At 36.4% G+C, this 144179-nt stretch overlaps 1 protein-coding gene across 2 annotated transcripts; it reads left to right on the top strand.

Annotated features, from left to right (window-relative positions):
- The first annotated feature begins 66868 nt into the window (after positions 1-66868).
- On the top strand, positions 66869-96568 carry LOC129882425 (uncharacterized). Of its 2 annotated transcripts, none has more exons than XM_055956716.1 (24): positions 66869-67288; positions 67390-67499; positions 68981-69053; positions 69254-69315; positions 71025-71166; positions 72257-72475; positions 72613-72679; positions 73921-74320; positions 81215-81362; positions 81447-81607; positions 82078-82177; positions 88895-88969; positions 89098-89232; positions 90314-90403; positions 90878-91018; positions 91099-91203; positions 91279-91437; positions 92249-92293; positions 92404-92625; positions 94240-94346; positions 94460-94516; positions 94610-94670; positions 94758-95001; positions 96114-96568. In XM_055956716.1, exons 1-23 carry the CDS (start codon positions 67148-67150, stop codon positions 94917-94919), a joined length of 2982 nt encoding a protein of 993 aa, XP_055812691.1. In that variant the 5' UTR covers positions 66869-67147; the 3' UTR covers positions 94920-95001; positions 96114-96568. The 2 variants fall into 2 exon arrangements, with proteins under 2 accessions (XP_055812691.1, XP_055812690.1); XM_055956715.1 differs by having other exon boundaries at positions 90842-91018.
- The last annotated feature ends 47611 nt before the right edge of the window (positions 96569-144179 follow it).

Raw genomic sequence — 144179 nt, 5'->3', positions numbered from 1 at the left:
CTATTATGCACTATTTGGGAGTTTCTCTAGTCCTATAACCATCACCTATGAGCCGGTGATGTAAAACAAGTCAGTGTCATTGCCACATCCGTCCGACACTTTCCAAGGTAGGGGACAAATCAACCAATCTTGGATCTACAATCAATCAAATCAAGTCCTCATTTGGGACAAAAAGGGAAATATCTAATTTTATAGATCAATCTTTTCCTACGCTAGCTATGTAGTTTATTGAGTTCGGGTTGATATTTACTCTCTCAATTTGGTGTTTGATACTCCTCTCAAGACTCAATATGCTCATAAGACTCCAATCAATCCCTTTGGTTAACTCAAATCAATCAGTTAAATCAAACCATTAGACTAGTCTCATTAGACTTTTTTCAAAACTCAATCTCATGTCGAATCATTAGAGTCTTTCAAATTAACTCATTGAGACTCAGTACTCAATTTTTTAAAATCTTTTTAAAACATTCAAAGACTCAATTTAAAATTGTACTTCGTTAAATACATGGTAATCGTTAATCTCAACTCAAAATAATGCATAATGAAATCACGATCAAAATATTTATAATCTTAAAGACTCTTTCAACTCAACTTATGCTCGGATTAATCCAGTCAGGATAATCATAATTCGTACCTTCAAACTTAATTTATGCATAAAATCAAATACAATCCTTAATCAGGGTTCATATAAATAAAAACATGAACATGTATCTCAAATAAATTACTCAACTCATGAATACGATCAATACATGTTTAAATAGGTACTAGAAACTTAACAAGATAATAGATAATTCAAGAAACTCGGGATCTCAAACACAAACTCAATTTAGGTTAATAGAAGCGAAAGGGAATGCGGACAAACTCACTCCAGCGTTTAGGTTAGCCATACATACCTGGAATGAAGATTATCTATGCAAAAATATTCCACGACCCAATTTCTCAGGCCGTGATGGCACCTACTAATACCTACCAACAAATAAGCCTAACCCCTAACCCTTAGCTTGAAACCAGAAAAAACAAGCTATTAAGTAGAAGATGGATAAACAAAGTGGCAAGTAAGTGCTAATGAGAAGAGAATGAACAACTGAAACAAACACAAGAAACCACCCCAAGAACTGACATCAGTCAGTAATCGAGCATCTAAACCAAAACAGAAGTACAAGGATTTTACAAATACAATATGAATACAGTCAGTCTTCGAAAGCAAGTAAAGACTAGTCCTAATCTGGCATGGATGGAAATTGACAACTCCAAATGCCATGAGCTCACCAAATGTCCGAATCAGAAGCTGCTCCATACCATCCAAATCACTCGCAATAACCTAGACTATGATCTGCATAGGGCAGAAGTGTAGTATGAGTACAAAATAAATGATACTCGGTAGGCATAGGCTGACTGAGCTCCATAGATAAAGCAAGCATAATTAATATATAATCAAGTAAATACTGCACAAGTAACTAATCAGAGATTATCATAATAATGACAGAAAATAAGACAAAGAGACTAGAGACATAGATAAAGGAGCAAAGTCAAAGAATGCACCTGAAATGCAATCCAACAACCTACTAACAAGAAGAATGCATCATAGGATTTTACTAATATAAATACAGTACTAACTGGCAACTTTAACCACATAATCACCTAGAAAATATTCCGATTAAGCCTAGCAGAAAGGACTAACCACCATTCAACTCAAATACCATATAGACAACCTACCAATACAACCGAAGTTATCAACTACAACTACAAAACAAGATAGGATAAAACATAATCAGACAATAGCCGACCAGACGCCCATACCCCTAAAAGGTGCAAACAATGACAAACGTACCCCCGACCCTTATAAAATAGGGGGACCACACCATAAAGGTATACTGGTGGTAGGCGATGCTAATAAATGTAAGTTTGTAGTGAAAACCGGTGACATCATTGGTGGCTCTCAGCGATCAACAACAACAACAACAAATGTATAGACCCACCCTGACCCCATTCCTGCAGATGGGACCTATGTGGGTCTCTCATATAGTTTAGTGGTGCACTGGCCAGAGGGGCCCATAAGGGACGCGGGAAGTATATATACACTATCCGGGCCCAAACTAGGTCTTATATAGACATAAAGAATCTCTGTAATGGTACCAGATAGCGAGCAACCAAGCCGATGTAGAAAGGGCGATGTTGTGCTGGATAATCAAGTACATGCTAAGGCATCCTAGATGCACCCAATGTGTAAAAGGGCAATGCTTCGCTGGATATAAATAAGAACCGAGCGTATCCTTGATGCCTCTGAAACTATTAGTATAAAAGGAGCACGTCCTCGATGCCTCATAGATCTCAAAACTAGAATCAAATATCCAGGTGGTACGACTCCCTTTTAAAACCAGTTTAAAAGTAGTAAAAGTGTGAGAACTCTTTCTCAAAAATAGTAGTTAAAGAAACCAATGAAATATCAGGATTGTACCACAAAATGAGTGAAAATACTCAATCAATGCAAGCATACCATCACTAACATCCAAATAAGAAACACATAATACAGACAGTAACATCGAGCTACTATCGAGCTACACCACACTGTTAGGGTAAAATGGGACTAACATGGGATCCAATCGCTCCTTGAGCATGGCCTCAGGCCCAATCAATAGGTAATAGATAAAGAGGCATCCTAAGCCTACCACTAAAAAAGCAAACAATCGAGGCATGGCTCAATAAGTTTGTAGTGAAAACTAGTAACATCATCGGTGGCTCTCAACGATCAACAACAATAACAACAAGTGTATAGACCCACCCCGGCCCCTGGCCTGCCAGGTGGGACCCATGCAGCTCCCTCATCCAGTTCAGTGGTGCACTGGCTAGAGGGGCCCATAAGGAACGCGGGAAGTCCGTATAATACTACCTGGGCCCGAACCAGGTCTTATATAGACATATAGAATCTCTATATTGATATAAGAGAGCAATAAGCCAAACCGATATAGAAAAGGTGATGGCGCACCAGATAATCAAGTACAGGCTAAGGCATCCCGAATGCAACCAACATATAAAAGGGAGATGGTGCGGTAGATATTAATAAGAACTAAGCATATCCTCGATGCCTCTGAAACTGTCAGTATAAAAGGAGCACGTCCTCGATGCCTCATAAATATCAAAACTAGAATCAAATATCCAGGTGGTACGATTCCCTTTTAAAACCCGTTTAAAAGTAATAAAAGTGTGAGAAATCCTTCTAAAAAACAATAGTTAAAAAACCAATGAAATACCAAGATTATAGGTAATAGATAAAGATGCATCATAAGCCTACCGCTAAACAAAAGTGAATAATCGAGGCATGGCTCAACATCAGCTAGGTGGAAAAATATCTCTAAGATCGAAGTCTTACCCCAAAATATGCCACCTCAGCTCCCAATGAACATAGATAAGCCAATCGTATGGCTAAGACGAGCCCCAGAGGTCTCAAGCACTAGCATAAAGGGTATTCTATCCATAATAAGCCCAACCGGAAGCTACGCCTAGCTAAGAGGGAAATAAGCACCTGATAAAGCACTTAAGGCTCAAACCTAGCCTACGGCCATTAATATCAAACCTAAACAGGATAGAAGGACTAAGTCAACACCACAACCAAGGCCCTCAACCTAATCTAAGGATTTCACGAGACTATTCTAGCCTAAAGCTCACCCGAGAAAAGGAAAATGAAATCGGATGAAGAGGATGTAAATCTTGGAAAATACTCACCAAAGTCACATGTAAAATATACTACATGATATCTAATGGAGTACAGTCAAAAGGGGAGAGACCGTAGCCTACCTCAAAGTCGAATACGCACACTCTAAATCTACTCCACGATAGCTATTTGTTCCTAAATTGTCTTCAAATGCTTCCATGCTATCAAATTTTTGATCTACACATCAATACGAGCGTTTCAACACTAAGAACATAATTTCCAAAGTTAGACCCAAAATTGGGTCTAAAATGGAATTGTGGGACTACATCGAAAATCCCAAATTCGACTCCATGAAAATGTGTCTTTGAGCTTAACAAACTTATGTTCCCAATACATAACACATTTTGATGCTCATTACTAAGGAAAACAGCCCATGCATAATTTCCACCATTAATGGAGAATTTAAGAAAGAGGGTAGTCTTGTAGGGATGGAATTTACCACAAACGACGCTTCAACAAACAAAAATAATTATACTGCGACGTTCCTTGCAAAAAATCCCATAACTTAGCCCCAAGAATCAATGAAAACAAAGTTGAAACTATCACAAAATTGAACTCCAAGTTTTATAGGAAATCTTACTCAAAAATGATAAGAGTAGTGGATAAATTCAAGATTTTACCTCACATGAGGCCTCCTCTCAGGATTTCGAGCACTCCAAAGGATTTGTCGTGAAAATATCTTGAAGTTAGACTCTTAAATCACCTAATTTGAGCTAGGAATGAGTGAGAAATCGCCTCTTGAAGATACAAGAAATGGCTGATCGCAACATATAAATAACTTTAAAAAAAGGACCCGATGAAATTGTTCTTCACGAATGCAGTGAACAGTTCTCCGCAATCTCGGAGCATAAACTTTGAGACCTCCACAAATATGCCGGACCTCCACGAACATAGAGAGTAACCAACAGGCCCTTCACGAACATACCTGACCTCCATGAACGTGGAGCATAACCAGGCTGCCCTTCGCGAATGTTCCTGACCTCTGTGAATGTGGAGAGTAACAAGGCGGACCCTTCACGAATGCGATACTGTTCACCTTGATTATGAAGTTCAAATTGGTGGGCACCATATATCATCTGAAATGCTGATATTCACTAAGTTCAAATACTCCAACGGGGTGCTCGAAATTTGTTTGAAATTCCATGCGCACAAATGAGATATGCTACCCACCAAATTCAATGTTTTGGATTCAATGGTACAGTCAAAATTTCCATACGAGGTCATTATGACTGAATGTGGGTCCCATACCCAAGTGTCATTTTTTGTCAAATTTCATAACGAGTTTCGAGATTAGATCGGAAGCCTCGGAAAGAGAACTAAGGGTCATTCTAGATCAAACTCGACATTCTGTAGATAACTGCGTTGAGGGAATTTCAATCCAAGCATGTTGATCAAAATTAACTATAGGCCAAATTTCAGAGGCAAAAGCGACAAATGGCCCCAAACTTGTACTAATTGCCTCGGTACTTATGCCGACCATGCTACTAGCCTAATTTAGCCATTTCAAAGCTAATGGAACCATCAAATTTTGTTTTATAGTCATTTACTTAAAGTTATGACCAAAGTCGACCTTTCAAGTTATAAAAACTCTAGAACAGGAAAATAGGCATAAAACCCAAATGAATGACCAGACGATTGAACTGTCAGTGCCAGCAAGTCATAAATGACTTGGGGTCACTGCAGAAAAGCTCTACACATTGAAAATATCGGGAGAATGAAGAAAATGACCTAGAGGGTCATTATAAAATCAAATACTTGGCTTGAAACTCCTAAACCATAGCTTCTCCTCTTTTCTTCAATCCTTGCTCTCAAAAGTTTTGGGTGTTTAATGAGAGATAAACCTCTTTAGAAACTGATAAGAGATAGATTTTGGTCCCAAACATCATAGGTTAGGTATAGGAGGGGTGTGGGAAAGACTAGAACGCCCCTCATTATTCCTGGAATACGATTTATAGCCAATTTTGAGCGAATGAGATTTTTTGCCAAATTTCGAGAAAAATTGTACTATAGGGGAGCAAATCCATGATTGGACTAGTCGCGCACCTTTCTGGAAATGCCATTTTGCCCCAAAAAATTATCTTTTCATACGATTGGCCTAAAATTCAATAGAGACCATTCCCCACATAATTTTCCTCCTGATCGATATTCCATCCTCGGATTAGCCAAAAAAGGTTAGGGATGATACATTATGCGAGTACACTATCCTCTAGAGATATTTTGGTAATTTGCGAGGTATAATACAAGTGTCACATTCCGACACATATATTAGATCAAGTATCACATTTAGACATATATATTAGATTGAGTGTCACGCTAACACACTAACAGTTTAGGTATGGGTTCCATGAGAGAACCATGGTATGACTCTCATAAGTGAATTGATCTTGAGTATATGTATGATGATAGAGAAACTAACCCGATTATAATTGAGCATGCCCATCCTGTGTAATAATTAATTTGAAAGGACAAAAGTTCCAACTGTTAACATGTTGACTGTTGTCCTTGAGGTTTACCTTGGGAAATTGTATGTTTCTCTTGAAATGGTAAATTGGTAATGTGCTTCTCTATATGCCTGTTTGGATAATGTTATGGTTGCTAGATGTGTTTGTATCATAGGTATAAGGCCGTGGATAAATAAGTAGAGACCAGATGACGTATGATTTAGTAGGATTAGTGACTTAGAGTCAGATATTGATGGTGTCCTATTGGTATATGTGAAAAATAAGGGATTGAGAGAGAATTCATAGATTCTATCTCCGGATAGGCCACCCTAGTGGGAGGAATCACGTTGTGGCAAGGCCACCAGAATAGGATAGGTCCTGCCATCGTAGGCCAGTACGGTTATGAGATGAGTCTTAGTCCACCTAAATGTTTCCCTCTTTCAAGTGAGATGTTAATTATTCTAGGGACAAGTGTTGGTATGAAAGCTTAAGGAAGTAGACTGGTTAGACGGTGTTAGTGGTGGCCCATAGTTTGAAAACTCCTCTACGTGTTAGAATATCTAGGCCTTGATCTGTATTAGAGTTGCCAGCAAACCAACTAGAAGGGATAAGTATTAGGCTTGAACAACAATAAGGAGGTAAATAAGAATGATAAGAGTTTGTGCATAAAATTTTGGCAGTGTATTTCCGTAAGAGCATGCTTTCTTCTTGTTGATTTTTTTATATTATGTAGTGGGTATCAGGTTGATCTATTATGCCTATCAGTACGTGTTGTTTGTACTGATACTACTCTTGCTATACCATTTGGCATAGTCTGATTTCAGGGTTGGCGATGTTTCTTAGTTGAAGACGATGATGATTCTCCAACAGCTGGTATTCTTCCTTGATTATGGTGGGAGTTGTGTCATTATTTTATTGTAAATTGTATCTTTAGAAGATCTTGTACCTGTTTTGACTAGTATTCTTAGGGTATTAAATTATTCTTTATAATAAACCTTGGATTTTTAATTTAATATATATCGACTTCATAAGTCTTTTGGACCATTAATTATATTTCTTAAAATTCCGCATGATATTTTTATTTATGGGATTGAGGGTTCTCCTATTTATGTGTTAGAGTAGGTACCCAAATGATCCAGTGGATTAGGTCATGACATCTACACCTTTAAATTTCTTATAGTCTTTTAGCTAAATAGATAAATGAAAATTTTACTATAAGAGTAATTAAGAATCCTTATGATTGTTGACCCAAAAAAAGTTTGGTTATTCTTACAAATTACTATCTAATTTGTTTTCATCACAGAAGTGAACACTTTAAATTATTTTTTAAAATAAAACTTTTAAATCAACCAAACTTTTGTTGACTCTGTATAGTGGTGAATACCACCGCTAAAGGTGTTCTAATTTGCAATAGATTCTAATAAGTGATTCAATTTATATATGTTCTTTATAAATATGAGAGTAAGATCGAGCTTTGATTTTATATGTAATTTTCAATATTAGCTTTTGACGATTAGAAGTCGCGATTAATTTTTGAAATCATGACTGGTGAGTATACCATTGACTATTCTACATTCGTCAATCTAAACCTAAAATTTTATATAATCAAATTTGATATACGTATCTTCTGGAAACTCTGAATATGTCTCTAGAGTCAAATACTTTTTTTTATAAGAAGTCACTTTCACATTCCTCATCGTTAATTTTTTATGGAGTATTGCATTTACATTTTTAATAGCAACAATATCACCTCCTTTCTTGCTATTGTTGTTGGCTTATTTGGAAGATATGCATAGAATAATTAAGGGATAATTACACGCAGTGGCCATTCGCAAATTTGTTTACAAATAAAGATAACATGACATTTTACCTTACCAAAAAAATGGTCAATGGGCACTCGGCTGCTGCAAATGTTTCTTCGGCCATTTGGCCATTTGCTCTCTTTATTTATTTTTTAAAAAAAAATTGTTGTGCTATTTAAAGAAAAAAAAAATCATTGATTTATTTTTTTTTGCTCCTTTTTAATTTTTTTTCTTTTATAATTGTTTCACTTCTTTTGTGGAAAAAAATGAATATTTATGTCATTTTATTTTTTTGTTAATTATTTTATTTATTAAGTTGAGAATGCATGATAGTCAAATAAATATTGATATATTACATGATTATTTATATAATATAGATACATGTTTATACACATTTATACAATATAAATATATTACTTATACACTACATAATTATTTATACATCATATATACATATTTATACACATTTATACAATACTGATTTATTACATATACACTACATTATTATTTGAACATTATATATACACATTTATTTACCATTTATACAATATTGATACATATTTATACACGATTTGTATAATATCGATACATTACATATACACTACATAACTATTTATACAATATTGATATAATACATAACTATTTATAAACAAATTGGTACATTACATATACACTACATAACTATTTATAAAAAAATTGGTACATTACATATACACTACATAATTGTTTGTATATTATATATACATATTTTTACATCAATTATACAATATTGATAGATGAAAAAATTCCATGAAAAAAGGATATTTTTTATTTTAAAAAAACGCAGAAAAAAAAATATTAATTTTTATTTTAAAAAAAAATCAACACTTCAAAGGAAAAATGAAAACGAAAAGAAAAGGAAGCAAAAAAGGCCTAATGGCCTTGGGCCGAATTGAGCCTTGTAATGTTCAGCCCATGACCTCTTTTTGGCTATTTTTTGTGTAAATAAAATATGGCTATATTTGTTGTAAACTAATTAGTTTATTATATATATTTGAAATTATCTCAATAATTAAATGCAGAGAGATACAAAAAAACATGAAGAATACGTGCAAGAAGAACAATAACACATTTAGGTAATTAAGAGTTTAGTAAAAAAATATGAAAGTGACATGCATGATTGTTCCTTGCTAAAACAAAAGCTCTCTAACCACCCCTCATAGTTGTTGGAACCCTAATTTCTAGCTTTTTCAGTGAGCATGGCCACCGGACAACCTCCCCCAGTAGTTGTTCAGTCACAATCACTCTTGTCCAACCCACGAATCACGCAATAATATATGCCTCTACACTACGTTCAACTCCTATTACAATCCAACCTATTTCTTTGAAACCCATTTTCTATTTGCATGGAAAACCTAGGGTGTTCTACTAGGAGGAAGAACTGGAACAAAGACTTTTTAATGAGAATTTACAATATGCAGTAGTGGCTAAAATCTCATATAGTTGGCCGGATTTGTAAGAATTACGTAAATTGATTCCTAAAGAATATGATCCAGAAGGAGAATCCAACATATGATTACTAAGCAATATGTATGTTTTGATTCGTGGTACAATAGTAAAAGACTATTGATGTAAGGTCAAAAATATATTTTTTTTGTCATAATTTATCTCACATTTAGTATTTTTATTTGTCCTTTTTGAGCATGAATTTTATGAATTGTGTTTAATAGTGTATTTTATTTGTAGGATGTAGGATTGCGGATCTCCTTCATTAGCTTTGAGTTCATTGTTGTTCTTCTGATTCTCCTTAAAATGACATGAAGATGAAGAGATTTGGAGCAAAAATGAATTGAAGATGAAATATTATAGAAGGAAATCAAGCAGACATTAAAGAATTATAATATAATATTAATATTTGTATATATGCTCATATACGAATTTGCATTTGAAATTGAATGACTTACATACCACGTGTCACATTATGAAGACACTATTGGCACGCTGCGCCAGAGTCCGAACTACTGAGAGCTTGGTGTTGGCATATTGACTCAGCTCAACCCTGATGTAAAAATTTCAGATTTTAAGGTTTCTAAGTCCAAGAAGGAAAAGGTGTTATGTCCTACACCTATAATATTTCATAAAATCAGTTTTATACAACTTTTGACCTAGGGAGAGCTAGGAGCCGCTGAGGAGGCCGGAGAATTTTGGTTTTATCTTTTCTTCTCCTTATTATTTATTTTTACATCTTTTTTTTGAATGGTTTGTTGTAATGTCCCATGTCTATGTGGAGTTAAACTTCTCGTTCTAGGATTATGGTAACTAAAAAGATGATTGTTTAGTAATTCTTGATTCGACATATTTGTTTATCATATGAGTTTTTCTTATATTCTTGTACTTACTATTTTAATGCTTGATTACCATTAGAATAAACATATTGTCTTATATTGAACTGGGGAGAGGAATAGAGAGATAGAACATGGAATATAAGGAACATGATCTTTACTTGTCAAAAACTTAGATTGATTTGTATCTAGGATAAGGATGTACCTAGAACCGTGCTTGGTTACGAGACAGGAGGAAAAATCAATGTTCAATAGTTGATTCTATTTATCCCCGCTCAACGATATAGTTAGATGGTCAACTGGGTAGGTGATTAGAGGTTAGAAGATCATGAGCATATTATCAAACCTTGTAAATCAATAACTAAGTAATCAAATAAGTTGATGAAATTGATGTTAAATATGATTATTAGTTAAACCATAATCCTAGATTGATTCATTCATTGATAGTGTAAAAAATTTGCTCTTTTCTCAGTTAATTGTTCACTAGTTAGTTTATCTTTATTTTTAGTCCAATAATCTGATATTACTCTTTTACAACCACTGATTGAATAAATAATTAGAATTAGTATAATCTATTAAATAGTTAATTGACAAATCCCTGTGGATTCGACATTCGGCTCCTAAAAAGAGCCACTGTATTACTTGCACAACTATGTACACTTGCATATGCGTTTGGACACAACAACTATGTCAATCCTTTTAAAAGCCTGCATTCTACATTATATATCCTAATTGGGCTTATATGATGCTGTCACACCTCGAGAGGGTACCCTAGGCGTGGCCATCACTCGAACACCATTGATGGTCCCAAGAGAACCACTTGGTCCAATCACACATTCATGCATTCATTTATGCACTCAGCGGAAGACTCAATATAAATTTAAAAGACATTCAAGTGGGCTAACCAAATCAACATTACGAGAAGAATAATGTATTTAAACAAATCTCAACTCAACTCTATATCATAAGAATAGCTTTGAAAACCCAAAACATATACACGACACTATCATCTATCTGTCTATAAAGCCTCTATCACTATCAAAAGGGTGCCAATGACAAGCTCATGGCTACCCCAAAGAAAATACTCAAAATAAAAGATAATAACTCAAGAGTGCCTCTAGATGCAAGGAGGACTCTCCAAAAGCTGAGAGTAGAAATGATCTTCAACGATGCACCTATTGAGGATCTGTAATACTTATATCTGCATCATGAAACACTACAAGACAAATATCATCAGTACATAGAATGTACGAGTATGTAATATAGAAGAAAGAAAGATACATCAAGGTAAAAGAAAATCAATTCAAATATCTCAACTCAATCAAGATGTCCTAAATCTAAAGAAATTAAGATTTAGACAGAGACCAATCATATACAATCCAATCCAATCAGAGTATTATCAACAACTATATGGGAGTTTCACTTATCCAACAACCATCACTTATGAGCCACTAATAGTACAACAAGCCGATGTTGTTGCCACACCCGTTTAATACCTTGATGGGTAAGAACAAATCAACCAATCATGGATCCAAAATCCATCGAGTCCTATCATGTCAGGACAATAAGTTAGGAAACATCTAACTTAGCGGTTCAATCCTCTCCTACGTTTGTTGAAGTAGTTATCAGTTCGAGTTATTACTTACTCTAATCTAATTTGGTGCTCGATACTCCTCCCAAGACTCAAAGCTCATAATATAATCAATCCAAGCCAAACCAAATCAAGGAACCTCAAATGGACTCTTATCAATTCACCAATTCTATCAAATCAATCCTTTCAACCACTCAAATTCTCAATCATTTGTTTAAGAAGAGTTTGGACAATTATTTATGACAACATTCAGGTGAAACCATTCACTTGGGTTCAATTATAAAAATATAAGAAACTATCAAGTTCATCAACATTATTATCATACTCACATCCCAATTACAATCATGTATTCACAATTTCAAGGCTTTAGACTCAATCTTTAGCATATACATTCAATATCCATCAATATGCTATTAGGGTTTATGAAACAGGTAGTTCAAATCATTTGTTCAAGAAACTAGTTCATTGAAAAGCATTAATTTCTCAATAATTATTAAAACGTGTTCAATTTAAGAAGGAAATCCTCAAGAAATACAACCATGGAGACTCAATCTATTCACAGTCAATCTAAAGCAATCATGGCACATGGAGGAACAAAGTTCATGTTTTAGTTTAGCCTTACATACCCTAAAAATTAAAGGAAAGATCGAAACTCGAAGGGATTACTCTAAGACCTTGAACCCTAGCTTTCTTTCTTTTCTCCAATAGCTTCTCTTAAGAAAGTACAAGTCTGAATAAGAGAAAAACCCTATTGGGTATGGTAAGGGACTGGTTTTTAGTCCCTGAATGTGTAGGTTTTAGTTGAGAAAAGGTGGGAAAAGACCGAAATGCCTTTCATTAATACTAGCTGGGCACTCTTCATGGAAGGCCACCACGTCTCATAAAGCTCACCACAGTTCATAGAGGTGTCCGTGGTCCTGGACTCGAGCATGGGTCAAGAGGGATTGAACTTCACGGAGGCCACCATGGTCCGTTATGCTAACCACGGTCTGTGGTGGGTGTCATGGCCATGGAATCAAGTTCGATTAGGGATAGGTGGCCACAACGGAGACCACCACAGCACGTGATGGTCACCACAAGGCGTGATGCTCTCCTATGGTCCTCACATGCCTCAAGGGTCTTGAGGGTTGGGCTCACGGATGTATTCACAAACCATGATAAGCACCACAGGCCGTAGAGCCTTCTGTGGTCCCTTTATTTCCCTATCTTCCAAATGCTAGGCCTATTTATAGGCATTCTTCACGGATCGTGAAGATTAATACGGCCTGTGAAGGGTCTCGTGGCCAGTCTCTGATGCAAATCTTCAGATTATTTATTGTTAGTTTAGGCTAAGGACTTCGGGGGCGTTACAATATATCCCCTTAGTATCATTGGTCCTTGAATGATTAGCAATCTAGGAACACACTCAAGGCATGAATGAAGATCGAGAGCTCAAATACTCAAACAATCAAATAATTATTTCTCGGTCTCAACAATACACATCATTTACTTAAACTAGAAATGAACATCAACTCAAGATAGGAAAAATGAACCTTACCATTAATTCATTATTAAAAGGAATGAATAGATGAGGGTATTTAGCCCTTATATCCTCTTCAGCTTCCCACATAGCTTCTTCAACAAACTATTTTTGCCATAGAACTTTGACGCATGCTACGTTTTTGGTTCTCAATTTACGAACTTGGCAATCAAGAATCTTGAACCCAAACCTTTTTGAAATGACTTCCAAAATGAGTAGTAAATTAAGCTCCCCTATCTGAGATGATGGAAAATAGGACTCCATAAAGTCTGACAATCTCGTAAAAGTACAATCTATATAATCCTTTGTGGTATCAGCAGTCTTAACCAGTAAAAAATAGGCTAACTTGGTCATCCTATCCACAATCGCCCAAATAGAATCATATTGTTTGCGAAATCATGGTAAACCTGTAATAAAGTCCATATTGATCATCTCTCACTTCTATTCTGGAATCCCAATATTTCGAGCTACTCCACATAGACTTTGATGCTCAACTTTAACTTGTCAGCAGTTCGGGCACTTGGATACAAATTATGCTATGTCTCTTTTCATCCCACCCCACCAATAGACTTTTCTCAAGTCATGGTACATTTTTGTAGAACCGAGATAGATGGAATACCTGGATCTATGGGCCTCTACCTTGATCCTTTATCGAATGCCATCAATGATTGGGACTGGCAATCTGCCTTGGTACCTCAAAACCCATCTCCCCCTTTGGCAAAATCCATTCCTTTTTGCTTGTGACCATCATCTTTCAATTGGAGGAGAACGGAATTTTGATCTTACTTTTCTTTCACCTATACAACTAAAGACGATTCAGTCTCATTCTGAATAATGGAACCACCATCACTCGAGTCAATAAGTTAAACTCCCAAACATATAAGTGTATGCACCTCTTTGGCCAAATCCTTCTTTCCCTCCTTTACATAGGCATAGATAACCTTCTAAGAGCACTAGCAACAACATTATCTTTACTTGGGTAGTAGAAAATATAACACCCCTAAAGTTCCTACACTAAACTAACTCTAAATGACCTGAAGATTTGCACTAGAGGCTCACCATGAGACCCTTTATGGGCCGTATTGAGCATCATAGTTCGTGAAGAGGATCCGTGAAAGTGACTAGCCTCTAAGAATAATGATCAAGGGAAGGACCACAATGGGCTAGACAGACTATGGTAAGCACCACAAACCGTAATGCCGGTCCATGATTCTTACCCCTAGGAATTCTAATTTAGAAACCACCATGAGCAAGGATCACGAGCCGTAATGGGGTTCACAAACTGTGACAAGGTCTATGAAGCTGAACCCCCTGAACCTTTGGGATTGTTCAACTTCACAAGAGCCTTCATAGCCCGTAGAGACCACCACAGACTATGGTGGTCTCTGTGAAGGTCAACCTACCCCATTAGAACCCAATTCAAGGACCACAGTTGCTCGTCATGGGCCGTGGTGAGTCATACAGACCTGGTGGCCTTCCGTGAAGGTGGTTGTCCAATTTTAATGAAGGGCATTCCAATTTTTCCCCATCTTTTTCCAACTGAACCCTGCACGTTTAGGGACCCAAAATCAGCCCTTTAACTTACCCAATAGGGGTTTTCCTCTCATTCTCACTTAGAACATTTGAGAGAAGCGATTGGAGTGAAGAAACAAAGCTAGGGGTTCAAGGTCTCAAAGCTATTTCATCGAGTTCCGATTGTCCCCTTTGGTTTCTAGGTATGTAAGGCTAATCGCAATGCTGGATTGAGTCCATCAGCGTGCCTAACATAATTCTTTTGTCAGGATTGAGACTGAGATTGAGTTCTAATCCCGTTTGAGAGAGTTCTTGAGTTATTTATGAAATTTCTTCCTAAAATGTTGTTCATGCTTTCTTTTCCACGAACCCCAGTTGAGTTAATGATTGTTACATCATATCTATTTAGTTTTTGCTAAAGAGAATAACTTTTCATACATTTAATAAAATTCTGATTTTTTTAAAACCACGTCTATGCATATCTAATTGGGGTTTGAAAGAGCTTGAGTATTGAGTCTAAATGAGTCAAGTTTGATAAGAGTCTGATGATACTGAATGAGTTGATTTGATTATAATTATTGATTTAGTATATGAACATATTGAATCTTAGGACTAGTATTGAGCACCGATTTGGGTAAGAGTAAATTACAACTTGAAATCGATAAACTACATAGCCAGTGTAGGATAGAGGTCATGCCTTTCAAGTTCAAAAATGATAGACTTTGATTGATTTTAGATCCACTGTGTTGAGTATCCTTTACCCTAGAAAGATATTGGATGGTTGCATCAACGACAGTTCTTAAGTGTTGTATCATCACTAGCTTATAAGTGATGTTGTCGGTTAGAGAAACTCTCCAAGAAGTAAAGTATTATATTTCTATATACTAAGTTATATTTACTTATTCATATATTTTAAAGAATTCTTTTGTACCTATCACATGCTTTATTTAGTTGAGTCATTTCAGAGTAAATCCCTCGAGTTGAGTTGCATGAGATTGAGTATTATTAATTGTGTTCCTTTTCAGCTATTTTACATACTCGTACATTCCATGTACTGACTCCATTTGAACTGTATTGTTTTATGATACAAATACAAGTGATGGAGGTCCTCAACAGGCGAATCGTTGAAAACTAAAGTCGTTTAGCTTTTGGTGAGACCTTTTTGTATTCGGAGGACTTCATTTTTATTTTCTCAATTCGTTATTCTTTTGATAGTCATTTGAGGTAGACTTGGACTTATCTTTTCACCTTTCTAGTAATGAGTCAGAGGCTTCATGGACAGAGCCAGAGTTGAGATGGATGTATTCATTCAGAGTCTTTTTTTAAACCATAATCTTCTTATTAAGTTCATAATGTTGAGCTACTTTATACTTTGATTACTTTAATTAGTTATCTATTTATTAAATATGAGGTTTCTAAATAACCTATTGATTTATTTGTCTATTGATTTGAGTCTTCCACTGATTAGTTTGAATGCGCGAATGGACGAAGTGGTTCGCTTGGAGCGAGCAATGGTCTCCAAGTGCCGGTCACGCCTAGGGTACCCTCTTAGGGTGAGACAAAATTGGTATCAAAACATAGAGTTCAAGATACCTAGGGTGTTTATGAAGCCGTGTCTAGTAGAGTCTTGTTTATGGGTGTGTCATCACCCATACTTATAACCAAGAATCTATAAGACATTATGAACTCTTCCACTTCTTCATATTCTGAGTTCGTGCAAAAAAATATTTACTCTAAAGAGTTCTTTCCTAATTCATGCATTTAAGCATTTGCAGATAATGCCTTCTTAATATACCTCTAGTCAGAGAAATGCTGCCAAAACTGAGGTTTCATAGTCTGAGATGCCTCCACCGTCTGGAGTAAGAATTAGGGGTCAACCTGCCCAACCTATGAAGGTACCCCAAGAGCCAACTACTTATCATGCACCAACTTCAAAGGCTGAATTCAGAGGGGCTATTGCTATTATCACTTAATTGGTAGTTGCCCAAAACAATAGCCAGAGTTCACCAGCTCCTCGCTCTAGTTCTTAAGAACCATTTGCTGCTACGAGGATTAGGGATTTTCTTAGAATGAATTCTCCAGTTTTCACGGGTTCTACGGCTAAGGAGGACCCCAAAAATTTCTTTGATGAGATATGAAAGATCCTAAAAGTGATGCATGCTATAGATATTGAGGGGGTTGAGTTGGTGTTTTATCATCTCAAGGATGTGGTGAACATGTGGTACAACCTATGGGAGGAAAGTAGAGGTAAGGATGCTGAGCTTGCCATTTGGGATGAGTTCAAGGTTACTTTCCTTGATCACTTCTTTCCCAGAGAGTTGAAGGAAGAAAAGGTAGAGAAGTTCGTGAATTTGAAATAAGAGGGACTGACAGTAAAGGAGTATAGTTTGAAGTTCATCCAAATATCCAGATATGCTTCGGAGATAATCCCAAATATGAGATCTAAGATAAGAAAGTTTGTCTCTGGCTTGGGCAAACATATGAAGAAGTGTAAGGTATCATTATTAATCTCGAACATGGATATTTCCAGGCTCATGGTCAATGCTCAGCAGGTTGAAAGGGATAAGAGGAAAGACAGAGAAGAATACTTTAGCAAGAAACCCAAATTAGCTAGGAATGAGAATTAGAAGAGGCAAGGCAAGGGAAACAGGTCCTTCTTTCAAAAGAAGTCATCTAGCTATGCTCGTCGACAGCAAGTGCACCTGCTCCTAACCAGAGGTATGATTAGAAATCTCAGAGTTACCAAAACTTCTTAAGATAAAATCCCTGAGTGCCTTCTTGAGACTTTTAGTGTGTTTACTCATGTTGGTAAATCTATATTAGCTGAGAGAGTCTATAGATATTGTACTGTATCAACCTATCACAGGGATACCATGGCTGATTTAGTTGAATTGGACATAGTTGATTTTGATGTGATTCTTGGCATGCCTTAGATTTATGCTTGTTATACCTCTATTGGTTGTAGGACTCAGATTGTTAAGTTCAGTATCCCAAATAAGTCTGTCTTAGAATAGGAGGGAAGTCTTGTTGTTCCTAAGGGTAAGTTTATTTCCTATGTTAGGGCCAGAAATTTAATCTCAAAAGGGTGCATTTATCACTTTGTGTGAGTTAAAGATGATAGTGTGGAGTCTACATCCCTTGAGTCAGTTTCTATAGTCAATACATTTTCCGAGGTCCTCCCTAATGATTTGCCTGGAGTCCCTCCTGAAATGAAGATCGACTTTGGGATTGAAGTTCTTCCTGATATGCAGCCTATCTCTATTCCGCCATATAGAATGGCTCCCACTGAGTTGAAAGAGCAGTTGAAAGATCTCTTAGTAAGGGATTCATTAGGCCAAGTGAATCACCTTGGGGCACTCATGTTCGTTTCATGCGAAAGAAAGATGGTTCCCTCCCGATATGTATTAACTATCATCAGTTGAACAAGGTCACTATTAAGAACAAATACCATTTCCCCAAGATAGATGATCTATTTGACCAGCTTTAGGGTGTTACTTTTTTCACAAAGATATACCTCGTATCATGCTATCCTCGGTTGAAAGTGGGAGTGTGTGATATTCTAAATACCGCGTTTCAAACCTAATATGGTCACTTCGACTTTCTTGCTATGTCTTTTGGTTTGACTAATGCTCCTGCAATATTTATGAACTTGATGAATTGAGTGTTTAAGAAATATCTACATATGTTTGTGATTTTATTCATTGACGACATATTTATCTACTCCAAAAATGAGGAGGAACATACCAATCATCTCAGGATTGTCCTCCAAACCCTCAAAGAAAATGAGTTATATTCTAAGATTTCTAAGTGTGAGTTATGGCTTGTATCTGTGGCATTCATGGGCCATATTATTTTGGGTGATCGTATTCGATTTGACTCACAAAAGATTTAAGCGGTTAAGAACTGGCCAAGGCCCACATTTCCGACTGACATAAGAAGCTTCTTGGGTATGGTTGTCTATTATAGGAGATTTGTTGAAGGATTTTCATCCATATCATCGCCATTAACTAACTTGACTCAAAAGAAGACTAATTTCCAATGGTCAGATAGTTGTGAGAAAAGTTTTTAGGAATTGAAAACAAGATTGACTACTACCCCAATTTTGTCCATTCCCGAGAGAACCGATGATTTTATGATCTATTGTTATGTGACTAGAGTTGTCTTGGGTTGTGGTTGATGAAGAAGAGAAAGGTTATTGCATATGCTTCCATACAGCTTAAGATTCATGAGAGGAAATACCCGACTCATAACCTTGAGTTGGCAGCTATAGTATTCACTCTTAAGACATCTTAAGATTCATGAGAGGAACTACCCGACTCATGACCATGAGTTGGAAGCTGTAGTATTCACTCTCAATATTTGATGTCACTATCTATATGGAGTGCAAGTGGACGTATTCATAGACTAAAAGAGCCTATAATATGTGTTTACTAAGAATGAGCTAAACCTGAGGCAGAGGAGATGGCTTGAGCTGCTCAAGGACTATGATATGAGCATTCTCTATTACCCAGGTAAAGCTAATGTTGTTGCTGATGCTCTTAGTAGGTTATCTATGGGGAACACTACCCATGTAGAGGAAGGAAAGAAAGAGTTGGCCAAAAAGGTGCACAGACTTGCACTTTTGGGAGTTCAACTCATTGACTCAAGTGATGGTGGTACCATTTTCGAAATGGGGCTAAATCTTCTTTTATTATAGAGGTGAAAGAAATGGAAGATCAAGATCCCATTCTCTTCCAATTGAAAAAGGATGTTCATAAGCAAAAAGTAATGGTTTTTACCAAAGAAGAAGATGGAACATTGAGGTATCAAAGGAGATTATGTGTTTCGAATGTTGATGGCATTCGAGAAAGACTCATAGTAGAGGACCATAACTCCAGGTATTCCATCCATCAAGGGTCTACAAAAATATACCATGATTTGAGAAAAGTCTATTAGTGGGTGGGATGAAGGGAGATATAGCAGAGTTTGTGTCCAAATGTCTGAACTACCAACAGTCAAAGTTGAGCATCAAAGGCCTTGTGGAGTAGCTCAGAATATTGAAATTCTAGAATAGAAGTGAGAGATGATCAATCTGGAAATCATAATAGGTTTTATGTGGTTTTGTAGACAATACAATTCCATTTGGGTGATTGTGGACAAGATGACCAAATTATCCCATTTCTTATCGGTTAATACTATGAATACCACAGAGGATTACGCTAGATTATACCTTCAGGAGATTGTCAGACTTCATGGAGTCCCATTGTCCATCATCTCAAATAAGGGAGCTCAATTCACAACTCAATTTTGGAAGTCATTTCAGAAAGGTTTGGGTTCAAGAGTGAACCTTAGTACTGCCTTCCATCCGCAGATAGATGACTAGTCAGAGCGCATAATTCATACCTTGAAGGATATGTTGAGAGCTTGTGTCATCGATTTCAAAGGTAACTGGATGATCATTTACCTCTTATTGAGTTTGCGTATAATAATAATTTCCATTTGAGTATTCAGATATCTCTTTATGAAGCCCTATATAGGAGGAGATATAGACCGCCAATTAGTTGGTTCGAAGTTGGTGAAGCTGGATTGATTGACCCCAAATTAGTTCACCAGTCCATCGAGAAGGTGAAAATCATCCAAGAAAGGTTGAAAACTATCCAAAGCTAACAAAAGAATTATACTGATGTTCGGAGAAGAGACTTGGAATTTGAGGTGAGTGATCGGGTATATTTGAAAGTTTCACACACAAAATGAGTTATGAGGTTTGGCAAAAAATGGAAATTAAGCCCGCGATATATTGGTCCTTATTAAATTATGAAGAGAGTGGATAATGTAACTTATAAGTTGGAGCTACCACTAGAGTTAGATCTTTCCCACCTAGTGTTCCATATCTCTATGCTTAAGAAGTATTTGGGAGATCCTTCACTCATTGTGCCAACTGAAAGTATTAGGGTGAAAGAGAGTTTGACTTAAGAAAAGATTCCAATTCAGATTCTTGATCATCAGGTTTGCAAGTTAAGAACTAAAGAGGTTGCATCAGTCAAAGTTCTATGGAGAAATCAGTTTGTGGAGGAATCTACATAGGAAACTAAACAGGATATAAAGGCTAGATACCCTCATATATTCGTTCCTTCTAATGATGTTGTTGATGGTAAGGTTCCTTTTTCCTGTTTTTAAGTTGATGTCCATTCTGATTTTGGGTATATGACATGTAACTTGAGTCCGAGTAGTGATTGTGTGATTCTTTGAATATTTGATTATCTGAGTTCTCATTTTGCATTTGTTCCTTGAGTGAGTTCCCAGTCTGTCTATCATTCGAAGATAAATGATCCCAAGAGGGGGATATTGTAACACCCCTAAACCTAGCCTAAACTAACTCTGAATGATATGAAATTTTGCACAAAGGCTGACAACGAGACCCTTCATGGGCTGTATTGAGCACCACGGCTCATGAAGAGGATCCATGAATGTGCTTGGCTTCTGAGAAAAAAGGGCAACGGAAGGACCATAATGGGCTAGAAGGACTGTGGTGAGCACCACAAACCGTGAAGTCCGTGATCCTTACCCCCTAAGTTGGAAACCCCCATGAGCGAGGATCACGAGTCGTAATGGGTTTCATGGACCGTGAAGAGGCTTGTGAAGCTGAACCCCCTGAACCTTTGGGATTATTTATCTTCACGAGAGCCTTCACAACTTGTAGTGACCACCGCAAATCGTAGTGGCCTCCATTAAGGTTAACCTCTCTAAATAGAGCCCAAGTCAAGCACCACGGCCACTAACCACAGGCCGTGGTGAGTCATATGGATAGTGGTGGCCTTCCATGAAGGTGGCATCCTAATTTTAATGAAGGGCATTCCCATCTTTTTCCAACTGAACCCTACATGTTTAGGGACCCAAAATCAGTCCTTTAACTTACCCAATAGGGTTTTTCCTTTCATTGTCAGTTAGAATATTTGGGAGAAGCGATTAGAGAGAAGAAAGAAAGCTAGGGTTCAAGTTCTTCATGACATTCCATCATTTCAATTGTCCTCTTAAATTTCTAGGTATTAAGGCTAATCACAACGTTGTATTGAGTCTATATATATATATATATATATATATATATATATATATATATATATATGAATATGTCATCTTGACCCTTATGATCTGAGTTCTTAATTGGCTATTCATGCTTTCTTTTCCATGAACCCCAATTAAGTTAATGATTGTTACATCATATGCATTTATTTGAGATGAAGAGAATAACTTTTCATACATTTAATGAAATTCTGAATTTTTTTTAAACTAAGTTTTTGTATATCTAATTGAGGTTTGAAAGAGCATGAGTATTTAGTCTAAATGAATCGAGTTTCATAAAATTCTGATGAGACTGAATGAGTTGATTTGGTCATAATGCTTGATTGAGTCTTGGGACTAGTATTGAGCATCAATTTGAGTAAGATTAAATCACAACTCAAATCCCATAAACTACGTAGCCAGCGTAGGATAGAGGACATGCCTCTCAAGTCCCAAAATGATAGACTTTTATTGATTTTGGATCATTGAGTTAAGCGTCCTTTACCCTGGTAAGGTATTAGATAGCTGTGGTAATGGCAGTTCTTAAGCATTGTATCATTACTAGCTCATAAGTGATGTTTTCGGTTAGAGAAACTCCCCAAGAATTAAAGTATTATATTTTTATATACTGAGTTACATTTACTTATTCATAGATTTTAAAGCATTCTTTTGTACCTATTGTATGATTTATTGAGCCGAGTCATTTCATAGTAAGTCTCTCGAGTTGAGTTGCATAAGATTGAGTATTGTTCATTATGTTTCTTTTCAGCTATTTTACATACTCGTACAATAGGCAAATCATTGAAGACTAAATTCATTCAGCATTTGGTGAGACCTTCTTGCATTCGTAGGACTTCATTTTTATTTCCTCAATTCGTTATTTTTTTTAAAAGTCATTTGAGGTAGCCTTAGACTTGTCTTGGCACCTTTTTATTAATGAGTCATAGGCTTCATGGACAGAGGCAGAGTTGAGATGTATGTATTAATTCAAAGTCTGCTTTTAAACCATAATCTTCTTATTGAGTTTATGACGTTGAGTTACTTTATACTTTGATTATTTTAATCTATTATCTATTTATTAAGGATGAGGTTTCTAAATTCCCACTTGAGTTATTTGTCTATTGAGTCGAGCCTTCCACTGATTAGTTATGTGAGTGAATGGACCAAGTGATTTTCTTGGGGCCAGCAATGGTCTTCATGTGCCGACCACGCCTAAAGTACCCTCTCGAGGTGTGATAGAGAATGCTCATATCATAGTCGTTGGGCAACTCAAGCCATGTTCTCAACCTCAGGTGTAGCTCTTGCTGAGTAAATACATGTTGTAGACTCTTGTGGTCTATGAATATGTCCACATGCACGTCATAGAGATAATGACACCAAATCTAGAGAGCAAATACTACAGCTTTCAACTCCAGGTCGTGAGTCGAGTAGTTACTCTTATGAGTCTTAAGTTGTCAAGAAGCATATGCAATAACCTTTCCCTTTTGCATTAAACACAACCTAATCCAACTCTAAACGCATCACAATAGATAACAAAAACATATGTTCCCTCGGGTAGGGATAGCACTGGAGCAGTAGTCAACCTTATTTTTTAACTCTTGAAAACTCTTCTCTCAAGCCTCTAACCATTGAAAGTTAGCCTTATTTTGAGTTAGCTTAGTCAATAGTGAAGATATGGACAAGAACCCTTCAACAAATCTATGGTAGTAGCCGGTCAAACCCAAGAAACTTCTTATGTCAGTTAGGGATGTGGACCTTATCCAGTTCTTAACCACTTTAATCTTTTGTGAATCAACTTGTATACCCTCGCCAGATACAACATGGCCTAGTAATGCCACAGAAGCAAACAAAAATTCAGGATTTGAAAACTTAGCATACAGTTCCCTATCTTTGAGAGTCTAAAGAATAATTCAGAGATGATTAGCATGCTCTTTTTCACTCCTCGAATATATCAGTATATCATCTATAAAGTATATCTATTGTCAGTCCACCCTAGAGTTCCTTGGAAACATTTAACACTGCATCCCAGAATACATCCCAGGTATAAATTCATATTATGGTTGGCTATACAAAAAAGACTAGCTATAGTGGTCTATCTGATTGAGTGTTCTATGGTTAGTGCATGGAGACCTTCTCGCATTTATATTTTGAATGCAATGTAACCGGGAGCATATGGATATGTCTATTAAATTAGTTGGGTTATATTAGAAAAATTCAAGATTGGGAGAATGAGCTCACATGGATCAACCAGATTGCAAAGAAAACATGTAGTCTAGCTGAAATAACAAGTTGTGCGATTGTGTTGATTGTAAATATGTTATGGCAAGCTAGGAGCTACATTCGGTTTCAAAGAAGGCCTTTCCACTCAGAAGTGATGATTAAAGAATTGGTGTTGTATATACATATTCGAGGGAGGAACATTGCAACATGGAGGCTGATGTTAAATAGCTTATCTTCCTATCCTCTATAGGTTCCTTAGTTTCTTAGCTTTTATGTTATAGAATAGTGAAACTACACTGACTGTATGTAAGAGTAGCTTGTCTAGGCTGCTGATACTATATTTGTACATATTTTGGTTATGAAATAAAAGCTATACAAATTACCAAAATATATATTTAAACAAATGTCAAATCAACTCCATATCATAAGAATAGTTTTTGAAATCCCAAAATATCTACTCGACACTATCATCTATCTGTGTATGAAGCCTCTATCACTATCAAAAAGGTGCCAATAACAAGATCATGGCTACTCTAAAGAAAATACTCAAAATAAAAGATAATAACTCAAGAGTGCCTCTGGATGCAAGAAGGACTCACCAAAAGCTGAGAGTAGAAATAATCTTCAACGATGCACCTGTTGAGGAGCTCTAATACCTGTATCTACATCATAAAATGCAAGCTAAATGGTGTCAGTACATGGAATGTATGAGTATGTAATATAGCAGAAGAAACACACATCAAGAAAGAATCAAATCAATTCAAATATCCCAAATCGGGAAGTTGAAAAACTCAATCAAGATTTCCTAAATCTAACAAATATAAGATTTAGACAAAGACCAATCATATACAATCCAATCCAATTAGAGTATTATCAAGACCTATATGGGAGTTTCTCTTATCCAAAAACCATCAATTATGAGCCACTGATAGTACAACAAGTCGACATTATTGCCACGTCCATCAATACCTTGTCAGGGTAAGAATAAATTGACCAATCATGGATCCAAAACCGATCGATTCCTATCATGTCAGGACAATAAGTTAGGAAACATCTGACTTAGCAGTTCAATCCTCTCCTACATTTGTCGAAGTAGTTATCAGTTTGAGTTATTACTTACTCTAATCTAATTTGGTGCTCAATACTTCTCCCAAGACTCAAAGCTCATAATACAATCAATCCAAGCCAAACCAAATCAAGGAACCTCAAATAGACTCTTATCAATTCACCAATTCTATCAAATCAATCCTTTCAACCACTCAAATTCTCAATCATTTATTTAAGAGGAGTTTTGATAATTATTTATGATAACATTCAGGTGAAACCATTCACTTGGGTTCAATTATGAAAATATAAGGGACTACCAAGTTCATCAACACATCATCATGCTCACATCCCAATCACTATCATATATTCACAATTTCAAGTCTTTAGGCTCAACCCTTAGCATATACATTCAATATCCATCAATATTCTATTAGGGTTTATAAAATAGGTAGTTCAAATCATTTGTTCAAGAAACTAGTTCGTGGAAAAGCATTAATTTCTCAATAATTAGTAAAATATGTTAAATTTAATAAAGAAATTCTCAAAAAACACAATTATGGGGACAATCCATTCACAATCAATCTACAGCAATCATAGGCACATGGAGGAACAAAGTCCATGTTTTAATTCAGCCTTACATACCTAGAAAATCAAAGGAATGATTGAAACTTGAAGGGATTGCTTGAAGACCTTGAACCCTAATTTTTTTTCTTTTCTCCAATAACTTCTCTCAAGAAAGTACAAGTGTGAATGAGAGAAAACCCCTATTGGATATGGTAAGGGACTGATTTTGTCCCTGAACATAGAGGTTTCAGTTGGAAAAAAGTGGGAAAAGACCAAAATGCCCCATCATTAAAACTGGGTGGGCACTCTTCATAGAAGGCCACCAAGGTTTGTGAAGCTTACCACAGTCCGTGAAGGTGTTCGTGATCTTGGACTTGGGATGGGTCTGGAGGGGTTGAACTTCACCGAGGTCACTACGGTCTGTTATGCTTACCACAGTTCGTGGTGGATGTCGTGGCCATAGAATCAGGCTAGATTGAGGAGAGGTGGTCACAACAAAGACCACCACAGGTGGTCCTCTCCCATGGCCTTTGCATACCTCAAAGGTCCTGGGAGCTGGGCTTATGGATGGCTTTATGGATCGTGATAAGAACCATGGGCTATAGAGCCTTCTATGGTCCCTTCCTTTCCCTATTTTCCAAATTCCAGGCCTCTTTCCGAGCATTATTCAAGGATCATAAAGATCAATACAGCACGTGAAGGGTCTTGTGGCCAGCCTCTGGTGCAAATCTTCAGATCATTTAGTGTTAGTTTAGGCTAAGGACTTCGGGGGCGTTATAAATGTGCACCCTGAAGTGGGATCCATTATTTGATCTAGAGGAGCAGACCGTTATTGTGATTGCATGGATCTCTTTTTCCTCACTTCCATCAAACTTTTTTGGTTAGAATACATTTTTTCGTTAACATTAGCGGTAAAAGTCTCTAAAGGTGGACATAATAACGTGCAATAAATGAGATCAAGATATGCTAGGGTTAAGGTTGAATTTGATTAGTGGAGTGATTTTCCCTAAAATAATTAATATGGTGAGGAGGACAAAGTTTGAAGAGATTATTGAAAAGTGGATTAAAATCAATTATGCTTACGTGCCAAATTATTGCAAGAACTGCAAATTACAGATCATGTTGAACAACAATGCTATATGATCCACCTGAAATTATATCCAAAGGATAAAGAGGAAGATCAAAAACTAGGAGACTTCAAGTAGAAGGAAATATAACTTGTGAAAAGTATAGCATATGAAGAAAATTAGAATAATGACAAAAATCAACAGAGAAACCTTAACAAACGAGGACAAGCAAAGGAGGGACAAGAAAATTAGCAAAATATCTTCAAAGAATATAATCACGAAAAAGAAGCTAACAAGATAAATTATATGAAAGATGGAGACAAAAAAAAAGCTGAACCCAAGAGAAAAGCCTCAAGTAACACAAGGGGTGAGTACCCTGAACAAATTTGATGCATTAGCAATAAAAATGACACAAAATAATAGAGAAACATATAGTCAATAAACCCACTGATCAACCCAAAAAGACACAAGGGGAATTACCAAATAAATGGATGGAATAAGCCTTTAAAAAATAATTGTACAACAAGGATAACCCCTTAAACAACAAGAATCAGAATACACATAATAACACTGGCGATTAAGAGTGTGCATCGGTCGGTTCAGTTGAATTTTACGTATTATCGATTCAGTTTATCGATTTATAATATTTAAATATGATATATCAATAACCAAATTAATAATATAATTTTTATTAGTTTTTGATTTATCGATTTTGGTCCTTAACGGTCAATTTTTAGTTTGACCAATAAAAAATGCATAGAAAATTATTATATGACTTCTCGAATAATTTAATGCGAAAAGACAATAAAGCTTTACAAAATGCGCATAAAATAGATTCAGTGAAAACTAACATGAAAAGAACTATAAGAGTGCAACACAAATAATAAAAGACTGATAACATCTAATTCTACACCTCAAATAAAATGCACTACGATCGTAGAAATAATAAACCCAATAAAGATTTGGGTCCATCCCACGAGGAGTACATATGTGTCAAGATGTCAACAGTGTGAGAATTTTTTACATTCCAAAGATTATCTCCAAATAAAGAGTAATTAAATAAGTAATTCTAAAACTACACTATAGTTTAAGCTAGAAATTTATTTGAACACTTGCAGTGCAAGAAAATATGATTTGTTTTTTACTTTTTTAAAGGGGTTGGATTTGTAGTTTCAATATGACATATCTATTTATGTATATAAGTGTTTCCTTACATACAAGGAATTGATGATTATAATTCAATTGAAAGCTACTTACTAGAATTTTTCAACTCTGGCAAGTTAATCTCTACTAGTTCTTTCAAACTCGAAGATAAAGAAATATTAAGACCCAATTAATAGACCCGACTAAAAATATCCCAATTCTTAGTTCTATTACATTAACCAAGCATAAATCCATTTTAATACACTCGATTCCTTACTACTTGCTGATAACTCAATCAAATTTCCACTTTTTCAAATAAGAAATAGATCTGTAAGGTTTAATATAGTGTTTGCAATCACCAAATTGACAATTAAGAAGGTAACTAAGTAGATAATCAAAATTCATGTAATAATCAACAAGATAAACTAATACCCATTTATATTAAAATGTCATAAGAGCCTACAACCCCAACTATCGGGTTTAGCTAATCATACTAAAAATAAAAAATACAAGATGAAAGGAAAAGAAAAACATAATTAAAGAGTAATTAGGAAAGACAATTGTTAATTTATATAAAATCCTTCAAAACCTTGTAAAATTAGCTAAAATTTCTTGGATTAAGTTACAAGATGATATAAGAAAGTGCCCTTAAAATCTATTTAAATTCGTTCACAAATATACCATACCCCCATGTTCAGCTACATGGGTGAGATGCGTGTGTAGGCTGCGTGGGTAAGCCATCCACATTGGTGAACCAAAATATGTTTTTCTTTAGGCTTTTAGCGTGGATGAGATTCATGGGTGGCTACATGGATGAAACCAATCACAAGGGTGAGCCAAGTGGTCCACTCTCCTTTTTTGGCTCTTTTAGCCTTTTTGTTCAAATTTTGATCTTCATGTCCAATTTTCTCAAGTATTTGACTATTGAAATCTTTATGCTCTTCAAAGTCTTTTGAAACCTATAATCATATCATTCAAATTATTACTAGTCTATTAATCTCATAAAACAAGCATGAATTTATCACTAAATAGTAACATGAGCTGGAAAAAATGTCAACTTATGAACTCCCCAAACTTAACCTGTAACGCCTCCAAATATTTTAATTAACATTCACACTCCAACGGGTCATTTCTTAATAATAGGAACAACTTCTACTTCACAATTTCTTAACTCAATTTTGTGACATGAAAAACTTGTTTATCTTTTATTGTGCTAATATTATATATCCTTTTAATAATAGTAAGCAATACATGATATCTTTTAGAAGTTCGGACAGCCATCTTTTTATTTTGGGCAATCACCTTTGTTGTAATTTTTATTAAGTATAATCATACCTCCTCTCCAAAAGTAAATTGATTCTCTTAAGACTAAGAAATCTTTATAACTCTCTCATAATCATATTAGTCTGAAAAATCACAAGAAAAACTTGTTCATTTTGGCTGAAGCTGAAGAAACACCCTACCTTTTGGTAAGTAATCAAAATATATTTCTCAACTATGTAGTATTTAGTATTGTTAACATATCTTGTTGTATAGAGCTTTATTTTCAGTGACTAAATACATTTTGGAAAGATAACACATATACTTACAACTCTTATGTTTAATGGAAAATCTATTTTTTTTTGTTATAGATTCGAAAAAAGGGAACGCAATATAGGACAAATTATGTTCAATTTTTCGATTTAGAAATTTCCTATGTTCAACTACTAGTGTTTTGATCATATATTTTTTTACAAAATATTTTTTTGCATGATTCCTGAGTTTTTGCAATCTTAAGACATATACTTACATCTTTCAAGAAGGACATTAAGTCCAATTTTAATGTTTGGTTTTTCAAAACAAAGTTACAACATGAGGTACTAGGACTGGCCAAATTTACAAAGCACAGTGTTATTTACACAGACTAGGCTTACTTTTGATGATAATCTTATTTTATATCAATATGATGAACTACTAGAAATTAAAGAGGGTATTTAATTATATTTTCAAGATACTCGTGTACAGGTTAAGGAACTTGATACGTTGGTTGATTAACGGTTTGTATTCTTAAAGTTGTGTTAGACAGTTTGTATGCTAAAAGGCTAAAGTTTGTGTATAAACTTGTACTTGTACTCTTGTTACCTACTGGTATATCTCAAAGTTCATCTTGGTACCTTGGTTAATTCTTGTCACTTTTTATTGTCATGTTTTTATCCCTTGAGACTTGCAAGACACTTGTTTAACTCATCCACTAGTGTGGATTTCTTGTTCAATTGATATTATTTCTTGGGACTTTGTCTTTTTTATGGTTGTGACTTTGTCAGTATTGGCATTCCTTTTGATTTAGATTTTTTTCATCTTGACTCTGAATTTTTTGGTTTGCCTTAATTATGTAGGTTGTCCATTTTAAGTATGAACTAGAAAGTCATTTTTAATATGTTCTTGGTTCTCTTGATTATTGGGTTTTGACCCTTCTTGATACAGGGCTTCAGTCCTCCTTGATCCTTGATTATGTTTGGTGTGATGTCATAATTTACATATTGGTCTAAACTTATTATTTAATCTCTTATGAAATAGTTCATGAACTTTCATGACACTTGAATCTTTTGAAATTGATACTCTTGACATATTTGGTTACTTGATTTATTTCTATATGTTATAATTGAGTTGCCCACGACTTCAAAGGTAATTGAAGAATCTAATAGCTCCCAACATATAATTTTTATACCACTAAGATTTATCCTTAGTGATAGTTATTTCTATCATAGGAAATGCACGAAAAGATACTTGAAGCTGGCAATTGGAGATACAGTGTTTGGGAGCTTTAAGGAAGATATTTATATATATGCATCTATATTTTGTAGAAATCTTGGGACATATATATGGTCCATGTGTTTTACATTTATGTGTAATTTTGAAGATTGGTTTGATCATGACACCATAGGTTGTAACATAAGTTTGGCGTCATATTTGTTATTTTGGGGTGTGTAAACCCAAATTTTGTAATGTACTAATTTACTATTTATTTTGGAATATTTGTATGAAGCATGAACCAGTTAATTTTGGTACTCAAAAGTTTGGTAATAATTTATAACATAAGTTGTAGTAGTATGAGATAATATATGAATCTCGTAAAGTATTTCCTTAAATTATTTGGGACAATTCATAAGTACCCCGAAACTATGACTGAAATTCCAGAAACACACCTTAACTTAACTAGGGTCCTATTACCCCCATGAATCACCAACATCACACATAACTCCCCCCTTGATTACCTTGGTTTCCACCATTCGAGCCTTGGTTACCATGATTTCCATCATTCCAACCTTCTTGATCACCACCATCCCAATTTTGATCGCCTTGATTTATCTAATTAGAATTTCCTCCTTGCCAATGATTTCCTTGCTTCCATTGGCGTTGATTGTTGGATTGTTGTTGACCTCCTTGATAGCTACCCACATATTGAGCTTTCTTATTTTGTACTTAGTAACATTGATCTTGATTAAGACCTTAGGCAAAATAAATGTCCTTTTGACCTTGATATTGATTTCCCATAGCCATGGAATTATAGCTTATACATGGTGTTAACTTGCCTTGAAGTTGATTCTTTTCTAGCAACTTAAGAGTGATTTTTAATTCCACAATTTGTTGACCTGAGATTGCATTTTCTTGGTCAATTTCTCACGGAAGGATCTCCTTAGGGAATATTATCTCTAGATTGCCAAGTAGATGAAGTTTTCAACATTTCATCTAAAATCTCATTTTCCTCTTGGTATGTCTTGTTCATAATATATCCACCAGCCAATAAAAAACTGGATTGATGGAAGGTGTTGAGCCCACTGTAAAATGTTTAAAGAAGCATCTTCTCCATCATATCATTATTTGGGAACTCCTTCACCATTCTCTGATATCTCTCCCATATCTCATGTAGAGCTTCATCACAGTATTATCAAAACTTTAATATCTCATCTCTCAATTGTACCATCCAGCCCTGTGAAAAATACTTATTCAAGAACTTTGACAGTAACTCATCCCATGTATAAATAGATTAGCTAGGCAAAACTTCCAACCAATCTAGAGCATTATCTATCAAGGAAATGGAAATAACCTCAATTGTATGGCCTCATCCGTGACATTCAGTTACTTGTTCATACGACAAATATCTATAAAGTAATTGAAATGTTTGTTGGCATTTTGAGTGGGCTCTCCCGTGAAATACCCTCTCGCTTTGAGCATATTGATCATCACATTGGTGATTGAGACAGTTCCACCCTCTTATCTGTAATAGCACAATGGAACCAGCATAACCTTCATTTTGTAAGGCCATAGGAGGAACTTGTTGAGGTTGTGGAACTTGTTGAGGAGGTGGGGCTTGTTTGTTCTTTGGTTAGGAAGATTTTGTGGATGGCCTTTTCCACATCCATATTATTGAATTGGTTTCGCTCTATCCATGAGATCCTCATTGTCAATAGGACCCAAGGGCAACTTATGAAGTCCTTGACTTGACATATTTAACCTTGCACCATAAACAAACTATCAAAGTAACACGAAGAAAATTTAGTATGACAAATAAAAACACAATATCACGATAAAACAAAAATCTATAGTCCTCGACAATGGCACTAAAAGTTGGTGACGTCCAATCCTATACCTCAAATGAAATATAGTACAATTGTAACAATAATAAACCCAACAAAAGTTGGGGTAGATCCCATGAGGAGTAAGTGTGTGTCAAGATGTCAAAAGTGTCAGAATTTGTGACTTTCCTAAGCTTATCTTCAAATAAAGAGCATGAGTAATTAATTCTAAAACTAGTCTATTATTTAAGCTAGGAATTTAATCGAACATTTGGAATACAAGAAAATAACTTGTTTCTTATTTTTAAAGGGACCAGAGTTGTAGCTTCAATATGAAATATCTATTCATGGATATAATTACCTTGCTTACATACAAGGGATTGATGATTATGATTCAACTGAAAGCTACTTACTAGAATTTTCTAACTCTAGCAAGTTAATCTACAAGTTCTTCCAAACTCAAATACAAATAAATAATAAGACCCAATTGATAGAGCCAAGTAGGAATCTTCCTATTCCTAGTTTGATTCCATTAACCAAGCATAAAAATTCCTTCATGCACTCGATTCCTTACTATTTGCTAGTAACCCAATCAAATTTCCACTTTTTCAAGTAAGAAATTGTCATGACCCAACCCATCGGATAGTTCCACAAATTTTACAAAAAATAACCTAATGCGGAATCTATAAAAACATAAAAAATCTCTTTATTACTTAAAAAGGTCATGAAAGTACAATGAAAGCCTTTGAAAACACAACAATAACCTTCTCAAGAGACTAGTCTAAATAGGTACAAGATCTTCTAAGAATAAACTGACAATAAGAAAATTGGACACAACTTCAACCATAGGCAGAGTGGAATAGAAGTTGTTGGAGATCGTCATCGTTTTCACCTAAAAATAGCATTAATCCTACAATCAAACTATGCCAAGTGGCATAATAAGAGTAGATCTGTACAAACAACACGTACTAATAGGCATCATCAATTCACTTGAAAACCACTGTATAACATAGAGTAAACAATCAGAGAAAATATAAAATAAGAAAATCCACCAAATCTTTATCCCCTTTCGCTCATATTAGATTATAACCTAACCCTTCTATCACAGTTCCACAGGCTCTTATGCTAACATCTGGCCCTAGGCTATTTAGTAAGCCACTAGCGAGACTGTAATATTAGAAGGATGTTTGGAGTTATCTAGATTGCCTTCACCACTGGCCCGCTGTAGCGGCTCTTCCATAGTGGGATTTCCCCTCTACAACAGGTTGCACGGAGTCAGACTCTCAAAGAATTTCCCTCAGACACCCCCATTAGCACACTTAACAATGGAACCACTGCATAGATAAATTCTAAGTCGCCAAGTCCCAACTTAGTGCATAAAAAATACCCTCTAATGGATCACACACAACCTCATACCTCATTATATGAAATACGAACAAACAACCACAAATGTAGTAAAATGGATGATACATAATTACATCATAAATACAACATCACTCGGGCTACCAGCCCTTAACTAGCAACAAATGACACAATGAACATAATTAATTACAATTACCATATTTAACATGGTCCTCTCATAGAACTCATACACAAACTGTTAGTGTACCAGTGTGGTACTCATTCTAATAGTCCACTTATAGACATGGTGTTACACCCCGTACTTTGGTACCTTGGAATGTTTCGTAAGCTTCTTAAGTATGGGAAGTCTCTTAAGTTTCTTAAAAGTCATCATGTGAGTCGGATAATCTATAACTCTATCAAATAATCCTAAGGAAAAGAGAAAGAGATACTCCATAAGAGAGAAGATTGGAAATAGGGTTACAAGAATCCGAAAGAAGTTGGAGGTTAAGTAGTGAGTCGTAGGACTCGATGTACTTGTGAAAGCTATTACTTGGGACATTTTTCATACTAAGCTACTTGAGTACACGTCGTGCTTAAATAGCAAGAAATGCATAGGCTCTTGAAGTAAGACGATATTACGAACCCACGAAAGAGAAATAAGGAAATGACACGCCTACTCGAAGCAAGTAGGTGATTCACCTACTTGGACAAGAAGGTGATGCACCTACTTGGACAAGAAGGTGATGCAGTAGCTTGGGGTAGACCCCACTTCCATATGGCAGCATGTGATTGGTCGTATGGGTTGAGGTGGCACCCTAGGAGGCTGCCACATGTCACCCCTAGGGGGATGCCACATGGCACCTTCTAAAGAGGTACATATATATGCCTTATGATGACTATTAACTTGAGTCCTTAGCCAAAAACAATTAGCAGCAACATGAAATAAGAACCCTAATCCAAGAGAAGAAAGGGTGATGACTTAGGAGGAAAAAAGAGGTAAGTTCCCAGATTTATTTCCGTGAATTAATTATTTAAGGTATCCTACGGTGATATGAAGGTGTTTAAAAACATAAAAATTATCGTTAGGGAAAAGAGGAGGTTTTTGTTCTTGTTAACTGACCCGTTTTTGAATGACACTGTTGTTAGTAAAATGAGTATAACTCCTTGTGTAAGGCTTCATTTCAAGTGATTCAAGATGTTTTGGAAAGCTATTTAATAGGGATATAACTTTAATTTAGTCTCTAAAACCCAGGTTTGCTTTTATGTGCTCAAAAAGGGTGGTGAAGCATGGGGAGCTGCTGCTCAGATTTCGTTTTAGAAATTCTACAAGGACTGTTGTTGGTATTTTGGGCATATCATTTTGTACAGAATTGTTGTAGGATTAATTAGAAATTGTATGAAAATCTAAGACACATGTCTATAACTTTCATTGAGGACACAAATCCTGTTTCCCTCAATTACCCCTTCGAAACTAACCGATAATACAAGACAGTAGGCTGTCCAGAATTTACGTTTTGATAATTTTGGCGAGTTTGACGAGTTTAGGTTAAGGTAAGGGTTTTCCTTCCAATTTGGAGTTTATGGTATAGTTATGAAGTGTATTAGATTTTGTGTAAGTGGCTGGAAATAGGTAAATTCCATAGATATGCTTGACATTCGAAACAAACCAAATTGGAGTTGCTATAGTTAAATTGTAGTCGAAGCAAGGTGTTGTGCTTGTGGTGTGTGGACGCAGGTGCGTGGTGATGTGTTTCAGGCCCTAAAAGTGTTCTAAAATAGCTGGGGAAGCTGCTGGTTGAATCCAAACGACCCTCCGCTTCGTACGGTTAAAAGTTTTATGAACTAGAAACTAAAAACCCTATTTTGATATCGTAGCTTTAAGCGAGTCGCTTGGAGTTTGTATTATGTAATGTTGAAGTGAATTTCTTGTATATATGCTGAAGGTTTTTGTTGTTGGTTGGATTTATTGCTTAGGGATGTAATTGAAAATTCGGATAGGGCATGTTATAGGGGAGGTGCTGCCCGATTTCCGTTAACTTTCTAGCTAACTAAAGAACTATCGAGGAAGCAAGCGAGGAAAGGAGTTCTATGAATACTCATGTATAACTTAAGACGCTGAAAAGTCTAGGGTTGTTGACATTCATATTTATTTTGTGTTAAATAGGTTCAGAGAACGATAAGGCGAATGCGGTAAATATTAATCCATAAAAGGTATGTAAAGCTATTCCTTCTTTTGACATATTTTGGTATAAGTATGTAAAGCCTATCTGTTCTTTCTTTTGGGCATGTCTTAGATCTAAGTGACAAGTGATATATGTATGAAGCTTGGGGTAACTCTATTCATGAGCTCTGAACATGATTCATGATTCATAATTCGTGTTCATTGTTGAATGTTAAGACTCTTAAAGTAGTTAAGCTTCCATTCCTCAAGTCTTCTATATGCTGAGAAGTAGCGTATGTAAAGTTATTCTTCTTCTCCTTTGGCATGACTTAGATGTAAGTATTTTGTATATGAAGTTTGAAGTTATTCCACTCTTAAAACTCTGAGGGTGAGTTAAGACTCTTGTTCACTTCCTACTGATTAAAACTCCTATAACAAGTTGAGTCATTACTTTTCAAGTCTTCCATGTGATAGGAAGTGGTTCATGTAAAGCTTGTCTTTTCCAGCTTCTAGAAAGACTAGACTAAAGGTTCTATAGGACATGTATTTGGATATAGCACCATTTATAGATTCTGGATGCAACTCATGACTTGTACTCACTTTTAAATGATAAAGGCCTTGAAGTAGTTGAACTACGACCCTTGAGCCTCCTATAGGTTGAATAGTGTTGGGATGTGTAAGCTCTTATACCTAGGGGCTCTTGAACATGCTTTATGATGATATCTAAGGGATGTTTGATATGTTACAGAGTTTTGCGTGCACGTATATGCATTATGATATATATATGGATCGGGTCGGACGTACCTCAGCACATTTTGCTATGTAAGGATCGAGTCATACGTTCCACGACAGATTATGCATTATACGGATTGGGCCGTCGTACCTCGGCATTATTATATATTATACGGATCGGGCCATCGTACCTCGGCATCATCATGTAATATATGGATCAGACCATCGTATTTCGACATTATCATGTGACATATGGATCGGGCCATCGTTCCTCGGCATGTGCTTGCTGTATACATGAATCGGGCTGTACGCGCCACAGTGCTAATAATATACATATGCCTATCATAATAGATGATGTGTTTGTAACACCGAGTCCTCGAGCGGGCCAGATACGGTATGTGATAATGGTATACATGACTTTATTTTATGAGATGCAGGTACAGTACCCTATTAAATGCTATATTTGGTTTCCTGCATCCCTATTTCAGTTGTTATCTCAGTTATGTATGCTCATATATTCAGTACATGTATCGTACTGACCCCCCTTTCCTCGGGGGGCTGCTTTTCATGCCCGCAGGTACAGATGTTCATTTTGAAGATCCGATAGCTTAGGATTTCCGCTCAGCTATGTTGGAGGTGCTCCACTATTTCGGAGCCTAGCTTTTGGGTACTGGTCCTGCGATGTATATATTTGTTTATGTAGGGGTACGGCGGGGGCCTTGTCCCTCTATATATTGTCGTTCCTATTCTTAAAGGTCTGTAGACATATGTGTGGGTTGTTTAAGAGTTTATTTCGTTTATGCCTATGCGATATATTGTAAAAGCTATTATGTTATGGTAGCCTTATCGGCTGGCTTTCCCTTTCATGACATGATACAAATGAAAGAGGCTACACGTGTATGAATATTTTATCACCCACTGGGTTCATATATTTGTTTCTTATATCTAGGAGGCTATATGAACATGAAAAAGTTTTAACCTATTGAGGTTTTTGTGAGAAGTATCACGTTATACATAGTCCAATTTGACTATAGTCGACAGATAGGTACACGGGGGTCCAGGTCAGACCCCAGTCGCGGCCCACGGAGTTGGGTCGTGACACATGGTACCCATTCCAAATATACCGGTGTGATACCCAATTTAATTATACCAGTGTGGTACCCGATCCAACATGAAATCACATATCACAATCACACCCATAATAAATAGCACACACACCACTACAACCAAGTAATTTATTCATTGCATGCAATTTGATCACAAATATCATTCAACTCATGTTTTTTCTCTTTTCCCTAATCATATAGTATGTATGCAATACTAATAGAGTAGTTAACATGCACATATAACACTAACGGGAAAAACCAAAACCATCACCTATATTTCAATAGCCCAATGTTGGACCCCCTTATGAGTACTACTCGCTCTCAGGAATTACCTCCCTAATCCCATGAATTTAACATACTCCTTTTGTTCATTCTGTTTCCCTTCAATTACCATAACTCTCAAGATTTTAGAATAACTCAACAATTTCCTCTCACATGACCATCAACCAATTCCATAAGAATTATTAAGGTTAACAATCAAGAACTAGGCAACCATCGCAAGCCATAGAATAATCGTAATCTGCATAATATATTCCTTCCCTAAAGAGTAATAACCACACATTTAACCATCCAAACCCCATGCCCGAAGGCCCAAACATAAAGTCTCCCATAAACCTACAATATGTTATGCAATGAGAAACATGTTTATAACTACTTGGTTAAGAAACCTAGCCTACCTGGGTGCTAAGATGCTGAAGAATTCCAGCACAATTTCTGACTTCTGGGAGGGGAAATAATAGAGGTAGGCTTGAAATCCATGGGTTGTAACCTTTCTTGCATTAAAAGCTCCTCTCTCCAGAAGGTTACTCGGGATTCATTCGAACCCGTGCACACAAATGAGACATGCTAACCCACCAAATTCGATGTTACGGACTCGATGACGCAGTTAAAATTTCCATCTGAGGTCGTCTCGACAAAATATGGGTCTTACACTCAAGCGTCATTTTTTCCACTTCTACAAAGAGGTTCGAAATGAGACCGAAAGCCTCGAGAACCGCACGAAGGGTTGTTCTAGACTAAAATTAATATTTTAGAGCCAACCGTGCTAATGAAATTTTAATCCAAAAGCATTTACCAAGATTATTGACCAAAGTCAACCTTAGGCTAAAGCTTGAAGGCTAAAATGCCTAATGCCTCAAACTCGCACCGAAAGGCACAGTACTTGACTCAAGTATGCTACTAGCCTTAGATGACCATTCTGGAGCAGATGGAACCATCGGAATTTCATTTTGAGGTTGTTTTCCTAGAGTTTTGAACGAAGTCAACCATTCAAACTCTAAGAGCTCCAAAACAGGAATACGGGCATAAAATCCAAATGAAAGACCAGGCGACCGAACTATCAGTCCCAACAAGTCATAAATGGTTTGGGGTCACAAAAGGAAAGCTCTAAATGCTGAAAAAAATTAAAAAGGACAAAAATGACCTGGAGAGTCATTACAACATCCACTACTAAAAGGACTTTCATCCTCAAAAGTCAAGGGATAGAAAGGAAACCTAGGGCATAAAAAGATGAGAACGCTAGGTCTGCACGCTCTGCCAGACCTACAGTCACCTTCTCAGGTCGAGCAATGCCAACCCAGAACTTAAGCCAGGGGAAAACTCTCGAATTCACTTCTCTTCTCCATGACTCATCCCAATTTCTAATTCCTTCCTTTTGATATTGACTTTGATCCAAAAAGAACAAACTCAACCAAACACAACAGACTAACCCGAGGTAAATAAAAACCATACAAATACCTCAGAATTAGGAGACCAACAGAAAATAGAAGATACTAAATAACTCTTAAGTCCAATTCTTTACTTTATACTCCAAACTCAAGACTCTTTAGTCATAATGGCTATACTACCCATCCTAACCCAATGTAACAATTCCTAGCACCATCTGAACACTATCCAATTAACCAAATGAATAAAAACCACGAAGGAAAGACAAATACCACCTGAACATTGCCGAGCGGCAAGAACTCAAAATAAACAACTCAATCCAGGGCACAAGCCCAAAGTTCTAACCCAATGACTCACTAACCTAATAACTAGAGTCTGAAATCTATCTTCCAAAATTGAACGGGCAGCTCTAAGGGACAACTAAATCCATAAGTGGAAAGAAAACACTGCACTAGGAACAACTCCAATGTCACTGTGCTGCCAACGAAACTTCTAAAAAGCTTAACTAATATGAGAATATAACCCCAAAAGCAAAAAACATTAATGCCATAAGTCCCTGCACCACTCCTTGAGTAAATATTTGAGCTAACCACCCTAATCCAAAAGTAACTAAGCTAGTAAGTAGGGAACAAACATATAAACCCTTTTTCAAGAGTGACAACAGATAAAACTGAACCACCATAAGGAATACTACTAGCTAACCACAATGACACACACAAACCTAGTACCTTAAACAAGATATTAGGAGATGATTCCACGTATTACTTTGACTTCATCTTGAAGAAGAGTCATTTGAGAAGGCTTCCCTATCTTTAACGAAGACTGTCATGTAGAAGTCGTTAATGAATGACACCACACTTAACCCAAACCAAAAGCCTGAACCTTCTGACCGGCTGATACACCCAATGTAGAACATGCTCATAACTGGATTTCCCAGGTAATGGTAGTTAAATACCTGAAGGCCCATAATTAGTGAAAATACCTTAGAGCTGACCCGATGCACCAATATTTAACAATATAGGCACCCTCACTCCAAAATTACACCTTTTTAGCTAATCGTTGGTCGATCATAACTATATTACTCTATCTCTTTCGTGAATCCCAATAAAATCTTTTTTACATGACACTTCAAGCTAAAACATCCTCATACTTAGAATGAATAAAGACAATTCCATTTCCAGTCTTCCCAACATAAATATAGCCATTTGACATCATATCACACATCTAGTTGAACCAATAACTTTAACCATCAAACTTACCATGAAGAGACAACCTAGACAATCCGAAGGGAAAACTTAACTTCACCACCATAGGAACTAAGAATAGGAGATTAAACAAAGAAAGAATCAATGAATGAGATATACAATAGACCACAAGGGGCATATCTACTAACACATCCCTCTTTCAACAACAACCTCATACAAGCTAAGCATACTAGGGGGATAAATTAGGAAGGGGAAAGGACCAACCTAAGAAAACTCTAGAATGGCTAAACAGAAATCCACCAGAGCAATCACCTAAGATCAACATCCACAAGGTATAACTCTGCCACTACTTCAACATAACAGTAACACTAATATAATCCACTACTAAAGGAAATCACCTACAGAAGATAAGCACATATACATAAATTCAAGTAATGTTATCATAGCAAACAATAGGCAAGTAATTAGGCTAAGTAAGCACGCCCACATAAGTCCAAGTAAAGTAGTTACCACAATTACAAGATGAATCTAAAAGTCAAGTAATCACCGATGGGTACGAAGACCCCAACACCCAAGTGCTACAAGAAAGAAAGGTCATAAAAACAAAATTTACACAAATTCATTTTATACCTGGAGCCTGGTCCTTTGTCTGACCTGCAAAAGCATAGGATGCAATGCACCTGGCCTCGAACTAAACATATATACCACTAACTGCAATACTCCGAGTACCACATCTAAATGACTGTCCCTGAACCCTACGAACCCGATCCTATCAAACATGTTGCCTATGATATGTTATTATAGGAAACTCCCTAGACAAATGCCCTAACTCACTACATGTATAACACCTCCTACTAACTGTTACCCACTGAGATAGCTTGGCTGGCATAAAATGAACCCCAGAACCTGGATGCTCACAAGGTACACCCTAAGAATTCTGTCCTAAAAGTTACCCACTGTGGATACCATAACCTGTCAGAAGACCGCCTGGAACCTGAGGTGCTCTTGGCATGGGTCTGGTAGGTCGAAGGTGAGGGTAACCCTCCCAAGGATGATGCCTACCTCGGAGCGAGGTGATACCTCTGTTGCATTGATGGCAAAATCTCCCATCTCCATCTCTGTATGTCTCCATACATGCATATTCCAAAGACCTCACATAACTAACCACCTGGGGAAAATTAGACCCAACTACTATCAAGTGTTGTGATGCTAGGCGGAGCGGCAAAATCAATCCCTCAATAAATTGTTGAATCATGTCTCGCTCCATAGGAAATAGAGTAGGAGCATGCCCTATCCACTCTAGAAACTCCATCACATACTTAGAAATAGACGAACAATCCTATAGAGGACTTACAAGTCCAACCCTAGGCTACGAATCCCTCGGTGAACCCAAAACTACTCATTTCTATGGTGTATGCTCAACCTGAGATAGAATCTCCAAAACTCAATCCAAAAGAGTAGAGGTGGGCATAGACATTATCAAAGCCTAGGTAGTATGTGTTAATGCTTCGGCCACGCCCATCAAAAAGCTTATACTATCCATCTAAGGTGGAATGAATTTCAAGAAATTATTTAGAGGTTGATCAAAGAAATTTTACATGATAAGGAATCAAGAATGGAATTTTCCTAAAACTCTCTATAGCCTCCCAAATATAGGATACGGATGTATTCGCACTGATCCACAAATGACCCAATTTCTCAAGTCATGATGACACCTACTATCAATCCACTAGTATGTAAGCCTAACCCCATAATCCAGAACCATAAGCAATGGACCATCAAAAGCGAAAGGAAAGAAGTGAATAGTAGTAGTAATAATAAGAAGAAAAGAAATATAAAAACAATACAACAAGATAACCCCCAAGACATGATAGCAGTCGGTAGTTGCTCCACTAAACTAAATAAGGGAGTACAAGGTTTATACAGATATAATTCTGAATACAAAATAAAGACTAGTCCAAGCTGAAATAGGGGGACATAGGTAACACCAAATGCTAAGAGCTCACCCAAGTCTCCAAAATTCAAGATCTACTCTACTATATCCAAATCAGTAGAGAAAACCGTATTATGATCTGCAAGGTGCAAAAGTGTGGTATGAGTACAATAAGTGACACTCAGTAGGTATCGGTCAACTGAGCTCCAAAGGTAAAAAAGTATAAAGAACATGTAAGTAAGAAGTATATATCACAAATAACTAAAAATAATAAAATGGAATTTTGTAATAAGAACATCTGATATAAAGAAGAAAGAAGATAGAAAATAAGCAAGGAAACCAAGAACGTACCTGGTGGCACCGGCCTAGAACCTAAACCTGAAAATACACTATGAAAGAGGATGACTAAGTGACTACCTAACTAAAGTAAACATAGATATAAAATATAGGCCCAAAGGACCGCATTAACAAAATCCCTGCATAAAAAGGTTAGACAAATAAGAACAAGTGTAGTAACTATCTTCAAACAAGAGATCAACCTTTATACCGCCAAAATCTCGCAAATAGTCAGACAATACCCCCCAAGCCTCTGTGTGCCCAGGAGGTTCACTCACAAACAGGTAAATCCATACGGCATCCTATACTATCGATAGTTACAAATAAATATGCTGGTGATAGGCAATGTATTTATGAATGAGAATCATGCAATAAAACCAGTAGTACCATTAGTACCAAGTGCGTCATACCAAGAAATTGCACCTACTTCTAGTCCCGGCCAGAAAGAAAGACCCATGCATCTCTTTAGGATTGCCATGGGGGGCTCGAGAATACCCCCTATATACCTGTCTGGTCCTGATCCAGGTCTTATATCAATATAGATATCAATCTGTATACTCAATCATCAAAAATCTACTTTATCGCTATGAATGGAGATAAATAGTTAAATCAGTATAGAAAGGGTCGGGAACTCTCTCTAACCGAACCAAAACCATAAAATAAGTGCATCATCGATGCCTTAAACTAATATCATAAAATTAATGCATCCTCGATGCCTCCAATCCACTATAAAGAGTAGTAATAAAGGTAGTACGACTCCATTTAGAAAATTAATATAAAATAGTTTGGGTTACAACCCATCTTTCTCAAATTAATGCCAAGAACCAACGCATGCACCGGTGACGACTACATCCAAGAAAAAACAAGGATCTAATGCAATTTATGCCATCACCAGCACCCAAACAACACACATAATCACTTACAATAATGACATCACAAGCACCTAACCCTCTAGAGCATAAAAATAGGGCTAACAAATGCAACCGACCTCTAACCAAGGTCTAAAGCTCAAATCTACTCCTCTAACTCAACCACAAGGCCCAAAAGAGAGTTCAACCATAACTAGGTAACAAGGAGAAGGATATGAGAAAATAAGTGTCAATCAATAGCTCTAGGTCCAACCAAAGTACAACTCGGGAGTACAAACAAAATTAGCCCCGCCAAACAGCAACAAAAAAGTATAGATAATTCTATTCTAAATCCACAAATAGGGCTCAACAGTAATTCACAAGCCTAACCGAGTGAAACCCACCACACCAATGCTCCAAAATAGGTTATACATTAGTGAAGAACACTAAGTCTCAAAAATTCTCGCCAAAAATGGCTACATCAACTAAGGATCAACCCAAAACACAATATTAAGGCACAAATCCGCCAACCACCATAAACATCGAATAAACCACCTAGAATAGGTTAATCAAGGCTAAACTAAGGCGTAATCAATAATCTTACCAACTAGACTGGAAGTTTCATAAAGGTAACCTAGCCTAAGGTTCACATAGGGACAATGTCACGACCCAAGCCTAGGGCCTAGATGTGACATGGCGAATGAGGAACCCGAAAGTACCTCAAATAAGACTCTTAGCATTCTTTTAGCATTTCATAGGTAATGACAATAAATAAACAATCAGAAATCATTATAGTGAATCTTTAACTTACATATGTCCAACAATACCTTTAACTTTTAGATTTAATTGGGCTACGACAAGTCTCTATATCATCCTCAATCATAATAGAAAGAAATAAGATAGTAAGTGTCTAAAGATCTCAACTTATCATAAGCTAGAAAGATAAAGAAGTATTGTTCCTGAAACATGAGAACTCATAAAAAGTAGTCTTCAAATAAAATCTCAACTAGCCATGTGAAGGAGAACGAGGAGGAGCAACAGTCCCTACATGGTGATATCGTATAGGCAAAAGAGTATGCCTTAGTACTTTGAATATACTAAGTATGTAAGCATGCATGAACATTAAGGAAACATTAAAATATTTATGTAATATGAAACATAATGCAATGCATGCATAATCAATCATATAGATATCCTTTAAAATATTCATTTTATGGGAAAATACCATAACCGATATTTAAGACCATGCGAACTATTACATGAAATCCAACATAACCTCCTACGTTGGTCGGAGAGACTACTTGCTGGGTAAAACTCTGTTAACTTCATTCATTTCTTTAACTTTAACTTTAAGGGCTATTTGTGGATCCATTAGCCTAAGCCTACAAGGACTCCTATATTGGCATATATTTAATGAGACAAAGGGTTGCTACTAGGATTCCCTTACCAAATCCCACCTCAATGACCCATTCGGTGCTAAGTCAATCCCACGGAATAGTTTAATACTTCAAAATAGTCATAGTATATAGCTTGAGAATTCAAAACATCATATTCGGTAGAATAGCTCATTAAAACCTTTGATAATTAAAATATGCAAAGAATTGTCCTTATTGCATAAAGAATCCATCATTAATATCATTTCATCATTCTTTCATTTCATAAGACTCCCTTTTGATCATAGACATTGTTTTCATAAACATTCATTTTGAGTTAAAGCTTTCAAGCCAAACTTCATTGAAAACATAGTAAAACTAGGTGGGTGCAAAACACTTCAACTTTCAAACATGAATGTAAATAAAATTATGTATAAATATTTTGAAATCCATCAATTAAAATTCATATTTTAAACAACTCACTATGAATTTCAAGAACCTTTAAAGAGCTAAATAGAGAAAATACTTGCAGACCATCAATTCATACATATGAAATTATTATGCATCAAAATAGATCAATAATCATTAATTTAATCATGATTCATGTTATTAAGTAGAAATAAGAATTACCCATAAGAAAATCTTACTTGAAATCAAGAGATTTAGTTGAAAGAATTTTGGACTACATGAGTGGAAGAACTCATGGATGAACACCCACATACCGTAGAGCAAAGCTTAAAGAAAATAAATATAATTTATCATATAATCAAAATAATTTAGGCATGAGAGTAGAAGGAATACTCTCATTGAAGCCTTATATACATGATATCCGAAGTGTTACTCAGAATCGAAGGACTTAATAAATACTCTTGAATCCTAGTATTTTCTCCTTGCTGAAGTGTTTTATGTACTACCTGGAGTATATGATTAACCGGAATAGTATCTCTACACTACTAAAAACTAAAACTATATTTTGAAAATGAGTAAATGAATGTATAGAGAGAAGAGTTGCTTGAGAAAGCTTGATAAACAAAATGATGAAATAAGGTGGGTATTTATAGGTGTGAAGGAGGGACCTAACAATAATTAAAATAATTATAAAAAAACATCTGAAAATTTAATGGAAGATTGTGTTGTCATGGGTGATGTCAAATGGAGGACTATTGATAACATGGGTGATATCAAATGGATCTAGATCTTTCCATCGTTAGTGAGATGAACCTTCTTTTAATAGAATACCCTTTTTCGGAGCTCCGTTTGAAAATAATAAATTCCTCATTAGAATTTGGTGTCTTCATATGAATTGTTTCTCTAGAAGTCTAGTTTCATGTCGTTCAAGAATAAACTGATTTGGAGCAAACTGCAGTGAGATATGAATTTTCTTCTACAAATACTTCATTTCATCACAACACCATATCTTGCAATAATTAATTTATTTGACCTAGTTAACCTCCGGAACTTAAAATATGGTCTCCACAAAATTTGTAGGTAATGATGTTCGGGTAATTTAAAATTTTGAATCACCTAATTTGGACTATCTTATTAAAAGTTATGCCTAAAATACAAAAGCAATATCATTTTCATCGAAAATTAAAATATCATATAAAATATTTTTAGGGGGTGTTTCATTATCTCCCAATTGGGAACATTCATCCTCGAATGAGGAAAGACTTAGCTTGACTAGAGTAGAGTATAAACCAACAACCCATCATTAATAAAAAAGTGCAATTTAAAACATTATTCGAAATATATTTCATAATTTTGCAAGCATATGACAAGAAAAATTGAAATACAAGAATTTCAAGTAATTGAACAAGGATAACTTAATACCTTAGGTTTAGGTAGAGGGAAAAAGATGAGGGTATCGCTTAATCATACCCGCTTCCCATGTAGCACTTTTGATCTGTTGATTCCTCCAAAGGAATTTAACAGATGCAATTTCTTTGTTCCTCAATCTCTTAACTTGTCGGTCCAAAATTTAAACCGAAACTTCTTCATAGGTCAAGTTTTCTTCAACTTTCACTACTCTCAAAGGAACAATGGAACTAGGATCACCCACACATTTTCTCAACATAGACACATGGAACACCGAATGAACCATGGCCATTTCTAATAGCAACTCCAACTCATATGCAACCTTGCCAACACGTCTCATGATTCTATAAGACCCTACATACCTAGGGCTCAATTTCCCTTTCTTACCAAACCGAACCACACCCTTCATGGTGAAACCTTTAGATACACTCAATCGTTCACATTAAACTCAAGATCCCTTCTTCTAGTGTTGGAATAGGACTTTTGAAGACTTTGAGCCATCTTCAACCTTTCTTTAATGATCTTCACCTTCTCTAAAGCATCAAGTACCAACTCAGGGCCCAACAAGGTCATATCACCTACTTCGAACGAACCAACTGGGGATCTACATCGTCTCCCATACAAATCCTCAAATGACGCCATCTCAATACTTGAGTGGTAACTATTATTATAGGCAAACTCGATGAGCAGTAGATGATCATCCCAATTTCCTTTAAACTCCAACACACAATCCCTTAACATATCCTTTAGTGTTTGAATCATCCTTTTGGCTTGCCCACCTATTTGAGAATGGAATGCGGTGCTCAATTTTACCTTAGTACCGAGGCCATTTTGAAACGATCTCAGAAAGTGGGAAGTGAATTGGTACCACAATCCAAAATAATGGATAACGACATACCATGCAACCTCACTAACTCCAATATACAACTTGGCATAGTCTTCGACACTATAGGAAGTCTTAACCGGTAGGAAGTGAGCCGACTTATTCATTCTATCAACAATTAGCCAAATCGAATCATGATGCTTCCGGGTATAAGCAAACCCACTACAAAATCCATATTCACATCTTCCCACTTCCAAGTAGGGATTTTAATGTCTTGGGCTAGGTCACCCGGCCTTTGATGTTCGGCCTTCACTTGTTGGCAATTTATATATTCGGACACGAACCTTGCTATGTCCTTCTTCATGCTACCCCACTAATAGAACTCTTTTAAGTCTCGATACATTTTCGTCGAACTGGGATGAATGGAGTATATCATCAGTACCACACAATTTCACTCCTAATCTAGCCAACCGGTGAACATCATTCACCAACTCCCTCTTCCCTTCATCCATATGGGCGACACTCCACATAGACACTCCACTAAGTGTATCGGCAACTACATTGGTTTTATCTGAATGATAGTGCACACTCATGTCATAGTCCTTAAGGAGTTCTAGCCAACTCATTTGCCTTAGATTAAGGTCCTTTTGGGTGAACACATATTGAAGACTTTTATGATCGGTATACACATCCACATGCACCCCATAGAGGTAATGCCTTCAAATCTTCAGAGCAAAAACAATGGCCGCCAATTCAAGGTCATGGGTAGGGTAGTTACGCTCATGCACCTTTAATTGTCTAGAAGCATAGGCTATAACCTTGCCATTTTGCATTAAGACACAACCTAAACCAATCTTTGAAGCATCACAATAAACTACAAACCCTTCTAATCCTTCTAGTAGAGTCAAAATAGGAGCAGAGGTAAGTCAATTTTTCAAGGTCTAGAAACTCTTCTCACACTCATCCATCCATATGAATTAGGCTTTCTTTTGGGTCAATTTTGTCATAGGAGATGAGATGGAAGAAAACCCTTCGAGAAACCTTCTATAGTACCCGGCTAGACCCAAGAAGCTCCTAATGTCTGAAGGAGACAACGATCTAGGCCAATTCTTGACTGCCTCCATTTTCATAGGATCAACCTTGATCCCATCACCGGCCACTACGTGACCAAGAAATACCACCTCCTTCAACCTAAATTCACACTTACTAAATTTTGCAAACAATTGCCTATCTCTCATGTTTGAAGCACAACTCTCAAGTGATTTTTATATTCTTCCTCACCCCGAGAGTAAATCAAAATATCATTCATGAAGACCATCACAAAAGTATCAAGGTAAGGTTTGAATACCCTATTCATCAAACCGCACTCAAAGGTAGGGCATTTCCTATTTTTATAGGAACTTCAAGTATACGAACGCCGTCGGCGTATTTGTCAACCCAAAACTCATCACCACAAACTCAAAGTGACCATACCTTGTTTAGAAAGATATTTTGGGAATGTCACACTTCAGACAATCTTCGAAAGCAAACTAGTCCTAATCCATCATAGATGGAAACTAACTCTAGACACCTGGAGCTCACCAAATCTCCGAATCAACCTACTCTACACCAATCCAAATCAACGGTGAGAACTCATACTATGATTTAGAGGGGCAAAGATATAATATGAGTACCAAATAAATGGTACTTTGTAGGCATAGGCCAACTAAGCTCTATAGATAAAGTAAGTATAGATAACATGTAGCAAGGCAAATAAAGCACAAGTAGCTAATCAGGTACTGAAGCAATATAGATAAGAGATAAGGTAAATGATATGTAGTGAAGAAATCAAAGTCAAAAAGGCACCTGAAAATGCCAACCAACAACCTATATGCAAAAACAAGGCACCATAGGAGTCAACTACTCAAGAATGTAATACTAACTATCACCACTAAAATACATAGCCACCTACGGACTAACCCAACTTAACCTAGCAAAGGGACACCAACTACAAGTGCAAACTAGGATACTTTGCAGACCAACTACAGTACAACAAGAGGTAAGTACAAGTATAATCATATAATAACTGACTGGAAGCCCATACCCTTGAAAGGTAAAATAATAACAAACATACCCCCAGCCTCCAAAAAATCAGGGGAACAAATAACAAACAAGTATACTAGTGATAAACGATGCTGATGAATGCAAGTTTGCAGTAAAAACCAATGACATCATCGGTGGCTCTCAAAGATCATCAACAAGTGTATAGACCCACCCTAGCCCTCGAACTTTCAGGTGGGACCCATGTGAATCCCTCATCTAGTTTAGTGGTGCACTTGCCAGAGGGACCTATAAGGGACGTAGGAAGTCTGTATACACTGCCTGGGCCAGAAACAGGTCTTACATAAACATACAGTATCCCCATAGAGGTACCGAAGAGTGAACAACCAAGCCGATGTAGAAACGGGCGACACCGCACCGATATCACTAAAAGTCAGTAACCTCAAACCATAAATACCCTGAAAAGAGGACGCCTAGCCATTCAGTAAACTCCTAGAGGCATCGGCCTAGCTAGCAAGAGTAACCCGAGGAAATCAGCAAGACTATACATATATAGAAAGGGCATCGACGCACCGGCTAGCCAAGTAAAAATTTAGTACATCCCAGATGCCTCTAATGCCTCAAGTAGAAAAAGGAGTATGCCCTCGATGCCTTATGTTTCAAAACCAGTGACCAAGTAATATAGGTGGTACGACTCCCGTTAAAAACCAGTTTCAAAAATGCTAGAAGTTTGAGAAAGCCTTCTCAAAATCATTAGTAAAACTTCATGAATAAACTGGGATCGTACCACAAAACATGTAAAAATACTCAATCAATACAAGCATGCCATCCCAACATCAAACCAAGATACATACAATCCAAACAGCAACATCAAGCTAAACCACACTATCAAGGCAAAGAAACTAACCTAGGATCCAATCACTCCTCAAACACAGCCTCAGGACCAACAATAGATAATAACTAAGATGGCATCATAAGCCTACCTCTAAACAAAAGAGAAACAATCGAGACATGGCTCAGAATCAGAAAGGAGGAGAAATATCACTAGAATCGATGCCTTATCCCAAAATATGCCATCTCAGCTTCCAATGAGCATAGTTAATCCAAACCTACGGCTACGATGAGCCACAAAGATCCCAAGCACTAGTATAAAGGCACGCCAACCATAATTAGCCCTACCGAAACCTACACCTAGCTACAAGGGCAATGAACACTTACTAAAGCACCTAAGGCTCAAACCTAGCCTAAGGCCATCAATATCAATCCCAAAAAGGATAATAACACTAAGTCAATACCACAAATAAGGCACACAGCCTAAACTAAGGGTTTCATGGGACCAATTTAGTCTAAGTTTCAATCGAGAATCAAGAAAATGGAATAAAAGGAGCAGAACTCTAATCTCAAAAAATACCTAACCTAAGTCACATGTAATACATACTAAATGATATCTAATAAAGCCAGTCAAAATTAGGAGAGTGTAACCTACCCTAATGCCTATCACGTACGCTCTAAATACACCAAAATGAATCTCTCGACCTTCGAACCACCTCTAATTGCTGCCATGCTAACAAATATTGATCACGATGGTAACATTTAGACACCAAATTCACATTTTTTAGAGATGGACCTAAAATCAAATCTAAAATGAGATTGTGGGACATGTATCGGAAATCTCGAATTTGACTCCATGAAAATGTACATTTGAGCTAAATGAACTTGTGTGCCAAAATAAAACACAATTCGTTGCTTGGAAATATGAAAATCAGTCCATGCAATAATTTCACCATTAATGAAGGAATCAAGGAACAGGGAAGCCATTTGGGCTTGTAATTACCTCAATACGATGTTTTCTGAAGCTCCCGAATACTCCCACGTGTAGCCATGATCAATACAAACCCACCAAACTTGAAATTGCCTCAATTGGACCTCTCAAGCTCAAGAAATCACATTTAGAAGTTTGGCCACTAAACTGAAATTCGGGTCCTAAAAAGACCCTAAGGGTTCAAAAAAGCAACCCAGAAGTTCGCTTAAGCAAACCTCTCAAAAGAGGAAGACCTCACTTAAGTGAAGCCCAGGCCACTTAAGCGAGCACCGTTAAAGCGACACTCAGGCCGGTTAAGCGACAGATGCCTCACTGCATGCCTTACTTAAGTAAAGCCCTGGTCGCTTAAGTGAGGGTTGCTTTAGCGATGCTAGGGTCGATAAAGCGATGACACCAACAGTTATTGTAGCCAAGGCTTTGGCAAAGTCCAAGAATCTACAATGGGATGCCCAGAATTCATTTGGAACCCCGTGTGCACAAAGAAACTATGCTACCCCATCAAATTTGACGATCCAAACTCAATGGCGCATTCAAATTTCCCATCTGAGATTATCTCAATAAAAAGTGGCTCTCACGCCCAAGCGTCATTTTAAGCTAAAATCCACAATGAGGCATAAAATGAGATCAGAAGCCTCAGGAACTGTGAGAAAGATTGTTCTAGACCAAACTCAATATTTTAGAGCTAACTGCGTTGACAGAATTTCAATCCGAGTGCATTTACCAAGAACATTGACCAAAGTCAACCTTAGGCCAAATTTCAAAGGCTAAAGTATCAAATGGCTCCAAACTCGCATCGAATGCCTCGATACTCGTGTCGGCCACACTACTAACCTAATTTGGCCATTCTGGAGCTGATGAAACCATCAAAATTCTATTTTAAAATTGGTTTCCTAGAGTTTTGACCAAAGTCAACCATCCAAATTTCAAGAGCTTCAAAATAGAAAATGGAAATAAAATCCAAACGAAAGACTAGGCAACTGAATTGTTAGTGCCAGCAAATCATAATTTACTTAGGGTTGCTACAGAAAAGCTCTAAATGCTGAAAAGTTCAGAAAATAATGAAAATGACCTAGAGGATCATTACAAGAAGCCAACTATCAAGCCCTTCAAATTTCTCAATTTCTAGACCAAGCATAACCAGTTTAGAACCATAGTGAAGGATAACTGGAAGGTTGAATTTTTTGGTAATTCTTTAACTGAATTTCAGGCCAAATTGAATAGGGTGAAAGGAGCCCCAGCGAGATGGAGTAAAGAAATTTTTTGATAATTGTTTGCTATTAAATAGCAACTCTAGATGACATAATAAAGGTGAAAGAGATACAACTGGATATGCACCCTACAAAGACTAGCAAGGTTGTTATTACCAGAGCTGAAGCTGAGTTGAAGAGGTATTTGCATATAGAGGAAGACTACTGAAAACAAAAATCAAGGATGTGATCATTTGTAGATTAAGATAGCAATACCAAAGTCTTTTCACATCTCATAGATTCAGATAAGCCAAGGAGTCATATCCAAAATACTCAAAAAATAGGAGAAGAATCAATCAACTTTTTCAAAAATCAGTTTATAAAAATAGGGAGACCCACAGATTATGGACTGTTGCATCACATCCCATAGATAACAACATATGAGCAAAATATAGAAAATTACACCAGTTGTCAAACCAAATATAGTGGTCTTAATTTTTCATTCCCCATAAGAAAAATCTGTAAACAATAGCATTCCTTCTACTTTAAGAAGAGTAAAAATACATTTTTGCCCTCTTCACTTCAAATATTTTTAAACAACTCTCTATGTTCAATTGTCTGTCAGTCAAAATTTTTTATTTTTTTATTTTTACGTTCATTTTTTTCTTCTTTTCTTTTTTTATGAAAAAAAAGACGTTTTCTCTCTCTTTTGTTTTTCTTTTTTTTCCTTTTCTATTTTCTTTTTTTCTCAATCCTATTTTTTCTTCCTTTTTTTCATTTTTCTCTTTATTTCTTTTTGTTTCATTTATTATTATTATTATTGTTAAAAATCTTCTCTTTTTTTCTTTTTTCTTAACTCTTACTTTTTTTAACCAATAAATCGAAAGTTGGGTGATTCGCAAAGAGAATTTTCTTTCATTGACATGTAAGTAAACTTAAGAGTTAAATTTTTCAAGTTAGTTGACTATATTTGTACTAGGAATCGACCACATATCTAATGTAGGAAAGATGATGTATGTTAGCATCTAATTGATAGAGTAGTCTATGGAGAAGAATATAGTAGTGTTGGAATAGTATTTCCCATGAGGCATACATTATTTTTTTAAGCCCTAAGCTATGTCTTTCCTAAGGCAAGATTATAGAGTATCTCATAAGTTAGACATAGTGAAATAGTGTAAATTGTTTCCCTTGAGGCATAAGTTATTATTTGTAAAATCCTTGAGCTATTTTTTGCCTTTAAGACAATAGTATTGTGTGCTCCATAAGTTAGACTTAATGAAAATGGTGTAGACTTACTGAAAATGGTGTAAACTGTTACCCATAAGGCATAACTTGTTCTTTGAAAGTCTTTGGGTTAAGTCTTTCCTCTAAGGTAGGAGTTATAGGATATCTCATAAATTAATACACAATGTGATAGTATTAAGTCTAGCCATAGGGCTTAACTTGTTTTTTGAAAGTCTTTGGGCTAATAAGTCTTACCTCTAAAACAAGAATTATAGAGTATCTCATAAATCAAAATCTCTTATCCTAAGGCGTAACTTATTCATTGGAAGTCCTTAGACTAAGTATTTCCTCTAAGGCAAGAATTATAGAGCATATAATAAATCAAGACACAATGTGGTAGTGTCTAGTCTTACCCATGGGGCGTAATTTGTTGTTTTGAAGTTCTTGGTCTAAGTCTTGCCTCCAAGCAAGAGTTACAAAGCATCTCATAAATCAATAGACAATAAGATAGTCTCAACTCTTTCCCATGGGGCGTAACTTGTTCAGTTGAAGTTCTTCATCTAAGTCTTACCGCTAAGTCAAGAGTTATAGAGTATCTTAGAAATCAAGACACAATAAGATAGTGTCAACTTTTCCCATGGGGTGTAACTTGTTGTTTTGAAGTTTTTTGTCTAAGTCTTGCCTCTAAGGCAAGAGTTTTAGAGCATCTCATAAATTAAGATACAATAAGATAGTGTCAACTCTTGCCCATGAAACTTGTTGTTTTGAAGTACTTGTCTAAGTCTTGCTTCTAAGGAAAAAGTTATAGAGCATTTCATAAATCAAAACATTGTCACAACCCAACCCATCGGATCGTGTGGGAACCTCTTCTAAAACCTAAGCAGGAGAACCATTAACCCCTTAAACGGAAATAACATTCGAAAGTTTAACAAAATAAAATAATAAGCAAAAAGAGTTATAAAATCACCTTATATTAATTTACAACTCCAAAGTTTCTTACAAAAAATAATCTAACACCCCCAAGAATACTAGTCTAAAGAGAAACAAGAGCTTCTACAGATACAGAGTATAAATAAGGTAGTGACATAGCTACAACTATAAGGAAGGAAGGGTAGAAGCTGTTGGAAAGTCATCTTCATCTTCACCTAAGAAACATCACTGACCCTGCAACTAGACTATACAAAGAGGCATAATAAAATTAGTATCAACACAAAATACACGTGCTAGTAGGTATCATTGATCAACCCAATACCTACCTTATAATATATAGAAAATAATAGGAAGAAACATAATCAATAAGTAAATACACCAGCGACAATTGTTAACTCACAGCTATCTCCTCTCACAATATTCTTGTAGTTTTACACTCACCCATTTCTTATCGGTCTGCTGGTAACTCTAATTACGAATCTAGGTTAACCGGCTACCTCTTTACTAGACAAAACCCAATCACCCCATAATCACACCCTCCAGCTAGTTCTGACCATCACTGTCAAATATAACAACTGCAACCATTAGTTAAACTCTAAGTAATCGAATCCCAACTTAACAACCCAACCTCTACTCTTATGCCTGAACTCCATAGAATATCACAGACAATACAATATGGTAACATAAGGTTACACAGTCATACCCCCAAATAGTATTATACTTTCTCTCAATCCTCAAATTGAATCAATCACCGTACTTATGGGATTATTTACAGTAATATCAACCCCTCAGTCTCTATATATGTAATCACACTATTTCACAGAATGACAGATATCAACTAGTCCTCTCAAGGAGTATCAACACATATGTGGTCCTCTCATGGGACACATACTCAGACTAATAGCGTGCCAAAATATGACACATGTCCAATTATGTGTCGGAATGTGACACCCGATCCAGCAATGTATCAAAACATGACAGAAGATCCCAATAAGCATAATCAATTTATAATCACAATTATAATTAGTCAAAACAATTATAATTATCAAGAATAGGTTCGATGTATACCATATTTAGTCATTTAGCTTGGTTCATTTCATGCTTTCCCATCATCGTACATACATACCTAAAAATTTCAGTAGATAACACGCACTAATGCTACAGATGAAAAGACAAACCACCACCTACCCTTAATTTATCAGATCATCTTTCTTACCCAGATCACGTCAAATTTAACTGCTAAAGATAAAAAAATTCTTCCAATACCTCGTGTTCGAGGCCTACACATAAAACCTCCTGTTAATTTCCCTTATACTAAGCAATGGGTACAAAATTTAAGCTACTCAGATAAGAAAACCTAGCCTACCTGGGTGCCAAGTAGCTTTGAAGAGGTATTGTGGCTCCAATCCTAGCTTTCAGACAACGGGACGATGATATTAGGCATAAATTTTGCTGGTTGAAATCTTTTTTATGTTGAAATCTCCTTATCCCTCCATCCCAAGCCTAGAGCAGCCTTCTGAGGTTTTAGGGGTAACCCTCACCTTTTTTGGCAATTAGGGAAAAGAGGTGAAAATAGAATTTGCATTTTTAAGTTCTGTCTCGAGTATCCAACTCTGGCGGCATTCATCTTTACTGGAGAGGCACCACCGTAGTGGGACTATGCCCGCTCTGGTAGGATGATGTTGGTCCAGACATCTTAGCTTTTCTACAAATTTCCCTTTCCTAATTAACAATAATTTAAGTCATTGCAATAAATACCAATTCATCCCTCGTTCGTCCCCGAACGATTAGTGAATAAAAGGGCACGAGTTGATTGGAGTACAGTTGAAACAAATGGTTAATTTTTCATGACATAATAAAGGTCTACGTGCTCAGGGACTAAGTCATGAAAGTGCCTTGGAAAAAAAGGCTTAACGAGAAATGAGGAAATCAGCCTAGAAAGCCCCTATTGCACGCACTAATCCCGATGTAGCGGCAGGGATCCCACTGGAGTAAGGCTGCTGGAGCGGGGCTTTCTTGCTCTAGCGAGTATGAGACTAAATTATGGGAGATGGACCTGGGCTGGTTGTGAGACACACTAGTTGTGGCAGAGCATCGGGACCGGGTCTATTGGACTACTACGAGGGATTTACTAGTACCTACTAGTCATCAGATGCCAAAAGGTGGATACACTTGGTGTCTAAGAGGATCCGCCCTTCAAGTAATCACACAGACGTGACCTTTCCTCGGGCTCTGGTGGTGGCTTGCGTAGTGCAAGGAATTTTCCTGAATATGAGGGCATAGATCGTGTCCAAGTGCAAAATATTCTACTAGGAAAATAAAGTGGTATTCTTCCTTCCAAGGCTGGTGACTGCAATGTGCAAGGTGGAGGGGGTACCACTCCTAGACTCTGAAAAGGTACTAGCCATGGAACCTCCCTTCCACCCTCTCTTGATCAGACAGATTCTTCCAAAGGGCAGAAGAAGAGAAGGACAGGCGGTGCCGAGATCAGCAAGGCAGCGATAGAGGTGGGCGACGAGAGAGAGGACGAAGGGGCCCTTCCCACTTAGTCTCAGCCTTCAATTTCAGCCTACTGCCTGGAGGAGGACTTAGATGTAGTTTGGAGCAGGTTAGGAGGCATTTATGCCAGAACTTCAGCTCCAGTATGACCTTTCACTTCCTTGGAGATCTAGATTCTCTGCCTCCAGCTTCGATGGGAGAGAAAGAAGAACATAGAGAGGGACCGCTAGACGGCTTGGAGGTGGAAGACCATCAAGGTGATATTCTCTTGCTTCACTCTCTAGAGAGAGCTCCCCAGGCTTGACCCAACAGATTACGTGGGGTTTCCCTTCCTGAATAAGGTGGACAAGAGAGCAGCTCTCCAGAGGATCTTGACTCAAATGGAGACACTCCCCTTCTCTCTAGTTAGAAACTTTGTTAACTTGGGTTTGCCTCATTTGGGTATGTAACAAACAATCATTCTATTTCCTTACTACTTTCCTTATATTTGGTAAGCACGTGGGTGCTATTTCTTTTTAATCCTCTTAGTCGGTATAACTATTAAACTATTATAACTTCTGCTACTACTATGGGGTGCTGAGTTGAGTATGAGAATTGGTCAATATATGTTTCGTAGTCAAATGGAAAAATAAGGAAAGATCAAGGAAGACAAGGCTGAGATTTTGGCAAGAGGATTCCCGCTCTGGCAGGTCCATCATGGCGGGATGATCCCGCTCTAGCGGCGATTATGGGGTCAGTTTTCCAGGAGGACTTTTTCCCGGAGTGGTCCCTGTTTCTAAAATTCTTTATTGACTCCCAGGGTCATGACTTAGTCCAAACTTAACCCTTCTAGCGGAATTCTGGTGGTCTATCCCAGAGTTGAACCTAACACTACATATTCGAATAGCTCCCCACACCCCATATCTTGAAACAACAACAAGTACACTTTAAACATCATATGCCGACTAATCACTGGGAAACAAATCATAAGATATGTTTAAGGAATTATTTATAACAACAATTTCTCTATCAGGCATACAATCAACTTTATCTCACATGGTTTTCCAATCGGTTCTGACTGTCCTAAAATCAGAGTTTCTCTACAGTTCCAAATTATTCTCGTCCCCTTACCATTCTCATGATCGGTAATTCAATAACAATAAGAATGGCATTCCCTCACATAGGTGCATTATTTAACATGTTAGGAATTCACTCATTAATCACATGGCAGTTTATCATTAGGCTATTGCACATAACTAAGTTATGACCCTCCTTTTGACCACAAGCTTACAGAAACCCAAGCAATCATGTCTCACATAATTTCAAGCATTAGGCAAGTATACTTCACATACTGACAAGTATTTCAAGAAACAATATGCACATATTCTCATCATACCATTCAGGAAAGTACAGTTCACACACCAACAACTATTCAAGCACAATATGCACTTAATCACAATTTCAAGCTGCAACAGACAAGCAAGCTGAAATTATTAACTTAGTTCGCTTCATGGATGACCATTAATTTATCATCCATGCACTTACATAACCTCTATGGCTAGATACCAATTGGAACCTTCTTGGTTTCAATTTCTCTTACTTTTGTCCCTTCAGCAGCGACAGCGGCATCTAGTTTACTCGTTGAGATACCAATTAGAATTCAGATACTAATTGGACTCTACCCATACCACAAGCGATAACTACACGAACAGAGAGAAGAAATGGAATGACTTCCTAGAATACTTCATAGCTTCACAAAGATTAGATGTGGACATCAACACACCCATTCGCAGGAGTCTATTCCGTACTTGCTCTTGTACTAAGAGACTGGTAACCTGAGCTTTGATACTAATTTGTCACAATCCAACCCACTGGTCCATGTGGTCACCTACTCTAACACCTAAGCAGGAGAACTCTTAACCCTCTAAATGGAAATAACATGCAAAAGTTTTTAAAAGTACAATAATAAACAAAAGGAGTTATAAAATCACCTTATATTAATTTACAACTCCAAAGTTTCTTACAAAGAACAATATAATACCAGATACTAGTCTAAACTAGTACAAGAGCTTCCACCAGAGTATAAATAAGGTAATGACGTAGCTCCAACCATAAGGAAGGAAGGGTAGAAGTTATTGGAAAATTATTTTTGTCTTCACCTAAGAAACATCATTGACCTTGTAACCAGACTATTCCAAGTAGCATAGTAAGAGTAGTATCCGTACAAACAACACGTACAAGTAGGAATCATTAGTCAACCCAATACCCACCGCATAATATATAGGAAACAACATGAAAAAATATAATCAATAAGGAAATACACCGCCGATAACTATTCACTTACAACTATCTCCTCTCATAATATTCTTGTAGTTTTACACTCACCTATTTCTTATCGGTCCGCTGCCAACTCTGATTACGAATCCAGGTTAACCTTTCTATGGCATAAGGAAGTTCGTTGAAACCACACTACTACTAAGCCTACTGTGTTATCCTTATACACTCACAAGGCCAAATCAACACATTGTCCTTAACATGTTTCCACTAATTAACAAGGCTTTACCAACTATTCTAGATCGACTACTTCTTCACCAGCCAAAACCTAATCACTCTACAATCACACCCTCCAGCTTGTTCTAACCCTCACTATCAAATATAACAACTGCTACCATTGGTTGAACTCTAAGTAACCGAATCCCAACTTAACAACCCAACCTTTACTCTTATGCCTGAACTCCATAGAATGTAACTGACACTACAATATGGTCACACAAAGTTACACAGTCGTACCCCCAGATAGTACTATACTTACCTCTAGTCCTCAACTCGAATCAATTACTGTATCGATTGGAATATTTATAGTAATATCAACCGCTCAGTCTCTATACATGTAATCACACTATTTCAAAGAATGACAGATACTAACTGGTCCTCTTAGGGGACTATAAATACATACTTAGTCCTCTCATGGGACATATACTCAAACTAATGGGTGTCGAAACATGACACTCAATTCAACTATGTGTCAAAATATGACAGCAGATCCAGTAATGTGTCAGAATGTGACACCCAATTCAGTAATATGTCAGAACGTGATACCTGATCCTAATAAGAATAATAAATTCATAATCACAATTATAAATGAATAGTCATAAAAGTTATAATTATCAAGAACAGGTTCGGTGTATACCAATTTGCATATTTAGTCATTTAGCTTGGTTTAATTCATGCTTTCGAATCCCCGTATATACATACCTACACTTTTCAGCAGATAACAGGCACCAATGCTGCAGACGAAAAGATGAACCATCACCTACCCTTAATTCATCAGATCGTTCTTCCTTAGCCAAGTCACATCAAATTTAACCGCTAAGAATACACATTTTTCTGCCCATACCCCATGCCCGAGGGTCTACACATGAAACCTCTTGTTAATTTTACTTATACTAAGCAATGGGTACAAGATTTAAGCTACTCAGATAAGAAAACCTACCCTATCTAGGTGCCAAGAAGTTGTGGAGAGGTACTATGGCTCCAATCCTAGCTTCCAAACAATGGGATGATGAAATCAGACATGAATTCCGCTAGTTGAAATCTTTCCTATGCTGAAATCTCCCTCTTCCTCCTTCCCACGCCTAGAGCAGCCTTCAAAGGGTTTTTGGGTTAACCCTCGCCTTTTTTTCGTACTTAGGGAATAGAGGGGAAAAATATAATTCACGTTTTTAAGTTGTGTCCCGAGCATTCCGCTCTGGTGGCTCTTATCCCGCTAGAGCGGCACTATCGTAGCGGGACTATGCCCGCTCTTTCTGGATGATGCTGGTCCAAATGGCTCAATTTTTCTACAAATTACCCTTTCCTAATAAATGACGATTTGGGTCGTTATAGACATAGTAAGAAAGTGTCAACTCTTGCCCATGAGACATAACCTGTTCTTTGAAAGTCCTTGGGCTACGTATCGTCTCTAAGGTAAGAGTTATAGAGTTAGAGAGTATCTCATATATAATTTCAAATAGTAAGTATGAAAAAAAAAATGACTGTCTTGAATCTTGACACTTAGATCTAGGGGTAAATTGATTTAAAAGAAGTAAAAAATTATATAAAATAAGTAGTCGTTAGCTCCATAAGTAAAAAAGGGGGGAAAGAAAAGATAAAGATAACTAAAAAAACAAAAAAAGGGAAAATATTTAAAATAGGAAAAGGAAAAAAAGATAATTTTTTTTATAAAAATGAAAGAACGAAAAGCAAAAAAATATAATCTTTAGCTCCTTTTACTAATTTATCTACACACACTTGATGATATAATATTAAGCTCTCTTTAATTTGTTAGGTTTGAAGGATAATTTTATTCAAAGAATTTTCATTAAATGGAGAAATGCTATTTTTGTAAGACTTTTCTTATGAAGGACAAAATATCAAGACCATCCCATATAAGAGTCATTTATGAAATTAACCCAACAAAATGAAAAGATTATTTGGTTTTCAAATATGAACTATGAAGGAAGTCAAAGCGGTAATTTTCTCCTTAAATGGAGAGAGTACCAATGGTCAGGGTAATTCTTTCAAGTATGTTGGGACATCATTGAGGAAGATGTGACCATTACTCACACAAATCGTGTTCGCATCCCTAAGAACAAACTTGTTACTAGCTTCATAGACATAAGGCCTCTAAGTCAGGGTATTTTTCCAAACAAGATCATTTTTAGGATGCTACATGAAAGACTAGTGACTTGTCTACCTAGATTCATTTCTTGAAATCAAACTAGCTTTATCAAAGAAAGAACATCATAGAGAATTTCCCATTGGCTCAAGAAATCATAAATCAGCAAAAGAAACAAGCTTCATAATGTGGTGGTAAAAGGAACATGTCAAAGGCCTAGGATAGGATTTAATGTATCTTAATAATTAAAATTGTAAGAAAGGTTGATTTTTGTGAAATTATTATAAATATAATTTGAAGGCTAGTATCCACTAAGGGGTCGTTTGGTTTGAATACAATTTATGATGTGATTAATTATGATGGGATAAGTTATGTTGGAATTATTTTTTATTGATTTTTTAGTTTGTTGTATTCAAAATAATATGCATTGCATAAATTTTAAGAACAAGTTGTTTGTTTACAAAAAATATTCTTCACTTTATTTAGTTTTTAATATTTTCTTTGCAAGCCTAGTTATTCATTCTTAAATATAAAATTTTTATCTTATTTAGCTTAAATATTTTGTGTGTGCATTCCCATGATGGTACCATATGTATTTAAAATAAAGCATTCATCTTATTTAGTTTTAAAATAGAATTTTTATCTTAAATTTGTTAAAGTAAAAGATGATTTATTATTTATATCATTTCATTTAATCACATATCACTCTAAAAGTGTAAAATACTAAAGTTTTTATTTTAGTTGATATAAAAAAAATACAAGCTTTCAAGTGACTAAAAAAATATGTAATTTAGTAGTAGAGAAATCAAAACATAAATAAACATAAGAATTAGTCAAATAAATTAATAAATAAAAATTATATTTATATAGTCTATTTTTTAATAAGAAAGTATAAAGAATTATCATAAAAATAAGGAGTAGTGAAGATTGTAAATGTTATTATACATGCTATTAAAAATAATGTGAATATACATTGATGTGAAAAGTGATATATAAAAATGATATAAAGGGATATTTTTGTCATTTTCTCTATTTTATCATGGGATAAGTTGTTACGGGATTACTATGCCACCCAAGAGGAGGAATAACTTATTTCAGTACTAATTATTAATTTCGTAATAAGTCATTCCGGACTTGCCAGCCATAAGACAAATTAAGTGGCACTTTAATTTAATCCCGAGACTATTTGATGTGATACTTCACACGAAACGACCCCTAACTGATACTATATCCTAGTTAATGGACAATAAGTTGATTTTTCAACTCTTCTAGGTGTCTAAAGTAAGGTAACCCACTTTCACCCACCATGTTTACCATTGATGCGAAAGTGTTGGCCAGAGAATTGAATAACCTACATGAGGACATGAACTTCAATAGATATGGACTCTTTAAATAAAGCCCAAATATTAATCACCTAACCTATGGCATTGACACAATCTTATTTTGCTTTGAAAGAAAAAATTAATGATCAAAATGATGCAAGTTCTGAGTGACTATGAAAGAGCCTCAAGACAGCTTATTAAGAACTCTAAGAGTTTCTTATACATCTATGATATAGAGAAAATTCCTATGATTATGGATCATAGAGTGAGGAAGTTAGGAGGATACCTAGGACTCTTTTTCTTTCACCTATCTTAGATATCTAGTCTACTATGGAAGAAAAGAAGGCCCATTTTGAGGATTTACTGAGGAAGGTCACAAGGAAAATGATGTCATGGCATAATAGACTATTTTTCTTTAGAGGAAGGTATGTCTCATTTTTTCATAATCTACGCATGTTTACCTTTTATCAGCTATGAACCCTCCAAAAAAAAGGGTGATAGATCAGCTCCATCATTTTTTTGCCAAATCTTTTTGGACACATTGGAGGGGGTTAAAAGTAAACACTAGATAGCTTTGGACACAATGTGCCCTATTGAGAGATAAAAGGGGATAGAATTTAGATTGCTTCATGATGTGTTTAAGGCTTGTTTTGCTAATGTTTGATAGAATTTCAAAACTTTCACGTGCTCTTTATGGAACTCCTACATGTGGAACAAATACTATAAGAAATTCCACCTCGTCATTGATCAAGGTTCATATGCATCTTATGTGTGGAAAAAATTGATTACTATCATGAAAACAGTATAAAATAACCTATAATGGCAAATCATGTTTTTTACTATGTTGAATGGGATAATTCTGGAGAGGAAGAAATAAAAGTGAAGGAGTTCATCATAGAGGGAGAGTGGAATAAACATAAATTATTAGAATACATTTTAGAAGAGATGTCTGAACATATCATGGACAATATTAATCCTAATTTGACTAATTACAGTAATGACAAAGTATGGTGAATGGACAATATGAAAGGAAATTTCTCTGTCAAATCGGTTTTTGAGCTTGTTAGACATAAAAGGAAAGAAAGTATTGATTGGAGAATATATGGATAAAAAGATTACCTTTTAGAAGAAACTTGGAAAGCATAGCAAAGAAAGATAACCACTAATGACAATGATCCAAAGAATAAAAATGCACGTTGTATTAAGATGTTGGTACTATGAGAACTTCAAACATGAGAGCACAATCCGTATTGCCCCGAATAGAACATAGAACAATAATAAAATAATAAAAGAGAAGAAAGACATGATAGATATCTCCACACTATGTCTCACATTTTTCTAACATCTTTTATAACCCAAAAGCTATGAAATCATTTTGTTGCACGTGTATATATTAACATAGAAGGATTGCAACTACAACAACTCATTCTAGAATGATGGAAACAACTAACAACTTACAAACTAAAGAGCATATCCAAGGCTCTACCAACAATTATAATGTGGAAGTTGTGTACCTCTACGGAGACTAGTACCCCATTCAACCAAAGATATGTCTTGGCCAACTTCTCTGTGTTATAGATCACATGAACTAGTATCAAGTGCGAGGATTTAGTCTATCTGTCAACAATAACCCATATAGAGTCGAATTTCCACAATGTCTTAGCAAGATCCACCACAGAATCCATAACTATCCTCTCCCACTTCCATCCAAAAATGGATATCCTCTAAATAGTTCCTCCGTACCTCTGGTGCTCATACTTTACTTGCTGACAATTTGAATACTAGGCAATGAACTCAACAATATCTCTCTTCATTCTACCTCACCAATAGTGTTGTCTCAAATTGCGATACATCTTAGTGGCTCTATAATGTATAAAATATCTAGAACTATGAGACTCAATCAGAATGATTTTGATTAGATCATCAACATGGAGAACACACACGATCCTCAACACACCTTTACCATAAATCATTTCCTCCATGGCCTCTCCCTAACAGAGCTTAACATTAATCTTGCTTAATTTGATATCCTCAAACTGTCAATCCTTAATCCGTTCCAAAAATAAAAATCTTGCTTCCACATGAGGCAACACTTCCACCAAATTCTAACAACTCAAGCCTCATAAAATTGTTAGCTAGAGTCTAAGCTTTTCTAGCCAACAAATGCTTGGTAACCTCTAAACAAGTCAAGGTACCCATACTTTTGGACTTCCTACTCAGTGCATCATCCATCACACTGACCTTGTGTGGATGGTATAAGATAGTCACATCATAATCTTAGTAATTTCATCCACCTTCGCTATCTCAAACTAAGATTCCTCTAAGTGAACACATGTTATAGGTTGTGGTGATTAGTGAATACTTCACAACGGACACCATAAAGATAGTACCTCCAAATTTTCAAAGCAAACACCACAATTGCCAACTCCAAGTCATGCGTAGGATAATTTTTCTCATGTACTTTCAACTGCTTGGAGGTATACATAATGACTTGCTTATCATGCATCAAAGCAACACCGAAATCAGAACACGAAGCTTCACAATAAGTATATTTTTAACCTAATTAATCAGTCCCGAAGAAGAATAGTGATTGAGATGTATTGCGACCTTCAACTCGAATCAACAGTTTCGAAACTATGATAAACAACATCCAAATTATAGAGTTACGATACAATCATATTTGAACTAACAAAATATTGAATTTCATCCTATTAGCCTCTACTAGGGGTTATTACTCATTTTTGTACTTATTTTTTTATTTTTCAATTATTCCTTCAATTAACAAAATGAAAGAGAACAAATAAGATTCACATCCTTCCACGAGCAAGAAAAAGAAGAGTAGGAGAAGGAAAATAATAATCACACATGTAAAAATAATTTAAAGTACATAGGTTTTTTTAAAAAATAAATATTAATGTATTACTATACATAACATAATGTATTTCAGGCAATTTATAATTTTAAAATATAGGTATTACTATACAACTGTTATTTTGTGGGAGAGATTTGACTGACATGTATCCAACTAAAAATTAATTATTTATTTTGATAGATTCAAACGATTCAATTATATCACCATACACAATCTACATAGATTATTCATAGATATACTTTCATGTATAATCATTTATTTCAAATATTTTATTTTATTAATATTAATATTATTTTATAAAATTATATATTACATAACTCGATATCTTGTTGAGAAATTAGAACAAAATTAAAAGGGTAAAACATGTTAAATTGTGTTGGTGTAAAAACAATTTACAATTCTTTTCTTCATATTTAACTCCATCACTATAGAGCACTTCCAACAAAAAAGTTTATAAAAGAAAAAGAAAGAGAGAGAGTTCAGCTCTGAACATGCCAAATAGTGAAAGAGGTTAACAAAACTCCAAACCTTTTCCCATTTTCTTCTCCATTTTATATATAGACAAGTTCTCCTGCATTTTCATTCCCATCAGATCGCTAAGCAATCGCCATTTCCATCCAAAATCCTCCGCAAAATCTTCCATTTTCCCATTCCTCTACTCTGCTGCTGCTTGACTCAACGATTCGACTCGGTATCAACTCAGTGCTAGAACTCATCCGATTGGTTCCATTCCTTAAAGTCATGGCTTTATCAGCTTCCGACCTACCGGCAATGTATTCGTTGCTGACAAATTCACTAAGCGGCGAACAAAGCGTGCGTAAACCAGCTGAAACAGCCCTAGCTCAATCAGAAAATCGACCGGGTTTTTGTTCTTGTCTCATGGTAATTTATTCCCTCTTTTTTTCATTTGATTTTCTTATTTAGGGGTTTGAAAGTACATTGGATGATAAGTTTGTGGAATGGTGATGTTTTTGACATTGTAGGAAGTGATTACTGCTAAAGACTTGGTGTCTCAAGTGGATGTTCGATTAATGGCATCGGTCTACTTCAAAAATAGCATAAATCGGTATTGGAGGAACAAGCGTGATTCAGCGTGAGTACTTATGTTGATTTTGTTTATTACATAGTTGTGCATTTCGTGGGTTCATTAAATACAAGTTCCTTTTCCTCCTGCTAAACTTCAATTGTTGCATTGTTCTGTAAAACTATGACCAGGACAGTGTCATTCCAGTTGTATCTAGAAATTCACAGTTTAGTGGAGAAAAGAAAAAGAGTAATTTACTTCCCCCCCACACTTGTATATGTATGCATGTTTGTTATATGGGTATCTGTATATATGTATGTATGTGCAAGATAGGTTACTGTACTCCCCATTATAGGTTTGCTGCGAAATTGCTAATGTATACGGAAATTCTGAAAATTAAAGGATGATGATGGAACAAATTGTAGGAATCCTAAGAATTGTTGTACTCCTTTTATCCCGAAATGTTCCCATCCTTGAAAATCTTCTTATGTATGTATATATGCATGCATATTCTATATGTGTATAAGTTAAGTTGGAGTACTCCCCATCCTTTGAAGTTGATTTCTGGATATGACTAGTTCTCAAATTCTGGAAAGCTAAAGGATGCAGATGGAATGAACGCTAGGAATTTATTACACTATTAACCCAAACTGGTCATGTCCTTTGTAAATGTTTGTCCTATTTACTGCAGAAATTCCCTGTTATTTTCCTTCTATCTATTCTAAATAATGGCCTAAATTATCTTTGACTGAATGGTTATTTGTTCAAGGAAATGGACCACAATTTTGGGACATCTGAGAAGAGAATAACAGACTGTAAATTTGAGATTGATGAGTATAAGTTTTTAGCATATGTTCCTTCTTCATTGTCTAAAGTAAAGTCATCAATCAAAGAAAATGGTCAGGTTATTGTTCAGTGAAGGAAGAATCATTCTGAATGCACATTAACTAATATAATTTATTTCCAAGATATTTATCAAAAGAAAGGACCCATGTACGACTTACAAGGTAATATTAGTTTGAAACTTGTCAAAAAGTGGAAAAATAGAAAATGTTATTTGGGATATCAAATTATGTATCTTTCCATCTATGTGGCTCGGGCTCTTCAAAAATGTCAACGGTTGCGTGTCGGATTCTCCAAAAGTAGTGTATTGTTGGATAATCCGACAAAGGTGCAGCATCAAAAGTGAAGAGTCCCGCAACTTATCTTTCATAATGCAGACAAATGAAATTCTGTGATAAAATAAAATTATGGAAGTATAGTTACAAATGCTAAGGAAGTCAATGTGTGGGAAAAGAGGATGTCACTGTGAAGATGATAATGGAATTTTCAGCAATCGCCTGCAATAAGATAGGTTATTATTCAATTTTGGTGGTTTGATGCAACATATGAGTGTGGATTGAATTTTCAGATTGTTTGTTCTTCCCACGATTCTATCTCTGATTTGCCTTTTTATGTTCCATATGTTGTGATTTCTCCTTCCTGCATGTTTATATATTTGTATTACTTCTGTAAATGACTATTTGCTTCTCTCTGGAACATCTTGACAGGGGAATTAGCAATGAGGAGAAATTACATTTAAGACAAAAGCTGTTGTCACACTTGAGGGAAGAGAATTACCAGGTGATAACATTTATGTTTGGTTTATAATGAGCATACAGATAGCTAGAGTTCCTTTTATCTGAAAATTGTCATACCTGTTATTGACATTTGTTGCTTCAACTGTTATCACTACTTAGAGATCTGAATAATATTGCCATTGGTGGACAAATTTTTAAGTGCTTTCCTGATTTCTCAACTGGGTGCGTGATTGGCTGGTGCAGATTGCCCTTACATTGTCTGTGATCATCTCAAAGATTGCTCGGATCGATTACCCTAAAGAATGGTATGGTGTTCTCCATAACTATTCAATTACAATAAATTATTGAGGAAGAACTATTCTATTCTTTTGTCTTTTATGATTATTATCTTGACTTCTTAGTTTCTTTTTTGGACACAGAGATTTTAAAAAAAATTAAATGAAATCACAAGATGGTGGGGTGAACATTTTAGATGTCTAAGAGTTAAACCCTAACTGACAGTTACAAGGCCCTTTTATCTGGGATAGATGCAGCCTTGAAGTCTCCTTGCTCATTCTGAAGATTAGAACTATTCTGGTGAAAGGAATTTTTTTTGCTTGCCCACTCTTAATATGAGATCAGCTTTTAAACTAGTAATTCTCACATAATTCATCTGACAAAGCTCATTTTCCATCAGCCCTTTCAATTCTTTCAACCGATTTGACAACTTTCAGCTATACAAAGTTAGGCGAGTTACCGGGTTGACGTCTCAGTTGGCCCATACCCTGAGCTGTTGACCAGAATTGAAATTCACTTGCTTATACTGTCAAAGTTGTCTCAAGTTTCACAGGAAGGTGATTCTGTACCATGTATATCAGCGAGAAATATCATGTTTCCAATTTCATTAGGATAATTTGAGGTGTAAATGCAAATCCAAATACAAATATAGCTCTAGTTGATGAGTTGAAGAGTGGCTGGAGTCTCATCCAATAGGCCCTAGAGAAGTTAATGGTTTCAGTTTCTCAACGATGGTTGGCTGAATTCTTTTCCTGATTACCTGGATGAATATTGTTGAGTTAAAAGGCAAACTAAACCACTGATGTTTTGTTTTGTTTTTGAATTGGTTCTTAATAGAACCAAGTTTCGACCAGCTTTTACATTTATGTGAAGCAACATATGAAACAAAGGTGAAAGGTCTATTCTGTTCAACAAAAGAAACTTATAATTTAATCCATCCTAATTACCAAAATTCTTGTTTTGATGCATTTGGCTGGATCAGAATTGAAGAGCGTGTCAAGGTGAAGAATCGTCCTTTAACAATATTACTCTATATGGTTACGACAACACTTGTTTTTTTTTTCCTTTTTCAAAAGTTATCCAACATAAATGGATTATCTGTTTAGGAAGAGCTTTACTTTTATACACCCATCCAAACACACACACATATATAGTTATATAGATACATTTGGTTCTGTAGAGGTCCTTATATCTCTTTTTCCTTTTACTGCCAGTTTCACAACCATACCTTTTTTTGGGGGTATAAGTAGTATCACCATCAAATCTTGAGGTTCAATTATTTGATTTTATTTACTGTTGTAGTGTTATTGTTTTAGCTTATTATCAACTATCAAATATTAACTAGCCAAGTCAAACAGAAACATCATATTCAATTGCATTTGAATCAAATCAGGTGGTTCAAAATCCCCCATGAAAGTATATTAAATAGCAAGCATTGCATTTTAGAACTATAGCATTCCACCTTGAGCTCTATGTTATGCTTTATTCTCAAGTACTATCCTGATTCAGTTTTGGACTTTTGGTGGTCGAGAAGATTATCCAGTTTCTCTTGGTGGTTATACTAGAGTATTCTTGACTGCCCTAATCCCTAAGATCTCCCCCGGTCCTTAGTGGGTTTGCTTCTATATGTTTAGTTGGTTGTGTTCCGATATTATAATGAAATTTATTGTCTAAATAACTTTCTGGTATTTTCTGACTTTATCTATACACTAATCATTGATTTTGAATTCTCCTACAGGCCTGAGCTTTTTTCCTTTTTAGCACAACAGCTTCAATCGGCAGATATTCTTACTTCACATAGAATATTCATGATTCTTTACAGAACCTTGAAGGAGTTGTCTACAAAGAGGCTTACATCAGACCAAAGGACCTTTGCTGAGGTGCTGTTGGTTGTCTTCTTCTTCCTGCATATTTTTTATATCTTTGAGCACCAAGTGATCTTCTGAAAAGTTTGAAGGTTTGGCAGTGCAATAATATCTCGTCAATGTTACATAAAGTAATAGAATGATAAAGATATTTAGTCCTCATTTGTGAAGAGAACACTAACAGATACATGTCCTAGACATAGCTAAAGATCAGACAGAATGGAAGAAAATATCCATATAGGTGATAGCGCTACTAGTTGAAAGGTTTTTGACTTGGTAGAGAACTTCTATTATTATTATTACTATTATTATTATTATTATATATTATTATTATTATTATTATAATAATAATTTATATGCATATTTTTAACTTAATTTTCATTTTTGTTTAATTTAGTTTGATGATGATACGATATGTGCTTTAATGAAGAAGTGAGGATTCATATTGCTGACCCCAATTTGGTAGGAGTGAGCGTAGTTGTTGGAGTCTTGTTTTGTCAAAATTAGGGTTCAACAACTGAGTTGTATGTAAGAGTCTAAATATTACATGGCATGCTTGCTGCTATCTATTTTGTAGAACTTTTCTACATTGTGTATAAATATAATATAATCTAAAGTTAGTTTGAAGACAAATATCCACATACTTATATACTTGTAGATGTTTGTACATTACATCTAATCATCAGCTAGTGTTGTTACGTTTGGCATCCTGAGGTCATCATAGAATTTTAGCTCTAGGTGTTAGAATGCCTACTTTTGCCCATGTGAAGCATAATTTTGTGTTTTATCAGTTCTTATTCTTTGACCCAGGTACGAGCAGTTGCTTGGGAGTGTAACTCTTAATGGCTGATATCCCTTCTTTATATGTCCAGTCACTTACTGTTTTATTTTGCAGACTGCTTATTTGAAATCTCTTATTTAACTTATTGGTTATTAGACGAAAGCAGTTTTGAGTATCAAAGTAAACTATCATGTCCACGGTTTCCCAAATAATTTTCAGTCATCACATAATTGTCTCTTTGAGTCTTCTCTGGTCATAAACATTGATATGATGGATTGGACTTGCTGAGGCATCTCACTTTGTATTTCACAATCTTTTTAACAGATATGCACACAGTTCTTCGATTATAGTTGGCATCTTTGGCAGACTGATGTGCAGACAATACTCCATGGTTTTTCAGCTCTTGCTCAAACCTTTGGTGGGAGTGCTGCTGAATTACATCATGATGATCTTTACTTAACATGTGAGAGATGGTTTCTATGTTCAAAGATAATAAGGCAGTTGATAATTTCTGGTTTTCCGAGTGATGCCAAAACCTTACAGGTATGGGTCAAAATTCATTCTTCAGCCCCCCTCCCAAAAGAAAAAAAACATAACAAAGATAAAGGAGGGTTTCTAGTTAATTCCCTTTGGTCAGAGTAATTTATTGACTTTTGCTCCGCCCCCCCCCCCATTTTAAGGAGGTGCGGCATGTCAAAGAGGTTGCTCCAGTGCTTTTGAATGCCATCCAATCACTACTTCCATACTGTGAGAATGAACTTCGGATCCTTATCTAAACTTCATATTTACTTTTTCTCCATGAATTATTTGTGTTTGAATATACTTGCAATTTCCTAGTAGAACGTTAATGCAACATATCAGAGTATTCAGGTCTGGCAGTGTTATCTGTCCGTCATGCCCTGTTTTTGGTATCGGGAGGTTCAAAAGTTTCACATGTATGCATAAGCCTCCTGTATCCTTCCGTAAAAAAGTGCAAAAATTTAGGGTTGCATTTTATTTTATAGGATTTTTTTCATGCTGACCTTCTGATAAGAAAATGGTAATGAATATAATGGATGCCAGTGTCTTGTTGGGAGTCCCTTTGCTGACTTTCAGACTATTACATGACAAGTGAAAGAATTACTTGGTTTGGGTCTTTTTCTTTCTCCCCAGTGCCACCTGGAGAAAATGCATTTGAAATTCTATTTCAGAGTCATTTTATTCAAGGACTTAAAAGGTATATTTTCAATCCACTGTACTGGCTTCAACCGTGGACTTCAAAAGTAATCTCAATCCTACCACAAATGCACTTAAGCAATATAACACAACTTACTTGACGTTCTCTTGACAGTTTTGGGGCATGCTTTGATTTTGTCTAAAATTAGGAAATATCAATCAACAAATGACAACATTATTGCCTTACTAACTGGCCATGTGACACACGCGCACTCAGTTTTATGGCTAAAAAAGTTTTGCCTACTAAACTTTATAAAGGACAGCATGCATCCTCTAAGTGAGTAACTTAATGAAAAGGGCTAGTATTGATTGTGCCTTGCTATGCCAAAGTGTCACATCTGACAAGTGAATCATTGAAGCTCTAATGACAAATTTTCAAGATTCTTGAGACTCCTTAAAATACTAGTGCAATTTTTGTTAGATTATTGGTAACTTACACTTATAAATGTTGCTTAGCAAGATATTATGCCTCAACTTTTCTTCCCTCAACAGTATATAGCGTAAACCCAAATTCCTGTTTTATTGGATACTAGGAAAGGAAGATTGATGAAAAGAAAGTAGAAATGAAATGGTAGAGAGGAAATGCACAATTTTTGTTCTCCCTTTTGCTTGGTTGATAATAAACAGAGAGTAAATAAAAGGAAAATGTGGGGTTGGGGCATGATTCCTATCTCCTCTCCGATACTTTGATGCTGCCTAACAAGAAAAGGGAAAATCTTTTATTATATTCCTTCGGAACTAGGAGATATCCTGATCACTCTTTAAATTTGCAGATTCATCTATGCAGGACCATCAGCCTAAATTTTGGGATTTATTAAAAAGGGCGTGTACAAAGTTAATGAAGATTTTAGTCGCCATCCAGCAGCGACATCCTTATTCGTTTGGGGATAAATGTGTCCTTCCACTTATCATGGAATTCTGTTTAAACAAGATTTTGGATCCTGAACCACATATTGTGTCCTTTGAGCAATTCATGATTCAATGTATGGTAATGGTGAAAACAATCTTGGAAGGTAAAGAGTATAAGAAAAACTTGACAGGACGCGTGGTTGATGAAAATAGAGTAACATTCGAGCAGATGAAGCAAAACATATCTAGTACGGTTGCTGGCCTTCTTACTTCCCTTTTGCCTACTGACCGGGTTGTACTCCTGTGTAATGTATTGATAAGGAGGTAAGACATCCTAACTTTTTATGGGTCTTATTCTTGCTATTTTATGTGAAGAAATCGATTTGCTGAATGAGTTCCCAAGTACCAGATTAAAATTTTAACTAGCTTAACAATTTTTAATGATCTTTTGGTTCTCGTCTCTATTATCATTTGTGGTACAACAGTCACAACATCCTCAATCAATCTAGATAGTCCAACTTGAGTGGCTCTTTCCTGTGCCCTAATGTCATGTAGTATGAAGCACTGCTCTCCTCATTACAGTTTTGGACTTGCAGGGTTATTTTTAGGCGCAAGTAGAGTTCAAAGGAGGTGGAGAAGGTGCAATAAAGGGTAGTTATACTTTTTTTAGGTGCGAGTAGGGTTTGATGGAGGTGGAGAAGATGCAATAAAGGGTAGTTGTTCTTTTAGTGAATTCTAGTGCCGGAATATCCATTTCCAACATTTAATAATTTGGGGAGATCTGTTTAGTTCAAAGAAAGTGAGTATTTTCCTTTACACCCAAGGGTGTGGCCTTCTGGTCATTGAAGTGGGTTGAGGACCATGAGGTCTCATGTTTAAATCCCATCATAGGCAAAAACACTAGGTGATTCCATCTGTCCAAGCCTTGATACTTGTGTTGGTGGGGAGGTAGCAAATACTTCCTGAATTAGTCGAGGTGTGCATAAGCTGACCTATGCACCGCAATTAATATTTTCCTTTCTCGTTTCTCAGTGTTGGGGTAGTGGAAATTTGAACAGTGCAGAATGATGAATCTTGTTTTGTGGGGGGCTATTCTATGGCCATTAGAATTATTAATATCCTCTTGATCAATTGATTTATCTTTCCAAAACTACATTTTGGCACATGATGAAAACCTTCAGTTTCTGTTGACTTCAAACACGCTCCGGTCTTGCCATATAAAATGAAAGAGCATTTTGAAGGGAGTAAAGGTGGAGATTATCCGGGTCTCATTTGAATGTCCACAAGTTGAGGAAAGGGGATAGTTTGATATGAATTGACATCTTCTGTTCTGAGAGAAAATTTTAAGCTGTTGTACTTATAATATACGTAAAAGGATAAGAAATACCATGCAAAAGTGTACATAAATGTCTAATTGTTACTTTTGGGTCAAAATGTGCCTTTTCCTAATAAACATATTGTAACCCATCATTAGTTTTTATACATATAAGATCATAGTGATCCATCATTAATTTTCAATATTTTTCGAATTCGGTTAGGGGACTAAATGACTAATGGTAGGGCCATGGGTGGTCTGTGGGGATTTTAATGTATGCAGATACAATTCTGAAAAAAGAAACTGCACTAGAAGAACAAAAGGGATGAGGGAGTTCTCTGACTTTATTGAAGATATGAATCTCATTGACTTGCAATTAGAAGATGCAAAATACACATGGTTCAAAGGGGACCTCGAGGAAGCTGCTTCAAGAATTGATAGGATGTTAATCTCTGCAGATTGGAATGATAGTTTTCAATAATCTGAAACAGATACCCTTTCAGAGGATTACTTCTGATCACACTCCTACTGCTCTACAAGGGGGATCTTGGGAAAGAAAAAAAAGTTACGATAAGTTTGAAAATTGGTGGTTGGGTACTAAGGGATTTATAGACAAAGTCAGAGGTTGGTGAAATAACTTCAGCTATGAAGGAAGACCTAATCACATTTTGGCCTGTAAGATGAAAGCCTTAAAGAACAAGTTCAAAATATGGAGTAAGAGTGGGCAGGGGAACCTTGGGTCGTCGAGGAAGAATTTGCTAAGGAAATTGGCTAATATAGAGACAATTTCAAGGATAAGAACGCTTACAAATGGAGACTACTAGGGATTGCAATGGGCAGGGAGAGGCGGGACGCGATGGGTTTTGGGCTATGCGGGGCGGGGCTGGTTTAAGGATTTGTGGGGTGGGGCGGAGGTGGGTTGGGTTGAAATATATTTTTGAATTAATTGGGGGCGGGCGGGTTGTGGGTTTATGCGGGTCAATGTTGTGAAAGGCAAGGCGAGGCGACCCTTCATCGCCTATTAGCTTTGTGGCGAGGTGATCTTCAAAAGGCGACGCCATGGTGACAATGGCGACAAAGGCAAGAAAGGCGTCACCTTTTGTATTTTCTTAAAATAAAGCGACCAATTTAGGATTTTAAAGTTAAAAGGTAATTTTAGAGTTTTCTTTTCAAATTTGCACAGTTGCACTCTTAGACTACGACTCCAACCAATCGACTCGACTTCTCCGGCGACCAGCTAGACTTTTCCGGCGACTCCACAGTGCCACTAATACGTAGTATCTTCTTTTCTTCTTCTAATTTCTTCTTCCTCTGTTTCTTTTTCCTTCTTCTTCTTCAGACTTCAGAATTACTTCTACTTCTGTTTTTTTTTCTAACTGTTGACTTTTGTTCTGTTTTTTTCTCATTCAAGTTCTAGACTTTTAGTATGTATTCTCTATTTTCAGTTTTTGAATTGAAATATTTGCTAATATGTTATTGCTATTGAGATTTTGATTATTTACATATGCAATTAAATATTTTATTTTTTTGGTATTAATAAGTGCCGCACTTCAAAAAAAGGCGAGCGCCTCACCTCGTAGCGAGGCAGTCTCTTGTCGCCTTTCGCCGTCCAAAACACTGATGCGGGTCAATCAAAACAGAAGTTAAAAAAAGTCTTTCTAAAATCTTGTGGAAAAAGAAATCTAGAAAACATGTAAACTTACAATTTTTCTGAAAAGAATTTTTTTTGTTTATGTGAAAGCTTCATATATTATTTATTGCTTTATGCCTGTAAGTATATATTTTTTTAATCTTTCATCTTTGTTAGTTGTATTCTGCTTGTGCAAAGTAAATTTGTATACAAGAATTATGGTAATCTTATTAAAGGTCAGAAAAATTGATGAAGCAAATTATTTGACTATACAGAAGAATGTGGCTGATAATGATTTACAAATAATATTTCACTCAATATTTAAATCAATATAAAATCACCTCCCAGTAGGTATATAAACTAGTAACACACATTACATTGTGTTTCAAAATGAGTTATCAAGACCAAGGCAAACAAAGAGAAATGATCCACTTTCTTTTTATTGATTTAAGTTTTATATATCTATAATAAGCATTCAATGATAATCTAATAAAAATAATTAACTTGTTATCCCAAATTAAAAATATTATAGCTAACGTCAAAAAAATTATTTTACAACATACATATATTAAATATTTTTTATACGTAAGAATTAGAGCATCATATTACTAAAAACTGTTCCGAATCCTATTTCGGAAGTGAAGCACATTATGTGGGGCGGGTCAGAGCGGATTTATGCAGAGCAGGTTTAAAACACATAAAAGTGCGGGGCAGGTTGGAAATTTTGTAGGTTAAGGCTCAACCCCCTGCCTCCGTCCCGCCTCCTATTGCCATCCCTAGAGACTACAAACAAAGCTGAATTGTTGCTTGAGTGTGAAGATCTGATTAAGAAAGAAGAAAGTGTTTGGAGGCAAAGATCAAGGGCAGGGCTGAAGGAGGGAGACAAAAATACTAAGTTTTTACACAAGGTTGCCACTGCTCACAGAAGGTACAACAATATAGACCAAATTTGTGTTCAAGGAAAAATAATTCAGGAGAATGCTAGAATTGAAGGGGAGATAATAGAATTTTATCAAAGCCTATATACAAAAAACAGTTCATTGGAAGCCTGCTTACCATTTTTCAAAACTGTCCAGTTCTATCAATGCAGGAAAATGAGAGTATGCAAGTAAGTTTTGGGGAAGAAGGAAGGAGAGGTGTTGAGATGTCTAAAACCGTGACCTAATGACGTTGAGATGTCTTACCATGTGATTTTCATCAAATGCTGGGAAGTGGTGAAACAAGATATCATGAATGCTTTACATAATTTTCATGAGCAGGGCATGTTTAAAAGGAGCTTCAATGCCTACCTTTATAACACTCGTTCCAAATAAGAAAGGTGCGAAAGAGCTAAAGTATTTCAGGCCAATCAATTTGATAGGTAGCGTATACAAAATCTTCTCAAAAGTACTCAGAGAGGCTAAAAGGAGTGATGGCAAAACTGATGGAATCGCAACAAATGACCTTTATTAAAAGAAAATTATGGATGCAGTTTTGTTTGCTAATGAAGCTGTGGGGTCCAAACAGAAGCAAGGACAACCAGGGATTCTTTGCAAACTTGACATAGAGAAAGCCTATGACCATGTCAATTGGGCCTCTATCGGGAGTGCTAAATAGGATGGGGTTTGGACAAAAGTGGATAAACTAGGTAAAATTTTGCATATCCACTGTGAGTTTTTCAGCTATTATCAATGGCTCCCCAACATGGTTCTTCAGGGCACATAAGAGTCTAAGAATAGGTGACCCTTTGTCACCATTCTTATTCTTATTAGCAATGGAAGATCTCAACAACATAGTCAAAACAACAAATATGAATGGGTGGTTGAGAGGTTTCAATGTGGTCAGAGAAGGAAGGGATAATTTGGAGGTAACTCATTTGCAATATGCAGATGATACCCTCATTTATGGTGATGCAGATGACGAACAAATCAAATTTCTGAGGGTGATATTGGTTATCTTTGAAGGGATGTCTGGACTGCACGTCGACCAGAGAGATCCTATCAATGAGGTCACAACCATGAACTCCTTAAATTCAATTCTGGGAGGAGAGATTGGTAGACTGCCAACCGTGTAGTTGGGTATGCCTTTAGGAGCAGAATCAAAGTCTAAGGAAAACTGGAATAGTGTGGTTGAGAAATGTGAGAAGAACTTGGCAAGGTGGAAAAGACGATACTTGTCACTAGGGTACCATAAACACTCATCAACTACGTTAGATTCCTTGCCAACTTATATGATTTCCCTATTCCCATACCAACAAAAGTCATTAGTAGTTGGGGACAAAATTATGAAGAAGTTTTTGTGGCAAGAAAATAAAGACAGAAAAAGCTACCACTTGGTCAAGTGGAAATCTCTGATAATTGACAAGAAGTTTGGGGATCAAGAATCTGGATACTAAGGCACTCAGAATGAAATGGTTATGAAAGTCTGCCGATGACAAGGAGACTTTGTGGGGGAGAGTCATAGAAGCTAAGTATGAGGAGGAAGACAAATGGATGACTAAGGAAATTATAACTCCTTATGGAGTTAACTTATACATCATAGATCTCTGGAATGAGCTTAAGTGCTTCTTCAAAATCAAGGTGAACAGTGGGGCTAAAACCAGGTTCTGTACAGATGAATGGCATGAAGAAGGCAACTTAGAAAGGCTATTCCCAGATATCTACTCCTTTGCACTACACCAGCAGAGTACCATAGTAGAATTATGGACAACAGAGGGATGGAGATTCAACTTCAGAGGGCAACTCAATGATTGGGAAATGCCAAGAAAGGCAGATTTCATCAACAAGATTGAGCAATTTTGGTGGATTGGGAGTAGATGAAGATGAACTATCGTGGCAGGGAGATGAGAAACACATATACAAAGTGAGCAAAGTTTATAGGAAAATGAACAACCACAACCAGCAAACAAGTTGTTGGCCATGAAAGAACATTGGGAAAACCAAAATACCATATAAAGTGGCATGCTTTGTGTGGCTTTTGGCAAAGGAGGCAGTGCTTACCCAGGAGAATCTAATGTAAAGGGGGGGGGGGTATTTAAGCCCCAGGTGCTTCTTGTGTGGGGAGCAGGCAAAGACTGTGAATCATCTATTCTTACATTGTAGAATCACAGGACAACTATGATGATTGTTTTTGAACCTCAGAGGAATAGCATGGAGCATGCCGAGGAAGATTATTGATGCCTTAACAAGCTGGGTTGTTGGCCAAGAATAGAGGCAGGCGGAGGATAGTCCCAACAAGCATTTGGTGGACAATATGGAAGGAGAGGAATTCTAGGTGTTTTGAGAGCATAGAGAACAATATGCAACAAATAAAGCTCAATTGCATCTTGCTAATGTGTTTTTGGTGTAATCAGTTACTTTCTAATGATCCTGTCTCTATTATGGATGTTTTAGACTCATTATAGACATCAGATCATAGAATCATAGATGTAGGTAGTACTCTATAAATATGAGGGTACAAAAACTTTTGTAAAATTCTGATTCTGACATGTATATACCAAGTTACCAGTTTCAATAAAAGAAGGATAAACATTTGCTAATATAATCATTGGTTTTAAAGTAAAAATACAACAATCATATTGCCATAAAACACCAAAATTTATTGCATTGTTTCAAATCACAAAATATGTTTAAAATATCGTTGATGAAGTTATTGTTGACCCTTCTTTCATATATATATATATATATATATATATACGTATATTTTTTTTTTTTGATAAATGTTGACCCTTCTTTCATAATAACTTTAAAAATCAAGAAATATATTAACAAATGTTTGTTCTACTTTAATTCAGAAAAGATTAAGAAATAAAAGTATTTTCTATTTTATTAGGATTTTATAAATCATTATCTAAATGAAAATTAATGATGAGATTATTTAGATCTTATATAAATGACCTACATAATCAGTTTAAAAAGTATATATGGTAATTCTGTTTAATTGATAAAAGGAGATTAAGAAGGAAAAAGATACTTTCCACTTTTATATTAGTTACAGAGATTTAAAAATAATTTTTATAAAAAAGTTCTTTAAAAATAATAGTTTATTTGGAGAATCATGTGTTTAAAAAGAAAAGAAACAATATGATTATTAGGAAAAAGGGACATTTTGACCCAAAAGTAACAATAGGGACAATTTTGGACCAAAGTATTAACAAAAGGGGCACTTTTGGACCAAACTATTAACGGAGGGCATTTTTGTTCAATTTTACATAGTTTAAGGGCATTTTTGATCCTTTTCTGTAAATATATTATTGTGACCTGTCTCCTTATTCTTCCAATTTCTCCAAATATAGGTACTTTGTTCTGACTGCAAGTGATATGGAGGAATGGTACCAGAACCCAGAGTCTTTCTATCACGAGCAGGATTCAGTGCTATGGTCAGAGAAACTAAGGCCATGTGCTGAAGCTCTATATATTGTCTTGTTTGAGAATCATAGTCAAGTATGTTGACCCTATTCGCTGTGTTGTTCAATAACCTTAACACATTGCATTAGTCCGGGCATGAACTTGTTATCTGATTTTCAGCTGCTAGGACCTGTTGTTGTCTCTATTCTGCAAGAGGCTATGAGTGGCTGCCCTTCTGCAGTTAATGAAATAACTCCAGCACTGCTTCTTAAGGATGCTGCATATGGTGCTGCTGCATACATTTACTATGAGCTCTCGAACTATCTGAGTTTCAAGGATTGGTATGTGCTTTTTATGCTTGTAATATTGTTGAATCAAATAGCTCTGACCCCTCAGACGTTCTGGAATTTTCTATCCTCGTACTATCTTAGCAAAGACATCTGAAACAAGGTGATAAAACTAGAGGATTAGCAAAACAGAATAAAAGAAATAGCAAATGTAGTGGCTTTGCCTGTGCTGTGTTATTCACATGAAGGGAATGGATAAAGTCAACTACATTTTTGTCAACATCATGATTTATTAGTAACATTTTTCCTCTTGATCTTAAAATATATTCAGGTGCCATATATTGAATGGTTTTGTTCTCCCATTGCCCAAGACAGTGAAACTCATCCTTTAGATACCACTCTATTATATGAAATCATTTTTAAAAATATTACTTGGTCATTTTGTTGGGGTTTGAAAAATTGGAAGTCAAATTCTATTGGGAATATAAATATATGTCTTCACAATCTCTTAACATGTTATGCAGGTTCAATGGAGCATTATCATTGGAGTTGACAAATGATCATTCCAATATGCGGATAATCCACAGAAAAGTAGCACTAATCCTTGGACAATGGGTTTCAGAGGTATTAAGACTACAGCGATCAAAAAAGAGAGTTTCCCGGAAATTGCTTTACACAGTGTTCGAATTAAGAAGGGGAGATGGAAAGTAAAAAATGTCTGTTTCCCCATTTCTGTCAAATTTGGAATGGGTTAAAGGACTGATATGTGAGGGTTACTCACCATCCATTTTTACTTCCTAACCAAACAAGGGAATGGAACTTTTCTCTTTGCTTCTTTTGGGTTGAATAACTCCCCCTTCTGCAACTTCTCTTTTAACCCTACTATACAAGGCTATACCTTCCCTTCTTCTTGATTGAGAGTGAGAATAGATGAATGTCCTTCAGCACCCACGTGATATTAAGTTATTTAATATTTGTGGTTTGAAGTGTCATTTACGAACTTCTCAGAACTCTTGGTTGTCCCATATTCTATGCTCTTGAATAGGTCAAACAGATGCTTTTCATTTTTTTACCAATCTAAAACTGCAACAACAGCCTTTAAGGATGAGAGCAACTAATTCCAATTCTCCTTTGTCATCATAGAGATACAGGAAAAAAGAAAACAATTATTCAAGCATGTTTTTTTTGTAAAACAAGTTCAGCATTCCTTTAGTGAGAGTTTGTCAGTGGTCTAAACTCTTAAAGACCCTAACAAGTGTCTTCCCTAGGAGAAATATAACATACTTTTAATTGAACAAGTTTATAGCAATTATATATGCTGTTCCTCTCATTTCTACAAACTTCCACTTAACTTCAAGTTAAGTTTTGTTTTCTTGTCATATAAGTCAAGCGTAAGTTATTTATAAAATTGGTTTTGGATTACCAATATATAAGGTGTAATCTATGGGAATTTTGAAAGAGAGGAGTAATCTATGAAATGTTCATGCAAGCTTCGTTCTTCAATCAGCAATTCTTGTAAGAAAAATGTTTAATATGGTGAATCCTTGTTGGTTCATCGTAATCTAAAATAATACTTCATCTGTCCAATTTATGTGTCAAACTTTCCTTTTTAGTCCATTCCAAAAAGAATATCACTTTTTTTTGTTTTTTGAGAATGGTAACTTTACTTCTATATATCCACAGGTATACTACAACAAAGTGTAGTTCCCCGTCACAAAAGTTGTCACTTTACAGAATCCTAGTAATTCTAGTTACAGCCAGTCAATTGCATTAAAAGCCTCTTCTGTACTATCTATGAGCCCGTTTGGATTGGCTTTAAGTTGGTTAAAACCAACTTAAAGTTCCTTTTCAGCTTTTGGACGTGTTTGCCTAATGCTGACTTTAAGACATAAAGTTTTTAAAGTCAGTCAAAAATGAAAAGTTAGGATTCCTAACTTTTTTTTTCCAAAGTGCTTAAAGTCATTTTTTTTGACCATGGAAATTACTTTTATATCTATTATATTTTAACTAAATTCCCAAACTACCTTTTTTTTATTCTTTTAACCCTAAAATTCACATCATAAGCACTTTTATCCAAACACTCAACTGCTTATTTATAAAAATAACTTTCAGCACTTCAAAGTTCTAAAAGCACTTCATACATAAAAGTTATTTTTTTTAAGCCAATCCAAACGGGCTCTATAACTACTTGTTTACACCAAAAATAATAAAGGCCTAAGCAGTCTGTCTTGATTTTGTCTATATTGTCTATAACTACTTGTTTACACCAAAAATAATGAAGGCCTAAGCAGTCTGTCTTGATTTTGTCTATATTGCTCTTTTTTGCCTTCAAAACACCTTTGGTTCCTCTCTTTCCAAATAGTCCACCATATACATGCAGGGTAGCATCTAGAGCAGAGGTTGAATTTCCTCTTGTTCAGGTTTTCATGAGTGAGAACTGCTTCCTTTGCCAATAACCAGGTAAAATAGTTTACCTTATAAGGCACTTTGGTCTTCCAGATCATTCTCCATGGTCACCCTATCTCTTGTGTATTTGTTCCTGTCAAGTCTTCGTAAGCCGACCTGACAGTAAAAATACCTTTACTATCCACCTTCCACACCAAGCTGTCCCTTTCGGCAGTAAGATTGAAGCTCTGAGGGACTGAATTCTGAAAATCTGCTACCATGGCCATTTCCCAGTCATTGAGGTTCCTTCTAAGCTGGAGATTCCAACCTTGTCTTGTCCATAAATCTGCCACAGTAGCATCCTGATGTTGGCATAAGTTGTATAGCTCGGGGAAAATCTGTTTCAAAGGCCATTGCCCAAACCATATATCCTTCCAGAAAGCCACCTTCTCTCCATTTCCAACCTTGCAATTTGTTCTGTTAGCAACAAGCTGCCATAGGTTCCTAATAGATCTCCATACACTGCAATTAATTAAGTTGCGCGGACTCTTCATTTTGCTGCTGCACCTGTGTCGACACTAGACGGGTGCGGGTGTGGGTGCGGGTGCGGGATACGTGTGGGATTCGGTCAAACACATCAGATACTTTGACCAAGAGTCCATGGACAATGCACATCTGATGTGACGGGTGCGAGTGCGAGTGCGGGGTGGGATACGTGTAGGATTCGGTCAACCCACATCAGATACTTTGACCAAGATGCTTTTCCTCTTGGTCAATATTCATTGCTTCATGTTTCAAGCCAAACAGAGAGATGCTAAATATTCAAGCAGTTGTGTTCCGACTTATGGTAGACAGTAGGAATGATCTGTAAGGAGAGTTGGTGGAAGGTCTTGAATGACTTTCTTTTTCTTTCCTGAGGGAAGAATATTTTTATCTTTATAACTATATTTTTATAATATTAAATATATTTAGCTGAATCCCCACACCTGTATCCATACTCGGATTTGTATCCCCGAATCTTAAAATTTGGATTTTGCCGAATCCTACTCTCGGATTTGCATCCGTCTCGGACACCTGCACTCGAGTCCAAGCAACTTAGGCAGTTATAAGGAGTGGTCACCTCTTCTGTCATCCATCTATCCTGCATGCCATATTTTGCTCTGATCACCTCTTTCCATAAAGCTTCTTATGGGGCTGCAAACTTCCATAACCACTTCATCATCAAACTCTTGTTGTGTGTGTTCAGTTCTCTGATATTTAAACCCCCTCCTCTCTTGCTTTGAAGTAGCTCCTCCCACTTCACTAAGTGATAATTCTTCTTGTCTTCACTTCCCTTCCATAAAAAGTGTCTCTTGATTGCATCTAATCTTTCAATCACACTAGCTGGGATAGGGAAGACTGACATCTGCATTTGGTCCCTTGTGGCTCCACCAATTACTAGAGTGTCATCTGCATATTGCAGATTTGTTACCGTTGTTTCCTGCTCTATCTCCCACTTGGAATCCTCTGACCCAACCTCTATCCCTTGCTCTTTGTAGAAGATTGCTCAGTCCCTCCATGGCTAGGAGGATAAAGCGGAAAGGGGACAGTTGATCTCCTTGCCCCATACCCCTATATGAAGAGAAAACGCCACATCGACTTCTATTTATCAATATTGAGAATTTTACTGTGCTAATACAATACAGTGTCTGATCACCTGAGCCACTTAGCACCAAAACCCATCCTCTGTAGCATGTTCATTAAGAAGTCCCAATTCAAATGATCATATGCTTTCTGGATATCCAGTTTGCATAGAATCCCAGCTTGTTTTTCTTTCTGTCTTGAGTCTACACACTCATTTGCCACTAGCACTGCATCCATGATCTGTCTGTTCTTGATGAAAGTCATTTGTTGCCTATGTACCAGCTTATGCATCACTTTTTTCAGCCTTTTCTACTAAGACCTTAGCAAAGATTTTATATACTCCCCCCACTAGACTTATAGGTCTAAAATCATTTAAATCCATTGCTCCTTCCTTTTTGGGGATTAATGCCACAAAAGTAGCATTTATGCTTCTCTCAAAAGTTCCCTCCTTATGGAAAGATTGGATTGCTGCCACTACCTCCCTACTGATGATGTTCCAACAGTGGCTGAAAATAGCCACTGTGAAACCATCAGGCCCTGGTGCCTTGTCCCCAGCACAAGATCTGATACTATCTATGATTTCCTGCTCTTCAAAAGGGGCCACTACCATAATATTTTCTTCTTCATTGATCACAGGACATTCTCTCCCTCAAGGTCAGGCCTCCAATCTTCAGTTTCTTAGTATAAGTTCTCATAGTATTCAATTATCACTCTCCTCACCTCTAATGGTTCAGTCACTAACACCTCATTGACTTTTAACTTGTCAATTGTGTCAAATCTCTTACGTGCATTTGCTGTTTTATGGAAGAAACCAGTGTATCTATCCCCTTCATTGAGCCAAGTTGCCCTGGATCTTTGCCTCCAGTCTGTTTCCTCATGGTTTGCAATGCTTTCCAACTCTGAAATGAGTGACGTTTTAGAGGCCATCTCCCCTTCCTCCAAGATTCTTTGTTCTTGTATCACTTCAAGTTCTGCTAACTGCTTGAGGATCACTTGTTTTTGTTGTTTCAGATTGCCATTCACTGTTCTACTCCACTCCTTCAGTTTGCCTTTCAAAGCCCTCAACTTTGAAACCAGAATGAAATCAGGTTTACCATAGAAGTTGAAAGATTCCCACCAACTCCTTGTTCTGTCATTGAATTCCTCTGTGTTTAGCCACCAATTCTCAAATTTGAAATACGACTTCGTCACCTCCCATTCTCCACGCTGTAAAAATATTGGGGCATGGTCTGATACTATCCTCTGCGTAACTGATTGTTTGATGTTCCTGAAGATTGAGTCCCAATCTTCTGACACCAGAAATCTATCTAATCTGGCAGCTGTGGTGTGTCTCTCCCCTCTCCTCCTAGTGTAATTTCCCCCAGCTAAGTCAAGGTCCATCAGTTCCATATCTACAATGAACTCTGAAAATTGTGTCATTGATTTGTTGATTCTGTTACAATTGGCCTTCTCAGAGGGATACCTTACTGTTAAAATCTCCACATAGCAAGGGCCATTGATTAGACCCCTGGCTGCTCCCAGTTCCCCCAAGTTTCCTCTCTTTCTAGTGTGTTGTTTGGTGCATATCACAAGTTCCGAGGACATTCCTGTTAGGCTGCAAGATACTGAATATTTCCCTACACTACTTATCACCCCCTTCCTAGATTCTTTTGTCCCACATTATGACTATCCCTCCCCTTGTCCCACTTGCCTCCAGTTGTACATGATTAGCCCACCTACTGCCCCAAACTTCTTTGACATAGTTTGCAATATCTCCTTCCAGTTTGGTCTCCTGGAGACAAACTATATCAGCTTTCCAGATTCTCAACATGTTCCTAATCATACTTCTTTTTTTCCTAAAGTTCAGCCCCCTTACATTCCAAGATATTATGTTCACATTCATTCATCCATGATAGACAGATACCCCCTCTACTCCTAGTACCATTGCTCATGAATTTTGTGTCCAGCTGCAGACTTTTCAATTCCTGTAACCCCCTTCTTTTCCCATTACTCTGTTCACTTTGATTTCCCCTATTTCCTTGTTTATTGCTCTCTATCTTCATCAACAACTCCTTTGCTTTTTCTTCGCACCCCTTAAAATTTACTCCAAATTCCGAACTTAGTCTGATTATATTCTGCTGTATGCAATCTGAAATTTGTAAACCAGAATTTTCTTCTTTTGGAAATTGAATTTGCCGCGGTATTGCTTCTCATGGTATGACGCTTTGATTGCCTTCTGTTCGTTGTTCTGCAACCATAATTTCTTTCTTCTCTCCCCGTCCTCTCACTTTTTCAGTCGGAATCTCCATTGAAATCCCCCTCTGTTGAAAAAGAATATCACTTTTCTATAATTAGATATAATTTAACTTTAAAATCCTCTTTTGCCCTTAATGAAATGATTTATAGCCACACAAATATCTAAGGTTTGTTTTACCACAAATTTCAAAAGTTCCATTTCTTTCTTAAATTTTGTGCCAAATCAAATGGTGCCACATAAATTGGGATAGAGGGAGTGTTGTATTTGGATATATCAGTGTTATCAAAGGCGTGCTTTATGTGCGCTTAAGCCTTGAAGCGAGGCTCAAAACGTGGTTAGCGCTTCGCCTTGCTTTATGTGCGCTTTAGTGTGGTCATCAAGGTTCTAAGGCAAACTTTTCCTTGCCAATGAGTCTCTTTTGAAAAAGTGACACTAAACAATTGATATTTCACTTTATCATACCTTTTTTTCAATTTCTTTGGTCATATATTTGTCATTCATGTTTATAATTATTAGTCTTGGACTAAACTTATATATTTTGTATCTTTTTCTCCCTTTGCGCCTTTTTTCATTAAAGCACACACTTTATTTGCGCTCTTTGGTCATAGCGGGAGCTTAAGTGCACCGGGCTGCCCTTTTTTATTTGCGCTCTGCGCTTAAAGCCCTAATGAACCTTAGAGCTTTTTGCGCTTTCCACCTTTGATAACACTGGGATATATAGTAATGGAAATCTTTGACTTTCTGTTTTTCTATATACACACACACACACACTTATTTTTCACTTCTATTTTTATTTTATTTAGTATGCCGATGATATAGAATGAGCTTAAATGAAGACGTGGGGATTCATATAGCCGGCACCAACTTGTTTTGGGATTGAGGCTTAGTTGTTGTTGTTGTCTTTGCTCTATTACTGTTTATATGTTATTGTTTCACTGACAGTTGTAGGTTATTATGCTATAGTTATGTGCCTTTAACCCATAGTTTTATGGAGCTAGCAATCGTGTATACTTTCGTCTAACTGTGTTTTCACACCAGATTAAACATGACACCAGACGCGATCACATATACTTTTGTCTAATTATGTTTTCTCACAGATTAAAGATGACACCAGAAGAGCAGTTTATTGTGCTCTAATCAGATTACTTCAGGACAATGACTTGTGTGTAAGGGTATGCCACATTTTATATAAAACAACTACCTTCTGAATTAAGCTGTACATCTATCAGAATTTTCTGAATTTTAAGTTTCCATTCATTCACTTTGTGTTATACTGAAGCTACTTTGTCTCTTCTTTTAGCTGACAGCATGCCGGTCCTTGTATTTTCATATTGAAGATGCAACTTTTAATGAGAATGAGTTCTTAGATCTTCTTCCGGTTTGTTGGGATCTGTGTTTCAAAGTGGTGGATGAAGTACAGGAATTTGACTCAAAGGTAGATATCAGCTGGTGTTCTTCCCAACTTTAAATGGCCTATTTAATCCTCATTTACTTATTTGTTTATTTATTTTTGTCTATATTGCTCGGACTCTTTAAAAATGTTGTTGTTCTCCCTCTTAATGATAATTACTTTCCTGGGGCGGTTGTTGCTGCACCCATATTGGATCTTCTAAAATTGAACTACTTTTGGAGGATCCGACACGCATCCGTTGACATTTTTGAAGAGTCCGAGCAACATAGGTTTTGGTAACCGAGAAAACCAAGGGCCACTAAGTTCACGGTTTGAAACTCGATGGATAATGGACCTGCCCTCTACCCTTCACTATTTAATTTCTCCTTTGTCCCTATTTATATGACAAACTTTTCTCTTTAGTCAGTCCCAAAAAGAATGGCACATTTCCTTATTTGGCAAAAAGTCTACGAAGGTGTACTCTTCTACTAAAAATTCATTTATTTTAACGGTAGTTTTGGAACATTGCGAAGTCTTCCTATATTTCTTAAACTTAGTGCCCAGTCAAACTACATCACATAAATTGGTACGGAGGGAGTGTCATTTACTTGCTCATATTTTTTGTTGTAATATTGCTGTATCCGATTTCTGGTATCTTTAGTTCCCTTAGACCTTTGCAATAACTCTCAGTTAAGGGGAAGTAGAACTGATGAAGTGTTACATGTACATGCATAAGTTCAACATATTTTGGGTGTTATTGGTTGATGCTTGAATGAATTGTAACATTGTTGAGGAGGCTCACAAATATTTGAGGGGGCAGGTTAGAGAGAGGATCCATTTCTAAGTTATCTCTTGCCCTGTTATTTTTCTTTGCTCCGTGGAAAAAAATGCTCATGTTATAGTTGTCAGAGAATGGGAAATAAGGAGAAGAAAAAGAAACAGGATTTTTTCTTAGCAAGGTAACACTAGAAAGAAGATTTGTCCCTTTCACTTTTTTTTAATATCCTGGAAATCTTTTTCCAACTAATTTTTTTCTTTCAGACTGTCTTTAGTTTTCAATCTTCTATATTTTTTGGTTGTTTTTAAGTTTTCTGCTCAGTGTTTTTTTTTTTGATAAAATTTTCAGGTTCAAGTTTTGAATACTATCTCTGTTCTGATAGCACGTGTTACTGAAGTTACACCATATGCAAACAAGTTGATGCTATTTTTCCAGAAGGTATCCTTATGGTCTTCTTTTTCCGCTTCTCCTTGTTGACATGTTAACTTGTGTTCGATGACTTATATGCAGTTGAAGTTTTATTTTATTAACATTACCATTCCAGAGTACAATCTCTTTAAGATTCCGCCTTCCTAAAATTTCATCTAGAAGTTAGGAGAAAAATCGGGACTTTTAAGTAAAGCCTGTTCATTAGATGGTAGATTCTATGCTGTCACTTTCTGCTGTTTCTCAAGCTTCCTATTTGGAGACCCAAACTTAATTACCTCTATTCTCCTTACTTGCATTTTGTGTAGTTTCTAAGGAAAAATTGTTGATAGAATTGCATGTGAGAGTAGGATTCTTAATGAATTCCGCGTGCTTTTGTTTCCTATTAAACTTTATCTGTGTGATTTACTGTTCTTTAGTTTTTGCTGATTAGAGCTTTTCCTTTATTAGGCATGGGAAGAATCTTCTGATGAAAGCATCTTGCAGATTCAACTTCTTACTGCATTGAAGAATTTTGTAGTTGCTCTCGGTTATCAGTCGCCTAAATCGTACGGCATGTTATTGCCGATTTTGCAAAGTGGAATTAACATAACCAGCCCTGATGAACTTCTAGAAGACTGCATGCAGGCATGTTCTATATGTGGCCGATTTAATTGATTAGTTTCACATTAGAACTGTGCCCTAATTCCAGCTAGTTTATCATGCAGTTATGGGAAGCAACACTTATTAATGCCCCTTCTATGGTACCAGAGTTGTTGGGGTATTTCCCATGCCTTATGGAAATTTTGGAAAGAAGTTTTGATCACTTGAAGGTTGAGGATAGATTTAACAGAACTAATATTTTCAGTTCTGGATTGTTTTTTGTGCTGATGTTCCATGACATGTAGGTTGCTACAAATATCATTGAAGACTATGTTATTTTGGGTGGAAGGGAATTTCTCAGTTTGCATGCGTCTAATGTTGCTAAACTTCTAGATCTGGTGGTTGGGAATGTCAATGACAGGGGACTACTCTCAGTTATTCCAGTCATTGACATTCTAGTTCAGGTATTTGATTTCCTTTCCACTTTTATTAAATTATGTGTTGGTGGAACTTGGAAGGCCAGGAATTGTAGATTAACCAGATAAATAATAGGCATAATACTTAAATATGTCCTTTAACTTGACCTGAGCTCACATTTATGCACTCCAAATTTGGGTGTGCACAAGTAGACACTTAAACTTGTATAAAGTTGAACAAATAGACACACGTGTCCTACATGGCGTCCTACATAGCAATTTGAGTCCTATGTGGCGTCCTACATGTATTATGCCACATAGGACTCATGTGTCTACTTGTTCAACTTTATACATGTTTAAGTGTCTACTTGTGCACACCCAAAGTTGATGGGCATAAATGTGAAATTAGGCCAAGTTAAAGGGCACATTTATGTATGATATGCTACCTATGCTGCTTTAGTTTGAGTGCTTCTTTTGAAACAGGGCTGCAAATAGTTAGAACTGAAGGGATGGGAAAACGGAATGGACATGCTCCTTAAGACGCATAATTCCATATGTTCTGAATTTGAGCTTTAGATAAGAGAGAAGTTAAGGAAAAGAGTAGTTCATATGATTCTTAAAACCTTCAATTCCTTTGTTCTAAGTTTGAACTTTGATAAGATCAAAATGTATCAAAAGTAAGTTTCAATACAAACTTCTCATGTTATAAACTTGAGCTTTGATAAGATGAAAATGTATTGAGACTAGGTTTCAGTACAAACTTCTCACTAACTCTGACTAGAATATCGGTGGATTAAATATATGCCCAAAAGGGTTCTTCCTGTGAATGATATGTGCTAATGCTTTTATGATGTGGCAGTGTTTCCCGATGGAAGTGCCTCAGCTAATCAGCTCCACACTGCAGGTAAATGTATTTCTCTTCTTTGTCTTCTCTGTTTTATTTAGGCACTACAACATGTATGTCTACCTATTCCTTTATGGCATGATTTCACGTGGTTCCATGAATGCTGCCAGAAATTAATAATCATGTGCCTGACTGGGGGAGATGATCATGATCCTTCCAAGGCAGCTGTAAAAGCATCATCATCAGCACTGCTGGCAAGAATTTTGGTGATGAACACTAATTATCTTGCGCAGCTAACTTCTGATCCATCACTGTCTATAGACCTTCAGAAATCTGGTTTTCCTGGTGAAGAAAACATACTCCTTTGCCTTGTCGACATGTGGCTTGAAAAGGTAAGTTTAATGATTAAATTTGGAGTTTGATAGATATCATTGTGATTAATGGTTTCCTTTAGGACCTCTACAAAACCTGAGCTGATACTTATGATGGTACGGTGTGTTCTTGGTTTGTCTGTTCAATCAAAATATATCTCCTTGCTGTATCAAGGTGCAAATATGTGAGGCATTAACCATTGACCCCAGTTGAGCACCGGGTTGTCAAATTTGACCTTGAAGCGAGGCTGAAACGTGTTGAGCGCTTCGCCTCACTTAATGTGCACCTCAGTATCACTATCAAGGTTCTAAGACATACCTTTCCTTGCCAGTGAGCCTCTTTAAGAGGCGACACTAAACAATTGATATTTCACTTTATCATTTTTCTTTTCATTTCTTTGTTCATATATTTTTCATTCATGCTTATAATTATTAGTCTTGGACTAAACACATATATTTATATTTTTTCCTCCGTTTGTGCCTTTTGTCATTAAAGCCCAAGCTTTATTTGTGTTGAAAGCCCCAACAGACCTTAGAGCTTTTTTGTGCCTTTTGCTTTTGACAACACTTGATTTGAGAACAAACTAGTTAGTATGAAATCATAGACTTTTTGGCTATAGTATCATTCAGTATAAGATGGCAGGTGTCAAAAGAAATTATTCAGTATATGATGGAACTATTTGACATAACATTCATGTGGAACTTTTGGCTATAAATGCACTTCTATAGTAATAGGAGTTGCAACAGTTCCTGATTTTTTAAATAGTCTATAATATTATCAGTTAGGAAGCAAGTATGCTTGTTTCCTTTTGTCATTAACACAAAGATTTTGTTAATGCTTCAGAGCCAATCACCAAATTGGCGTTTGTCCTATACAAAAGTTGGCCATCCCCCATACAAAAACACTGAAAGAGATCACCTCTATAAAACAACTCCAGGGAAGTGCTAATGAAGTCTACCATATTTTGCAGTTCATGTACTTCCTGAAGCTTTGACCATAAAGTCAATATACAAGAACATTATATTTATTTTTGATAACCAAGAAATCACCAAAGGTTAAAGGCGCAAGATTCGAAACAAATGGATAATGGGCCTGCCCCTCTACCATTTTCCACTTAAATACCAGACTGTTGTCTGCGACAGGGTTCAAACCCGTGTCATGCGCCTTACCGACACATCATGGACATCTCTATTTTAACACCTATAAAAAGTTACCTTCAAAACTCCTAGAATTTCTTACTTTCCATAGTACCCAACATCACTGGTTGAGATTGTCCTCCAAACTTTCTTCAATGATTTGTTCCTTCCTTTACCCTAACATGACAGTAGATCCCTCAACTCCCCTTTCCTTTGTTCCTTCTGCTTCTTCAGCATCCAGAATCACCTTTTCCAGTTCATGAAAGATCAAGGCATCATCTATAAATTATTTATCCATCTTTGTAGTGGGTTCATGTTGTTAAATCCATATGGCTGGAACTTTGTGGTCTTGCATCTTCTCAATCCTTTTATAGAAAGTTTGGGGAAGTTTAGTCTGAAATTCTTCTTTGAACTTTGTTCTGATAACAACTTTGTGTGGTGTTCTTCACCTAACGTTTTATGTTATTGTTGGTCTTTTGTTTTCTGAAATTTTCTCAGGTTGACAATGTTACCTCTTTCCAGAAGAAGACAATTGGTTTTGCCCTCTCTATAATTCTAACTTTGAGGTTGCCTCAAGTACTTGATAAACTTGATCAGATTATGAGGTATTTGATTGAATTTGTATTGTGAGATTTATTTATGTGTTTGCGTTTAATCATTATCCTAATCTGATATGTACGTTTTGTTTATGCTAATCTAACCTCTATGCTTTTGGTAGTGTATGTACAAGTGTTATATTGGGTGGAAGTGAGGATTTAAGTGAGGAAGAGTCTAGGTATGTCTGATAATCTTTCTTTTTACTTTAATGGCTCTTGAGATTTTGACAACTGATGAGACTCTATATGCATTATAAAATATGAAACCACAGTAGTGACAGTGTAAGCTCTAGCAAACCACATGTGCCAAGCAAGGAGTTGAGGAGGAGACAGGTAAGCCCTGGTGCTTGTACTTATAAAAGAACAGGGTAATATAGCTTTTTTCCAAATTGTTTTCTTAGTGAGATTTTTCTTTTTTAGATGAAACTCTCGGACCCAATAAACCAGATTTCATTGGAGAACTCAGTGAGAGACAATCTTCAAACTTGTTCATCTCTTCATGGGGAATCCTTTAATGCAGCCATTGGTAGATTGCACCCTTCAGTACTCAATCAATTAAAACAAGCATTGAAGATGCCATGAATTAAATACTGGGTGTCAATTCTTGATGTGATTTTCTAAGTTGGTCTTTGAGTTCCAATGATCCCACCAAGGCGTAAGACAGGTGAGTCATTCTCTATAAGGATGCATTTAAGTTTCTTATTTCTCCTTGATCCCCAAATACAATTTTTTTTTGTTTTAATATTATGTGGACATATATTAAAGGGAGGTACATATATCACGGCAACGAATCTGTTATAATTTAAGAGAATACATGTAGTAGTGGATGATTATAATGAAGCCGGTGCAGCGGATGGGGTTGCTCCTCCTTTAACTAGAGGTTTCGAGTTTGAGCCCTGAGTATGGAAAAATCCTTGGTAGAGAGTGCTTCCACCCGAATGGGGCCTTACGTAGTGCGAATGGATTAGTCGGGCTCCAATGCGGGTATGGGACACTGGATGGGAAACCAAAAATAAAATAAAATAATGAGACTTGCTGTATGAAATTCTGCATAAACTTCCTGTGTTAATCTTGATATATGGGTGTTGTCCTCTTTATCAAAGAAAATATGTATGGGTGTTGTCTTGATTACAATGGAAAAACATGTGATGTGTCTCAAACGTCTTTTGGTAGTTGCTCTCAAGTATGAACAAAAATGATAAAAGAGAAGCGAAGCATTATGCTGCAAGATTTCCTTCACATTCAAATATAGTTTGGTTTTTAAGCCCAAGTCAATGATTTTCTCTTACTTTGTAAAATGAAAATGACCAAATAGCTGGCAAAAATTAGAATAGCATGGAGATTATGTCATAATGTAGTCCAGTGGTTTCTGAAGTTCATATATATATATATATATATATATATATATATATATATAGTAAGGTATACATTTCTTAAGTTAGTTGATTTATTTACTGGAGACAGTTGATCCTTGCAGAGTGCAAAACTTCTATTGGGCCTCTAATTTTAACTCATCATGTGACTTTTTGCCTTGGTAGACTATTTTCACCCTACTATTGATCCCTCCCCCTTTATATTCTTTTCCCACATCTCTGGCTCTGGCTCTTTGTGCCTTGGTTTGTGTTCCTTGTCGTATCATTTACATCTGGAAGTTAGTTAGCTGATGAATGTAAGATTCTTAGGGAAATCCAGGGATTTGCATAATTGCATCCATCCGTATGTGTATTCTTCCTAGCTTTACTAAGGTCAAAACTGATGCATTCTTCTACTGTCCAGGTCTCACCTAGAAGCATGCTGCTGCGTCGTTATTAATGAAGTTCCATTTTTTCGCCCCTATAGTTTGGTTGGATTGTTGTTGTTCTCGAATGGGTTGTATTGCCCTAGTTGGGGGAGGAGGTGTTGCTATTAAGGGCATTCTCCACTTAGCCACCCAATTTTTCTCCCTGTTTGGGGTGCGGTCTTACGTTGTAAATAGCACGATCCTCTCATGTCGTGGTTTTTAAGGCATAAAGGATCAGAGCTTGAGGTTGTAATACCGGATAGTGTGCAGTTACCATTTGCTCAAAGCAGGAAATAGGGACAATGACGGAAAGAGATAATTCACTTAAAGGGCATTAGCCGACTATTCTAGTTGTGCGCTTGTGACTTTTTTTGTTTCTTTGATGTGTTTGAAACAAGCGGAAAAGGGTAATTTAATCCTCTACTTTTAAATATTGTCTACATTTACCCTTTGTTATATTATCCGGTCATATTTACCCCTATTGTTATACCTTCCAGCCATATTTACTTAAGGGGTGTTTGGATTGAGTTTTTTAAAGTGTCTTAAAAGTTAAAAACCTAAAGGTCAATTTTTGCCTTTTTTTTTGTTGTTGATACTTTTCAGCCTAAAGCACTTTTTGAGTTGTCCAAATATTTTCAAAACTAAAAAAAAAATTTAAAAGCCAAAAATCACTAAAAATAAGTCAATTCAAACACCCACTTAGTACCATTGGCAGTTCTTGTTCTCCCGATTTAGTTAGACACCATCATATGTAGGAATGTCACCAATTTTAGTATTTCCAATATAGTTATTTGTGTCATTTATTTTATAAAATTTTACGTTAGTTCACTCAACGCATGGATTCATATAAATGCTAGAGATAAGTGTCAAAAATACACTTAATTTTTTTTTGAGTTTCGTACCTAAACTATTAGAAGTGTGAATGTCATACATAAATTATCACTTATTAGTTTGGAAAACACACTTTAGTGGTGTGTAATACTCTCTATTTTTTTCAAAACCTTGCCACATGACATTCCACATATATAAAATATTTCACCTTGACAAAAATTAAATAAACTATTAATATTAATTGAAAATTAAAGATTAGAGTATTTTTATTTCCAAAATAAAAGAAATAATTATTTTTTAAAATATAGAAATCCAAATCCAATTGCGTCTATAAATTTGTTTAAAAGTAATCAAGTGTTAGGAATAATACAGTTTAAATTCATATGTGTCCAGTATGCACCAGATTGTACTCTGGATGGATTGTTTAACATTGGTTTTACCGGCCCATATTACTGGTCTACTTTAATATTTAATCGATCGTTTGACACCAACAAAATGTAACCCATCTCTTGTGGTACAATGATAGTTTCGTACACAAACACTTTCAAAGTTTTCATGTTCCAAACTTGGGGCGGCTTAATACCACGATCAAAAGTTGAGATCATGATGACACACATTGTTGTTATAAGTTTAATAGCATCTAACACACCATATGAGACTACCAAGAGAAGTCAGGCCACAAATAAACAATATATAAAGGGCAATAAAGAAATTATCTCAAAATCTGTTGTTATAAGTTTAATAGCATCTAATATAAATTTGAGTCTGAATACATAATATAAGTCTCAGAATATTGTAAAGATTGGAAATGAAAGATGGACTATCGGCGATCTGGATCTAAAAATCTCACCACTGGTCCAATGCTGGTATATCCACTAGGACGCAACTACCGCGTTGGATACCCCAACTAGAATCTGCATCAAAAGGGACATAGAAGTAGGGTTGAGTACAATCCACATTTACTCAGTAGGTGTAATCGACTGAGTATAAGGAATTAATCAAACCTATGAAATAAACTAAGGAACGCTTCCACTTGCATATAGAAAAGTCCCACTCCGGCTATGCTACCGCCAATTTATATAGAACGGCACAATTAAAGTAAACACATAGGTACAGTTGAATATCATAGTTAATCAGACAGGTCAAATATTATAGATATCGATGCGATGCAATGCAATGTGATGATACGGTGGAATCAAGACTGTCGCACAAACTGTTGTATACACCTGCCGAGCTGTGTTACCAAGCATGATCCATGGGGGTCTCACAGACCATATATCTCATCACAATCTCAATATATCAACTACCTCACCACCCAGCTCATGGCCAATGACTCATGATACTAATATCTCATCCTCTTGCTACCTAACTCGTGGTCAAGGATATATAAAAATGTGTCACATTTTCTTTCTCAAAAAGAATTTCCACAGTGCGCAACTTTCCAATGATCAATGATATGATAGATGAGGATGAATGCATTCACAACATGTAAGGCATGGAGGTAGAATTCAACTCAACATGTAGTACAATGTTCAAAATTCTCAAAACTTAACCTAAACATGATATTCACCCTCAATAGACAGTAATGAGAAGGAAAAATACCTCAATTCTAGTGTTCACCCTTTTTTGAAAATGTACTCAAGTATGCTCAAAACCCCTAACTCAACCCCCTCATACGGGCATTTCAATTCAAATAACCTTTTCACATCTCTAACACAGTTAAGTCATGTATTACACAGTCTTAACACATATAAGATATCAAATAAGGCCTCCACACAGGCTACACAACACATAAACCCCTCACATGGACATCACAATATAAAAAAGCCCCCACACGGGCATTTCAAAGTAAATTAACAGTCTCAAATTACACTACGACCCCATTCCAAAGTCTACAACATAGAATTGACTAATTACCCCAACTCAGCCCCAAGAAGAATAGCTAAACCTACCTCAATTGACGAAATCGCACTCGAACACTTCTACCAGATGAACAACTCTTGAATTCAATGTTCGGAATAACAATACACTATCAAGAATGAAACATACGCTTCACAAGGAGTCCAATGACACCCATATTGATAGGTTTCGAAATCAGGGGTAAAATGATCCAAAAATCGATTAATCTTGGAAAGGGATCAAATCTGGAAATTAGTTTCAAAATCAGATTCTATACGAAAAAAGGAGTTCATAGGTGAAAAATCCATAAAAATGGAGTAAGATTTGAGGTAGAAATCACCATTTAAAGTTTCATGAAAAACCTCCAAAGTTTGAGGTCAAAATCATGAATTTTAAGATAAAATCACAAGATAATGGAAGGAAATCGAAGGATTTAGGTTATAAATACTTACCCAAACGAAGTTCTTTAAAAATCTACTCTCAAAAATTGTCCCATCGAGCTCAAGAACTCCAAAAATGGTGAAAATGGGGTTTCCCTCGATACTGTTTAGGTGAAAATTGTTCTTCGAGAATGCCGACACTTCACTCCGCGAATGTGGAGCACATGGAGGTAGTCCTCCGCGAACGCGATGAAGAGTGCCGCAAATACGGATCACAAGCAGCTCTACCCTCTGCGAAAGCACCATACTACCTGCGAATGTGGAGGCTTCCCAGGCCCTTCTCCGCTAATGGCTAGGGGACCCGCGATCGCGGTCCTAAAGGCACCAGATACCAGAAACAAGAAAAGAGTTAAGGTTCAAGTTTTCGATCAAACCCTCGAGATTCGTTCAGAATTTTGTACTCACAAACCATATATGCACTCCTACTAAATTCGACGTTCCGGAATCATTGGAATTCGAATTCAAGGTCTCCTTGACCCGAAACTCGATAAGTCGTAACTAAACGAATATGAACCTCAAAAAGATCAAAATTCCCTTGGAACTTCCGAAAAATATAATGAAACCTCTCTTAGGCCTAAACTCACCTCCCGAAACCAACGAAATCATTAGAAATCCAATTAAAGTCTCCAAACTCGAATTGTTGACCAAAGTCAAACTTAACTTATTTAAAATCAAACTTTTCAACTTGGGACCTCAATTTCATGATACAAGTCCAAATTCAAAAATGAAGACACACCTAGAACAATTTCCACATTCCGGAGCTGATGGAACTAACGGAATCCCATTTCGAGGCCCGTAGCTCCGGTTGGTACCGAAAACCATTTTTTAGCAACTTAACTCTTTAAAACTCAAAAACTTATCCAATTCACAAATTATTAAGACTTTAACAAATTCAACTACACAAACTGATCAAATAACACTCGGAGGTATTAATGATAGGGGTAAAACAATAATTTCTTGAGAATTTTCGAAAATAAGCCTCAAGGTCATTACAAAATCCACCACTTAAAATCATATTCATCCACAAACATAAGATAAAGGAAAGTACATGGAGTCTCAAAAAGCTGAGGGTACCGGGCCCGCATTTCAGACCCTAACTCTCAAGTCGCCTCCTCAATAGGCCGATGCCACCACTGTACCTTGATTGAAGCGATCCTCTTGATCCTGAGCCTACAAAGCTGCCTTTCTAGGATATCTACCGGCTCCTCCTCAAAAGTCAAATCTGTACCCAACTCTACCGCATTATAAGAAATCACATGGAACTCATCCGGGATATACTTACGAAGCATGAAGAGATGAAACACCGGATGGACAGCTGATAATATAGGGGGTAAGGTCAAACTCATAAGCTACCCCACCTACTCTTCTTAGAATCTCGAATGGGACAAAAAACCTCGGGCTAAGCTTTCTCTTTTTCCCGAATCTCGTCATATCTTTCATGGGTGATATTTTAAGCCACATATGGTCACCAACCATGAACTTTAAGGGACAGACCCTCCTGTCAGCATGGCTCTTCTGGAAACTTTGGGCTGTCAATAATTGACTCTAAATCAAGTGTACCCACTCCATAGCATCCCTGAGTAAGTCAGTATCCGATGCATCAACCGCAACTAAATCAAATCACCCGATGGGTGATTGACACCTACGACCATACAATGCCTCAAACGGTGCCATCTGAATGCTGGAGTGATAACTGGTATTATAGGTAAGCTCCGCTAAGGGCAAGTGTTGGTCCCATCGGGCACCAGAATCAATCACACAGGACCTAAGCATATCCTCCAACACCTAAATAGTCCACTCGAACTGTCCATCGGTCTGGGGATGAAATGCTGAACTCATGTCTAGTCACGTACCCAAACCACACTGCAATGCCTCCCAAAAGTGAGAGGTGAACACTGAATCCTGGTCTGACACAATAGAGATACGCACCCCATGCAACCTAACAATATCACGAAGGTAGATCCTAGCTAACTGCTCCACATTGTAGCTAGTCTTCACTAGAAGGAAATGGGCTGATTTGGTCAATCGGTCCACAATCACCCAAACAGAGTCATACTTACGCAATGCCATGGGTAATCCAGACACAAAATTCATAGTGATACGCTCCTGCTTCCACTCGAGATGAGCATCATTTGCATAGGACCACCCAATTTCTAATGCTCATACTTTACTTGTTAGAAATTCAGAAAACCAATCTCATAACTTTTTTTGCAGGCAGAAGGAAAGAGAAAACGAGCGAAACGAAATGGAGCGAGGGGGAGGGAGGATCTACTCTTTATGCCACACCACCAATAGTGTCGTTTCAAGTCATGAAACATCTTTGCCACTCTAGAGTGAATAGAATATTTGGAACAATGAGCCTCCTCCAATATCATACGTACCCAATCACCAACCCTAGGCACACAAATGTGACCATTAATCCTCAAAACTTCTTCCGGATCAAGAGAGACTGATTTAGCTTCACCTCTCAACACTTTGTCTGGAATGACCCTCAACTTGTCATCCTCAAGCTGATGTGTACTAATCTGGTCCGCCATAAGGAAGGCCAAACTACCCATACTAAATGCTTTGCGACTCAGGGCATCCGCTACCACATTAGCTTTGCTCGGATGGTAAAGAATAGTGATGTCATTGTCTTTCAATAACTCCAACCACTTACGCTGCCTCATGTTCAGATTCAGTTGAGAAAAGATATACTTAAGGCTACGGTGGTCAGTAAAGACCTCATAATGCACATCATAGAGATAGTTCCTCCACAGCTTTAGAATAAACACCATCGCTGCCAACTCTAAATCGTGGATATGATAGTTCTTCTCATTTTCCTTCAACTGTCGAGAAGTATAAGCTATAACTCTACCCTTTTGCATCAATACACCACCCAAGCTGACTCCCAAAGCATCACAAAACACAATAAAGGCCACACCCTCCCCGGGTAAGGCTAGAATAGGTACTAAAGTCAATAACTCCTTGAGCTTTTGAAAGCTCGCCTCACATTCATCAGTTCACTGAAATTCCACGATCTTTTGAGTTAGCCTAGTCAATGGGGATGCAATAGAAGTGAAGCCCTGAACAAACCGACGATAATAGCCTGCCAACCTAATAAAGCTCCGAATCTCAATAATTGAAGTAGGCCTAACCTAATCAAGAATCGTTGCAACCTTGGACAGATCGATCATAATACCATCCTTGGTTATACATGACCCAAGAATGCCACGGACTCGATCCAAAACTCACATTTGGAGAATTTACATACAACTTTTCCTCTCTCAATCTTTGAAGGACAGTCCTCAAGTGACTAACATGGTCCGCCTTATTCTTGAGATAAACTAAGATATCATCAATAAACACAATCACAAATGAGGCCAAATAAGGTCGGAATACCCTATTCATCAATTCCATAAAAGCAGTCGGTGCATTAGTCAAGCCGAAGAACATGAAAGCAAACTCATAATGCCCATAATGAGTCCTAAATGCAGTCTTTGGGATATCAGATTTTTGAACTATCAACTGATGGTAACCCAACCTCAAATCAATTTTAGAGAACACCGATGCACTCTGAAGTTGGTCAAATAAATCATTAATGCGAGAAAGAGGATACTTGTTCTTGATGGTGACTTTGCTCAATTGTCGGTAGTCGATATACATCCTCATAGTACTATCCTTCTTCTTCAAAAATAAGACCGGCACACCCTACGACGATACACTAGGTCGAGTAAATCTGTTCTTCAACAAATCTTCCAATTGTTCTTTCAACTCCTTCAATTCTGTCGGAGCCATCCAATAAGAAGAAATGGAGATGGGCTTGGTTCCCAGCTCCAAATCAATCAAAAAATCAATATCACGGTCAGTAGGAACACTTGGAAAGTTTGTAGGAAACACATCCATAAACTCTCTGACCACCCTCGTAGTCTCTAAAGGAGATGACTCCGTAGTAAAATCACGTACATGAGCCAAGTAAGACAAAAAACCCTTATCCATCATACGACAAGCACAAATAAGATATCACCCCCTTAGGATACGAACTCGAATTACCCTTCCATACCAAGCTAGGCAAACTGGATAAGCTAAGGTCACGGTCTTTGCATAAAAATCAAATATAGAATGATAGGGATATAACCAATCCATACCTAATATCACATTAAAATCAAGCATGTCTAATAAAATCAAGTTGCACGGGTCTTTCTACCCGAAAATATCACCAAACACCCCCGATATACCTAATCCACCACTAAGAACTCACCTACCGGGGTAGAAACAGTAATAGACATAGTAAAAGGCTCACACACATAATCACTACCCACATGAAAATAGGTCGACACATAAGTATAAGAAGACCCTGGATCAAATAGTACTGAAGCAGGATGTTGGCAAATTGGAACATGCCTGTAATAACTTCATTAGAGGCCCGTGCCTCAGATCTACCTGGTATAGCATAGCATAGCTGACGGTCACCTCTAGCTCCAAGTACCTCGTACGACTAGAGTGGGAGTTGAACGGACAACTAGTGTCCCGGGATGTCTAGTAGAAGGAGCACGTCTGGGGCAATCTTGGGCCTTATGCCCAAAATCATCACACACAAAGAAACCTAGAGGTCCTAAACCTCATGGAGGATAAACAGAAGTGTCGACACGTCCACCGGAGCCCGAAGAACCACTATAACCAATCTAACCTGATCTGGCTCCACCTGTACCATCTGTGCCCTAAATAGCTGCCTGAACTGGTTTGCCTGATAACCATGGGTGCCTGAACCTGAATATTCTCTGCATCTAGAGGAATGACCACCAAACTGACCCTATCGACGGAACCTCTTAGCCCCTCCCTGTTTAGTATGTCGAATGTTCTCTATCATCCTGGCGTGGACAATAACACTCTGAAAGGTACCACTAGATAGCACAAGAGAGGCTGTAGCCTCCTATAGATAACCAGAAAATCCCTTCACCATCTTGTGAATCCGCTCAAACTCAGTGGGAATACTCGAAATAGCATAACAAGACAACTTATGGAAGCGAGCCTCATACTCGGATACGGATAAAGAGCCATGCTCCAGTCTTTCAAACTCATCCCTGCGCTGATCACAGAGGCTATAAGACACAAACCTCTCAAGAAACACCTCTGAAAACTCCTTCCAACTCATCAAAGGGGAACCAACAGGCCTACGAGCATAACCGATCACCACCACTCCTTGTCCACTCCTGTAAACTGATATGAAGTGTAAGCTACTCCATGTGCCTCTAGAATACCCAAGTTGAATAAATTGTCTTGGCACTTAGTTAGAAAATCATGGGCCTTCTCTCCGGCGGTACCATTAAATCTGGGAGGTGTCAATCGAACAAACCTCTCAAAGCTCTTCTGCTCAGCTATTGACATAGCAGCACTAACAAAAACTAGCGGGGCTACAAATCTCGAAGGTATGATAGAAGGCACTGAAGAAGAAACCAGAGTTTGGAATCCAACAATAGGCCCTTGAACTGGTGGTGTAGCACCAACTGCGATAGGATATCCTGAAGTACCTGGAAGAACACCGGGAGTTAGAGCACCATCCAATCTAGCCAAAAGTCTCGCCAGTAACTCCTAGAGCATTAGAGCACTATCAGGAACCGCAGGAGGCTGGGCTGGCCTATGCTCCTCAGTCTGCTTCTCATAATCATCCTCGTGCTCATACACGGGCTTAGGTGATGGCTATGTAGCTCAGCCACGAGCAGGTGCCGCTCCCCCCTCGGCCTTGTCCCTTGACTCCGCCACATCCCTTGCCTCATCCGCGAATTAGGCCTGTGCAGTAGGTGCAGCCTCACCCTCGGTAGATCTAGCTCTTGTCCTCACCATCTGTGGAGAAGGAATAGATTAGAGGTATACAACACTTGATATGAATAACTCACATGAAAGGAATCAAAAGAAGGTACTTCTCCTAATAAGTATATTGTAGCCTCTCGAAGATAAGTACGAACCTCTACGTACCGATCCACAAGATTCTACTAGATACCTTTCTCTTTAACTTATGAGACCGATGAACCTAGTGTTCTGATACCAATTTGTCATGATCCAAATATTGAGGTCATGATGACACACATCCCAACCCCATCCCGATGCGTAAGCCTAAGAGTAAGATCATACAAAACTTCCAAAGGGAAGCCAGGTCACAAATAAACCCAATAAAAGGACAAAAGCAAAATTATCTCAAAACCCGGTGTCATAAGTTTTAAATAACATCTACATAAAATGATCAAATAACACTCGAGGCCACTAACGAGAGGGGTAAAACAGTAATTTCTCGAGAATTTCCAAAAATGACCCTCAAGGTTATTACACTTAAGTACACTAATGACCTAAAATTAAAATCAAATGGAGGTCTAAATATTTTTTTTTTAAAAATAATATAATTATTTAGAGAAAGTCACACCAGATATATATTTAACACACTATAGTACAAGTCATAAATATACTTTTTAATATTTACTAAAGTAAGACTTTAATTACAAGTCATAAAAAATTAGGATTATTTTAAATTAGAATATTTTTTATTTATTTGTACTTTCTTTCCGTATTTAGGCTTAATAAATTGACGAAAAATATGGCTAATTAATGAAGATAACTATTAAGTTACTAGATAGGAACTAATGGGCAGGTCTTTCAATTTTCAAAAAGGAAAACAATTCCATATTGACTCCCACGTTGTTCTCCCAAAAAATTGTTTTTGAATTCCTCTCTCTAATTTTTCTACTTCTAATTAGTTTCTTTGTATAATATAGGGCCGTCTAGACCATAAGGCCACTAAATAATTGTTTAGGGCTCCAATTATTTTTAAAGATGTATTTTATACATATAGTTTAAAATACTATCATGTACTATTAAATTTGTAAAGAACTTTTTGGGTTGAAAATATAATAATTTTTTTACCTTATTTAATGTGGACATCGTTGTAATAATTGAGAAATGAAATAATTTTTTAAGTAATTGTAGCATCCGTTTTTATGTGGATACCTATTTTATTGTCTCAATAATTATATTATGATTATTAACATGATCCCATATTATTATTCCTATATTTGCCTTTCTTATCCTTCCCTTTCTATTTTCTTAGCTCCCGCTCCCTTTTAGCTCCCTCGTTACTCGAACCCACAACTTTAGGGTTGGAAGTGAGGGGTGCTTATCATCCCGAGCAATTTTCTTATTATTTAACATTCTGGAGTCTCTCAAAGGTTAAACTTTTTGCATTATGCAAAATCTATTGTTGTCTGTTTTCAAAAAGAGCAAATATGCTTTTTTATGTTTTCTTGAAATTTCAAGCATTGCAACAAGTTATCATTATATTAAAGTAACACAATACTATTTCGATACCATTATACCAATTTATCGGATTTAACATGATTCTATTTATTTTTCTTGCTAAAGCTTAAGAAGTTCAACATAACATTAATTTTGAGGCAAAATCAACAATGAAAGTTTTACTTTAAGAACCTTAAGCCCCTTAGCTAATCAGATCTTCTTCTCGAGTTCAGTATATAATTATCTTCTTCTTCTTCTCTGTATTGTTTTCGCTTTCTCTTTCTTGGTGTTGTAATTGGGTCTTGCTTTGATTTTTCTCTTTCTCTGTTACTTGGGCTGATTATTGTTTCTATTTTCTCACTTGGGTGTGAATAATTTTTGCTGGGTTTCTTCAGTCAAAAATTAGGGTTTCGAAATTTGAGGATTCATTGCTGAATTGGGACTTCCCCTTTTCCCCTTTACCTGTTTATTTGTTCTTTGTTTTGCAGGTGTACAGATCTGTACAACTCCGGCGAGGTTGAAAATCAGTGACCTAGAAGGAGCCAAAAATCCATGCACTGCTGCCAAATCTACTCCAAAAATTCTACCGTCGCAAATCAGAGATACAAATCGTGCATCTCTCTCAGATCTGGCCTAGATTTATTGTTTTCGGCATTAACAGTATTTTCCGGCGTGAACCAGGTTCATTTCGATTGGAGTTGGTACCTCCGATTTTCATATATTTTTTTGATCATACACCAATCGTTGCATCTTGCCAACTTTAGACCTGTGAATAATTTACTAGTTCGTGCGTGTTTTTGTGGCTTTGGATAGTGATGGTAGACTAGGGTCATGTTCTCGCTCATGGACGGGGACGAGGGTAAGGAGAGGTAAGTGGGTTAAAGGAGCGTCTAGACTGAGAATAGGTTCTTGGAACATTGGGACGCTAACGGGTAAATCCATAGAACTGGTTAAGATTCTAAAGAAGAGGAAGATTAATATAGCCTGTGTCCAGGAGACAAAATGGGTCGGCTCTAAAGCTAAGGAGGTTGACGGGTATAAGCTTTGGTTTTCTGGTAAATCGAAGTATAGAAATGGGGTAGGCATTTTAATAGACAGTGATTTAAGGGATCAGGTGGTGGAGGTTAGGAGAGTCAATGATAGGATGATGTCGATTAAAATGGTCGTTGAAGGGATCACGTTGAATGTTATTAGTGCTTATGCGCCGCAAGCGGGCTTATGCGAGGAGGATAAGAGGCGCTTTTGGGAGGAGTTGGATGAGTTAGTGGGAGGCATACCACCTACTGAGAAGCTTGTCGTGGGAGGAGATTTCAATGGGCACATCGGATCTATTTCGGGAGGGTATGATGATGTGCATGGGGGCTTTGGCTTCGGGGATAAAAATGGAGGAGGAACCGCACTATTGGATTTCGCAAGAGCTTTCGGGTTAGTGATAGCCAACTCGAGTTTTCCAAAGAAGGAGGATCACTTGGTAACCTTCCGTAGTTCAGTGGCTAAAACTCAGATAGATTTTTTACTCCTCAGGAAGGATGATAAGGGTTTGTGCAAAGACTGTAAGGCCATCCCGATCGACAACCTTACAACCCGACATAAGCTCTTAGTGATGGATTTAGGGATAAAGATGACAAGGACGAGGAGGGTCGGGGAAGAACGACCTAGAATCAGATGGGGGAGTTTGACAACGGTTAGTGCCCTTGAGATGGGAGAGAAATTGAAGGATATGGGGGCCTGGGATAGTAGGGGGGATGCAAACGATATGTGGGATAGGACAGCTAGTTTTATTAGGGTTGTAGCAAAGGAAGTGCTAGGAGTCTCGACAGGTAGTCGTAGTCGGCATCGGGGGGACTGGTGGTGGAATGGAGAAGTACAAGGGAAAGTGGAAGCAAAGAAGGTGGCGTATGTTAAGTTGATGGAGAGTAAGGATGAGGTGGAGAAGTGGACGAATGGAGAACTGTATAAGATAGCGAGGAAGGAGGCGAAGTTGGCGGTTGCAACGGCGAAAATGGCAGCTTTTGAACGTCTTTATGCTGAACTGGAAGAGAAAGGTGGGGAAAGAAAATTATTCAGGCTAGCCAGGGCCCGGGAGAGAAGGGCACGCGATGTGGATCAAGTGAAGTGCATTAAAGACGAAGACGGAAAAGTATTGGTAGAGGAGACCCTTATCAAACAAAGATGGCAGTCATACTTCCATAAACTTTTGAATGACAAAGGGGACAGAGAAATTGTGTTGGGAAATTTGGAACATACAGGAAGGAGTCACGATTTTGGGGGTTGTAGGAGTATTACGGTCGATGAGGTTAAGGATGCTGTTCGTAGGATGCGCTGGGGAAGAGCGACTGGACCTGACGAGATCCCTGGAGAATTTTGGAAGAGTGCGGGCTCGGTAGGTTTGAAATGGCTGACTAGGTTATTTAATGTCATCTTTACGACGGCAACGATGCCCGTAGAATGGAGATCGAGCATCATGATCCCGCTTTACAAGAATAAAGGGGATAGCCAGAGCTGTGACAACTACAGAGGTATTAAGCTTCTAAGCCATACTATGAAAGTGTGGGAAAGAGTGGTAGAGATGAGGGTGAGGAGAGGCGTGTCTATTTCAGAGAACCAGTTCGGATTTATGTCGGGACGCTCAACTACAGAAGCCATCCACCTTATGAGGAGACTAATGGAGCAATATAGGGAGAGGAAGAGAGACTTGCATATGGTGTTCATCGACTTGGAAAAGGCTTACGATAAAGTTCCACGAGAGATACTATGGAGATGTTTGGAGGCTAAAGGTGTACCTGTAGCGTACATAAGGGTGATCAAGGACATGTACGAGGGTGCCAAAACCAGGGTAAGGACAGTAGGAGGGGATTCAGAACACTTCCCAGTTATGATGGGGTTACATCAAGGATCAGCTCTTAGCCCATTCCTATTTGCCTTGGTGATGGATGGATTGACGCGACAAATTCAAGGTGAGGTGCCATGGTGTATGCTTTTTGCGGACGACATAGTCCTCATCGATGAGACTCGTAGCGGAGTTAACGCTAAACTGGAAGATTGGAGACGCACCTTGGAGTCTAAGGGGTTTAAGCTTAGTAGAACCAAGACAGAGTACCTAGAGTGCAAGTTCAGTGAGACACCTCAAGAGGTTGGCGCGGAAGTTAGGCTCGGGGACCAAGCCATCCAAAAGAGAAGTAGTTTTAAGTACCTTGGTTCTATCATGCAAGACAGCGGAGAGATCGACGAGGATGTCACACACCGTATTGGGGCAGGATGGATGAAATGGAGGCTTGCCTCCGGTGTGTTATGTGACAAGAAGGTGCCACCACAACTTAAGGGCAAGTTTTACAAAGTGGTCGTTAGACCAGCTATGTTATATGGGGCAGAGTGTTGGCCAGTTAAGGTCTCCCACGTGCAAAAGATGAAGGTTGCCGAGATGAGAATGTTGAGATGGATGTGTGGACATACCAGGAGTGACAGGATTAGAAATGAGGCTATTCGAGAAAAGGTGGGAGTGGCCTCGGTGGAAGACAAGATGCGGGAAACGCGACTGAGATGGTTTGGACATGTGAAGAGGAGAGTCCCAGAGGCACCAGTGCGGAGATGTGAGAGGCTGGCCATGGATGGTTTCAGAAGAGGTAGGGGTAGGCCGAAGAAATATTGGGGAGAGGTGATCAGACAGGACATGGTGCATTTACGACTTACCGAGGACATGACCCTAGATAGGAGGGTGTGGAGGACACACATTAGGGTAGAAGGCTAGTTCATAGTGGTTTTATTCTCCCTTATTCGTAGGCGTATTAACGCACTATGATTTCTGGTACTCTGTTGTATTTTATTTATGGTATTTATGTTATTATCCAATAATAATATCTACTGTTTTTTGTGCTTTGATTATACTATTGTTTGGATCGTTTTCGTTATGTACTTATTTACTCTAATATTCTTGTCTAACCTTGTTCTATACTTTTATTGAGCCGAGGGTCTTTCGGAAACAGCCGTCCTACATTGGTAGGAGTCAGGTCTGCGTACACTCTACCCTCCCCAGACCCCACGATGTGGGATTTCACTGGGTTGTTGTTGTAACATGATTCTATTTCAATATGGCTATATCAATTTATTAAATTCTTAAGCAGGTTTTATTGTTCTAACTTTATATTATATTTTTTCATTGAAAATTTGCATTGCTTACCTTCTTACTTCATAATTTGTGTACATCCTACCTTCCGCAGACGTCACTTGAAGGATTACACAGGGTATGCTATTGTCATTCAGTTTATATATGTCACCTGGAAAAAAAATTGGGGGCTCTTGATGAAGTTTGGCTTTAGGCCCCCAATCTTGTGGAGACGACCATGATATAATACAAATGTTTTTAATTTTATTTTATGTGGATTTATTTGATGTACGTCTTCTCATTTTTGATTTGATATTTTTTCAAGGAATTTTCCTCGTAGTTGATTTCTTTGTGAAAATATGAGTAGAAAATCTCTATTGAAATCTACTTCTCAGAAGAGCCCAAAAATACAAGCGTTTGCTAGAACCTCTCATCGTGATTTTCTCTGTCCACCCCTCAAGTCAGGATTACTTGAGTTCACTTTTCACCATTGTTAACCCAAGTACAAAATAAAGAACATTGAATGAGCCATCAAACATCGCCATTACTGTGCTCAACAATTTTTGGATCTAGAAATCACCATTAACAACATATTTGAATCTTGAGTTGATTTTTAGAGTTTCAATCAAAAAAGAGGAATTAGGAATGGATTGAAGTGTGATTTTTTCCAATCCAATCTCACCCAATTCTCTATCAAGTTGAGATGTGTGTATGAATTTGCTTTGTATAATTTAGCAATAGAAGATTTTTTAGTACTGACATGTGTATGAAAACTAATTTGTTCAACTATGTATTTTATGGAATTACTATGTAATATGGTATACAAACTAGCTTACTTTTTTCATACCATGTTATTACAACATGTATTAGTGTATGAAATTGATATATACTATGATACACAAATTGATTTAATTAAATTTTTCTTACTATATATATATATCCTTCAGGTCGATATGAGGAAGCCAATAGTGGAAAGATTTGGGCCAGAAAACTTCTTAGGTAGTAACTTAAAAATTTCAGGCTAAGCTAGTCTTAAACGGAATCTAAGTAAGTTAAGATCTGGGGCAATCCGAGAAAGGATGGGGTGATATGTCCAAGCGTGAATTGTGTTATCTAATGGACAAGACATTAAGGAGTCCGCAGGACTTTTCAATCGAGTTCAGATAAGTAAAACTATCGATATCGGACTTGACTCTTCATTATAATATTATTTCTAGAATAAGGCAACCCACATGCATAACATCTGACAATAATCCAAATCCACATACAACTACTACATCTTCATGTTATCTTTAATGATCCATAGTCTTAACATTTTCATCAAAACATTGCTACAACAACCCAACCAACATGCAACGCTACATATAATCTTAACTATCATTAATCTTTCAAGCTCAAAAAGCAACATACCCAAACAACCCCTAATTAACCACATAAAAATGCTCAAAAACCTTATGAACCCCTACAACACGCCAAGCAAACCACCTCCAATTTTTATACGTTATTTCGTACAATCTTTTCATCTATTTTAATGACATATAGAAGCAGCCCATGATAGCAACATCACTCATTTAAATGTAAGAAAACTATGTTAATGTTACACCAAGTTCTATAACAGCCCACAAATATCATACCAAATAGCTCCAAAATATATACAATATCTTCATACACTTTATTCTTCCAAATTCAAGAACAACAACTCATTAACAACATCAAAATAATATCACAATTATTATACATCATCACTCAGCTAATTCCATCAATTTAATCCAACTAAAATAACCCCTTAATCCATAAATCTCAACAAATCAACAAATGAGTTTATAACGCTATTTTCTCCACTCTAATCCGTTAAAACACTAAATAAACTTGTTAACAATGAAAAATGGACTTTAATATTACTTTAAGTGTGCAGAAACCACATTAAAACTTCTCTTTCTTGGCTGAATTTTAGCTCAAATTGAAAGCAACGCGACGTACAACACTTTTCTCTTCATGAGCTTTGAGATTTAGGGCTTAAATTATGGTCAATTTTGGTGTTTCTCTCTAGGATTCTCCTCTCTCACTCTATCTGGAAATTTTGGACATTTTTGGTCTAAAAGATGAAGGAAAAAGCTGAAAAATTCCATTTAATGGCGTGAGTATTGGGCCTGACCCGAGTTGGAATTGAGTTGGGCCGAATCCACTGTTCAGTTCAACTGTTCTTCTTTAAAATGTCCATATCTTCTTATTCCGATGTCACATTCTGACCCACAACCTATGGTTGGAAAGATATTTCAATTATATACAACTTGCATTTTGATAGTTTTCCTAAATTACCAAATGTTGAAGGGGTTATGGCCTCCCAAAGTCAGATCACCCAAAAACGTGACTTAAAAAAATTCTTTTTGATGGCTTCCACTTTGAATTGGCTCAAGGTTCCTTCTTGAGTTGTATTTAACTTCACATATATTATCCATATAAATTTTCATTTACAAACAATTCATGCCATTTTAAAATTCAAAATTAAAAGTACTTGAATTTATGTCCATTAGCTCACAAATAGTCTAATGTGCAAAACTATAGAATATAATAATTATGAACCCTAGTTTTGATGAATTGCATTAGGCTGATTCAATTCTGTTTTTAGATGTTATTAACGATCATTAAGTGCATGTTTTCATATGAATTGCATGATTTTAAGATGAATTATAAATGCCCATCCATAAAGTTATTTACAAGTTATGATTATGAAGTTAAAGATGATTTTCATGAATAGATTATGAGTTCAATGATCTTCAAGTTAAGGTTTTCATGATTTAAAGTTGAGATTATGATATTATGATGAAAGTTATGGTGATTATCAAAGTTAACATCAAAGAAGATATTATGGTGTGATAAGTCCAATTCTCACACAATCATGTTACAGATGGTGATAAGTACAATTCTCACCGAAGTTATGGATTCTTATAAATTACTAATTTAATGATCTATTCCTAATGTTTTATAAAGATGGATTGATAGGAAGTTACTATCTTTCCCTATTATGTTATGATCATATTTTAAAGAGTTTTTGTTGGGATATTGACAAAGCATAGGAATTCTAGGTGGGGTTCAGTCCGATAAAGCAGTTATTTATCCAAGAAAATCCTAATAGCAACCTAAACTCCCAAACTATGTTGCCCGATTAGGATTCCCTTCATGGCCTAGCTAGTGGATACACATATAGCACCAATGAGTTGAGTTGAGATGAGTAACATGATGGAGTATATAACCTGGCAAGATAGCCCCTCTTTCTCGATGAGGGTATCATCAGATTTTATGTAATAGCTCGCATGGTCTTAGATGTCGGTTAAAGGTCTTATATCACACATGTTGAAGTTAAGCTATGAGTTATATGATGAAGTTTTTATGACATGCATTGACCATGAGTTTCATATGTTTACAAATGCTTTTAAGCTCTATTCATGTTCATTATGACTGGTCATGTATCTTATGGCATATTGTTCATGTTACTTACCTTGTTCATGTATACCTCACATACTTAGTACATTCAAATATACTAATGCATATTTTACCTACATTGTCTCATAATGTAGGGATGGACGATGTTCTCGATGATCCTATTTTTGGCTAGAGTTGCCGTAGATTCTCAAGGAGTTGGTGAGTCCTCATTTTATCGAGAAAAGGAATTTTATGCTTTTTGTTACATGACTTTCTTCTATTGTTAGGGTAAGCTGGGAGCTTGTTTTAAGCCCCTATCAAAGACTAGACTAGAGGCATGTTTAGATGGCTTATGATGTAGTATGGTTTGGACATCTATTGAATTATTTTCCCTTAGTCCCATCCCCTTGATTTGATTTCTTCTGTGTAATTTCTACGTTTCTTTACCTTATGTATGCGATGAATGCTAATATGGCTTATGTTTGGGGTCCCTTGCATCCCGATTGCTGTGTCGCAACTTGGCCCTAGTTCGGGTCGTGACAGAAGCCCAATTAATTTCTCAAGTTTTTCTATTAAATTAAAGTATGGGATTTTGTGAATTCCATGATATTTCTTTCAAATTTCATGAATTAAGTTTTATTACATGATTCTCTACCCAAAAATGCATGAATTCTCAAATATTATGGGTTTTCAATAATTTTCCAATAAAATCTCTTACATGCTATTTAGGGTTCATGATCTCATTAGTGGCCTTGTTTAATTCTTATTCAATTGTATTAGTTAAGATTCAATTATTGTTTATTAATCAATTAAATTTCATGATTTCTATAAAGTATTACCTAGACCCATTATTTATGCTAACTTCAAGCATGAACTTATGAATCTCTTTATGGGTTCTTTCAATTATGCCTCCCATTGACCTAATTCTCTATGATTACGCATGATCCAAATCAAGTTACATGATTTCAAATAAATTATATGTGAACCCATGGTTTTTTCCTAATTTTTTATTACAAGCCATGATCATGATTTTACAAGATCTTCAAGCAAGTTTCATGATAAGATTTAGTTTTGCTTTATGAGGCTATTTGAGCCAAGATTAAGGAGCTATTCTATGATTATGTTTTTATGAATGGTGGACGGATAATAGATATGGCCCCTCCCACATGATGTTGACTTTATGACTTATGATTTATCTATTTCATTGAGATCTTATCTAGTACTGAGTGGACCTTGGAATAGGCACTCTCTCCCATAGTTGAGGCAAGAGACCCGTAGTAAGATGCCATTGTCCCATAACTACGTGCCATAATAGGACGAAGGATCACCCGTATTAGAGGCTCGATTCCTTAAAGGATCACCCATAGTAGAGGCTCGATCCTTCATGTAGCTTAGTGGATCTACTTAGGCATATATGATTCTACCTTGGCAAGTAGCCTCCCTCTTTCCTTCGATGTATGGGTAAACTTTGGGATTCCATGTTATAGCTCACATGGTTTATGTCAGTTGGTGGTATCTCTCACAAAGTAAAGTATGTTCTCTCACTCATGGTTTTGTGGCTCTCACTTTGACTGAAGATCCTTACTATTACTTATGAACTTACAATTTCTTTTATGATTTCTCATTATGACTCATGACTATGCATGCATTGTACAAGATGTCTTTATAAGGTTGAATTATGGTTTAAAATGACATTAGACTTACTCATGATTCAGTATTACTTGAAAATGGTTTACTTATCATGTGTTCCATTCCATCATTGCTTTTATGTCATGCATCACATTGCTCAAATACTTAGTTGCATTTAAAGTACAAATGCATACTTCTTCGTTTGCCTATATTGTCTTATAATGTAGGGCTTAGAGATCACCTTACAAACTCTTGCAACTAGATAGAAGACTTGTTCACTTGATTGGTAAGTCCTCATACTTTGGGGACTACCTATCGAGCTTATATTTTCTTGCTACCTCTAGACTATGCTGTTATTGAGAATATTTCTTTTCTTGTTTAGGCTAGCTAGTTGATTATTCTATACCCCCACCTATGTTAATATAATAGAGGCATATCTAGACAAAGAAAATATGTAAGTCCATTTAATCGGGCCTAAGCTTCACCTTTATCTTTAGACTTTATTTTGAGACATAACTATCACTTTGTTTCCTACTATTGATTTAATTACCTTATGTATAATTGATATGCTAGATGTCTTGGTTGGATTTTTCTCTGAAATCCTAATCATCGTGTCATAATTTAGACCTGTTTGGGTCATGACAAACTTGGTATCAGAGCACAAGGTTCAAGTTTCCTAGGGAGTCTAATATGACGCGTCAAGTAGAGTCTTGTTCATTAATGTGAAGCGAGCCACATTTATGAATATGAGGTTATAAGGAATTTTAGGAAAAACTTCAGTTCTTTCATGATCTCATTATGTTATAGAGTGGTACTCTATGGTTTTCCTCTAACGCTCATTCTTTGCGATTTCACAAAATGCCTTCATGAAGAGCTCCCACACAAAGGAATATTAGAGTGGTGCAACAAGATCTAAATGATCCCTTGAATGAGCATGTCTCTCATGTTGAGTTACGAATGGCTTTCCAAGTTCTTTCCCAAGATATGATGACACAAGCCAACCATGAGATGGTTTCTCCTAGGAACCCAAATATGGCTATGAAGATGATAAGGGTTCGTGATTTCACAAGGATGAATCTTCTGGAGTTTTAGGGTTCCAAGGTGGGTGAGGATACACAAAGATTTATTGACAGTGTTTATAATATCGTGGAGATAATGGGGGTTAGCTCATGGAAAGGGCGGAGTTGGCTATGTATCAATTGGAATGTGTTGCTAGGATGTGGTTTGATCAATGGAGGAGTAAGAGGAAAAGAGAGGCGGGTCTCGTGACTTGGGATGAATTCAAAAGAGTGTTACTTGATCACTTTTTCCCATTGGAATTGAGGAAGGCCAAGATACAAGAGTTCATTAAGCTCAAGAAAGGAAATATGAGTGTGAGGGAGTATGCCCTCAAGTTCACTCAATTATCAAAGTATGCCCAGTTTGTGGTTATTGACCCTAGAGCTTGAATGAGAAAGTTAATTTTGAGAGTTTCAGACTTGGTATCCAAACAGTGTAAGAAAATAATATTGATAAAGGAGATGGATATCTCTAGACTCATCATTCATGTGGAGCAAATTGAAGATAAAAAGATAAAGGAGAGAGCTAGGGAATTCAAAAGGGCGCGGATCGATAGTGGTTGATCTTTTACTAATGCCCCGATGTCTAGACCTAACAAGGAAGGACGCTCCTTTCCCCTTGTGAAAGGTATGGTAGGACTTACCAAGAAGAATTCATGGACGGTAAGGAGGGTTGCTACAAGTGTGGCGATATGGGGCATTGGATGAGGGATTGTCCAATGGCTACTAGAAGAGGAAGAGAGATGCCTCGGGTGGCTTCATCCGATATTTATGAGTTTCCTTTTGTCATGATAATGGTTGGTATGGATTGGTTTCATATTCATTGTACCATGATTGACTTGATAACACGAGTGTTTGAGTTTTCATGCTAGTTGAAGTGTTAGCTTCTCATGTCTATCCTTATGAATTTCCGAGTTCTAATTATTCTCATATCTTTTCATATGCATGCATGTTCATGAAGTTGATTTTAAAGTCATGTTTTATGCTAAGTTTGAAAATCTCATGATTTATACATTTTTAGTGTGTCATTGCATTCATGTTGGGTTGCTAGTCCTCTTCCCATATCCTTTCTATGCTATTTGAATCTCATTCGAGGATGAATGTTCCCAAGAGGGAGATATTGACCCTAGAAGTTGGAAAGACGAAATGAAAGAAACTTTCAAGAAGATGGACTATCTCAGATTTAAGACTTGACCTATGAGTCGTAGGGACTTCTAAGGGTCGTAGAAGTGACTCGTAGAGAAACTTCAGAGGCTCATGTTTTCAAAGTTTTGGAAGAGGTTGCACGATGAATTGGTTCTACGACCTATAAAGACGTCGATGACTCGTAGACATGAGTCGTAGGAGCCAAGCTAATTTCCAATAGTTACTATGTTTTGTACATGGTGTTTACGAGTGGGGTCTATGATCTGTAATGTTATTGATGATTCGTAGGAGCCAGTCGTAGGGTCTTCCAGGAAGGTTTAATGAGGCGTATTATTGTCCTTTTCCATTCTTGGTTCAATGAACTTGGACGGATTTTGGGTAATGTTCAAGTCCTATACCTACCTATACCTCTCAAATTCAATTCATTCCCTCTCATTCATTCAAAAATCATTCTAAGGAAAAGAAGAATTTTCTCAAGGATCTCTCTTCTCCAAGCTAGGGTTTCAAGGATTTCAACCACTAAGTCTCAATTGTTAGGGCTTTGACAGTCAAGGTTTGTAGGTATTGATTAATGGATCCTTTCATCCATGAAGTCCAATAAATTTCTCAATTTTTTCTATTAAATTCAAGTATGGGGTATTATGGGTTCCATGATATTTCATACAAATTTCATGAATTAAATTTTATTACATGATTCTCTACCCAAAAATACATGAATTCTCAAATATTGCGGGATTTTAATAATTTTCGAATAAATTTTCTTACATGTTGTTTAGGGTTCATGATCTCATTATGGGCCTTGTTTAATTCTCATTCAATTGCATGAGTTAAGATTCAATTATTGCTTATTACTTAATTAAATTTCATGATTTCTATAAAGTAATACCTAGACCCATGGTTTATGCTAACTTCAAGTATGAGCTTATGAATCTCTTTATGGGTTCTTTCAATTATACTTCCAATTGACCTAATTCTATATGATTATACATGATCCAAGTCAAGTTACATAATTTCAAATCAATTACATGTGAACCCATGGTTTTGCCCTAATTTTTCATCACAAGCCATGATCATGATTTTATAAGATCTTCAAGCAAGTTTCATGATAAGATTTAGTTTTTATTTATGAGGCTATTTGAGCTAAGATTAAAGATCTATTCTATGATTATAGTTTTATGAATGGTGGATGGGTGGTAGATATGGCCCCTCCCACATGATGTTGACTTTATGACTTATGATTTGTCTATTCCATTGAGAGCTTACCTAGCACCGAGTGGACCTTGTGGTAGGCACTCTCTCCAATAGTTGAGGCAAGACACTCGTAGAAAGATTCCATTGTCCCATAACTACGTGCCACAATAGGATGAAGGATCACCCGTATTAGAGGCTCGATTCCTTAAAGGATCAGCTATAGTAGAGGTTCGATCCTTTATGTAGCTTAGTAGATCCACTTAAGCATATAGAATTCTACCTTGGCAAGGAACTTCCCCCTTTTCCTCCGATGTATGGGTAAACATTGGGACTCCATGTTATAGCTCACATGGTTTATGTCGTTTGGCGGTATCTCTCAAAAAGTAAAGTATGTTTTCTCACTCATGTTTTTGTTACTCTCACTTTGGCTTAAGATTCTTACTACTACTTATGAACTTACAAGCTCTTTTATGATTCCTCATTATGACTCATGACTATGTATGCATTGTACAAGTTGTCTTTATAAGGTTGCATTATGGTTTAAAATGACATTAGCCTTACTCATGATTTACTATTATATGTAAATGGTTTACTTATATGTGTTTTAACCTTGATCACTACATCATTGCTTTTATGTCATGCATCACATTGCTCAAATACTTAGTACATTAAAAGTACTAACGCATACTTCTTCGTTTGCCTACATTGTCTTATAATGTAGGGCTTGGAGATCACCTTACACACTCTTACAGCTAGATAGAAGACTTGTTCACTTGATTGGTAAGTCCTCATACTTTGGGGACTACCTACAAGCTTATATTTACTTGCTACCTCTAGAGTATGTTGTTATTTTGAGAACATTTCGTTTTTTGTTTGGTTGAGCTAGTCACTTGTTCTATGCACCCGCCTATGTTAGTATAGTAGAGGCATGTCTAAACAAAGAAAATATATAAGTCCATTTTATTGGGACTAAGCTTCACATTTATATTTCGTCTTTATTTTGAGACATAACTATCAATTTGTTTCCTACTATTGATGTACTTACCTTATTTATGCTTTATATGCTAAGATATCTTGGTTGTGGTTTCCTTGGGAATCCTAATCTCCGTGTCACTACTTGGCCCTAGTTTGGGTCATGACATGACATTGAAGAGGAGATGATCCATTTATTTGTTAAGGGACTGAACATTGACTTGCAGGTCTTGTCTATGCACCTGACCTCACCATGGAAGAGGTTCAATGAGGTATCAAAATATGTTAAGAGATTTTATGGAGTTCACCAGGTTGGGCAGGCCAAGGCTTTGGCTAAGAGGTGTATTCAGCCCGTTTGATTCAGTTAGCTATGCCCATTCTTATGGATGGTTATTCGGGGGTTCAAAATAGTCTCTAACTCAGGATGGTCAAGAAGCTTCTTATTCGTCAACCAGAAGACCCTCACTTGAATATGAATGTTTTTAATTAGGGCAAGCAGGAATACTTCAAAAGGGAATGCCTTCACAATCAGATATTTGGATAGGCACAACAAAAGGTAAAGGTTGTGGTACCCGTGAGTAGAGGTAATAAAGGTAGAGGACGCCCATAAGGTGGGCAAGAAGGTAATCAAAGAGGTCATGAAGGCCGAGGGAATGGTAATGTAGGGAGAGGAGTAGAGTTTCTCATACTAATGACACAGCTCAGTGTTACGCTTTTTTGAGCAGGATTGAGGATGAGGCATCAGACCCAATGATAACATGTATTATTTTTATCTGTGGCCTGATGGTTACCATTGTGTTTGATTCAGATTCTATATATTCCTACATATGTTAAGTTTGCTTTGAATTTTTACTTTATGTGTGATATTTTTGATGCCTGTATCCATGTATCTACTCTTGTTGGAGAGTTTGTAGTTGTTACCCATGTATACCGTACTTGCTATGTTTTGTTTGTGGATTTTCAAACTTGGGTAGATTTGATCATTTTGGATATGACTGATTTTAATGTGATATTAGGTATGACTTGCTATCCCATTATTATGTTGTGGTTAATTATAATGCTAAGAATTTGACTCTAGAGATCCTAGGTAGGGAAGGATTATAGTGGAAAGGAGTGTACAAGCCTAAGACAGTAAAGATCATATCCTTCATTCGAGCTAGCAAGCTAAAGCGGAAGGATTGCTTGGCCTACTGGCTCATCTTAAGGATGTTAGTGCAGAGCCCCTTTCCATTAAGTCAATCCCTGTAATTTCAGAGTTTTAGGAGATATTTTTTATGAATTTACATGGTATGCCTTTGGATAGAGACATTGAATTTTGTATTGATTTGGAGCTAGGCACGCATCCAATCTCCATTCCTCCTTATCACATGGATCTGATAGAGTTGAGAAACTTGACTAAGATTTAGAAACTTATTAATAAAGGTTTATTCTTCCCAGTGTTTCTCCTTGGGGTGCTTCAATATTTTTGTAAAGAAATATGATGGTAGCTTGAAGATGTGCATGGATAATAGACAGTTGAATAGGGTCACAATTCAAAATAAGTACCCCTTGCCTCTTATAGATGATCTATTTGAATAGTTGCAAGGTGCTTCAGTTCTATGTAAGATTGACTTGATGTTGGGTTACCATAAGTTAAATATTAGGCCAAAGGATTTCCTAAAACGACTTTCAAAATCTGGTATGGGCATTATGAGTTCTTGGTGATGTTGTTTGGGTTGACTAATATGCCAACAACTTTTATGAGCTTGATGAATGGTGTGTTTAAACCATTCTTGGAATCCTTTATGATCGTGTTTATAGACAAAATCTTGATATACTCCAAGAATAAGAAGGAGCATGCAGATCACCTTCATATTATTCGGGATATCCTAGGGAAACAGAAGTTGTATGCTAAATTTTCAAAGTGCAAATTTTGGCCGTCTTCATTTTCCTTCTTATGGCATGTGGTTTTGAAATTAGGGGTGATAGTAGATCCCCAAAAGATTAAGACCATTAAAAAATTAGGTCTGGCCTAGTTCTGTGATTGAGGTTAGGAGTTTTGTAGGACTTGCTAGCTACTATTGCAGATTTTCGTGAATTTTGATTCTATTGCTATGCATTTGATAAGATTGACTCACAAGAGGTACCATTTGAGTGGACTGATAAATGTGAGGAGAGATTTCAAATCTCAATCCCTCTTGACTAAAACACCTATCTTAACATTACTGGTGGAAGGTAAGGACTTTATTGTTTATTGTAATGCTTCACATTCGGGCTTGGGTGGCTGTGTTGATACATGATAGGAATGTTATCACATATGTCTCAAGGAAGTCAAAGATTTGTGAGAGGAACTATCCAACACATAATTTGCAGTTGGCAGTGTTAGTGTTTGCTCTCAAACATCTGGTGACACTATCTTTATGGTGTCAAGTGTGACATGTTCAACAATTATCGCAGCCTAAAACATGTGTTCACCTAGAAAGATTTGAATATGAGGTAGATGAGATAGATGGAGTTTCTTAATTCTTATGATGTGACCATTCAATATCATCTAGTAAGGCCAATATAGTGGTAGATGCATTGAATCGAAAGATAGTTAGCATGGGCAGTCCAGATTACTTGGGGGTGTCTAGACGACCCTTGGTCAAAGAGATTCAGACTATGGAGTCTAAGTTCATGCAATTGGGAATCTTAGAGAAAGGTGGAGTGTTAGTTAGTATTGAGGTTAAGCCGACCTTTATAGAGGAAATCAAGGCTAGATAGTTTGAGGATGAACATTTGAACAAGATTAGAATCAAGGTGGTGTCTGGGGAGGCCCAGGATGCCTCACTCGACGCAGGTGGAGTGCTCAGTTTAAAGAAAGGCTGTGTTCCTTGGGTTGATGATTTGATCAGGAATGTGTTGATAGAGTCTTATGATTTGCGATATTCAATTCATTCGGGTGTAACCAAGATATGGTCGGGATTTGAGGTGACTTTGTTGGTTACTTAGAATGAGGAAAGACATAGCTGAATTTGTGGCTTAGTGTCAGAATTGTCAACAAGTAAATTATGAGCATCAAAGGACTGTATGTTTTCTTCACATAATGTCCATTCCTGAATGTAAGTGGGAAAGGATAGCCATGGATTTTGTGGTGGGTCTTCCAAAGACCTTTGGGAAGTACGACTAAATTTGGGTTATTGTTGATAGATTGTCTAAATCAGCCTACTTTATAGCAGTCAGAGTGGATTGTAATTCTCAATAATTGAAGAAGATTTATGTTAAGGAGATAGTAAGGTAAGGATATTCAAGCCAAGCTTTTGGTAGCCCAGAGTAGATAAAAAGAGTATCCGAATTGCAAGGTAAGGGATATGATATTTCAGATTGGTGAGTAAATCCTACTGAAGGTGTCATCTATGAAAGGAGTCACAAATATTGGTAAAAAGGGTAAGTTTAGTCCTTGATATATTGGTCCATTTGAGATTCTTGACAGTTTTGGGCAGTGTTACAGGTTGGATCTTCCGTGTAGCTTATTCGGGGTCCATCGAGTATTCCATGTATCTATGTTGAAAAGGTTCCATAGGGATGACAACTACATTTTCAAATGGGGCTCAATATAATTGTATGAGGATCTTCAATATTAAGAGGAGCTAGTTGCAATTCTTGATCTGGATGTTCGAAGATTGAGGACTACGGAGATTAGATCAGTAAAGGTTCAATGGGAGCATCATTTGGTTTAGGAAGACACTTGGGAAATCGAAAAGGACATGCGGGACAAGTACCCTAACTTGTTTGAGGATTCCGGTATTATATTCTTATTGACTTAACCTAGTCTTCTTGTTTGATCACTCGGGGATGACTGATGAGTAAATTGGTATCTGTAACGACCCCTTTTGATCGTTATGAGAAATCAAATAGTGCAAAAATTTGGGCAAGAAAACTTCATGAGCAGTAACTTAAAAATTTCATGTCAGTCTTAGACAAAATCTGAGTAAGGTAAGGTCTAGGATAATCCATGAATAGATGGGGTGATATTGCGTGGATCATGTTTTCTAGTAGCTAAGATGTTAAGGTGTCAGTAGGACTTTTTGTAATCGAATTTGTGAACGTAAAACTCCCATCGGACTTGGCATGACTGAGTTAGTTTGGAGTGTTAAGGTTCGAAAGTGTGTTACAAAATGGAAACTTTTGAGGAGAATTTTGAGTTTTTGTCCCTTGCAACCTGCTATAGTGGGTGTCATACTACTATAGCAGGGAGTTTAATTCCCTCTATAGATTTTGGCCCCTCTATAGTAGAGCGAGTCAGGTTTTATTACAGATAAGTCCCAAAATCGGTCTTTATTTAGCTAACTCATTTTTGGAAATTGCAAGAGCGACTTAGAGAGAAACAAATTAGTATTTCATCATTTTCATTGATAAAGGTAAGTTATTTACTCCACTAACTTGTAATTTAATTCTTAAGACCTAAAATCTATGGTGGTTAACCTTAGGGGAGGGTTTCAAATTGAAATTAATGGTGAAAAAGCCTTTTTTTGGGAAAGATGATCATGAAATTAGGCAAGGCCTATGATTTTAGTATAATTCATTATTTTTAGGCCATTATTCATTGATTTTTGTATTGTTTTATTATCTTAGACTAAGAACAAACCAATGCATTACAAAAGGGGAAAACTCAAGTTCGTTAGAGTTTTCAAGTCTTGATTCGAGGTAGGTGATGCTTGTTTATTTTTCAATCTATGTAATGTTTCTATGTTAACTACATTATCGTATTACTTGTGCAATGAAGTGGGGAAAACATAAGGAATAAATATGAAATGAGATCATGTTGATATTCTCATGCAATGAATCTGTTTATTTGTGGCTTAAAGTGTGGTTGTTCATTGTGATTGTGATTGTGCATGTTGTTTGTGGTTAATGTTTGGATCTAGTACCATGCATATTATGTACTAACAATTGGATTAAGTACCGCACCTGGTACGTGATAACAATAGTTGGCTCGAGTACCACATCGTTATACTAGTATTTTGTTTGTGTGTTCTATGAGAGGATCATGTATGTGTTGTTATGATCATATGAGACATGTTTTCATGCATTTTAAAGTCATTATTTGTTACTGGGAGTCTATATCTATTGTGACTTGTTGATATATATATATATATATATATATATCGACTTGTGTTACTATATTATGATTAGTTGTTTACATTTTAATCTTGGAACTGACTGTGTGATCCTACCAATACACTTTAGTTTATGTACTGATACTGCACTTGTTTTTTCTTTGTTGAGTACAGATCACATTCAGACGGCTGCTGAAAGACCTCAAATTCTACTTTCACGATCTAAATCCAAGGGTGGGCTATTTAGTTCAGGCTGCCATAGATTCTTGTTAGTTCTTTGTCAATCTCTTCGGTCACATACATTTTTGATTTTTATTTATGTTTCTTGTTGGGGTTGCATCCCTATTATTCTAGACTTTGTTAGAGTTTTATTATAATGACTTTCAGCTTATAGGGGTATTTTCCTCAAGGTCTTTTGATTATTCATTTGAGTTTAAGGGAACTTATTTCTTTAATTTTTTTAAACTATTTTATTTGTTATATGCATGACTTGGTGTTTCAAAATGGTGTTGATGTATTAAGTTAGGTTAGAAGTTGTGTCACGATCCGAACTAGGGCCAAGCCATAACATGGAGATCGAAACCGCGAAGGGCTGCAACCAAGCCTCTTGACATATCATACGCGAACACATAGAAGACATAATAAGCATCAAATCAATAAACTAGAAGAAATGCGGAAGTACCATAGTCACATCAAATGATAACATAGACTCTACATAGTGTGTCCAACAAGCCTCTACTAAGCAACATGGGCGGGGGCTAAGACATGTCCCTAGCTCACCCTCAACGTAAAATAGCAAAGTCTTTAAGGAATAATAAAAGAAATAACTCATAAACTTTCCCTCGAATAGATGAGGACTCACCAATCCTTGGAGTGCTTGAACTCAACCTTAACCATGTGGAGTATGGATGTGATCGTTAACCTCTACATTATGATACAATGTAGGCAATAATGTATGTGTTAGTATGTTTGAATGTACTAAGTATGCGGGCATGCTATGCAATATAAAACATTAGATGCAATGATCAAATAATATACATACTATATAAAATGATAAGTAAGAACATGAGAAAACATGGTTGATCAAGCATTTGAAAAGCATAAGTGAAATCATAAAGGGTACATAAGAAAAGTATACATATGTGGGAGATAACCGTAACCGACATTAAGACTATGCCAACTATAACATGGAATCCGATGATCCCCACATCTAGAATGGAGGGCGTCTACTTGCCAAGGTAGGCTCTGTCTAATCATTTTCATCATGTGCTATATGTGGATTCACTAGCTAGGCCATATAGGCAACCTACGGTGGCAACATAGTTTAAGAGACTAGAAGTTACTACTAAGGCTTAGATCGAGCCCCCACTTCAAGCCTACTCGGTGCTAAGTATATCAACCCACGCAAATACATATAATAATTATACTCATAAGTCATACTCGTAATAATCATAAGCTTGTCATAGTTAAAAGTTCATAAACTTATTCATAGGAATAACTCATTGAGCATCTCAAGTCACCCCTTTAACAAGGATCTTGAGTAACATTTTCATATTTAGTTCATCATCATTTAATGTAGGTATAAACCTTCTATCATTATAAAAATACATATTGTATCAATATTATTAGTGTTATATCCCGCATTTTGGTATTTTCGGATAATTCGAGAAAAATCGCGGAAAGTTTAAAACAAGGCCATATTTTATTTTGTTTAGCACACAAGTTGGTTATGAATATTATTTATGAACATTAATAGTTTGGAAATATTGGGAAAGGCAAAGGGCAAAAAGGAAAATTCGCTAAGTGGCCTATGGTAATATTGTGGAAGTCTAGGGGTAAAACGGGAATTTAACAAAGCGTTCAAGAATGTTCTTAAAGGAACCAAAGTGTACTTGGCAAGATAATTAAGTTATCTTTATTTTGAAAGAAAATTCTAGAAAAATGGAGAAAGGGGTCATAAGAATCCGGTAGGAATTGGAGGCCAAGTAGTGAGTCGTAGGACTCACCTTACTTGCGTAAGTTATTACCTTGGATATGCCACATACGTAAGCTAACAACTTGGAAATCTCACATACTTAAGCTACTTGAGTACGTACCAAGCTTACGTAGCAAGGGTTACATAGGTTCGTAAAAGAAGACAAGATTACGAGCCCACGATGGGGAAAAGAGAGTGACACATGGCAGCATGGGAGAGTGACACGTGAAAGCAGCTGGAGCAAGATGTGGTGGGCCCCACATGCCACATGGCAGCCCGTGATTGGAGGAAGGGAGGTGTTGGACCAATGAAGGCTTGACATGTGTCACCACTTAGGGATTGACATGTGTCACCACTTAGGGATTGACACATGTCACCCCTAAAAGTAGCCTATATATATGTGTACCTTGACTCATCAAGTCCATACTATTCTAGAAATTTCAAGACAAGAAGAGAGAAAATTCTAGAGCAATAAGAAGAAAAGAAACTCTAGGAAACTAGAGAAACTAGTGGCGGCCAAGAGGAAAAAAATTGAGTTTTCCGATTTCGTTCCGTGAATTAATTATCTAGGGTGTACCATGATGTTATGAAGGTATTGGTAATGAAATTTTATGGTTTGTAGCAGCCCAAAATGTCACCGAACAGCCCCAAAGTTTTAGCCGCGCTAGGAGAGCTTCCGAGGCAAGTTTTGGAGAGTTTCGGGAAAGGTAAGGTCTCTCCTTTAAAATTTGAGTTTATGATGTGGTTATGAGGTGTATTACATGTCCTAAATATGGCTGGAGGTAGAGAAATTATACAAGGATGCTTGATGTTAGAAACTACTAAATTAAAGTCGTAGTAGTTAAATCGAAGTAGCGTAGTGTGTTGTCGTTGTGGCGATGCGGGTGCAGCTGGTTGGATTGTATGTTGCAGGGATATAAAGGCTTTTAAAAAGGGTGTGGTTGCTGCTGGTTGTAGCCACACGACCCCCCATTTGGTATGGTTAAAGATTTTATGAAATAAAGGTTAAAAACTCTATTTTGGTATCGGAGTTTTATGCTAGTTGTTTGGAGCTTGTGTTGTTTAAAGTTGAGGTGATTTGATTGTATATATATACTGCTGGTGTTTTTGTTGATATGATTGTTGAAATGGTGGCCGATTTGAGATCTCGAGGATGGTGTATTTATAGGGGAGATGCTACCGAAATTTCGGCAGATTAGAAATTAATTTGTTTGAAGGATTAAGACAAGTATATAGTGATGAATCTAATGACTATGTCAACTCTCTTGAATGTAGACTAACAAGTTGGAAGAATAAGAAAAGCTAGTAAGGCGCGGTACAGGTATGTAAAGTTAACCGTTCCTTCTTTTGGCATGTCTTTGGCATAAGTATGTAAGGCTTACCCTTTCCTTTTAAGGCATGATTCCAATGTCATGATTTCATAAGTGCTTCCATATTTTCTTTGTTTTCAAAAGCTAGGTCTCAATGGTCCCAAGGGAATGACTACCTTTTCTATAACCCGTCAATGTTTTCCAAAATGTCTATAGCTTTCCAAGACAAAGGTTTACAGTATTACAAGCTTTTATGACAGTAACGATAGATATGTTTTACAACGACATTGATGACTTCGAGAATGAGAATATGCTATAATGGCTATGATAAGAACAGATTCATGTCTAAAAGGTTCTTGATATTACTCTCGTCTTGATTTTTAAATAAGAGTCTCATCTTATAACAATTGTTCCTTCAAGGTGAGACAAAGCGACCGTGATTAATTCATAATATAATCGGAGGTTACCGACCTTCCGTCACTCCGATAGATACATGACTTTCGTTGAGATCTCCTGCATGCTGTCTATATGTATATGTATATGTATATGTATATGTATATGGGGGATATGGGGAGGTGTATATGTGGCGCTATAGACGCATTCCCACCTGATCAGTTGGAGTAATTTTCATCCTGGATGTGGGATGCCCGGATGCAGGACATATGTGGGCACGCCGACGTTGTTCGGTGATATGACTTTTATTTTCTATGTATATGAAAAAGATATGTTTTACATGAAAGACAAGCATGCATGGCATCTGGCCTAAAAGGGCACTCATATGTACAGGTTACTCTCTTAACTCACTATATGTTCTATGATTCTACGATATGGTTGTTCATACCTTATGTTCTTTGTTATGCTGATTTCCATGCCTTACATACTCAGTACATTACTCGTACTGACCCCCTTTTCTTTGGGGGCTGCATTTCATGCCACGCAGGTACACCTAGACAAGTAGAAGCTATTACAGAAGATGTTCCAGCGGGGTTAGCAACTCCACTTGTTCCTGGGGTGCTGCCGAGTCAGATTATAAACGCTATAATGTTTCATTCGAAGTTAGAGACCTTGCAGACAGAGTCGTGGGTATAGAGTGTCAGCTTTGTAAGCGGCGTCACCAACCGATATGTTATTATGTCGTATGTCACGAGTTTTATGGGATGATAGATTGGAAAAGCTTAGCTATGTTTTTTTTATTTCTTATTGATGTAAAAGTCTAAATAGATTAAGTATATGCTATGAAGCAGCGGGTTCGCTCAGTTCCAAGCAAGGGGTCGGGTGCCCATCACACCCTCTTGAGATCGGGGTGTGACAATTAGAGTCCTAGGTCACTTTCCTCATTAAGGATCCTAAGTCACTCCTTCATAAACTTGCATGCAAATCATACTTGAAATCGTACTTGTGTAATCATACTTGAAAACAACATCATGTAATGTAGTAGTAATTCATGCTTAAATGAGAGTTTAAATCATAAATAAAACATAATTCATGTATTTAAAAGAGTAGTTGATGAGGGGTAGGGCTCAAATACGTAAGAGGGGTCATATAGGGAAGAATCTGGGCTATGGCGCACTGCTCGACCGCCTCCCTAAACCCTGAACTTCAGAGGCCAGTGCATAGCGCACTGATGGCACGGTTCAGAGGGCTTGGTCTGGCGCGTTGATGGCATGCTGCCCCATGATTTCTCCGATGATTTTGCATACTTTTCATCATTTTTCTTGAGTTTTCATCCCCTATAATGAGATCCTAAGTCCTAATTAACAATATGATGAATATATATGAAGAATCTACCAATCCCTAGCAATTACTAATCAATTTATGCCAAAAATAGATTTGAATTCACAAGACACAACATAGTCCATGCAATTGAAGTTGAAATTGAGAAGATTCAAAGATGTAATTAAAATTCATGGAAGATTTAAGAAATTCTTTTGACTCCATGGGTGAAAGGTACCCATGGATGAATTCCACATACCTTGAATACAATTTACGAAGAAAATCGGAGAAAACTTGAAGATCAATGGAGAAATTGAAAAGATTCTTGCTAGGTCTTCAATAGAGGTCGAGAGAGCCTTTTTGTAGAGAGAAGATTTTTTTAGGATGGGTGATTAATGAATGAATGAGGAGAATTAAAAGCTTTGGAGATTAAATAGATTAGGAACCTAGCCAAAAAACTATCTAAATTCATTTTCCCTTTAAAATAGGGAAAAGACTACATTGCTTTAGTGAAAATCTCCCTTAACCCACCAATGGATTCATCAAGACAAATTATTCATCTTATTATATCATACTCTATCTTTCTCATACTCGGGATATTACAAGTTGGTTTCCCACTGAAGGGTTAGTTTGGGTGCCACTCATAGCGGTCTGGGTCGTGACATATATCATATCATATATCATCATATATTATTAAAAGTGGGTAGAACAAAACCTTAAAGTTGGATTACGATTTTACCCCTACACTATATTAAAATATAATAAAATATCTAATTAATTTAACATTAAATAGTAATTTATATAATATGATATGAGATTTATAGATTGTTTGTACTAATATTGTACTTAATAATGTTGTACAATAATCAGTCAGACATATGGGTTTAAATACGACTAATTTCCTACAATTACTGCAACCTATTCGATGTCTTAATTGCCTTTTCATCTTCCTAAACCTGTCAATTATTCAGTATTTTGGTTGCTTTTAAACTTCCTTAGAATTCTTTTTCATCCTATACATATTCAATGTGGTGGTGTACCTTCCTTTCAACTTCTATAACTCTATAACTTCTTAAAATCTTATAAATTTCCAAATGTACGTAACTATTGAATTATTGCAGATCCATTGGTGTTAATACTTCTCTTCCTCCGTTTTTCTATTACTGCATATACACTACTATGCTTTCACATATAAATGCTTATAATTCATTACAAATCTCAAATAATGGAGATTAAAGGAGGATGGTAAGATCAATATTTGTTAGTTTACTCCTGTATTCTAATATCCATGGAAAAGAGGTATGTGTGCATGCATATTTATTTATTTATTTATTCTTCAAGTGGTTGAGTGACTTTGTAGGTTAAATCATAAAAATTGAGTGATTTTTATGTTACAAAACAAAGTTGAGTGAGATTATGAAATAATTATCATCAGTTGACTGACTTTTATGTTACAAAATCAAGTTGAATGACTAATATTAAAATGGATATTGCAGTAGAATGTACAAATAATGGGTTATACCTAATATCTCTTTGCACCATTTTCAAGTAGTTGACTATTGTATTTGAGTGTTTGATTGAGCATATGATGATTGATTTTGATATTTGAAGGATAACAATGGTAGCATCAAGTATTGTAGCTTGGTAGAATTTGAAATGAAAAGTGAAGGATATCCTTTCTACTTAGTCGAAAAATATTTTTTTCATGTTTATGTTGTTCAATTATGATAAAGAAAACATAGAGTCAAATAATTCTCAATGTTGGATTGTCTCTATCACAACATGTTTTCTCATATGTCTAACATTACATTGCACTTTTAAATAAAAAATAATATAAATACCGATAATAAAAGCAGTCAAAATGGATAAAAAGAGCATACACCAGAATATCATTCACATTAATGTATTATATGAAACCCGCTTCATTACATGTTTGTATCAAATAAAATCAATACAAGTAAAAAAGATCTTTTAAATTACATAATAAAGATCCACATTCAAATCCTTGGAGAGAAGGGGAGCCTTGGAGTAACTTGTAAAGTTGCTGTCATGTGACCAGGAGGTCACGGGTTCAAGCCTTGGAAACAGCCTCTGGCAGAAATGCAAGGTAAGACTCCGTACAATAGACCCCTTGTGGTCGGGCCCTTCCCCGGACCCTGCGCATAGCGGGAGCTTAAGTACACCGGACTGCCCTTTTATTCAAATCCTTGGAGACTTATATATTATTTTTTTTTTATGTAAAATTACTTACTCAAAAATTTATTTTAAAAATATTTGTATTATTTTACAAAATCTTCTATACTATCCTAAAAGTGGGAAGCCTCAAAGTTAAAATTTGAAGGACTAAAATCCCCTTAAAAAGTTGAACGGCAATTTTAACCTTCAAGCAAGTGCTATTCCAGACAACTTCTTTTTGTACAAAAATGTAAATGCACATTATATAAAATTAACTAAAAGAAAAAAGAAATTAATAGAGATTTTTTTAAGAAAGGAGTAAAACGAAAGACAATCCTCATACAAAGTTAAAATTTGACAGACTAAATGCCCTTGAAAAGTTGAACGATAATTTTATCCTTCAAGCAAGTGCTATTCCAGATAATTTCTTTCTGTAAAAAAATATAAATGAACATTATATAAAATTAACAGAGAAAAGAAATTAATAAGGATTTTTAAAAAAGGGAGTAAAATGAAAGACAGTCCTTCATACAAATTTCTTCGTTTTTATTGCAAATTTTTGTTTGTGCTTATAGGTTATAATTATTCTTACAATATAATCTTCAAAACTTGTTCTTCTTCAACTCACTTCTTCTTCTTCTCCTCAATCAGCTTCAATTTCAGGTAATTAATATATCGTAACAATTGGTATCTTATTCTTCCATATTTTTAGTTTCAGTTGCTATATTAATATTTTTCATACAAAATATTTTATTTTTTTATGCTCTGCAATAATTACTATACAATCATATCTCTCTTTTGTTTCTTTTAAAAAATATTCTTGTATGTTAGTTGAAGCAAGATTCGTATGACTTTTAACTGCATTTGGATTGATCATAATTGTATTCAACATATGTAAATAGTTTAGTTTTTATTTTTCAACCATAATAGTTAATTGTCTGAGAGAAATATTTGTATTATGTATATATTTATAAATGTTTGAGTATTTATTTATCTTTAAATTAAAGTACTGTATATCACTAAAGTACCAGGCAGTTGGCAATATTTTCTAACCTCAACTTAGCTTGCGAGTTGTTACTTTTTTTTAATATGTTTTTATTTTTATTTTATAGCAATCAATCATTTACAATATAAAAATTGTATTAAGTATTTTGGGATAAACGTGCAACGCACGTTCCCAAAAACTAGTATATATATGTGTTTGTGTGTGTCACTCAAATGATAGCTCTTATTATAGGCTCAATTAAAGGCAAATGGTCATCCCAATTATTTTTGAAGTCAATCAGACAAGCTCTTAACATGTCCTCCAAAGTCTGAATAGTCCACTCAGCTCGGACATCGGTTTGAAGGTGGAAAGCTTTAATAATCTTAACTTGAGTACCAAGACCCTTTTGAAACAATCTCCAAAACCGAGAAGTAAACTGAGTACCCCCGTCCTAAATGATAAACAAAGAAATACCATACAACTTAACCAGCTCTCGAATGTAAAGCCTAGCATAATTGTCGGCTTATAAGAAGTCTTAACTGGAAGAAAATGCACCAACTTAGTCATTCGGTCTATAAAACCCCAAATCAAATCATGTTGATGGCGTGTACGAGGAAAACCTGTAATGAAGTTCATATTCAAATCTTTCCACTTCCAAGAAGGAATCTCGATGCCTTGAGCCAAACTTCCCTTTGTTTTATACTCAATTTTCACTTGATGGCAATTGAGACACTTAGCCATAAACTCCGTAATATCCTTCTTCTTGCCATTCCACCAATAAACTTCCCTTAAATCATGATACATCTTGGTGGATCTCGGGTGAATAGAGTATTGAGAACTATGAGCCTCGGACAATATCATTTCACTCAAAGCATCAACATCGGAACATATAAACGATATTGGTAACAAAGCACACCATCTCCCCTTTGGGAGAAAACCTCAATGACTTTTTCAAAAATCGCTTTCTTCATCTTGATCAAACTCAGATCACTATCTTGTTTTGCCTTCACATCCGACATAAGACATGATTTTCACCTATTTTGTACAATAACACCACTATCCTTGGAATCAACCAAGTGAACACTCAAACGAGATAGTCTATGCACATCTAAAAAGAACTCCTTTTTTTCATCCTCAATATGAGAAACACTATCCATGGACAATCTACTAAGAGCATCGACAATCACATTTGCCTTTCTAGGATGGTAAAGAACACTCATGTCATAATCTTTCAATAATTCAAGCCACCTCATTTGACGAAGATTCAAGTCCTTTTTCTTAAGTACGTATTGCAAACTCTTATGATCGGTGAACACATCCACATGAAGACCATAGAGATAGTGTCTCCACATTTTCAAAGCAAACACATTTTCCATTGACTCCAAGACATAAGTCGGGTAGTTCTTTTCATGAGCTTTAAGTTGACTAGAAGCATATGTCATAACTTTACAATTTTACCTCAACACATAACCAAGACCAATACTTTATGCATCAAAAAACACAACAAACCCATTAGATCCTTTCAGTAAAGTCAAAGCTGGAGAAAAAGTAGGTCGATCTTTCAACTCTTGAAAACTCCTTTCACACACTTCAAACCATTGTAGTTTCACTTTATTTTGGATCAAAGTAGTCAAAGGCAAAGTAATAGTGGAAAATCCTTCCACAAACCATTTGTAGTAATCATCTAAACCTAAGAAACTCCAAATATTTGAGGGAGAAAGAGGTCTAGGACAATTCTTAACTGCCTTGGTATTTTTAGGATAAACTCTTATACTATCACCGAAAATAATATAGCCAAGGAAGGAAATTGACCTCAAGCAAAACTCACGCTTGCAAACCTTAGAAAATAAATGATGATCCTTGAGAACTTGCAAGACAATCCTCAAATGACCGGCATGCTCATCCTCAGTCTGAGAATAGATTAAAATATTATCAATGAACATAATAATGAACATATCCAAATATTGCTTCACCCTATTCATCAAAATCATAAAAGCTGTAGGATTATTCGTTAGTCCAAAAGACATAACCAAAACTTCATAGTGAACATACCGAGTTCTGACAGACATCTTCAGAATGTCACATTTTCTTATTTTAAGCTAGTGATAACCCGATCGAAGATCAATCTTGGAAAAGTAGCTAGCACCTTGAAGTTGGTCGAATAAGTCATCATTCTTGGAATGTGATACTTATTTTTTATGGTGAATTTGTTCAACTATTGATAATCAATACACATAAGGAGAGAACCATCCTTCTTTCAAACAAAGAGAACTGGAGTATACCATGGAGAGATACTCAATCTAATGAAGCCCTTATCCAAAAGGTTCTTTAACTGATCCTTTAACTCTTTAAGTTCTGCCAGAGCCATTATATAAGGAGGAATAAAAATAGACTAGATATCTGGGAGAAGATCAATACCAAATTTGATTTCCCTTTTGGGAGAAATATCAAGAAGATCATCAGAAAACACTTTCGAAAACTCATTCACAAAAAGAACTGACTCAATAGTGGGGTTTTAGAGTTCATGTCCCTAATCCGTACTAGATGATAAATGCAATATTTAGAAATTATTTTGTGAGATTTAAAATATGAGATAAACTGACCCTTAAGCATGAAATTACTACCCTTCACTCTAAGACTGGTTCATTAGGGAATTGAAACTTGACCACTTGGGTTCTACAATCAATAGATGCATAGCAAACATGAAGCCAATCCATACCAAAAAAAACATCAAAGTCTGTCATATCTAACTCTATCAGATCAGCTGGGGTGATTTTATGAAAAACTAGACCAGGCAATTTCTGTAAAACTGCTTTGCTAAGACTGAATCACCAACAGGAGTATAGACTACAAAAGGTTTTACAAGACCTTGGGATTGACATCAAACCTCATAGTAAGATAAGGAGTCACAAAAGAAAGGTTTTCTCCAGGATCTAACAAAGCATAAACATCAAATTGAAAGATTCATAACGTAGCAGTGACCACATCAAGGGAATCCTCCAAATCTTGTCAAGTTTCAAGAGCATAAAATATGTTTTGACGCTAGCTACCAGAACTAGATAAAGTACTCTGCTGAGCCGTGCGACCTGAAGAAGTAGTCTGGACCTGACGACCTTTGCTACCCTACCCTTTCTAGTAAGAAAAGGGCAATCGCTCACTTTGTGACCCGTATTGCCAAAACCATAACATGCATTAGAACCCACTAATAAATCTCTCGATGCATTTTCCCATACTTTTTATATGCAGGGATAGTCTGGCCACTCGAAGCTCCTCCTTGAGGGTTTAGTGTTAGACATCCTATATTTTATGCATTTCTGAGTCATAGCACTAGATGAATTCTAACTAGAGAACTATTGTTGAATCTATGAATGACTACCATTACCAAATCTCAAATATGAAAGGTCACTATTATCGGTCCTTGCCCTCTTGGACTCTCTAGCCTTCTTCTTAAGTTTTTTCTTCTCAATTTGCTCTGCATAAATCATCAACCTTTAGATATCTATCTTCTTGATAAACATTGTGGTTCTACACTCCTTGAAAATCATATCCGAGACACCAAAAATAAACTCTCATGCGAGCACTATAGTCACCCACCAAAGTTGGAGCATACTTGGACAATTGAGTAAACTTCAAGATATACTCCCTCACACTCATGTTAACTTATATCAAATTTATTGTCTCTTGCACCTTGGCCTCCCTCAACTCTAGGGGAAAGAAACGATTAAGGAAATCACCCTTGAAATTATCCCAATCCAACAAAACCACATGAATAGCCCTCTCCTCCTTCTATTGGTTAAACCAAACATGAGAAACCTCTTTCAATTGATAACCTGTAAAATCCTTCTTTTCCACCGGAGTCAAATCCATAATATCAATAATTTTTTGGGGACCCATGATATCAACAATCTTTTAGATCCCCTCAATAAACTCGTATGGATCTTCATCCACCTTGGGACCATGAAATTCTAGAGGATTATTTTTTATGAAGTCACAAACTCATGCCGTCGCTGTACCCACATTTGGATTCATGAGAGCTACCACCTCATGATTTTCTTATACTGCCATAGCTTGTGTAAGCACTTAGAAGTCAGCCCTAAATGCGACATGAGCGGCATGCTTGGCCAAAGGACCGACAGAGCTTGTGGAGCTTGTTGCTGCTCATCCACATTCGCATTCACATTCCATCTCACGTAAGCTCTTCTTGGAAGCATGATTCTGAAACACATAGAACATGAGTTAGAAGGAAACCTTATAGAGTTTGACTCTATCGCAAAACTTAAGAGTGATGAAATAAGTGAAGTTACTTAAACACCTCATATCTCTCATGAATAAATGTGACATAATTCACACCCATAAACAAGATTCTACTCGAAACGTCTTTGTCAGACACCCCAAGACACTTGAACCTGATACTCTGATACCAAGTTTGTCACGATCCAAGCAACCCCCTAGATGTGATCCTGTGAATAGGATTCAAATACCCTAAATAAAATTTTTAGCATAGCATCACCTAAGATAACAAGAAAATCAAGATAAAATTAAAAATGCGGAAGATAAGTCTCAAAATAGAAATCTCAATATAACAAGAATATAAGAATAACATCTGATAATGCGGAAAATACATGCTAGTATGACATAGCCTCTACTATCATAAAAAGGGCATAACACAAGCCTAAGCTCACCAAAATAATTAACATGGAAATAAGTCTAAAAAGAAAGTTAAAAAAGTACTATAATGTGGTTATACCCTCAAAGCATGAGGATTCACCAAAATAGTCTAGTATCGCCGAATATATCCACTAGCCACAATGATGGGGAGGAACATCAGAACCTATATTATTACAACAATATAGGCATAAAGAAGTATGCGTCTGTACTGTGGAGTGTACTGAGTATAGAGAATATGGAATGCATGAGATTAAGTATGATAATGCAATGACCAAGCTAAACCTGAGCTATTGTGGATCCAATAGCTAGAGTCAATTAAGACTAAGTCCTATGAGGGAACACAATTATGGGAAAAGAGGATTGCTTCTAGAGAATCGACCTCTACTAACAGGAGAGACATCATTCTAATATCCACTGGGTGTTAGGTAAACTTTCAAACAAGAATAGTCATAAACATAACATAGTTTTATCATCACATACTTAAAAATTTAAGAATAGCTCCTTTAAAAAATCATGATTTCATATATTTTCATAAGATACTTATCTAATCATCAAAATCATGATTAAATCATTTATAAAAAAATCATGAAAAAACCTTCATGATAACATTCTTCACAATGAGGCAATTTTTGTCTTCATAGAAATTGTAATTGATTCTTTTCATAAAAAACATTATTAAAATCATAGTCATAAATTTATGATGTACACATACTTATTTAAACATAGTTCATAATCATAAAATAGGAATAATGCATTAGGGTTGTTCAAACCGGACCGAAATTGATAAATCGAACTAAAAAATGTTATTGGTTTATCAGTAATGGGTTATTAGTTAAGTGGTTTCGGTAATGGTTTTAATTTTATATATTATTAGATTATCGGTTCTTACTGGTTTAAGGTTTTTCTTAATGGATAAATTGATAATCCGATAGTGACTTAATAATTTATATTATTATCATTCGGTATATAAAGTCCCTCACTTAGGGTTTAATTTTAATATTTTTTTTTACTTTCTCAAACTCTTGGTTATTATACAATGTTTTATATTTGTTTTTGAGAAATATGGAGTTTATCAACTCATGTGCATGATTCATTTAGTTTGTCACCTTATTTCTAAGTGATTTTCAATAGTTTTTTTGTATCAAATCTTAATAGTTAAACCTATAACCAAACCGATAATGAACAATAATCGATAAATCAATAATTGATAGGCTAATATCTTAATGGTTCTATAACGATTTGGTATGTATATAAACCGATAACTGATAAGTCAAGCCGATAAACTTTAAAATCAAACCGAACCGAATCAACTGATACACAATCCTATAATGCATGGATTAATTTGAAATTAATCAAAACATATAATTATATCAATTCATGCATAATAAGATAAATCAAAGTGAAATAACTCATAATTGATTGAACCCAATGTAAAATTATCAAAATCTAGGGTTTAAGAAGGAATTATAAAATGAATTTGAAAATACTTTGGGACTCCATAGATGAAAGGGGATCCATGGATAAAATTCCAATATACCTTGATGAATCAAAGTCTTAAAAGGTCTTGTAAAGGAGACTTGAGCTTGAAACCCTAGCTTGACTTGAAGAAGAAGACTTGATAGAATTTTAGAGAGAAGATTTTTGAGTGATAGAGTTAGAGAGAGGATGGGGAAATTCGGAGGGTTTGGGTTTTTATAGTTCTATGGAAAAATAGCCCAAAATTACATAGCTTTGACATTAAAAGAATGGGAAAAATCTGAAATACCCCTAAAGACACAACTGCCTGCAGGTTCTATGGATGCCCTCTATGATCAGTAGAACTCTATATGCGTCGTGTAGGGTCTTGTGGATGTCAAGGGGTAAAAATCATTTTTCTGAAGTTCTCTTTTATGATCACCATCTACGGGACGTAGAAACTTCTATGGTCTGTAGACCCCACTCGTCCTATACAACTTCTCAAAATCAACTCTCTAATCTTTTCTTCTACGGCTCGTAGAACCTTACACAGGTCATACAACCTCCCATATAACTCTAATACACAAAATTTTCCAAGTGTGGTCGTATGATTTATGGATCCTCCGACAATTGGTAGGACCCACAACTGTACTGGCTGTTTTGTGGATTAATTTTAGAGACTCAATATTTCCAACTACCCCAAGGGCTTTCTATGGATGGGTCTATAGTCCATAGAACCTTGTATGAACGATATTACTGTCCGTATAATTTGACTTGTCAATATTTTACTTTGTCCTTCTTCTAGAGTGGTCCTATGGGCCATAGAACTTCATACAATCTGTAGACCTCCTAGTGGAACACTCCACCAGAACTAGTTTTCTGCAACATTCTTCAAATCTTAACTTTCCTATTTCCGAGGTATTACAAACCTAATGGGAAATTTGAGTTTTCCAATTATCTAGATGTTTTTATCATGTGTTACTCCTTATTCTAGGGATGTAAGAGCTTGTTGGAGTTGTGGGGAGTTTGGCCATTGGTCTAGAGAGTGTCCCTAGCATGGGATCGGTGTGCGGTAGATTCTGCCAGGTCAATCCCTTGGATTTGTCGCCCCTAAATCCATGTAGGTGGTAGTTTGGGTGTTTACGTTAAGGTCGAGCACAATTCGTTCTATGCTTCTACAAGTAGGCCAAGGGAAAGGCTCCCGGTACCACTAATACAAATTTTTCATTATTTTATTCCTTATTACTTATGCTGTGTAGATTTGGGGTTTTTATACCCATGCATTCTTGCTTAACTTGCTATATATCTTCTAGTTTTTGTGATCTCTTTATTTGGGGTAATGTGTCTTTGTTTTCCTCTTGTAATTAATTTCTTTTATTAAGGGATCAATTTGGCCTTGTTTCTATTTATGGGAGTAGTGGTTAAGTAACTCCTCGTATCTTTGTACTCGGTGGCTTTGCTATGATCATATAGGTGGGCTAGTTGACTTCCTCCTTTTCCACCCTTGTTGTATGATTTTGCTATCACTATTGATCCTTGCTTGATTGGAGGCTAGACTAACTTTACCTAGTTAGCAATTTGTTATGCAGTTTTACTCTGATAATCTTAGATGGTTACCTTCATTACTTTCCATCCTTTTATCTTAGTCATTCAGAGGTTGATTGCTAGTAGAGTTGTATTGCAATGTAGCTTTCTATGGTCTTGTCGTAGTCCTAGTTCATCGATTCTTTCACTCACCTTAATCCTGTTCTCAGCTCTAAGGTTGTGAAGTTGAGGTTTTTTCCCTTTCAGCCTATTTGATTCATCTCTATACAGTAAGCTTGGTGTTTGGTTATCATTATTCAGAAAGTGAAGATGTGATCCCTTGTTACACCTTGCTATTTACTATGTTCTATAGCGATTGAATTGATATCTCTCGAGGTTAGATCTTTTTAGGGGTTATTTGTTATTTATATGATGTTGGAGAGGTTCAGTATGGTGGCTTAGGATAGATAGGGTGCACCTTATTATTAGAAGGCATTAGGCTTGGAGCATAAGGCAAATAATCCTATTTGTGGGTTGGTTTGCATCTTTTATTATCATGTATTTGCTCAATTTTGTGGTCTCACTGTGGTATTGGTATAATCTCAATTGAGTGTGGTGCTTTTGGTCGAGCTCGGTAAGAGTTGGAGGTTAGTTTAAGTTTTGGAGCATCTAAGAGGGTTTTTAGAGGTTTTGCAGAGAATACAAACCCAGTAGCCTTATATTATCATGCCTTCAGGCTTTAGTCTACACCTTGACTTTCGAGGACAAAATTCTTTTTAGTAGTGGATATTGTAATGACCCTCCAAGTTATTTTCTATGTTTTCCAATTTTTTTGGCATTTAGAGCTTTCCTGTAGTGACACTAAGTAATTTATGACTTGCTAGGACTGATAGTTCAATCGCCTGGTTATTTATTTGGGTTTTGTGCAAGTTTTCCTGTTTTGCAGCTCCTAAAGTTTGAACGGTTGACTTTGGTTATAACTTCAGGTAAACGGCCTTAGAATGCAATTATGATGGTTTCGTTAACTCCAAAACATCGAGTTTATTTTAGTAGAGTGGTTGGATATTGTCCCAAGATCTTAGGATGCGATTTGGGTGTTTAGGCAAAAAGTTGAATTTTAGACCTAAAGGGGTCCCAAGGGGATTTCTTTCATAACAATAATTTTTTAAAAATCCGACAATTCCATTGAGTCTAGAATGTCAAATTTAGTAGGGTAGCCTATCTGGTTTATTTTTATTAATCCCCGAATGAATTGGGAGGATCTGTTTGGGGACTTTGAAAAATAGAAAAAATTGTTTTTGTTGGTGCAAACTTTTAGCAATGGAAAAATAGGCTATTAGTGACAGAAAATGGCTTTTAGCGATGAAATTGTTGAGTTATAAATCCCAAATTTCAGCTTAGAAGTTCATTATTCAAGACATAATTTCTTGAGCTACAGAGCTCTGATTGAGCTAATTTCAGTTGCTAATTGTCGAGAATTGTCAAAGATACATGTTGGGATCATCAGGACTGTGTGGAGACTTATTTTAGAGGTATTTTCTTATCCCCAAGACCTCTAGTTCCTCTTTAATGGTGATGTGTCTTTTCTTGCATGTTCTGATTGTGCTTGTTTCTGAGCTTGAATTGTGCCCATTTTTGGGGCGCAATTTCATTAAGATAATTACGACCCATTAAAGAAGTCAATTTTATGACACCCGATGCGGGTCCTACAATTCTATTTTTACTCAATTTTAATTCCATCTCCAATTATTTTGATTTTGGTGTATAACATCCGTATTGACATTATAATCAATTATATAATAGAGTGAAAATGATCAGAGTTATTTCAGAATGGTAAAACTCTAATTTAGTAGATTGGGAGCACTCATGATCGGCTTCGACGTAGGCTACATTCTACGTACTTTTAGATTGGATTCTATAAAATAATGCTTAGTATAGATTGCATGAGCATTGGTATTGTATGTTACAGGTTTAGGATTTCTCCCTTATTATTATTTCCTTGATTATCGTCAGAGCCTTAGGCTTGTATTGGGTTGAGGAATACTTATCTTAGGCAGGTAGTTCCTTGCTTATGGCTAAGTTTAGGGTTAATATCCCCTTTACAGTTGATATTTGACTTCTATAGAATGGTTGGAGACCTAAGTGCATGTCACGTCCCGAGAGGGTACCCTAGGCGCGATCGGCACTCAAAAGCTATTTCTGGCCTTCAAGCGGACCACCTGATTCAGTTGCACTATCATTTATTCACATTCACTCAGAGAAAGACTCAATCATAGACACACTATTCATAATATAAGGGCCAAGGGCCAATCACTATCAACTCATTGATACAAATATAATAAGACTTCTCAAAAATAGCAGTCCAACTTTCCTATTCTCTAGTCTATGAAGCCTCTATCAAAGTCTAAAAGGTGCCAAAAACAAACCCATGGCTACCAACAATCAAAATAAAGGAAATGACAACAAAAATATACAAGAAAGCTCAACATCCTCCGGAACTAGGAGGACTCACCAATGGGGATGAAAGTGTGAAGATCTTCAACGGTGCACCGGTTGACGATCTCTGGTAACTGTCTCTGCATCATGAAACGATGCAGCCCAAATGGCGTCAGTATATGGAATGTACGAGTATGTAAAATGGCCGAATGAAATGAAAATCAAGGAAGAATCAAATCAACTCGGAATCTCAACTCAAGAGAAATAACAACTCAATCAAGTGTCCTAAGTCTAAGCAAGAATATAGTTTAGACGGGACCAAATTATATACAAATCAACTCAATACGACTCAGAGTACTATCAAGACCTATTTGGGAGTTTCTCTTATCCGACAACCATCACTTATGAGCCAGTGAAAGTACAACAAACCGACGTTGTTGCCGCGTCCGTTCATACTTTGCCAGGGTATGAACGAATCAACCAATCATGGATCCAATCCAACCAAGTCCTATAATGTCAGGACAATAGATTTGGGGAAGCATTCGACTTTAACGGTTCAATCCCCTTCTACGTTTGGCGACATAGTTATTGGGTTCGAGTATAGACTATACTCTTACCTAATTCGGTGCTCGATACTCCTCCCAAGAATCAATGCTCATAAAAATCCATCCAATCAACTCAATCAAATCATATCGACAAGTCTCATTACAACCTTGTCAACCCATCAACTCTATCACAATCAAATCTCTCTCAATCATACTATTCGATCAATCTCAATAATATCTTTCA

Source organism: Solanum dulcamara, chromosome 3, assembly GCF_947179165.1.
Source record: "Solanum dulcamara chromosome 3, daSolDulc1.2, whole genome shotgun sequence".
Taxonomy (NCBI): domain Eukaryota; kingdom Viridiplantae; phylum Streptophyta; class Magnoliopsida; order Solanales; family Solanaceae; genus Solanum; species Solanum dulcamara.
Note: the sequence above shows the minus strand (reverse complement) of the source record. Positions and strands in the feature narration are given on the sequence as shown.

Bases quoted from the DNA above. Each gene is read 5' to 3' on its own strand.
- LOC129882425 (XM_055956715.1), top strand. From the start codon at position 67,148: ATGGCTTTATCAGCTTCCGACCTACCGGCAATGTATTCGTTGCTGACA. The intron at 67,289-67,389 runs GTAATTTATTCC...TTGACATTGTAG, and splicing joins GTTTTTGTTCTTGTCTCATG to GAAGTGATTACTGCTAAAGA. The intron at 92,626-94,239 runs GTAAGTTTAATG...AAATTTTCTCAG, and splicing joins TCGACATGTGGCTTGAAAAG to GTTGACAATGTTACCTCTTT.